Here is a 144,179-nt window from a genome sequence, read left to right as displayed (position 1 = left end):
AAGGAAGGAATCAAAGTATCCTTGTTTGCAGATGATATAATCTTATATTTGAAAAAAAAACTAAAGACTCCACCACATAAATGATAAATAAATTCAGTAAAATTGCAGGATACAAAATCAACATACAAAAATCAGTAGCATTTCTATACATCAAAAGTGAACAGTCTGAAAAAGAAATCAGAAAAGTAATCCCATTTACAATAGCCACAAATAAAATTAAATTCCTAGGAATTAACCAAAGAAGTAAAAGTTCTCTGCAATGAAAACTATGAAACATTGATGCAAGAAATTGACGAGGGCACAAAAAAAATTGAAAAGATATTCCATGTTCATGGATTGGAAGAATCAATACTGTTAAAATGTCTATACTACCCAAAGCAATCTACAGATTCAATGCGATCCCTATAAAAATACCAATGACTTTTTTTATAGAAATAGAAAAAAAAATCCTGAAATGTATATGGAACCACAAAAGACCCAGAGGAGCCAAAGCTATACTAAGTAAAAAGAACAAAACTGGAGGAATCATATTATCTGACTTCAAATTATACTACGGAATAATAGTAACCAAAACAGAATGGTACTAGCATAAAAACAGACACATACACCAAGCGGACAGAATAGAGAACCCAGAAATAAATTCATTCACCTACAGTAAACTCATTTTTTACAAAGGTGCCAAGAACATGCACTGAGGAAAGGACAGTCTCTTCAATAAATGGTGCTGGGAAAACTAAATTTCCATATGCAGAAGAATAAAACTAGATTATATCTCTCTCCATATACAAAAAATCCAATCAAAATGGATTAAAGACTTAAGTCTAAGACCTCAAACTACAAAACTACTATAAGAAAACATTGGGGAAACTCTCTAGGACACAGAGCTGGGCAAAGATTTCTTGCGTAATATCCCACAAGCATAGACAACCAAAGCCAAAATGGACGATGGGATCACATCAAATTAAAAAGCTTCTGCACAACAAGGGAATCAACAAAGTAAAGAGAATGGGAGAAAATATTTTCAAAATACCCATGTGACAAGAGATTAATAACCAGAATATATAAGGAGCTCAAACAACTCTATAGGAAATAATTTAATAATCCAATGGAAAGATGGGCAAAATATCTGGATAGACATTTCTCAAAAGAGGACAGACAAATGGCAAACAGGTATATTTAAAGGTGCTCAACATCATGGATCATCAAAGAAATGTAAATCAAAACTACAGTGAGATATCTCATCTCAGTTGAAATGACTTATGTTCAAAGGCAGGCAATAACACATGCTAGTGAGGATGTGGAGAAAAGGGGACTCTGGTACACTGTTGGTGGGAATGTAAATTAGTACAACCACTATGGGAAACATTTAGAAGTTCCTCAAAAAAATTAAAAATAGAGCTACTGTATGATCCAGCAATCCTACTCTTAGATATATACCCAAAAGAAAAGAAATCAGTATATTGAAGAGTTATCTGCACTCCCATGTTTATTGCAGCACAATTCACAATAGCCAAGATTTGTAACCAACCTAAGTGCCCATCAACAGACAATGGATAAATAAAATGTGGTACGTATACAAAATGGAGTACTATTCACCACAAAAAAAGAATGAGATCCTGTCATTTGCAACAACATAGATGGAACTAGAGGTCATTGTGTTAAGTGAAAAAAGCCAGGCAGACAAAGACAAACTTCACATGTTCTCACTTATTTGTGGGAGCTAAAAATTAAAACAATTGAACTCATGGAGATAGATGGTAGAAGGATGGTTACCAGAGACTGGGAAGGGTGGTGGGGGTTTAGTGGGGGAAGTGGGGATGGTTAGTTGGTAAAATAAATAAATAAATAATAGTCACAAAGAATGATTAAGACCCAGTATTTGCTAGTACAACAGGATGACTAAAGTCAAGAATAATTTAATCATACATTTTAAAATAACTAAAAGAATAGAATTAGATTGTTTGTAACACAAAGCATAAATGCTTGATGTGATGGATACCCCATTTACTATAATGTGATTATTACACATTGCATGCCTGTATCAAAATATGTAACCCATAAATACATACACCTACTATGTATCCCCAAAAAAACTAAAATTTATAATTGTTTAAAAAGAAATGCTAGTGAGCCATGTAGCAAGAATGAGAAGGTGGGTGGAGGAGTAAGAGACAGAGAGAAGGAGAGAAGAAAAAAGGAAGGGTTGGGGGAAGAAGGGAAGAAGGAAATATTGCTTTGAATGTGTTTAATAAAAAGGCTGCATATCAAAAATAATCCTTGAAAAAAGCAACATGACATAAAATATGAAGTAATAGTAATCTGGAACTAAAGTGCTACATTATGTTTTAGTATCCTAAAATGTAATTAATAAGGTGAGAGATAGAAAGTAAAAGCATACCAGGTTTCTCAGCTTTTACCTTTTGCCATAAGTGAAATGTTTTAAATTTCCAAAAATTAAGGACTTTCACACAACTAAATGTTATATAGTGATTAAAAATATGTACTTCTGGTTAAACATACAGCATAGTAAACTCATTTTCCCTCAGTTCACATTGATTGGACTTAGTTCCCATGCCCACCCTAGTCCTAACATTTGCAAAGACCACTTTTAAGTCATCCTGGGTTAGGAGTGAGGCCGATCTTTCTTAAGACCAAGATGGCTTTACTAGCCACAAATCATGTTTCTGTTTTCAGGATGATAGGCTGGGAAGATTAGCTCTTGGGAAACCAGTAAACTTCCTTCCACCAAAGACCTCCCACCAAAGACAATGAGAAACACACCTACAGTTGGACCAATTGAGTTTGGTGCTCATGGCAGTGAGGGAGAATGCACATCATGGGGAATCATCTCAGCAAGAAAGTATAAGAAAAGATTAATTATAGGATTTGGGCATGGGTTAGGTGACTTTGGGGGCGTTAAAGAGAGTTGGACTTTGCTATGAATTGGATACTGTCAGGAAACAGAGACAATTCTAGACTGGGTATCTCTATTAGTTCATTTTCACCCTGTCAGTAAAGACATACCTGAGGCTGGGCAATTTACAAAAGAACAAGGTTTATTGGACTTACAGCTCCATGTGGCTGGGAAGGCCTCACAATCACGGCAGAAGGTGAAAGGCACATCTCACATGGCAGCAGACAAGAGAAGAGAACTTGTGCAGGCAAACTCCCATTTTGAAAACCTTCAGATCTCATGAGACTTATTTACTATCACGAGAACAACCCAGGAAAGACCCGCCCTCATGACTCAATTATCTCCCACTGGGTCCCTCCTATAACACGTGGGAATTCTGGGAGCTACAAGATGAGATTTGGGTGAGGATACAGAGCCAAACCATATCAGTATCCTAATGAATATTTTCTATAAGTCAAGAGGAACACATAGAGGCTAAAGCTTTGATGGTCACTCATGTTAGCCAAGAGAGGAGGATGTCTGGTATTTGGGTCATTTGGTTTTGCCTGTGCTTAGACAAAATTCTGAAGTTGTCTTGTCTCACTTGTTTTTTCTCTCACTCCATTACAGTCAGAGTGCCCTGGTCTGTTGCTGATGTTCTATGAGATCATTTGTGTCCAACAGGCAAACACTATGAACTAGATGTAAATATCAGGCCAGTTTCCTTACATCAGGAGCTGTTTTTCTCTTTTTCAGTGGTTTTATTCAGATGATGGAGTTGAGGTGAGAACAAATCCTAATGCTGTTAGTTGTACTTAATATTTTTGATACTTCATACACCTAATAAGAGGCACAAACTTGGAAATATTTTCCTCATAACTAATTTTAAAGAAAAAATGTGTTTCTATCTAAACTAATGAAACAGTTAATTTTCTGTATGCAAGAAATGGTGACCTTTCTCTCACTCTCTCTTCCCCTGGAGAACCTCTAGGGTGTTTCTGTTTACAATAAATACGTAGGGCTTTATTTATTTACTTGGTTTTCTCTAACACTCACAAACATTGATTTATAGCAGTGACCTTATTTAAACAGCAAAACCAAAATAATAATAATAATAATAAGCTTCTCCAAATGAGCATTTCTAAGCCAAGTTTCTTGCCAGAGGGAATTTGTTTCCCTTTCAGTTATAATTCTCTCCAAACAAGGTACTATTGGGGGGAAGTCTAAGAAACAGTGTGACCCAGCTCACTGTGGCTTTATTCCAAGCTTCAGTTCCAACCGGGGCTGAGCCACACGATGCACAGATCAAGAAAAACAAAGGTTCCGGTTCCACTGGAGATAGTAGCTTCTGGGTCTCAGTGATCAACAAAGAGAACAGAGTGCTTTGTGGAAACAGAAATTGAGGCTTTTGCCATCCCCAGCTTACTTTCCAAGTGCTGCTGTTCTGCACTTGCTCGCCATTTTAACCACCTTTTTTTTTAATGTTACAACAGTAAGATATAAAGTGTATTTACGAAGCAATCTGTTTATTTAAAAATACATGATATACACCAAATTGCTGAGGGGACATTATTGGTCAATTGAAATGGATACTTTTTATCTTTTTCTATATCTCTATAATCAGCATATGTTACTTCCACAATAAGAGAAAAACAGACACTAAATAGGTCATAATAGAGTTAAGAAAGCAGACTGCATCATACCACTAAAATCAAAACCTAATCTGTCCTTATCTTCTTAAATAAACTCCCTTTTTCACTCTCTCAGCTCAAGGAATCCAAAACAAGAAGAATAAACCGGCAATAATTAAGTCAATTGGGCAAATAAGCCAAAAAAGTCACTTATTTGGAAATTATCTCATATAATTTCATGAATGAGTTGGATACAGAAAACAGCAAAAGACTCAAGTCAGACTACTGTGCCTCCAGGAAAGGGGGTAAAGCTGTGCCATCCCTTCCAAAAGTGGGGAGACAGACAAAGGCAAAGCCTGCAGGTCTGTGAACATGCCCATGTAGTATGAGTGCTGAATGGGCTGGAGAATCCATTCTGCAGTTTTCCATTCCTCTCCCATAACCCACTGCCTAGATCATTGCAGGCCTCTTCTCCGATTCATGGTCAGTTAGTCAGAGCAGCCCTTCCTTCTGGTATCTAAAACATGATTCCATGACAGAGTTTCCAGGAAAAATTTCACAAGTGGCCAGCTCCTGCTGTGTTTCTCTGATTTTGCTTTCCACAGGCCCTTCCAGGTGGACTATCTGATGACATTTACAGCCCCAGGCCCAAGGTAGCAGGGGCAGGAAGTACAGCAGCAGCCTCAGATTTCAAGAAGGTGGTACCTGGACCTGATCCTATTGCTTATGGACTTGGGATCTGCTCTGGGCCCACTGGTAGACCCCTTGGCACAGCTCCCCTTTCTGCCCTTGCTCCACCCCCTGCCCTGAAGGATTGATCCAGACTCTAGGACATGACTTCTGCCTTGGTTTTCCTGTATTACACTCCCGTATCCCCTAGTAATTCCCTAAGCCCAAGGATGCCTAATTAGGGCACAAAGATTATGCTAGTCTCCTCTTGTGGGAGACCAACTCCTCTTTCCTCTCCCTGCCCCTAGCTGGAGACTCAGTTTAAATTGAACTGTCTTTACCCTTTCCAAAGTCAAGCCTTTCACACTGATTTTGACCTGAACTAGAGGTCTCCAACCCTCTATTCTTCTGAATATTCTGCACGGATTGGGAAACTAAAAATCAGACCCACAGCCTCCACACTACAAACCAATGATATGATGCAATTATGTTGCCATTAAAGGAGGGTACAGAGTACATGAAATAAAAAGGAAAGTGGTTTGCTGTGACTGATTTCTACTCAATGTTGGTCCTGTTGATGGTCCTGCATAAATAGGGGGCACATACACAGGAAATAAGATGCCTGCCTGGAAAAATACTCACATGTCAATTGCACGAAAAATCAGCTGCCCATAACAGTCACATTATAAATATCATTATATATGTTAAAGTTCAAAATATGTGGACCCTTCTATTTCGGAGATGCTCACATCCTCTGCTGCATGGTAAATCACTGTTCCATGGAGCTTGCGATTCCTCTCCCTTTTCCTCTTTCCAGGATCATTTTGAGGGTTATGCATTTGCCCTTCAGCAGTGATGAATGAAGTGTTGTGCTAATGCTGGGCTCTACCATTATTCATGTCCCCATCCTCTGTCCAGGCCGTTAATTGCAGCATCCTGGAAGTGGAAGCAAAAACTGTATTACAGAGGAAACTTTCATCTTCCTGATTATAATACCTGACAAAAGGCAGGCTTTTCTATTAATCTCAGATACCTTCCACCGGAGAGGCATCCATTCACTCACTGTACATACACAGGGCCCACATCCAGGCATCATCACACAGAAACAGGATATGTGGCTCATGGGATCTATAACTTCGGTCTGAAGAAGCTGAGCTGATCATCATATCACTCCACTGCCACATCCTTAATCAGCCTATTATGGGCATAAATTAAGAGTTTTAGTGAAGAAAATCTGTGTCCCAGAATTCCTGATTGCCAGGACCCAGATGAGCTCTGCTGAATATAAAGTATTCCACCATATTCTAGCTCTCTCATCGCAGCCTATTATAATCCAATTCATGCTTATTCAAAAATGCCCTGAATTTGTCAGAGCCATCTCTTCCCTCCCGCTTTAGCTCTTAAAGCAACACTCAAAAGAGGGTATTCGGTTACACAAATTATATCTAGAGGATATTGACCAAAGATTTATTGTTCAATATGTGTAATTAGAATGATTTTTGTCACAATTAATCAAGAGGCAGAACAAGTGACAAGTCCATCGGAGCGCAATAAAAGCATCAATTTGGGTTACAAGACAATCCATAGTTGATCATGGCTTCTATTAAGTCTTAGAGCTACAAAGGTTCTAACTTTGCCATCTGCTACTTCATCAAATGGTTTATAGGAAAGCTTCTAACCTAGAGAAAAACCAATGCAGCTGTGGGCTGCTTGCTTCTGTCTTTTTAAATTAAGACTTTTCAAAAAAGTCTATGGCCCAATTCAAGCTGCAAGAAAAAGGTAAATGATTTTATGTAGTATAGTGCCCACAAGCCCTGGAATTTATAATTGTAAAAGCTCAACCACAATGTATTTAGAATTGACTGCATAGTAGGCACTGTCCTAGTCACTGGGGATATCTAGATAAAGGAAATATCATAGAACTTGGCCCACTAGCCGATCAGGACATCTTCCCAACTGCTCTCTTTCCGGATAGAGTCAGCAAATCTCCCTCCCAGTTATCAACACTGAAAGGCACTATCCAATATCTGTATAGCTATGGAGTCACTATTAGAGGAGGATAAAATCAGGGTCGTCTCTCCCTTACCTGCCCTGACTCTCCCGGGACCCCCACCTCCTCTTCTGAGTTCACAACGGAGTTCTCTCTAGCCCAAAACCAACTCTTATAACACAGAGAGAAGAGAGTCACAGGTTTGTCCCTAGATGATAACACAGACTAATGCCCCTAAACAGACAACTTCAAGGTTTCTTTAAGTGGCTTAGCTTTTATTTACTAAGTCAGTAAAAAGTCTTTGTAGGTCTAAGACTGAAAAGAAAGCATAATCAACTACAGCTTCAACTGATTCATTTTTAAAAGAGAGTCAGGGTCATAAAGCAAACAGAATTACTCATCGATAGTGCCAGGAACTGACCTGTTTCTGACAACTGGCCCCCTTTTTTGAGAGGTGACTGTATCTGTTTCTTAATACCTGGGGCAAAGTCAGTTACACGCCTTGTGATGACAGATAAAAAGAGGCAGCCAGGACAGAAAGACAGACTTCACATGCTTTCAGTCATTTGTGGGAGCTAAAAATTAAAACAGTTGAATTCATGGAGGTAGAGAGCAGAATGATGGTTACCAGAGGCTGGGAGGGTAGCTGGTGGAGGGTAGGGGCCAGTGAGGATGGTTAATGGGTACAAAAATGTAGTTAGATAGAATGAATAAGATCTAGTATTTCACAGCACAACAGGATGACTACAATCAACAATAATTTATTGTACATTTTAAAATAACTAAGCATACAACTGGATTGTTTGTAACACAAAGAAATAAATTCTTGAGATAATGAATACTTCATTTACCCTGATGTGATTATTACACATTTTGTGCCTGTATCAAACTAGCTCATGTGCCCCATAAGTATATACATCTACTTACTATGTACCCATAAAAATTAAAAATAAAAAAGTTTAAAGTTTAAAAAATAACAAAAAAGTTAAAATTAAATAAAAGCTTACTGAATAAGGATATAAAGGGAAAAAAGGCAGCCAGAATGAGATCCCAATTGGTGGAAAGGGCAATGAACTTTAAACAGTGGTTCCCTATTCTATTCTGCGGTCTTCTTTATGGAAGCCGTATGCATGTGTGCATGAAGACAGAGACAGACCAACAGGAAAGAGAAAGTTAAAACAAGCTTTTAGAGAGTATTTCCCACGAGCATCTCATAGTCTAGTCAGGGAGATGGACAAGTGAGTTTGCAAGAATTGCAAAACAGTGTTTTACACTTCACAGTGGAAGTGTCCTGGAGATACCAAGCAGGGAATGGTAAACACTGTTAGATGAAGGCAGAGAAGGCTTCATGAAAGAGGTGATGACTTTTGAAGGATGAGTAGGAAATTCTAGGTGCATTAGGGGGTTAAGGGCATTTCAAACTGCATACACTGCACCTGCTTCACTTTGGTGAGTGGCTCTCAAATTTAGCATGCATCAAAGTCACTTGGAGAGTTTATTAAAGTACAGATTACTGGGCCTCATCCTCAGAGTTTCATATTGAATAGGTCTGAAGTGGGCCCACAAATCTGCATTTCTAAAAAGTTGGCAGGTGATGTTGAAGCTGAGAACTGCTGGCTTGGTGCACTGTGAGGAAAATTAGTGGAGAAAGATACTCCGAGAAATAGGCAGGGCTGATTATAAGGGAAATATAGAGACTGTTATCTGGACAGTGGGACCCATTGACAGGTTCTAAGCAGTAGAGTGCAATAATCACATGTGAGTTATAAGAGGGCAACTCTGATGGAAGTGTGGAGGCAAAGGGTGGTTATAACACAGTACCAGTCAGCCAGTCAGGAAATGATGAAGTCATAACAAAGGCCCAGGGGGAGCAGTAGAAATATAGAGGATGAATCTAAGGTTACTTATGCAAAAACAAAAACAAAACCCAGTCTCTTGAGCTATGTTCTAAAAGGAGGACAATAAATCAGCTGTTTCCCTTGCCTCTAGAAACTGTTATTTGTTCTCTTGCCTTATTAAAATATGCATGATATACTTCTGAGAAAGGGCACAGATTTTAGTAATGTTTACTTAACAACCATCATTTGTTCATTCTTTTTTCCAAGGAAAAGGGAAATATCCTTATTTGGTGAAGCAAGCGTGTCCCCATGGGTTTTCCATATGCATCTCTGTTGCCCACGAAGCGCTGGACTAAGCGTGCCTGGGAAAAGAAAGGGGTAGGTTGGGGGAAGCCTGCGTATTCATAGCTCTAGGAGAAGCAGACCAGGAAGGCTGGAGTAGCATAGGGAAGGGATGTAGAGAGGGCGAGAGGAAGGGCAGAAGCAACAAAAGCTGTGCACCTGCAAGGATGGAATGAGGATTTGTAAGAAGCCCTAGAAATAGCTGGTAGGTGATTGAATTTCCTGCAGCAATATTCTAGATGAGGGGCATTTACAAGATCAGCAATAATGTTCATAAAAACTAACATTTATTGATGCTTCCTATTTTAGCCTGGGTTCCTCAAAAGCAGAGCCTGAGACAAAGGCTCACATGGTGATGACTTATTTGAGAATGGAACCTAAGGGAGCAGGAATGCAGAACAGGAAAGTAGTTTAGCAAAGCAGGGAAAGGCAGGACCTTATAAGACACTTCTCAGAATCATCCATCCAGGAAAGAAAGGGGATAGGGTTCATCCATTGGTTGCCTTCACCACTGGTCACGGGCTGCCCAGAAAGATATTAAATCTCTTGCATTTCTGAGTTGCACACACAGGAGTGCCCACTGCAGGTGTCAGAACATCCCTGAGAAGAAAGTGAGAATGTTAGGGAGCTGTCAGGTTGCATCTGTATGAAGCAGGCCAGGCCTGTATGGAACAGGTGATACCATGTTGCACTGGAGTTGAGGCCGCCGCAAGAATGTGTGATGGTACATGAGGTGTCCAGTGCACTTGCTATGGGCCAGCTCCTAGGCTAAGGGTTTTACATACATTATTCCACATAATCCATACAACAGCCCTACGAAGCAGATGTTGCTATCCCCACCCTGCAGAAGAGGAAATGAGGGTTAGAGGACCAAAATGAGACAGCTTGGAAGTGGCAGGGTTAAAACTTAAATCCACTTCTTTCTGGACTCAAAGCCTGTGCTTAACATAATATTAAACTGTACTCAACAAAAGAATCTAGATAATAATTCAGAAAGTCTTTTTAGGAAGCCATATCAACAGACTTTAAGTGCCTATTAATTTTATTTCTATGCTGGAAATCTAACTTAAGGAAATAATCAGAAATGCACATAAATATTGATGTTTATTACAGTCTTCTTTTTAAGAGCCAGGATCTCACTAGGTTGCCCAGGCTCACCTCAAATTCCAGGCTCAAATAATCCTCTCAGCGATAGTCAGAATTATAGATGTGCATCTCTACACCCAGACTCCAGTCCTTTTAATAATGAATTAGATAGATAGATGACAGATGATAGATGATTGATAGATAGATTGCTAGATGATAGATAATAGATAGATAGATAGATAGATAGATAGATAGATAGATAGATAGATAGGATAGATGTGTGTGGGCACATATACATATATAATGGAATATTGTGCAATTATTTTAAATGGTTATAATTACAAATATAATAATATAGATAAGTACTTGTGACATGAGGTTAAGAAAAAATATAGCCTACAGAATACACAGTATGATCTCACATAGAAAAAAATGACTGAAAGAAAAAGTTAGAAATGTTTAGGTGGTGGCAAGATAATCATAATATTTTAAATTTTTTTCTTTATATTTCTCAATATTGTCTAAATTTTCTACAAAAATATGTATTACTTTTATAATTAGAGACATTTGTTATTTTATTTTAATGGGCAGTGGGGTGCAGTGACTGTTACTCACCAGGGCTCCTCACTGGTTCCCTAGGATACCTTTCAGCTGGGTTGAATGGTCTGTCCCCTGCACCCATCACTGCAGTCACTGCTGTCACTGATAAAGAGTCCTTTGCAGCTGAGAGAGGGCTTCATGATACTTCACAAAGAAAGTCTTTTTCAAAACACTCTGCTTGGAGCCTGGAACTGTTTCTCTACTTCTGGGCACCACAGACATCTCTGCTACCCCACATTGAGCATGACCCCAGTCTGGCCACTACTCTTTGTGTCCAAGGGAGGGCTAATAGTACTGGAATGCTTGTGCTTGAGAAGCTCTTAACTGGTGGCAGCCCCCTCAGCTCTGGCTTGTCAACATGAGCTTTCTGTCCTATCTGTCCTGGGCGAGACTGAAACTTTTTCTCCTGACTTCCCTGACTTCCCAGGAGTGTCTGGTACCTAGAGGAGAAGGTGAGAAATGAAGAAGAAAATACTGCCCAATTTTCTTCATTTCCAATTGAGAGACTCTTTCAAGATTTCCCATCTCTGAATTTGCGAAGTAAGTTTCTCCTTATTATAATAATTATTATTATCATCATTATTATTATTTTGAGATGGAGTATCGCTCTTGTTGCCCAGGCTGGAGTGCAATGGCACGATCTTGGCTCACTGCAACCTCCACCTCCCGGGTTCAAGCAATTCTCCTGCCTCAGCCTCCGAAGTAGCTGGGATTACAGGCATGTAACACCATGCCCAGCTAATTTTGTATTTTCAGTAGAGACGGGGTTTCTCCATGTTGGTCAGCCTGATCTCAAACTCCTGACCTCAGGTGATCCACTCACCTCGGCCTCCCAAAGTGCTGGGATTACAGGCATGAGCCACCATGCCTGCTTCTCATTATTATTTTTTTGTAGAGATGGAATGTCTCTCTTAGTATATCTCTCTCATACATGCTGTGTGACCATCTGCACCATCATTTTATCTTTGAAGACTACTCGCCTCCTGGGAATAATTCCTGGAGACCTAATACTAGAACACTGCCATACTTGGTCAGAATTGTCATGGCCCAGTGCTTGACAGTGACATTTCAAAAAGCCACATGGTCCCCTTTTGTCCTTAAATAAACAGTCTGCAGTATTTCCGGGAAAACAGAGTTGCTTGGAACAATGTCCAATAGAAGGGAAACAAGGCTGTAAATTCTGGCTATAACCTAAAGTACATTTGCAGTTCTATCTCACTCTGCATTATCAGGCATCAAAAGATACTTTGACAAGGGAGTGAAGTGGAGGAAACCTTGCAATCAATGGCTGTTGGTAGCTGCATAGCATATTTTAAGCAGAATTCCTATGTTTAGAAAATTTCATACACTATTAGACCTCCTCCTTCCCAAAGGAGATATGAGACTGAACTATCATTTGCAGTGATATACTGCTAAATATTTCACAATCACCTTTCCCGGGGAAGAAAAAAGCCCTAGTTTGGAAATTGCATTTGCCAGTTTCCGTGGCGTAAATATAGCTATACCTCAGGCATATTGCAGGTTTGGTTCCAGACCACCACAGTAAAACAAATATTGTAACAAAGCAAGTCACATGAATTTTTTGGTTTTCCAGTGTATATAAAAGTTATGTTTATACTATATAGTAGTCTATTAAGTGTGCAATAGCATTATGTCTTTAAAAAACAATGTGTATACCTTAATTTAAAATTACTTTATTGCTAAAAAATGGTAATGATCATCTGAGCCTTCAGCAAGTCATAACCTTTTGCTGGTGGAGGGTCTTGCCTCATTGTTGATGACTGCTAACTGATCAGGCTGGTGGTTGCTGAAGGTTGGGAAGGCTATGGCAATTTCTTGCAATAAGACAACTATGAAGTTTGTGGCATCAATTGACTCATCCTTTCATGAAAGATTTATCTGTGGTATGCAATGCTGTTTGATTGCATTTTATTTACAGCACAACTTCTTTTACTTCTTTTGAAACTGGAGTCAATCCTCTCAAATCCTGCCACTGCTTTATCAACTAAGTTTGTGTAATATTTGAAATACTTTGCCATTATTTCAACATTGTTCACAGAATCTTCACCAGGAATAGATTCCATCTCAAGAAACCACTTTCTTTGCTCATATGTAAGAAGCAACTCCTCACTCATTACAGTTTGACCATGAGATTGCAGCAATTCAGTCACATCTTTAGGCTACCCTTCTAGTTTTCTTGCTGTTTCCACTACATCTGTGGTTACTTCTCCCAAAGAAGTCTTGAATCCCTCAAACTCATCCATAAAGATTGGAATTAACTTCTTCCAAATTCATGTTAACATTGATATTTTGACCTCCTAGCCTCGATTATGAATGTTCTCAATGGCATCTGGAATGGTGAATCCTTTCCAGAAGCTTTTCCATTTAGTTGGCCCAGATTCATCAGAGGAATCACTATGGCAGCTGTAGCCTTACAAAATGTATTTATTAAATAATAATATTTGAAAGTCAAAATTTCTCCTTGATCCATAGACTACATAATGAATGTTGTCTTTGCAGGCATAAAAACATTAATCTCCTGTGCATCTCCATCAGAGCTCTTCAGTGAACAGGTATATTGTCAATGAGCAGCAACATTTTGTAAAGAATCCTTTTTTCTGAGCAGTAGATATCAATAGCGGGATTAAAATATGCAACAAACCATACTATAAACAGATATGCTATCATCCAGGTTTTGTTGTTCCATTTATACAGCATAGGCAGAGTAGATTTAGCATAATTATTAAGGGTCCTAGGATATTCAGAATGATAAATGAGCATTTAAGCATCAACTTAAGGTCACCAGCTGCATTATACCTTAACAAGAGAATCAGCCTATTTTTTGAAGCTTTGAAGTCAGACATTGACTTCTCCTCTCTAGCTGTAAAATTTCTAGAGAGCATCTTCTTCCAATAGAGGGCTGTTTGGTTTGTATTGAAAATCTATTTTTTAGTGAAGCCACCTTCACCAATGATCTTAGCCAGATCTTCTGGATAACTTGCTGCAGCTTCTACATTAGCATTTGCTGCTTCATCTTGCACTTTCATGTTACGGAAACAACTCATTAACTAATCTCTGTTAGCCTCAGACTTTTCTTGTGCAGCTTCCTCACCCCTCTCAGCCTCATTAAATTGAAGAGAGTTAGAGTCTTTCTCCAGATTAGGCTTTGGCTTAAGGAACATTATGGCTGGTTTAATCTTCTATCCCAGCCACTCATACTTTCTCCATAACAGCAATAAGGCTGTTTTGCTTTCTGATCAGTCGTGCGTTCATTGGAGTAGCACTTTTAAATTCTTTCAATAATGTTTCATTTGCATTCACAACTTGGCTGTGTGGTGCAAGAGGCATAGCTTTCAGCCTGCCTTGGCTTTTGACATGCCTTTCTCACTAAGCTTAATCACTTCTAGCTTTTGATTTAAAGTGAGAGACATGAGCCTCTTCCTTTCACTTGAACGGTTAGAGGCCATCGTAAAGTTACTCATTAGCCTAATTTTAATACTGTTCTGTCTCAGGGAATACAAAGGCACAGTTCGTGGTGCCCTAAAATAATTACAATGGTAGCATTAAAGATCACTGAACACAGATCACTACAGCAGATATAATAATGAAAAAGTTTGAAATATTGTGAGAATTATCAAAATGTGACACAGAGACATGAAGTAAGCACACGCTGTTGGAAAAATGGCACCAACAGTCTTGCTGGATATAGGGTTGCCACAAATCTTCAATCTGTAGAAAATACAATATCTGCAAAACACAATAAAGTAAAAGACAATAAAATAAGGTACACCTACACTCCTACCATGGCCTATGTCAAGTTTCCAACAGTTTAAAACTGGCTTTTAAAATTCCTGAAACTGGCGTCTTCCAATTCCAAAATGGCATCATAGATGCAACTCCAACACACACACACACACACAGAAAACCCAAAATAAATATACAGCACTGAATTATCATCAACAATATCCCAGAACTAAAATGTGAGGATGAATTGGTTCCCAGGGCCACAAAGAAGCAAAAAAACGCCAAGAAGACAGTAAGAAAATCAGATTTCCATATCCTGAAATCACTCACCCCAATCTGCCTGGCATCAAGTACGTAGAAAATTTCCCTTTACACAGTTTATACACTGGAAAAAGTGAGATTAAAGTGGAGAACCAGCTTCGCCACCATCTTGGGTTCCCTGGCAAGAGACCCATTCCTGACTCAACCCATGGGAAACATCATGAGTGACTAAAGGGAAAAAATATCCCTGAGGAAAGCCAGAGAGAAAGAGTAGAGATAGAACTACCATTTCCAGCCCTGGAAACTCTCCTCTGTAACTCATCCAAAGAAGATGCCAAATCAGACTGGCTGTTCAGCAGCACTGTGCTATAGGAGGCACGTTCTGCAGGCCCCCTGGGCATGAATCTCCAGACAGCCTTTCCACAGGGCTGAGCTACCCCCTTTGGGACCTCCCCGATTTGGGACAGGCAGGCACTGATCAGTTGTTTGAGCCGAGGCAAAATTGACACAAAAACCGTTAGCATTTGTACACACCAACAGCAAATGATCTGAAAAAGAAATCCAGAAAGCAATGTTATTTCCAATAGCTACAAATAATATAAAACACCTAGGAATCAAGTCAACCAAAGAAGTGAAAGATCTATACAAGAAAAATTATAAACCAATGATGAAAGAAATTGAAGAGGACACCAAAAACATGGAAAAATATTCCATGCTCATGGACTGAAATAATTTAAATTGTTAAAATGACAATACTACTCAAAGCAATTTACAGATTCAATGCAATCTCTATCAACATACCAATAACATTCTTCACAGAAATAGAAAAACAATCCTAATATTTATATGGAACCATAAAAGACCCTGAATAACTAAAAATAAAAAATTCTGAGCAAAAAGAATAAAGGCACAGGCATCACACTATCTGACTTCAAAATATCCTACAAAGCTATAGTAACCAAATCAGCATGGTACTGGCACAAGAACAACACATAGACCAATGGAATAGAATAAAGTACTCAGATATAAATCCACAAATTTATAGCCAACTCATTTCAACAAAGGCACCAAAATCATACAATAGGGAAGGGGGAGTCTCTTCAATAAATGATGCTGGGAAAACCAACATCATATGCCAAAGAATAAAATTAGACTCTATCTCTCACCACATGCAAATATCAAATCAAAATGATTAAATATTTATATCTAAGAACTCAAATGTGAAACTACTATAAGAAAATGTTTGGGAAATGCTCCAGAGCATTGGTCTTGATAAAGACTTTTTGAGTAAGACCTCAAAAGCCCAGGCAACCAAAGCAAAAACAGAAAAACAGGATTACGTCAAGCAAAAGAACTTCTGCACAGCAAAGAAAATAATCAACAAAGTGAAGAGACAATCCACAAAATGAATAAAAACATCTTCAAACTATCCATCTGACAAAAGATTAAAAACTAGAATATATAAGGAACTCAAACAATTCAATAGCAAAAAATAATAACCTGATTTGAAAATAGGCAAAAGATCTGAATAGACATTTCTCAAAAGACACATAAATGGCCAACAGATATATGAAAAAATGTTCAACATCACTAATCATCAGAAAAATTCAAAACAAAACTACAGATAGATATCACCTCACCACAATTAGAATAGCTTTGGACAAAAAGACAGGAAATAATAGGTGCTGGCAAGGATGTAGAGAAAAGGGAACTCTCATACAATGTTGGTGGGAATGTAAATTAGTACAGCCACTATAGAAAACAGTATGGAAATTCCTCAAAAATCTAAATATAGAGTTATGACATAAGCCAACAATTCTACTCCTAGGTATACACCCAAAAGAAAGTAAATCAATATAATAAAAAGATATCTGCACTCCCATATTTATTGCAGCACTATTCACTACAGCCAAAATATGAATTCAACCAAGGTGCCCATCAATGGATAAATGGTTAGAGAAATGTGGTATATATACACAATGGAATATTATTCAGACATAAAAAAGAATGAAATTCTGTAATCTGCAGCAACATGGATGAAACCCAAGGTCATTATGTTACGCGAACTAAGCCAAGCCCAGAAAGACAAATATCACATGTTCTCACTCGTATGTGGGAGCTAAAAAACAGTGGATCTCATGAAGATACAGAGTAGATTGGTGTTTTCCAGAGGCCGAGATAGTATGGGGAAGGAGGGGATGAAGAGAAGTTGGTGTGTGGGTACAGATATACAGCAGCTAGAAGAAATAAGATCTGGTGTTCAATGGATCATCGGTGTGACTATAGTTAACATTAATCTACTGTACATTTCAATAGCTAAAAGAGAATAATTCCAATCTTCCTAAAGAAAAGATAAATATTTAAGGTAATAGATGTCCCAATTACCCTGATTTGATTATATGAATGTACCAAATGAATGTACAAATTACCACATGTACCCCTAACATATGTACATCTTTTATGTATCAATAAAAGCATAAACAAAAATTAAAATAAAAAAATAAAGTATATGAAACTTAACAATGAACTCTCATGACCTGGTTTGAGCCAGCTTCAATATACAGCTGGACAGACATGTGACTTAGATTCTACAATCAGATAAACCTATAATGGAACTTCCCACAGCAACGCAGGAGGGTTGTCCCTGAAACAAGCCTGAGATGCATTTGGGCATTGTTCCTAATCTCAGAGTCTCCTGGCCTACCTGGAGGTTTTGTAAACTTTTTTTTACTTTTTTTAACAAATGCCTCTTATGCTTTGACTTAGTAGAGTGGATGATCTTACTTGCAAAGAAGAACTCTGGTCAATTATAATGAGGATCTTTCTGTTTCGGACAGAGATAGGTACTTGTAAGCAGAATTAAATATTGCCTCCACTGAGCCTGTCTTTAAAGTTTAGGATTTCCCCACGAGCGTGAATTCAGGTTTCATCCAATCCCGTGTGTTCCCCACTGATAACAGTGTTAGGCAAAAACAACCTCATACTCAGATTTCTCTGCAACTCAAGATAAATGAAGGGTGTGGCTTTACTGTGTAATGAAGTGTCTAACAAGAGTCTCAAAAAGACTTGGAAAGAGTGGGGAGTAATTCCCTCCACTTCAGTGGTGCCAGCTCTCACAGTCATTAAAGAGGCTGAAAAACTCTGAAGACAACAGAGGGACCAGGAAGGACATCCATCATGGACACTTTGATAACCTCTCCCGAAAAGTTGGTTCCACAAACTTTACCTTAGATATTGTTCCAGGACTTTCTGGACCACCTGCCTCTAAGATACCTGAAATGCTTGTTTAAAATTATTTCTGCCTTGCCCATCCTCCTGAGTCATAATATCCAGAGTCAAGGAATATACATTTCAACTTGTGCTTACATTTTTTAAGAATCAAGCGTCTTTATAACATCACAGAAAAGGGCTCTCTGCCCCCCAGCACACCCAAATACATACACACACAAACACACACACACACACGTATATGTTTTATATATATGCACACACAAATTATATATATTTAAGTATATGTAAGTATATATTTATATATAAATGCACACATACAGAAAATCTGGTGTATATACAGGTATATAGGTATATACAGAAATTTTTATTCTACAAAGTCTAGATATATAGAATTTTATATAATCTACATATACAGAAATTTCTATATATAGAAAATTATGTGTGTGTGTGTATATGTATGTTTATATGTACCCACACAGAAAATCATAGCTATATAACACAAATTACATGTTTAGGCATTCCAGACATGATATTATTATGACAGGTTTAATAAAAAGTTTTAACCTATGGTTTTGGATTAAAAATAAAACTCTCCACAGTGCCTTGGAGATGTGAGAAGGAGTTGAGAGGAGCCCAGCCTATTTGGCTGGGAGTCACCATCTTCTCCCATTTTTCTCTCCATATTCAAAAGCTTCCTGGCTCCAAGGGGGTTTGTCCCCAGGTAGTTCTTTAAAGAGTGCTCTACCGAAGCAGCTTCTAAATGCTGCTGCTTCTTATCATTCATGGAAGATATAGTGCAATTAAAAATAATAATAGCCAACCTTTAAGGAGGTCTGTTTGCAAGGCACCATGCTAAGCACTTTGAATGGATTCCTTCAGTTAATCCTTACAACTATTTGATGGAGGAATCATCATTATTCTCATTCTATAAGTAAGGAAAGCAGGCGTAAGCTAATTATCCAAGTTCTCCGAAAGTTAGTGGCAGAAGCAGAATATGATTGGTGAGAGTCTGACTCCAGAGCCTACACTCTGAAGTTCTGCACCACACTGATAGTGCCTGGCAGTAGTCAGGTCAAAGATAGAGGAGGGAAATGAAAGGTGCCGCAGCAAGCTGTCTGACATATGCATAAGGACCTGGAAGAAACCCCCTGACTCAGAAAATCTTGCAATGTTTCACAAGAGGCTGGGTTTCCTCATTAGCTGATGGGGACTAGTCTGTGACATATGGATGGTGGCAGTGTCTATGACTCCACCCACAGTTTGTGGCCTGAAGAGTTATAAGCCATATATGTATAATTAAGTGGCTACAGTTCTTATTATAGTGGATGGATTCTGTCGGTGCTATCTGATTCTTTTGTTGTCTTCATTAAAACCAAGTGAAAGAACACTTCCTAGGGTTTCTACTGAACAGAGTGGACAATGGGTGCTTGCTGACTGAATTCTACCTCCTCAACTGCCTTGCTTCTGTTTTTTATTTTACTTATTTTTATTTCTCCAAATTTGTTATTTATCAGGAGTGACTGAAATACAAAATATAATTGAGTCCCATCATCATCATCATGGAAATGGTTTTAAGAGAAAACTGGTTAGATGAATATTATTGCTTCCCATTTTCAACCAGTAAATAGTTCCCACTGATAAATTGACAGCCAGGAGTCTGTTAAGAATGCTCAAGATATGTTATATGATACAACATGCCTGCTCACAGGGGGAAAAAATCCTAGGAAATAACTTATGTGTACTTTTTGATTTCATCACACAAGACAAGCACAAAAGCACCACTCATGCCTCTGAGGACATTGGACCATGCACCCTTGAAAAAAGCTTTGTCCCCTTCATCACGAGCAATCTTCCTCCAGCAGTCAAGTGTGCCTGTGTACATGATGTCAGCTGCTTTGAGTTCTGACTGCATCATCATGCAGCAGCAAACAGTGTCAAATGGATAGGAGGTCAACCCAGAAAATGGAAGTGATGGACTGTGCCATCATCCAGCTGATGATGATGCGAGTGTTCTTGGGATCTGGAAGCATTCCCTTTACAGTGCCATAGATACTGAAGTAGACAGCTTGGTAGATGACAATACCCTGCACAGGCACGTTAAAGCCTTGGTACAGGCCCTTAATCCCATCCGATTTGTAGATCTTAACCAGGCAGTCATCGAGATCTCTGAATCCCCTTTTGCCTCCAGGTCTACCCACATCGGCTGCTAGAAAGGTATGGGCAAAACCAAGAGGGTACACAACACATAAGGATGTGGCCCCAGCGGCACTGCCCGATGCCAGATTCCCTGCAAAGTCATGCCAAAACTGGGTCTTCTTGTCCACACCACCCAGGAAGATCTGCTTGTTTTTATCTTTGAAGGTGAGGTTGAGAGCCTGGGTGGGGAATTATCTGATGACATTGGCCAGGTTACCGTGCCAGAAGGACAGGACTCCCTGCTCCTTGGGAATACGGACCACACAGTCTATAATGCCTTTGTATTGCTTATCTGTGGTGATTTGCTTGCTGGCATGCTGCACCTGCAGCAGCAGCTTGACCCCCTCGATGGGCACTACTGCCATCTTGGGGATGGCCACAGTGACACCACCTGCCAGGAAGTCCTCAGCGAAGGACAGAGTGGTATGTGTCATGTTGAAAGGAAAGAGGAGGCAGGTGGCTAAGGGATGGGACTGGGCTGGGAACTGGCTTTGACTCCGGGGCTGTGGGGCCTGTCTTGCTTTTTGCAGATTTCAAAGGAACTAAAGCCCTTCCCTTAAAGTAATGCATCATTGGTCTAGGTTCATATCCTAACTCTACCACACAAGCTCCGCAACCTCAGGCAAGCTAGCTGACATCTCTGAACCTCAGTTGTTGTTGTCGTTTCTGCATTTTTTTATCTATAAAAAGATGAACATTCTTAACTCACAGGAATGAAGAGGAAATGAAAACATTTAGCAAAAGTCCTGGCAGAGTAAATACTCAATGAATAGCAACTGCTTGAATTTTTACAAAAACCCTCATCTCTTCCTAAATCATTTATTCATTAATTATTTTTACATAAGTCCCTTTGACAAACTTTTCCAAGTCCTGTGCTTTTGCTTTGTGTACACATATCCTGACAGGGACACTGACAGACAGAGGACATGTGTATATGTTGTTAGACCTGGGCTCACTTTCCCTGCAAAAGCAATGTCCGGAAGATGCCACCCCACCTAGTGCAGTTTGCACAGTGATGCCTACTGTAAGTGAGCCCCAAAGTCTGGAGAGTCAAGCTATCTCTTCCTCCATGCTCTTTATCTTTTCTCTCCAACAAGCAAGATCATGGTTTCTTTTCACATGGCAATAAATAGAAGCAGAAAGTTTCTCCTTCACGTTTTGCCTCCCATCCCTTTGTCATCTGTGCACAGGCTGCCTGGTTCTCTGCATCTCTCTACATCGTGTTATCTTGAGACTCTGTGCATAACAGAGAATGGCAAATCAAATCCACATCCCAAAGCCACACTGAGGAGTAAAACAAACTCAGATAAAAGGCCATGCCTATTCTGACAAATGAGGAGTGCCAGCCCCATCAGCTAAGGTAAGGCTGAGTGACGCCTTTCTGAAGAAATGTCAGGATTTCATTTTCCAGCTTGCCCCCAGTGCATCTCAGGTTGACATCTTTCATGTATTTTTGACATTTAGTCATATGAATAAATGGATGTTTGATCTTTCTGGATTTCCTTCTCAGTGACCAGGAAAAGAAAAATGTAAATGCATCATTTTAAGCCCTCAAATCACTGGTTGTAACTGCAAGACCAATAAGCAAACAGACTTTTTACTCTCTTCTTTAACAGATTGAAATGTTTACCATTTATTATGTCTTATATGTGTAGCTGCAAGCTCCCTGCCCTCAAATCTCATGGACAAAGCAGTTTCTGAATCTCAGCAATCCTGACATTCGGAGAGGGAGAATTCTTTGTTGTGGAGAGCCATCTGTGCATTGCAGGATGTTTGGCAACTCCATAGCCTCTACCCACTAGCTGCCAGCACCACCCTCTACTCGCATGTGCCAAACAAAAATATTTCCAAACATTGCCAAACATCCAAAGTGGGGCAAAATTGCCCCTGGCTGAAAACCACTAAACTAGATAAACATGTGGGTAAATACCTATGATACAATGAGAAGGTGGTAAAAGATGAGACGTATCAAGTGCTACAAAAGGAAAAACTTGCTCCGCCAGGGAAAATGAGGAAGACTTCACAGAGGAAATGGCAACTGAGCTAGATTTAGAGCTGTTGTTTTTTGAAAATAATTCCTTATTTTGAACTCAAATTAGCCTTCTTACATAACTATTGTCTCTTGGTCTAGGCTTTGGTTAATAGTTGTGTATTAGTTAGTTTTAGGTAAGAGTTGTGTAAAAAGGCAAATATGAGTTCAAAATGAGGAGTTATTCCCAGTCTTGGTTTAGACTTTCTCATTTGATTCTTTGAAGTTAATAAATGCAAAAACCAACACTCTACACAAGTATTTCCCAGCTCACACGATACTGTCTGAATTCACTGCTATGGACTCTGGTCTTAAAGGAAAGAAGAATAAGGGAAGCGATAAATGGGTGAGCTTCAGCCACTATCAATGAATAGGAGGTCAAAGAAGGGAAAGCAAGCACTGGAAACATATGAACAATATCCTCTATCTCTAAGCAGAAGCATCCATTTTTACATTAAAAACAAAAGTCTGGACAAGAACTTTCACAGTCTGGTATCTTTTTCTACTGTGAAATGAGACAAAAGTGAGCTGTAACAGTTGAGTTTTTGATATTTCATTAGTTTAGCCTACTGCATTCAACACTTACCCAGAAGCCCTATACGTGCAACCACTGCTGTTGACCAGTGTTGTTTCCTTTGTTCTCCAGGTCTAAACTGTTTGCTCCTCTCCAGGTTAAGAAAAGTTCCAGCTGAAACAACAGGTTCTCAGATACTCACTGCTGCAGACCAGTCATGCTAGACAACCACACACTGTTATTGCCTCATCTCTGCAGAGGTATGTAGGCACCCAGGAGCCCATTTATTTCTCATTGACTTTTAATGCTGATAAACATACAAGTAAGAATGAAGGGACTGGAGAGAAGTAATTCTAGTATGGTAGAGTAAGAACCTCTAAAAATTCATTGCTCCATAAAAGCAATAAGAACGCTAGTCCAAAAAAAATAGTTAAAATTAAAATTAACTTTCTTAGAGCTCTACAAATTAACTAAAGGCTTACAAGGATCCAAGAAGCATTTATTCAAGCAAAGTGGCTGAATCTCACTTAGAAAGAGCGAGCTTTGTGGTGTCTGAATTTATCTAGTCTACTCTCCCCAGCTCTGTAATAGCCTTGAAAATAGACAGCCTTAGAAACTATAAACACCAGCAGCTTAGCAGCCACCAGAGAGGAAAGAACAGGTTTAGAGCTTCCTAAAATGCCACAGAGAATTGCCACTATTTGACCTATCTGAAAGCTCTCTGGAAAAGCCTCATTTGCATCTAATTAAACTTAAGAACTGCACAGCAAAAGAAACTATTAGCAGAGTAAATGGACAACATACAGAATGGGAGAAAATATTTACAAACTATGCATCTGACAAAGGTCTAATATCCAGTATCTATAAGAAAATTAAACAAATTAACAAGGAAAAAACAAACAACCCCATTAAAAAGTGGGCAAAGAACATGAACAGACACTTTTCAAAAGAAGATTCCATGCAGCCAACAAGCATATAAACAAACGCTCAATATCACTGATCATTACAGGAATGCAAATCAATACCACAATGAGATATCACCTCACACCAATCAGAATTGCTATTACTGAAAAGTCAAAAAATAACAGATGCTGACAAGGTTGCAGAGAAAGGGGAATGCTAATACACTATTGGTGAGAGTGTAAATTAGCTCAATCATTGGGGAAAGCAGTGGCAATTTCTCAAAGAGCTAAAAACAGAACTACCATTCGACCCAGCAATCCCATTACTGAGTATATACCCAAAGGAATATACATTGTTCTGTCATAAAGACACATGCACGCATATGTTCACTGCAGAACTATTTACAATAGCAAAGACATGGAATCAACCTAAGTGCCCATCAGTAACAGATTGGATAAAGAAAATGTGGTACATATACACCAAGGAATACTATGAAGCCACAAAAAAGAATGAGATCATGTCTTTTGCAGACACATGAATTGAGCTGGAGGCCACTATTCTTAGCAAACTAATGGAGGAACAAAACACCAAATACCGCATGTTCTAACTTATAAGTGGGAACTAATTGATGAGAACTCATGGACACAAAGAAGGTAACAATAGACACTGAGGCCTACTTGAGGGTGGAGGGTGGGAGGAGGGAAAAGGTCAGAAAAAATAATTATTGGGTACTAGGCTTAGTACCTGGGTGACAAAATAATCTGTACAACAAACCCCTGTGACATGAGTTTACCTATATAACAAACCTGCACATGTACTCCTGAGCCTAAAATAACAGTTAAGGAAAAGAAATGAAAAGCCCCATTCATAGGGTTTCTCTTTATTTGACCTGACTCAGAGTCACTCAATAAGAAAAAGTCTATTCTCAGGGCATTTGTCAAAAACAGCCACAATTGCTTAACATCAAGCTGCCAGAGGCTGTGAAACTAATTCAGTCAAAAAAAAAAAAAAAAAAAAAAGATGGCCAAAAACCTTGAAACAAAAATCTGGTAATAAAATGTCCATAAGGAGCTTTTAAAAGCTACAAGATATTCCTGGGGATCTAGAAGGCTACACACATAGGCAGGGCCAGGCACATTCCCAGGAAATACCTGAGAAGACCCTAACCTTCCACCTCTGGCTGAGTGGGAGGCTCTGAGCAAGCAGGCAGTGAAAGCTAAGATAGGGTTGCAAACTGCTAAGCACTGAAAGTGTGCCCCAAAGCATATACAGAAGGGTGGAAGATTGATTGGTCACAGAATTTAAGAAAATCTTCATTCAGTCCTACAGCTGGCCACTAAGCTAATCAAGCAGAGACTTCAGCACCACATAAAAGTAAACAGAGTATACATAATTAGTTCATGAAATATATTTTTAAAAGAATATTATTTTCAACAAATGGTACAGGGACAACTGGATAGCCAGTCACAGGCAAAAGAAGAAAGTGGACCCTACCTCACTCCATCTACAAAATTTTATTCTAATTATTAGAGCTAAGCCTATAAAACGCTTGGAAGGTCGTGATGGTTATTTTATTAACAGGCGTCAACTTGGCTGAATTAAAGGATGCCTAGATAGCCAATGAAACATTATTTCCAGGCATGCCCATAGGGTGTTCCTGAGGGATACTGGCTGAGTGGAGATTGGCCCTCAGTGTGAGCAGCACCATCCAATCAGCTGGGGCCCCAGATAGAACAAACAGGAAGAGAAAAGGTGAATTTGCCTGCTCTCTCTCTTTCTCCCTCTCTGTCTATCTCTCTCTGTCTCCCCATTTCTCCCTCTCTCTCTCTTTCTTTCTCTCTCTCTCTCTCTCTCTGTCTCTCTTTCTCCCTCTCCCTCCCTTTCTCCCTCTCTCTGTACCCTGTCCTTGAACATCAGAACTCCAGGGTCTCTGGCTGTTGGCCTCTGGGATTCGTACCAGAGGACCCCTGCGTTCTCAGGCCTTTGGCCTCGGACTGAGAGTTACACCACCAGCTTCCCTGGTTCTCCAGCTTGCAGATAGCTTATTGTGGGACTTCTCAGCCTCCAAAATTACATAAGCAAGTTCCCTTAACAAATCCCGTCATGTGTCTGTCTATCTATATCTCTATCTATGTATATCCATATTCTGTGTCTCTAGAGAGCCCTAACACAAAGATCATCATTAACAGCCTGCTGCTGACAGAAATAGTGGCAGCACCTGGCAGATGGAGTCCTGATGTTTAAAGCAGAAGAATTCACCTTTTCCATAGATGATTCAGCTGCACACAGAACAGGAAATATGTGTCCGTACAAAAACCTGCACACAAGTGTTCATAGTAGTTTCACTTGTAGTAGCCAAAAACAGGAAGCATGCCAAAGGTCCATCAGCAGGTAAATGGATAAACTGTGGTGTATCAATACATTAGAATACTACTCAGCAATAAAATAACTAACTACTAATATATGCAACAACATGGATGAATCTCAAAGTAATTCTGCTGAGTAAAAAGAGCCAAACAGAAAAAGCACATACTGGATGATCACATTTATATAAAACTCTAGAAAATGCAAACTAGTCCATAGAAAACCGTTTGGAAATTTCTTAAAAAGTTAAACATATACCTACCATATAACCCAGCCATTCCTCTCCTAAAATTAAAATATACGTTTACACAAAGATTTGTGTACAACTATTTATAGCAGCTCTATTTATAATAGTCAAAACCTGACAATAGCCCAAATGTCTATCCACAAGGGAATAAACAATCTGTGGTCTATCCATACAATAGGATACCACTCAGCAATAAACAGGAATGAACACTTGATACACACAGCAATATGGATAAATATCAAAATATTTACACTGAGTAAAAGAAACCAGACAAAAAGGAGTACTTACTGTATAATACCATTTATTTCAGATTCTAGAAAATACAAACTAATCTATAGTGACAGTTGATCAGCATTCGCATGAGTTACAATAGCACCTGTGTCTTGCTCCACCTGTAGATCCATGAGTTAAATAAATGTCATTGTTCTAAGCCAGTGCATTTTAGGACGTTTTTTAGTCAGCTATAGCAGCTGGAACAGCTCCTTTCCTTCTCCCGCACCACAATGGGGCCCACAAATGAAGTGCTGTAGCCAGGTCAGTCCTCCACAAAACCATGAAAGCTAACACTTTAATACCCTTAGATCCCATCAAAGGGTATTTGAGGCTCCCAGGCTGCCCTAAGCTGCCTCAGTCACGCCTACCCACCCAGGATGCCTGGCCCTCACATCAAAATCCTTTCCCAACGCTCTCTTCCCCACCACTACTTAACTGTGTCACTGCACCTTCCCTCCACATTCACCTTTCTGTGTTCCTTTTGACCTGTGGCCACTCCTCCAGAGGTGGAAGCCCAGGAGTTCTGTGGTTCATAGTTTAAAGTGTAAATTTACTTCAGCTCAAGAATTTGGGTACATTTTAAATGGAAACTTTGGAAACAAACACCTTATCCCAGAAATGAATTAGAGCTGGGAAATTCTGGAAAAGAAGGAGACTTCTAAGCCCTTTCCTCCTGCCTTTGATTGAACCACCTGGTCTCAATAGCAATAACCAGACAGCAAAATAGCTGCTTCTATACTTTACATTTTATGATTCCAGCTGTTTTGAATTAGAAAGTTTGCACCATTATTGTTGACCAAATACGTGCAGATTGCTCTGGTTGATTAAGCATCAATGGGTTTATAAAATAACTGAAAACAGTACAACAGCCAAGTAGCAATTTCACCATCCACTAACTCAGCTTTAAGCAGCTAAGTTTTTTGACAGTAATAGAATTGGTGCAGTAATTTTTCTCATGGCCTCATGGAGTTCATGTAGATCTTAAGAGATGACTTTCATAAGGAAAGAATGTGGCTAAAGGCACACGGTACACATTGAGTTCTTCGTAGTTTCTTGATACACTATCATTACCACGGCCTTCTCTATAAAACATTCCATGGGCTTTTTGACTGAGCCTCTGCCACTGAGCTTAGAACTTTAAAATAAGTGTTGCAGTGGAAGCAACAAATAACCTACTACCAGAGTGAAAAAGGAAAAGTTAAATTGCCTAGAACTGTTAGTAAGTGTTTCAGGACTTTCTGCACCTTTTTTTAAAATTCATTTTTGCCAAGAATATAAGTCCCTTTCACATATCTCTGACTACACTGGTTGCCATGGTTTTCTAGCTTTTGCTACTTCTGGAAATAAACAACCCATTAGATTTATGTCATGGTTAATTTGTCGCTTTGCACAACACAGAGGTGATTTGTAGCCTGAAAATCAGCACAAGTTATCCTAAGTCTCCCATGGTGAAAAGCTGGCACCAGGATGTTTTAACTATATATATATATGTGTGTGTGTGTGTATACATATATATATAATATGTTATATATTATAACATGAATACTAGTTAAGAAGCTGACTTCATGAAAAGATAGGTATTATTTCTAATTAGTATGTCAATTGTACATGCTTCTGGAATTGCTAAATACAGTTTATTAATCCTTCATATATTTCCAGTATTATCGTGTATGAGTCCCTTTTGTCACAGAGAATGTAAAAATAAAGATTCCCCTAAATTGTTCCCAAATACCACAAATTCCAAAGTGATAGAAACCAAATGACTGAGGATTTTGAAAACCCACTTGAAAGTGGCAAAATTATCCAGGTGTTCTCTTTGGAGGCACATCAATTCTTTCAAGTCACTGAGAACCAGTCTAAAACCTGGAAGGTGTGAGTCTCCCCAAATACCTCAGGCCTACCCCAGTTTAACTTCTAACATCAGCCTCACCCAGCCCAGGGCCCAAAGAGAACCCAATCTGAAAGAATATAAATAGCTTCATAACTACTTGCAAAAAAGGAAGTTGGGAAACAGTTTATAATCTCCCAAAGGGCTGGGTCCTATTTTCTATCTAAATTATCTAAGAAACTTCTGAATAAAGGCTCTATTCCCTTTTGGTGTCATGGAGAACTGCTGCACAAAAATCTTCATACTGGGACCTTCTCATCCACACATCCCACTCCCAGCCCACCCCACCACCACCACCACCACCATCACCATCTTTAACTCACGTGTACCCCTGCAGAGGGCAGAGGTTCTGCTTATTCATCTTTGTATCATCAGCACCTACCACAGAGCCTGGGCATACAAAGCTTTCAAATGTGTTGAAATAAATGGAATTTTTTAATGTGTTGAATGAATCGTAACTATATACCATCCTTAGTTTGCCTGTGACTAGTAATCGTAAAGAGAAGTTTAAAAGGTCTAATTAGGTTAGGAGCAAAGGAGTTATTTTAAACTTTTTGAGTTCTATTCCATTTTGTATGAGGAGGGATAATTATGGAGGAAATCACATTCCCAACATAAATTGTGTTTAAAAACAATTCTTTCTCCCAGCACTTTGGGAGGCCAAGATGGGCGGATCACGAGGTCAGGAGATCGAGACCATCCTGGCCAACATGGTGAAACCCCATCTCTACCAAAAATACAAAAATTACCTGAGCATGGTGGTGCGTGCCTGTAATCCCAACTACTCAGGAGGCTGAGGCAGGAGAATCGCTTGAACCCGGAAGGCGGAAGTTGCAGTGAGCCGAGATCGCCCCACTGTGCTCCAGCCTGCTGACAGAGCAAGACTCTGTCTAAAAAAAAAAAAAAAAAAAAAGGCCGGGCGCAGTGGCTCACGCCTGTAATCCCAGCACTTTGGGAGGCCGAGGTGGGCGGATCACGAGGTCAGGAGATCGAGACCATCCTGGCCAACATGGTGAAACCCCATCTCTACCAAAAATACAAAAATTACCTGAGCATGGTGGTGCGTGCCTGTAATCCCAACTACTCAGGAGGCTGAGGCAGGAGAATGGCGTGAACCCGGGAGGCGGAGCTTGCAGTGAGCCGAGATCGCGCCACTGCACTCCAGCCTGGGCGACAGAGCGAGACTCCGTCTCAAAAAAAAAAAAAAAAAAAAAAAAAAAAAATCTTTCAGGATTTGTAACTGGAAAGCAAGTTGAACCTGGAAATAAGGACTTGAAAGAAAGAGACAGTGAAAAGAGAGAAGAAAGAAAGTCATAAATGACAGCAATATCAATTCCTGGTGACTATCAAGAGCTGATTCAGCCATCGTTCTTCTGGCCAACTGAGCATAAACCAGTAAGTTGAGCTAGCAAAAAACAGAGGAAAAAGAGGAGTATGAAAATTCACTTTTACTAAAGGATATGCATGGGCCTGCAATCAGAACAACTTGAATGTAGCTAAGGAAAGATATTTGAGGGAATAGGTCAATGTGCTCAGCCCAGGCTAGGCCTAGTCAGTCTGATGGAAAAAGGGAGAGAATTTGCAAGGAGTGTCGTCAAGAAGCAGAACCTTCAGAAAGGTCACCTGCACCTAGGCCATGGGCCAATCCAGGTAGCCCTGAAGGGTTAAGACCACACATTAAGATTAGCTGCCTTCCCTGTTGACTTCAGGACATAGACTTTATTTCCAATGTGCCCTGAATTAGTTTATTCTTTGAGTCAACATTCAACAGGCCCATGTGCAAAACCACTACCTGAGAGATGCAAGGAAAACTAAGGACTTCCAGAGCCTGCAGAGATCCTCTGGAGATGCACACAAGTAGCAACAACACAAAGTCCAATGGGGAGGCGTCGTAAGAGGGAGAAAAATGAAGTTCTACTTGATAAGAGACCTATTAATAACTATCTTCTAACTTGATTTTTATAATTCATAAGTGAATTGTCACTTATGACTTTCTAAATAGATATGCACAGTAGAAGGGGATTATGGGGTGTTGCTCAGGCTGGTCCCCCTACTTGGAACACGAGTCTCTCCTTTCTCCTTGTTACCTTCACGTTATCTTCAGGTCTTGATTCACAAGTCAGTTTCTCCAGAATATCTTCCTTGATCCTATCAAGGACCCTGCTACGTGCTCTACGTGGGACTTTCCTTAGCAGAGCACTTACTACATTGTATCCTAATTGTTTGCTTAATTTTCTGTCCCTATAATTAGATTAAATTCCATGAAAGCAGAACTGCGGCCGGGCACAGTGGCTCACGCCTGTAATCCCAGCACTTTGGGAGGCCGAGACGGGCGGAACACGAGGTCAGGAGATCGAGACCATCCTGGCTAACATGGTGAAACCCCGTCTCTACTAAAAAAATACAAAAAAATTAGCTGGGCGTGGTGGCGGGCGCCTATAGTCCCAGCCATGCGGGAGGCTGAGGCAGGAGAATGGCGTGAACCTGGGAGGTGGAGCTTGCAGTGAGCCAAGATCGCGCCACTGCACTCCAGCCTGGGCGACAGAGCGAGACTCCATCTCTCAAAAAAAAAAAAAAAGAAAGAAAGCAGAACTGCACTTGGCTGGGTCACCTGAATCTCTGCTCCAGGTTCGGTGCATAGCAGGCACACAGAATGTTTTATGTGGATTTATCAATCAATTAACTCATGACACATTTAAAGGGCCTCAGCAACAGTCAAGATGGAATAACATTGAGCGGCCATACTGCTCATCAATCTAATTGAACATGAAAACAGATTAATTCAAATTTCCCACACCAAATATATAACTCAATGCAAAAGGCCCTGTCCCTCACATATCTGAAGGGGTTCACTGGTAAGGGCAATAAGTCATAGAAGAAATGTAAGTAGAAAGATCATTTGAAACCCCAAATTATTAAACATTTTTTTATTCCTACTTTTAGTTTCTTCACCACAATACCTTTTAACAGAGTCACTAACAAAAAAGGAGGGGAAATCACGCACCGACTTTCCTCTCCTCCCTCATCTGCCTTCTGCCTTCTGGAAGCCTTCAGATGAGCTGGCAATAGCCAGAAGAATGAAAAATAAAGGGTGTGAATAACCCCTGCGCTTTAGCTTTCAGTTTCACTTTCTGACAAAGGATCAGAGTCTTGCCCAAGGCTGGAACAACCTGGGGAGCCTGCGTTCAAGCTCTGTATTCAGGAAATAATCAGCATTCTGCATCCCAGTCCTGGAGGCCCCCTGCTCAGGAAGCTTCCTCCCACAGGCTGCCTCTCCACCTAAGAACCGGGATACCTGGGACATTAGGTCCAACATCCATCGGCATCACAGGTATTGTCCACACTTGGACAGCCACTGAACATGCCTCTGAGTAGCAATGTTACCACTGAGGGCGGTGGGGTGGAGGGGAAGAAAACCAGTGCTGCGCTTTTCAATGGAAATGCTCTCGTTTGATCTCTCGTATCAGTGAAGGTTGCTTTTTCTGCAAACCTGTCACTGCATGTGATGCCTCTATTACATACACAGCCTCTGGCAACATGGACAAGGCTAAATCCCTGCCCAAAATCTAAATGTGCCAAAGCAGATCAAAATACGAGGTAGTGCTTAAGTTGATATGGACAGCAATTCACAGGCACTGACATCTAAGTTCTTTCTTTGTTTCTGTCAATTTCCAACCGGACTGCGGCAACCTAACTGGATACCCCATCACTACCCTCCTCCTTTTCAAACCCCATCTTCATTCCTGCTCCTTAAAACCATTATCACCACCAGAAACTACCCAGATCCCAGTACATCCTACAATGCTGATCATTGGATTCTAGCAGAGAGGCAATGGAAACACAACATGACATTTCCTGTTTCCAAACAGAGCCCAGGGAAAGCACCGCTCCACTGATAAATGCTTGCTTTCAGGCACTCCCAGCTACCCGCAGGTGGTTCATATGCATACCCAGTTGGAGAGGGACTCTTTCCAGTCTAGACCAGCTGCTCCACTAAGCCAGCCTCTGGTTACCTCAGCTAAAAAATGCATCATCATTTTTACGACGATGCCCACAGATTAATAAACCATATGCAAAAAGATGGCCCTCCAAATAATTAAGCTTCGTATTGCAGATCTTGTAAAGTCATGACAGATCCAGGTGTGCCTGAAATTCTGGCTCCTTTATTCAGCACACTTACGAGCAGATAAAGTCTTTTGTTATAAATGTCAGGTGCCTTCTTAAAGCATAGTGACAAACCAGGATAAAATAACTTCCTTTGGCCTTTCACCCAGAATGCAAGCACTCCTCTCTGGGCAGGAAGGCACCAGTAGGATGACTATCAAAGCCCCCACCTAGAATAAATCTACATTTACAGAGGGGTGAGAACAATAACTGATGTTGAATCTTGTTGCATCTACATTTTGGGAGGTTTGGGAAAGAGGACAGAAGATAGACCTTGCTGGGACTGACTCTTTCAGCTTTTTAAAGAATAATGTGTTTCTTACTACAAAATTGGCTTATGCTCACTGTCGAAATACAGACAAGCATAGGGAAAAAAATAAAGTAGTGCTGATTCACTTTCCCAAAGTAATCACTGTTAAGATTTTAGTGCAATTCCTCCTTTCCCAATGCGTGCGTGTTGTGTGTTTTAGATTATGAGAATGAATTTGTAACTGGTATTTTTACTTAATAAAAACTACTATATTAATAATATTTTGTACATTTTTTTTTTTTTTTTGAGACGGAGTCTTGCTCTGTCGCCCAGGCTGGAGTGTAATGGCGTGATCTCGGCTCACTGCAGCCTCCACCTCCCAGGTTCAAGCAATTCTCCTGCTTCAGCCTCCCAGGTAGCTGGGACTACAGGTGCCTGCCACCACGCCTGGCTAATTTTTTGTGTGTATTTTTAGGAGAGACGAGGTTTCACCATGTTGGCCAGGATGGTCTTGATCTCCTGACCTCGTGATCCGCCCGCCTCGGCCTCCCAAAGTGCTGGGATTACAGGCATGAGCCACCGTGCCTGGCCATTTTGTACATTTTTTAAAGATAACACGTGTGGGTGCAAAAAAATAAAGCTAACATTTATTGAGCCAGCAACCTCGCTGTATTATCTCTCTTACTCTTCACAATAACTCTCTGAGTTACTATTAGATTTCACCATATTATAAGTGAGGAAACAAAGACATAAAATCAGCTAAATGATGCCTCTCTTCTGCTTCTTCTCTTTTCCTTCTCCCCTACACCATCCTCCTACCAAGCAGAAAAAACACAGCTCTAGAGTTACCTTCTCAGATCTCCACAAACCAGGCTCACTGTGGTCCTGTGAAAACAGTCCCCAGGCAGCGCTCAGGACCAGCTCTTCAGAGCAGAGCAAATGTGCCCATACTGCAGCCTTCGGGTTCCCAGCAACAGCTCCACTTTGCTACCCTGCTACACCCAGTGCTGGCCCTGGACTAGTTTTGTATTAATGTGGAAGACACAGTACCGTTTTCTATGCAGTGCTTACTATGCATCATTTTTAAGTAATGGTGCATGGCTGCTATCTTTGTCTTGCTAAGACAAAAAAATCACATTCACCGTATCATCTCTTTATTTGGAGGTGTTTAATTTTGTTCTTTCCTGCCCTCTGTCTCTTGTCTGAAATTATTTTTCTCCCATTTCTCATCTTTCTCATTCTATCTTCATTTCTGCTTGTCTTTGTGAGACACTGTTTGTTCTCCCTTCTTCTTTGGTTCTCTTCGTTCACTGCACCTCTTTCCCATCTCACCCTGTTCCTCCCCACCCTCCCGCAAACCAATGAATGCTTTCTCAGCTTCATTTTCTGTAGACATCACCCTGCTATAATAGGTCCTCTGCTTTTTCCCTTGGTCTAACATACTCATTTAAAGTCACTCCTGGTATATGGAGGAGCCAATGACACCATTAACTGACAAATCTCTACTCCATATAATGAAGGATGATAGAAAATTATCCCATCTGGAAGAAACTGCCAGCTATTGCCATACCCAATCACGCATTCCCTTGGCCATGTGAAAGTCATCTCCCTGACTTTCAATCTGCATCCTTCCTTGATGACTTCCAGCTCTCATCTGTTCCCAATGCTGCCAAAACCAATGTGATATTGTTGGGTTAAAACACCTTTCCTAGAGCCCCTCTGTTAGCTTGTTGCTTCACAACTTGGATTATACCCCACAAATGCAAATACAAGTAATATGTGCAAAAACATTACAGTTATTCTACAGGTACCATCTGGAGTCAGCTCTGCTTAGCTTTCTGACAAAGATCAAGGTACTCCTAAGACATTTCACTGCAGGCCAATCTGCTATGCCTAGAAACCAGGCTGCCTTATTTCACTTGTCACCAATAACTGAGGTTTTGCCAGGAAGCAGAGGTTGCAGTGAGCCGAGATCATGCCATTGCACTCCAGCCTGGGCACAAACAGCAAAACTCCATCTCAAAATAAACAAATAAATAAATAACTGAGGTTTAGAACTGAGGGCATTGCCAGCATTTTAGAGAGTGAGATGGGGTGGTCTGAAATGCAATTCCTTTTGCTTTCTGGGCTGACTCTCCAGCAAGACTTTAGGGAGCACTTGCTTTTCAGTGTGATTATATTGTCAGTGTCTCCAACTTCAGCTGTCTCTCCCCTGACCCCCAATTTTCACACACAAATGCTCACACACACAAACACACATTCATGCATATGCACACACATAAAACATGTAGGCCCAGGATTCCAAAGATTTTCCAAATGTATTCACAGATAGAAACAAAGCACTGTTTATAATGGGTCTTTAAAAAAAAATTGCCACAATAGAAAATAAAGAAGAGAAGAGAAGGGAGGACTGAAAAGCCCCCATGAGACCAGTCTTCACATGCTTGCTGCTTTAGGGTTCTGAGTTGTTGGCAGCATCGCCGGAAAATGATGAATGATCCAAGATTACGTGTTGTGGCTACCCATGGAATTTGCTCTCTAGAAGTATATCCAATCCTGGCCTGTTTTCTGATGGTAACTTTGGGCAGGACAGTGTTGCAATGGGCCATGCAGGTCCCATTTGAATAATATAAGATCAAAATCGTGTTGTTGCTTTGTCTCAACATACAGTCTCTAAGTTGAGGCTAAATGATAGTGGCACAACTCTGCTTTGCACTGAGCTAGGAAAGAATTTTGCATGATTTTCTCAAGGATGATAGAAAAGTGCAAAATATGTCAGGATACAAATACCTCACCTAAGACTGGGTGCACAGGGTTAAGACAGAGTCTATGGAGAAATCAGAAAAATAATTGATTTGGGAAAATCTCAAGCAGGTAGGAGTAAAAATCGCAAGCAAAGTTTTTAAATAGTTATTGCCAGCTATAGAAATAGGTGAACTATAAATTCTTCTGAATGTAGGTTTCCTAAAACAGCAGAGATAAAAATATTTCTAAAATCCTTATACAGAGAAAGTCACTCAAATGAATACTTCTTAAGGGAGTCGATGCATTCAGAGGAAGCATTTGCTGACTAAAAGCCACATAATACACAGAGGTTGCATCCTGACAGGATACTTGTTAAGAGAATCCATTTGCGGCTCCAATATTCGGGGTCAGTAATTTCTCAGAAAAAGGTTAATGGAAACAAAACAGAATTCAGCGCACATTTTCTCAACCAGTGTGCAGAAATATAGGCAAAAATACACCCTTAGCATATCCTCAGGCTATAAAATGCAAAATTACTGCAACATTCTTTTTGATAGAGTTTGCAATCAATGCAATGGAGAACAAAGGGAGGTTAGATGGTGTGGGTGTGGGGAAGGTGCACATTTGTGTGTGTGGTTGGGCAGATGAACTCAATGACCTCTGCCACTTCCAGCCTGAATTTGCAATGATTCCATGTTTGAAGGCAAAGAATATGGATGTGAATAAACCAAGTGGTGGCTGGATAGAGCTGGAGAAATGTTCTCAGATAAACCTCCAGCCCCAGAAGCGGCTATGAGAAATTTACACGTGTGTCACTGACTCGCCAGAATTAGAGAAAATTGATCAAGAATGAAGCCATAAAATGTGATGGCTGTGGTCAGACCTTCCTTCTTGTAAAAAGAGGAAAACTCGATCTGGGCAGCAGTATTCTAGAAAGGTTGAGACAGTGGGAGCCTGGGTTTGGGTTTCAGGGTCTAGGGCAGCCATGTTCTCTGGAACATCAGAGACAGTGAGGATCCCAACAAAGCATGCAAAGGACTAAGCAAGAAAAGATGACAAGAGAGAGCCTAAATTCACCAACAAGACAAAGGAGCCATGGAGGTCTGGAACAGGAAGAAGGAGTGAACATGAGGCTGAAGAGAATCCTACTAGAGGGGGATGGCAAGGTGAGCCCAGTTTAAATGACTCGAAAAATACCCCATGTATGTAAGAGACCACACAGATATCCAAGAGTAGCCAGAGGAGGTATCATGTGTCCTTCATCCAAGGGTAGTAGGTGGTTCAGGCTGGTCATGGACGGCTTTCGTCAAGGCTTCACAACCTGCAAAGCTCAGGCTAAGTGTTCTGCATGCAACATGTTATTTAATCTTCACAGCAACCTTCCATCTTTATCAAATCCTCAGTTAGAAAAATAGTATTTATGGAGAATTGATGGATTCTAAATTGTATCCTTCAATTAAATTAGACAATCAGAAAGCTACACTCCAAGAAAGTGTTTTGGGATGCATAATGCTCACTCTGCCCGCTCCATCTTAAACTCTTCTGACAGAATAGCATTGCGGTGTTACCTATCAGCTGACACTGCAGGAAGCAGTCATGTGAAAAGTATCATTGTGTGTAATGTAAGGAAATTACTTATCACCTTACACAATATCTCCTTCATAAGTTCCTAAAGGATATAATTCCTAGTCTTCATACTATATGGTACCTTTCCTAACACCTGGCTTGTTTTTCTGTTATGGACATTGGGTTATGCAACTGGTCCTGTTTCTCTATTTGCATTGACTGCTGGGAAGCTCCAGGCCAGATTTGTACTCCAACTTCATCCCATTCTTTTTTCTCTACTGTTTTAAATTTAAGCATGTTTTACCTTTTTTATCTTATAAAGTTTTGTACATTATTTAAAACACTTTTTGTACAGGCCATGTATAAATACAGAGATAAATACAAATGTACATTATCTAAAAGTGCTATGGCCAAATTTCAAAAACAGTACAGGCAGTAAGAGTTTCATGTACACTTAATTGAAATTAGTGAAATTCTTGTCCCTTGTTAACATTATGTCTTGTTAAAATTTATAAGTAACCCAGTTTTCCTGTTTCACATTTTTATTAAGGAAATTCATTTTCAGCTTGCCAGAAACCTGAATTTCTTTATTCCTCATAAGAGAAGGCAAGCCTTCTGATTTATGTGGAACAACTTCTCCATCTATTGGCACAATTTAATATTGCAAATAATAAATATCTTGAAATCAAATGTTTTCTTGTTACTCTATGGAGAAGTTTTTCCCCCATTAAGCCTCTCAAAAAGTTTCCACTGTAATAATTAAATATATCTCCCTTGCATTAATCCCTTTGCCTTCAGGATTTAATAAACTTATAGATATTAAATTCGTGCATATCACCAGGAAGTTTCCAGAAGCTTCCCGGATCACCATCTCCACCTCCCAAGGGAAGCCAGGCCAAATTTTCCAAAATAAGATATAAAGTATGAAGCCATACTGCGCAAAGATTTAATCTAAAACAGCTTAGAATATGATAATCATTTTAAATCATGTTTAAGGGCTGAGTGAAGTATTAGAAACACCAACATTTCAATCCTCACTTTGGAATAGCTTACAAGTAACAAAACATATGAGTATACAAAGGGCCAGTCAATTTTATAAGTATGTATTCAACTAATACTGAAAATTGAGACTGAACCAGTCTTGCCATTCCTCACCCAACAACAAATCTCTACCTTCGAGGAACTAATTCTCTTCCTCTGACAACGTAATCCTACCTTCTCTTAAACAAAACACATCATCCTTGAAATCTCTGAAACCATAAAATGTTTTCAAAATCCCCATGATGTTCCAATTTCTATATGACTTTACACATCCATAGTAAATTCACTAATATGTACACCTCTTGTGTTATTACCCTGACCTGCACTTAAAACCCAACTCAAGTTACCTTTACCTTCATGACCTCATGTGTAAATGAAAATAACAGTAATTCTTTTGTAGGATTGTGGTGAGGATTAAATAAGGTAATATTTTTTAAAATACCTAGCACTTTGTAGACAATAAATGGCAGATTTTTAATAGTAATTGTAGTTGTAAAAAGAAGAAAAGGCTTTGTCATACTTCCCCATAAGTACCTTGAACTCTCAGTCCTTTTCATATGGAACGTCTGGCCTGAAGAAAACAATTGAAGACGACCTGAAAGCAGGGAGGTTCACAAATAGCAAGAAATAATAAGGATCTTGATGAAGACTATGAAGCTTCCAACAGGAAGAGGAAGCAAATTTTAAGAAGCAGATCCCCTGTTCCTCCTCCAGTCTCCCAGGCAAAGGAAATTTCGGGCCCCCAATCACTATGCAAAAAGGAAAAAATTAAGATGGAAGCTGAGCCATGCAAGAAACAGCCTTTTCCTTCTATTGCTAAGAAAATAGCTAACAAATGAAAGGCCAGATATCTCCACAGAGAGCTACACTAGGTACACCTTTTATGTAAAGTACCAATTTACTGAGATGAATACATCACTGACTGTTTTCCTACCTGCTCCTTTTCTCCTGCAATGCATGGATTATGCCATGTGACCATACCCTCCCTCTTTCGCCTCCACTTTTCCCCTTTAAATACTGAAACCTTCAAAATATCTTTGCAGAAAGACACAGACCACAGGCTGTCTCTGTGATTGTGTGTTCCATTCTTCCAGGCATGTTCTTAACCTTGGTAAAATAAACTTCTAAGTTGATTGAAACCTGTCTCAGAGACTGGTTTACAAGTGCGCATAGCACATCTGCAGGCAGGCATACATTTCTCAGGCATACTCGCTGAGATAGCTCCTTCCTTTCTCCCCCCGTTACTGACTGAATCTCATTTATGGCACTAACAGCAAAGCTGAAAGCCCCAGAAAAGATCTGGTTCACCCATTCCAGATAGGCTGCTGGAAAGTCGTTTGAGGAAGAAAAATGGGTGCCTTCCATGTTTCATGGGAACCCAATACTTTTTCTATCAAGGCAGCTGCAAAAGGATTAACATAGGAGGTCCTATTCCCTTTCCTAATTCATCCATTGAAAGCCACTGCTGGCCTGGATTTTCATTTTCAATCCATCATGAATCTGCAGATGAATCTGCAGCTATCCCAGGGCAATCTGACAGTCCAGCCAGCAGCTGAGGCTGGATGGCAAGTTCCTATCCTCTGAGCACACATTGCTAACGTGTGATCCGAGAAGACCCAGGAGAAGTCAACAGGGCCAACTGCCAGCAGGGCTGGTCCTTGGTGTAGAGGGACAAGCTGAACTGGCCTTAAGTAATGAGGCAGACAGCTTCCCAGTTTGGGGGGATGTCACGCACCTTGGCCTGTTGCTCCTATACCCTCGGAATAGCTCTCACACCTTCTCCTTCATGTTGGACATTCCTTTTACAAAAACAGAAATCTCAAAGACAGATAAAGTTAAGAAGATTAATCTCAGGTTAATCTCAAGGAGAGAAAAGGTATGCAAATACACCTCTGGGTGAGAAACACAGTAACTTAAATTTACCCTCGAATGGAAATGGCTGGTAACTATATATTAACCAACATTTTTTGAGCCCTTTCTGTGTACCTGCTGCTGTTCTAAGATTTTTATGCGTATAATCTCATTTAAACTCTATAGCAAACCAAAAGTAACTAAATATTCTTTTTCTTTGCATTTTTAGAGGAAAAAACTAAGCACAGAGAGATAAATAACTTGCCCACAGTCACACAGCTGAGGACCAGTAGAATCAGGATCTAAATGCAGTGTCTGACCTAGAACATGGGCATGTATCCACCACCTTATATTGCTTCTCTATGCAACCTGATGCCAGTTACTTGCTTAAAAGTAGGCTTCCGTAGCAGGAAGAGTTTCAAATGCAAAAAATGAGAGGGAGAACGACAGTGACAGAGAGGTTGGAGGAGTTAAGGCTTCTCCAAGCTTCATCTCACTTTATAATTCTACCTTGGGGCAGCCCAGGACATAATGACCAATGTTCTGGGCAAACTTCAGAGTGCGCCTACTTCCTTTTTAAGTCTCTGTTGAAACATCAAAGAATTCCTGCTGTGCTGCTTTATTGAAAGTAGATCTCAACTTAGTTATCTAGTGGACCCCCCAGCTTGAGTCTTCAGTCAAGTGAGCTTCTTGTAAGGTCTCAATCACCAGTGTTGTTTTTATTTTCGTCTCAGATCTATCAAGAATTCTCGACATGTTGGACGGCATTTAGACATGTAGGAAGGCAATATGGCTTCCCAGAAATGAAGCATGATTCTGAGGCTATGTTTAAACATATCAAGTGGAGAATTGGGACATTTGTCCTAATACGTTTAGCTAAGTCATGATTTTCCTTCCGATATGCAGACTGAAACAGCAGCTGATTTGCTACTTGAATGCTTTGCATTCTCTGCTTCATTTTGCATGGACAGGGGTATTGGGCTGTTCTTCAGTATTGATTGACAGCCAGTTTGGCAAATGTGGTATGGTGGTTAACAGCATTGGTTCTAGAGCCAAACTGTGTGCTTTTCAGTTGTAGGTCCACCACTTCTTAGTTTGACTTTTGGTAAAATAACTCTTTCTGCCTCAATTTACACTATGTGAAAGGAAATAATAATGGTACATGCTCCATGGGTTGTTATAAAATTCTTATAAAGCCTACAAAATCATATCTGGCATGCAATTATTGCTGAATAAAGTTAGCCTTCATTATTTTGCATCTTACTGTGTGTGCATAAAAACTATAGTAGATATGTATCATACACACATATATAAATCATGCATCACGACTTAGCCAAATTTATTAGGGCAAATGTTTCAATTCTCCTCCTGATATATTTAAACACAGCCTCAGAATCACACTTCATTTCTGAGAAGTCATACTTTCTTCCTATGTGTCTAAATAATATCCAACACTCAGAATTCTTGATAGATCTTGACAGAACTCAGATTTAGATGCCAGTTCTATTCAGAATCAAACTACATATGCCTTTCACATTGTCACATTTAATTCATGGTTAAGAGCTTTTGAGAGTAACGTCAAAGGTACGTGACATCCTAAATCATAACTTTATCAAGGTTTGAGTTTAAATCGTGCTCATTATGAAGCCAGAATGGGTGAGTAATTCACATAACAAGTGTGTGAGCCTGGTTAACTTCCCCATGTCTGCATTTCAAATCAGTTTTGGTAATCTTACATATTATATAATTTTATTTAATCTTCAAACTAATTTCATTATTTCTTTTCTTTACAAATGAGCCAATTATGCACTATAACAGTGGTGTTAATTAAGGCTTTCTCAGTTACAGGTAACAGAACCACAATCAAATTAGTTTAAGCAAAAGTGGGCACTTACCATGTAACTGGGAAAGATAGTAGATTGGTACACCTTCAGGTACAGCTAGATTCAGGTGCCCAAACAGTGTTCTCAGAGTTCTGTCTCTTCCTTTTGTGTTGTTGCCTCTCTTTGTGTATTCATTTCATTCCAAGGTAGATCTTCAAGGAGAGGAATTTATGAGGTCCACAGACTGATAGATTGAGATTTAAAAAGAAGACTAACCCTTTTCTTCTCCAAATGTTCATGTATATGTGGCAGTACAGGGTATCATGATTGGCTTAGTCTGAGCCATGTGCTGGCCCCATAGAAATAATTATATCCATTAGGATCATGTTTTCTGTGAATGCCAGACATTCAAAATGATAGCGACTTAAAGTAGAAGTTTATTTCTCTAACACAGATAAGCAGCCCAAGACTGGTGTGGCAGCCTGGCTTGGTGCAGTCCTCAGAAATCCAGATACTTTCTTTTTTTTTAATCTGCTTTTCCCAAGGTCACCACGTGGCCCCATTTGGCAGCTCTCACTCTGGCCATTATGTCCCCTTATCAGTCATTAGGATAGAAGAAGGGACTACAGGTGTGCACCAAGACTCCTTTAGGAAAGGTTCCCAGAAGCTCACATGCAACATTCCTTCTTCCATTCCACTGGCCTGAATTTGATCACACTACCTCACTGTATCAGTCTGCTTTCACGCTGCTATAAAGAACTACCTAAGACTGGGTAATTTATAAAGGAAAGAGGTTTAATTGACTAGCAATTCTGCAAGGCTGGGGAAGGCTCAGGAAACTTACAATCATAGTGGAAAGCAAAGGGGAAGCAAGGCACATCTTACATGGTAGCAAGACTTGAAAAGTGAGAGAACAAGGAGGTGTGCCACACTTTAAAACCATCAGCTCTTATGAGAACTCACTTACTATCACAAGAACAGCATGGGGGAAGCCACCCCCATGATCCAATAACCTCTCACCAGTTCCCTCCCTCCACACATGGAGATTACAATTCAAGATGAGATTTGGGTGGGGACACAGAGACAAACCATATCACCCATCTACCTGCAAAGGAAGCAGGAGAAGGTAAACTAGACTCTGAGTGGCCATTTGACCAGTTGGAGTTTGGGGATTCTATTACTGAGAAAAGAAGAATGGATGTTGGTGACTATTTTTGTTGGGGGCTGATATCTGAACATCTCCTCTGCCTCCTGCTCTCTTCTCATACCTTTCTTATGACCCCATTTTTCTATTCTCCTTTTATTCTCTTGACCAGATAGGATCTTTAAATGTTTTTAATGATTTTCATTGAGCTGGTGAGCCACACATGGGTCAATTTGTCCTAAATTTGTCTAGGCCCTAAGGGATGCTGTGACCCAGATGAGGCCCACGTCTCAATCCATTCTGGGATTCCAGGACAAGTCCTTGGTAAAATTGTGGAAGGCAAAGAGAGATGGGTCTTGTCTTTACTCTGATATCACTGTTAGCTGCAACTCTTACACACACACACACACACACACACACACACACACACACACACACACACACACATCCTGTTAGGCTGCCTTACCCATATCAAATCTTTCCTATCATATTTTTTCACATCAGTACTCATTAGAGGTCACTGGCACCTGACTCCATTATCTCCCATCCCCCATTCATTAGGGTTTTCAAGTCTGCTAAATGACACTCACAGCTACAGGATAACTATAAATCTTTTCAAACTTTTCTTTGCTTAGAGACTTTTGAAAAACATATTTATATTAAAATTGGCACAAGAAAGATGTTTTAGCCATATTTATAAACATATAGAAATTTGAGTAGGTGACAAATCATCCATAAACCTGATATCCCTAATAAGGGAAACCAAGTAAAAAAGACCTTTACATAGTGTTCAATATAGATTTGCCTATATTTTATAGCACCTTCCAAACCTCTAATCTTATTAAGGTTTTCTGTAGTCAAACAAGAATAAAAGATTCTGCTATTAAGTGGTTCTGTGACCTGCCTAAGGCACTTAGCCTCTCCAGAATTGCCTCAGTTTACCCAAATACAAGAGGTGGACTTCAGAATCTCTAAAAATTTCATCAAGCCATAAAACAGATGATATAATGCATGAGAAAGGAAGAGCTCAAGAAGGGAAGGTGTGAGATCATCTGTAATTTGCTTGTAAATGCCTCCATATAGGTATTACACTATATACAGCCTGCAGGGGGACTATAATCCACACCCTGGGGGAGGTTAAATAGTATGCAAAGTATTCTGAAAAGGAATACACACTCCAATAGCAGTTAGTTAGTATTTGAAAGATCCTAATCAAAAGTCTCTACTGGAGAAATATCTGTTGCAAAACTTTAAATATTTCTATAGCAAGCTATACCAGAGGGTTTGTTATTAGTATAAATTTCCTTTGCACATTCTTAGATCTCACCCTAGATCTACTGACCCAGTTTCTACAGAGGACAGGAAGATGTCAAGGTGGGAAGCCCTCCACATGCCATCACATGCGTGGTCTGGGAACATCTGCATGAGGGAATCTCCCTGGTCCTCTTGGGTTGTGGTGACTTACGGAAGCTCTTGGGAGGGACCTGGAGGCTCTACTGAAAGTGGAGGTTTGTAAAGTGTGGGGCCCTGTAATCTGTTTTAATCAGTCCTCCCTGGGATACAGATGCACCTCAAGTTTGAGAGGTATTGCCCTCAGGGGTGCTGTTTTCACTTGCTACAAATTGTTCTCATACCTTTGCATTAAAGAAACTCTTGTTAATCTCTCATTTTGTTTCCAGTGCATTTTAACTCTACAAAATTGTCATAAAGTCTCTACTTAGGAAACCTTATAACTTAAAGGATCACTCAGAATCCCTAAAATATTTTTGTTTATTAAATTTCCTGAGCTGACTCATTGCTGATTGGGTATAGAAACTTTAGCTTTTTTTTTTTTTTTTTTTTTTTCACTTGATCTATCTTGGAACTTCCTTGCCCCAGCTAGATTTTATCTCCTTAGGAACTATGGAAAGAAAGCATATCTAAAAATACTTCTTTAAAGTTCTCTGATACCTTCTGTTTGTTAATATGATAATGTTTTACATAAATAGCTATAAAATATACTATTAAACTTAAAAGATCTGGGAAAGAGCTTTTGAACACCCCCAACCTTCAACACACACATGCACACCCACACGTACATACAATACCAGATACAAAGAAGGTGCTAATTCAATATTTATTAAATTTATTAAAGGCCTTCTCTTAGAATCTCAGAGGAAAGCAAATGCTGTGAAGCCTGGCTGCCTAGAAGTACCTTTATTTGAAATCTTTAACAGGATCTTAAAAGAGTAATGACACTACTGTGTCTAATGAAAAATGAGTATTTGATTCTAACATATTCAACATAAGAATTTCATCATATATATTTGATCTGCAATATAAATGAGTTTCTATATCTTATTCATTCATTTATTGTTTTATTCATTCAACCATTGTTGAGTGCCCACAACGTGCCAGCCGTGCATCTAGGCACGTGGCCAGCATGGTCAATAACAACATGTGCCTGCCATCATGGGGCTTACAGTCTATAGGAAAGACAGTCAATCAAACAAGTGGTTTACAATGAAGTATGATGAGTGTTGTCACAGGACACACTAGATACATTAGGAGCACATAGCAGAGTAACAGAATTATGTGGGGCAGAAAGATGACAAGGGTCACACATGGGGCTGGAGGCCTTAGACCTTGGAGGTCCTATCCAAAGCAAGGCTGATAAAAAAGCTGCCCCAAACTGCACTGACCATTGGAAGGTAAGGCCTGCATGGAGGAGGTGCTGCTGTGGTCTGGCCAATGCCAGCAGGCAGGTCACTTCCTTGGCCTTTGGGAAAGGATGGCGATGATGGAGAAGGTCAAGAAGATCACACCAGCCGTGCCTCTGATCACCATGCCCAGGACGCTGCCGTGCACCTGCATGGCCTGACAGCGCTCCCCTGTTTAGAAGAAAGCATGTCCAGAGATGCATCTGAGGGAAAAGGACATGAAGGGAGTGTGGGAACTTGCAGGCCTCAGGTGCCTCCTAGCAACACTCATCTCCACAGCAATAAAAATGGCAAACGCTCACTGAGCAGGTCCACGTGGTGCCTGGTCCCATTTCAAGTGCTGTATATGAACCAACTAATTTAACCCTGCAACAACTTTTGAGGTGGAGGCTATTACTTGGCCATTCTCATCATCTTCATCTTACAGGAAGGTTAAATAATTTGCTCAAGGTCACATTGTTAGTAAGCATTTCACACTTGAAATCTAATCCCAAGAGGTATGCCTCCAGATTCAGGCTTCTCAGCCACCTAGGATTCAGGAGGAAGGTCTGAGACACTTAAAGGAATACATTGCCTGACACTGGCTAAGAATATAAGCTACAAAGGAAATTCCCCAGATACAGTCCGACTTAGAGCATCAGTGGTAGCTTGCAAACATCTAAATAATATTAAATAAAATGTTACTGTAAGGTTAGTGTGTACTGTCACTATCTCACAAGGTTGCCCTGAAGTTCACCTGAGATAATGAGGACACTGTACCTATCAAGGTATTTGACACAGAGTAAGCACATAATGGCCAGCCCTTAGTTTTGTTTCTTAATGTTATCTGGTATAAAGACCAATTAATCTCATGACCAAGACATATAACTTGTAGTGTCTCATCCATACCTTTGTAACAATTCCAGCCTTCGTTTCAAACATTCCCACTAGAAGGTCTACTCAGCAGAATTCTACAAGGCAGAGTGAAACAATCAGAAGTCAGCATTTTCTGGCTGGGCACGGTGGCACACGCCTGTAATCCCAGCACTTTGGGAGGCCAGGTGGATCACCTGAGGTCAGGAGTTTGAGACCAGCCTGGCCAATGTAGCCTCAGCTGCTGCAGAAAACTGCAAAACTGCAAGTTGCACACGGGCAGAGATGACGGAGCAACCCCCGACCCTCCGCACCACTCACCCTACCTGCACACCTGCCACGCGGACCCTGGGGCGGGTGCCTGGGCGCCCAAGTCAGGCAGTCCGCACAGCAGTGGCACCAGGGTGAAAACCTGCTGCTCAGTACCATCCCGGTTACCAGAAGAGCCACCCCCGGCGGCCCTTGCATTCTTGGAGGAGGCCAAGTCAGAGCAACCCCTCAAGTCGGCGGGCGATGCACTTGACCCTGAGGACATCAGGTACCAGGCCCGCCAGCTCACGCCGGCATCGGAGCCGCACCTGCAGTCTAGACGTGGTGCACTGGCAGCAAGTGACTGGACACTCCAGACCAGGCCCGCCCCGCAGTAGCGTGGATCCTGAGGCCAGACCCCCAGGCGGCAAAATCAGGCAACCGGCCCCGCCAGCAGCCGCTGTTTCATCTGTGTGGATACAGAGTGCCCAGCGCCAGGGCCCAGGATCCAGACAGCGGTCCAAGAGGGGCGGACCTTGAGGCCAGGTGGGCTGTGCGCTCTGCGGCCCTGAGGCCATCCAAGGGAAGCTCCGCCATCCTGCGCCAGTGCCAGATCTGCAGCTGCAAACCGCGCGTGTGGCACTGGCAGCAGTGAGGGCGGGTGGGGGAAGGAGCAGCCCCTGACTTTGCCTCCATGCCTCTCCAGCTACCTGACACTAGCCACACAGACTCCAGGGCCAGAGCCTCAGCGTTCAGCCAGACAATCCGCGAAGCCACTCAGGTGGCCGCGGAGTGCCCTTGCCAGCACCCTATCTCCCTTCCGAGGAGGAGCCGGGCGGGCTGCAAGGCCAGACAGGCCCTCCTTCTCAGGCCGGGCTGGCTGCGCGCCTGCGATCCTGGGGCCGCCCGGGCGATCCCAGGAGAACCGGCGAGCCCATCGGCGCCCGCTCAGAGCTGCAGCCCCACCTGCTGGCGCGCGCCGCCAGGGAGCGTCTTCCGGGAGCCCGGCAGCAACCGCGGTGCAGGCGCGCGCCCAACGGCTTTGCGAGGCTCACTCGGTCTGAGAGGTCGGAGGCTGCTAGTGTCGCTGCTGAAGGCTGTGGTGGACCGGGCTGGATCGCGGATTGTGGAGATCATAGATTTGAAATAGGGGATTTGGGGTTGGATCGGGGCTTTGGGGTTGGATAGGGGATTTGGGGCTGGGTCGGCCGGGGTCGGGGAGGGGGGTGGTGAAAAGGTGACAGGGAGCTGCCCCCGCTCAGGAGCCGGTGGTTGGGGGTCTGAGAAGAAGTCACCACTATGAAGTTATTAGGCTTCGGGAGCCGCAGGGGCCAGAGGGCCCAGGGCTCCATAGACCACGTCTACACGGGTTCCGGATACCGAATCCGGGACTCCGAACTGCAGAAGATCCACAGGGCAGCTGTCAAAGGCGACGCCGCGGAGGTGGAGCGCTGCCTGGCGCGCAGGAGCGGAGACCTGGACGCCCTGGACAAGCAGCACAGGTAGCGGGGGCTCAGCCCGGGGTGGGAGGGGGCCCCCAGGCCCGGCTTCCCCGCAGACCCTGGGACCGGGCCTTGCAGGGCGCCGGGCACCCTCGGAGCGGCGGAGCCAAACGGACTGTCAGCTGTTTTCCATCCCTCATAATTCCCTGGCTGGAGCAGTTGGAGAATTTGAGGGATTTAACTCACAAAGTTAAGCATATACAGCGTTGTTATTTTTAACGTACACATTTAAAACATGATTTATATACATTATAGGAGGTGCCTAATGAGAGAACTTGTTCCCCTATCAAAAATACCGTGAGTTATTTCAGTGGGCGAAAAGTTCTCAGATAAGAGAGCTTACTTGAAAAATATTTACTATATTATATATATATTTTTTTCAGATGAAAAGTATGTTTTCATTTTATAGGGAATTCATTATATTCTTTTTTTTTTTTTTTTTTTTGAGTCGGAGTCTCGCTTCTTTGCCCAGGCTGGTGTCCAATGGCACAATCTTGGCTCACTGCAACCTCTGCCTGCCGGGTTCAAGCAATTTTCCTACCTCAGCCCCCCAAGTAGCTGGGATTGCAGGCAGGTGCCAGCATGCCTGGCTAATTTTTGTATATTTAGTTTCACCACATTGGCCAGGCTGGTCTCGAACTCCTGACCTCAAGTCATCTGCCCGCCTCCACCTCCCAAAGCGCTGGGATTACAGGTGTGAGCCACCGCGCCTGGCCTATGTTGTTTATTATATATCATAAGATATATATATATTACTGATATGTATACATATATAACAGATATAATATGTTATATATATCAGTTATATATACACATTAGATGAAAAGTACATCTTCATTTTACAGGGAATTCTTTCAAATCAAATCATCAAACACTCTAAAAGTGGGCAAAGTACCTTTTTCCAGATCTACAAGTTACTTATATACATAGGAAAAAATCCTTCGCATTTCTGGTATAAGAATTTAAAAGAGGAATGAAACAGTTTTCTATCCACAATATTTGTGAGGATGTTTTATACTGCTGCTTAAAGTTTAAGTTGCTGATTACTTTTCAAAGTACTCATTTGAAAATGGTAAGTACTACATTTAAAGAATGTGTATGCCCTTTACCCACCAATTCCATTATACTAAAATACCCTTAGGAAATAAAGATACATGCACTTTATTTTTCACAGTACTTACTTTAAAAAGAACCCATAGAGTGGATCCTATAAATAAATTTCAGTTGCATCCATAGGATGGAATAATATGTGACCACTGGAGGTGGCAATAGATACAGAAGTACGTTGATGTGCAAAGATGTATTTTGTTATAGCTAGCAAGGAAAAAAATTAGTTAAATTATACATACACAAACATACTATGGTCTTGTTTTAGCAAAAATATGTACAAAATATAAAATTTGTAATTTCTGAGCATTTGTATTTTAAGTAAAGTTTTTTTCCTTTTTCTTATCTGTGATTGCTGCAGTGAGAACAAAACTTCTAGTAAAAGTTTATTATTAGTGGAATAATCCTTGGGAAGAGAGGAATATGAATCTTGCGCTGATGAAAATAATTTCTCACTTTCTATTTTTTATCATTATTGTGTGTGTTGTTATCTTCTTTGAGCTTTTAGCCTCTTCAGAAGTAAAAAGGGAATGTTTTTATCTGTTTCCAGATTTTATTATCTATATATTTTATTATGTGCATATGTTTTTCTTATATACTCAATCCATTTATGCAGATAGATTAATCATTTCATTTTAATTGTATTCTTTAAAAATAAAATAACACATATAAATAATTACTATTGCAAAAATATTGCTTTATAGGAGTTTATTTAAAAATATTGAACTCCCCAACTGTATTTATCCATTCTTTCATTCCATTTATGGATCAAGCATAACCTGAGTACCTGCTATGTAGCAGACATATTCTACCATCTCTCAGGACCCGTCCATCCTTAAACACTTCATGTTTACCTGCCCCGCCTGCACAAGCTGAGAGATTTAAAATAGGAATATTGGGACTTAATCTCCTTGAAACTTTATCTCCCACCTTTCAAACAAAAGTATTTCTGAAGTTAGAAAATAGTAGAAGATAACCTTTAACTGCTCTTTCGAAAGTTTATCAGTCTTAAATACTAATATTAATCATTGGAAAGTCTTATTTGCATATATTCTCTAAGTATAAATATAGAATACAATGAGCCATATGTATTCATTTGAATCATGAGTTTCCTTTGGCTTCAAGTTGTTTGAAAATCAAAGAATTAATTTGTTTAAAAAATGCATTATTATTATTTCAGTGCTCTTTCCCCATAGTACCTTTAAGAACTAAAATGTATTTAAGTTTCAGTTACATGCCTAGAACTGCCCTAGACCTGCTGAGTATACCATATTCTACTTAATGTAAGGTCTCATGGATTGCGTGATGCCCCGCTATTTTATATATCAATAAGATAATTTTTAAAATGCTACCAATTATAGTTATAACAAATCATGAATTATAAGTGGCATTCCAATGTCAGAGGTGTTAAAATGTGACCTACTCGTTAAGTCATCCTGCAAAGTAGGTATAATTGTATCATTCTACCTAATTAAAATGGTTTTGTTAAGTAGTAGTAATAGTAATAATTATAATATCTGGCTGGGTGCAGTGGCTCACACCTGTAATCCCAGAACTTTGGGAGGCTGAGGTGAGAGGATTGCTTGATGCCAGGAGTTTGAGACCAGCCTGGGCAACAAAGTGAGATTCTTACTCTACAAAAATTTTTAAATAAATAGCTGGGCATGCTGGTGCTCATCTGTAGTCCCAGCTACTCAGGAGGCTGGGGATGGAGGATCATTTGACCTAGGAGTTCCAGGTATAGTTACACCATTGCACTCCAGCCTGGGCAAAAGAGTGAGACTTTGTCTCAAAAAACAAAAATCTTACAATTATTGAGTTGTCGTAGGAACTGTTCTACATACTTTACATAGCTTCTCATTTAAGCATCACGATGGTGTTCTATGAGATAGCTACTATTGTCATCTTTATTAATGAGGAAGTTGAGGCACAGAAAGGCTAAGCAATAGTTGGTAAGTGTAAAGGCTTAAAGTAGGACTGAAGCCCTAGTTGAACCGAATCCAAAGACTGAGCTCTTTCTACTCAAATAGGCTGCTGTTTTCATTAAGGCAGTGAGCAATAAGAGCTAGTAAGTATTGTACTTTCTTCAAAAAAATTATTTGTTTTGAAGGCAGAGGAAAAACATGCTATTCAATTTTTACAATTACATGAATGATTGTATGTTTTGAGATATTGTACTACAGTTTCTTAAAAAATCCCCTTACTCTCATAGAACTGCTCTACACTTGGCCTGTGCCAGTGGCCGTGTGCAAGTGGTCACTCTCCTGGTTAGCAGAAAATGCCAGATTGATATCTGTGACAAAGAAAACAGAACGCCTTTGATACAGGTATATTAGAGCCAACTCTTTCAGCATGACATGGATTTGATTTACATATATAGAATTAAAATAAATTGATCTCATTTACATGTAACTAGTTGGTGAAACCTGTGGAATGTGTATTTTGAATTCTTGGAATTTACAATCTGTTTCTTGGTCTAACACGGACAGGCTGTCCATTGCCAGGAAGAGGCTTGTGCCGTTATTCTGCTGGAACATGGCGCCCATCCAAACCTTAAGGATATCTACGGCAACACTGCTCTCCATTATGCTGTGTATAGTGAGAGCACCTCACTGGCAGAAAAACTGCTTTCCCATGGTGCACATATTGAAGCACTGGACAAGGTATAGGTCAATCAACTTTCTTTCCAAAATATTTGTTTTAACATTGACATAGGTAAGGGTCAATTTTTTATATTTGGAAGCTCAACCATTCCCTGAATGCAAATACAAATTAAGTTATTTTGAAATAACTTAATTGTCTAAGATTTTATTTTAAATATTGATACTTTTAAAGAAGCATTAAAGGGCACAGCTTTATAAAATGCACTTTGGAAAATATTTGTGAATTTGTTAAAGGTAAAACCTTTTCATCTTTTTTTCTACACAGGGTTATTCTTTTTTTTTTTTTTCTTAATTAGTGTAAAACAACACAGGAAAGAAAATATTCCCTGGAAATAGGCTTTATCTTAAAACTCAAACAAAACTAAAGCAACTTACAATAAAGGGACATGTTGCTGCTGCTGCTAATTTTCTGGAAAACTGATGTATCATCTCTTAGTGGCAAGGCTTAAGAGGGAAAAATGGGAGGGGAGAAAGAGAGCAATCAGAAATATGCAGGTCACTTGGATATCAGATAATGAGGGAAAATGCCAGGAAGAGGTTTTTTCTTGTTTTTAAGTTTGTTTTATGTGTTGAGACAAGGTGCTGTATAGCTTTGGGTCTAATAATTTTTGGTTTGAAAAAGAATGAGTTGCAACTTGCCTAGAGATGAATTTTAGGAGGACTCTGAGGAAACCAGATTGGCGGTGAATATGTGGTGACGAAGTGAGAAACACTTCAGCAGCAGGTGGAACAAATTATTAACTGACTTATTGCTCCTGGCAGAAACAGCCACTTAGATAAGAACCTAAAGCCTCCTCTCAAATCTAGAATGTCTTAGTGGGAAGGTGGGAGATGATAAGGAGCTTGTAAATAGCAAAATCAAGTGGGATTTTGAGTTTACTTGTCCCTGTTCTACCCATAGCCAGGAAACTTAACTGGAGTTTTAATAAATGACACTATCTCTTACTCTTTTCTCTTTTTGGCCACATCTCCAGCTGATAAAGGAATTAGCCATGTGGGTGAGAGGTGAGACTGAAGTGATTGTCTGCTGCACTAATTTTCAGAATTGTGCATTACAGTGACCTGAGGACATTTTGTTAAAAATCTACAATTGTAGGCCTTCCCCTGAAGATTTTGATGTAATAGACCTAATAAGGCCTGAACGTGTTTAAAAATGTTTTCTTGAAGCTGGGCACAGTGGTGTATTCCTGTAGTCCCAGCTTGAGCCTAAGAGTTTGAATCCAGCTTGAGCAACATAGTGAGACTCTTGTCTCTAACAACAATAATAGCCAAAAAAAACCCCACAAAAAAACAAAAAACCTTCAAGGTTGGGATACACTCTTGATTAAAAACCCCAGAATAGATAAGTGCAATATATAAATTTCTGTATCTCAAAAATGTAAGAAATTTCTAGAAGAGTTGGCATTTGATAGTTGCCACTTCCTTCAAAGTTCTCCTTTTCAATAATATTAGCCTGACTTATCTGTCTTTCTCTACATCTGTGACTGGGAAGTGAAAGGAAATATCATTGGCAATATGTCTCAGCTTACAGAATAACATGTTTTGCTTCCCACCATGAATCATTCACTACCGTTCAGAGAGTCTTCAGAAATTTGCTTATGAGTAATCTTTCAATAGGTAGAGGCTGACCCTTTCATGATTTCATGTCCCTTTGTCACCACGCAGGTGATTATGTGTCAACAAATGTTCATTACAAGTTGGGCTTTCTCAATTAGAATAGTAGCAAATCCTAAACTATTTTTTTTAGTTGAAGTTTTATTATGAACTACCTCAGTATGTTTGTTAAGTTTATAGAACTTTAGCATACCCAAAATGTCAGTTTTAAACACTGAAATCCATGAAGTTAATAAGAATATAGATAGGAATTCTTTTAATAATTTAGTTTTAGCAGTCTTGTGAACCAATTATCTATTTGGTTAACAATCTGGGAAAATTATATACAAACATTTTAAATGAATACATGTTGGAAACATTCTTGAAGCAGGTATTGTGAGTATTTTTAGCAATTTTTATTATATATGAGAGCCTGATTTTTTGGTAGAACATATGATACCAGAGAAAGAAAATATTTTACATGCAAATACTTGGATTATACACAACCATTTAGTAACACATTAATAGCGAATATAAAAAAACAAGGGCTATATTCTAATGTGGTACACAGATTTGTTTGTTTGCCTCTGTAAGTTGAATCAACATGTAAAATTTAGAAGACTCGTGAAGAAATGTGGACTTCAGGCGTATCCTAAAAAATCAAATCTGGTGTCCCCTGAGTTTCTATCATTCTTTGGTCTGCTGTGCAGAAGTTGCCCCTTTATAGAAGGCATGTATTCTCCAGTTTGCTACTGTGCCCACCTTAGTACTTCCCTTACTCAGGCAACCTTCCTTTGTCTTTGTAAGTATCTGAGTTTACAACTCCTATGTTATAGTATATTTTGATAAAAATTTCAAGGTTTTTAAGTCAGCATGTATTTGTTTATAATATATAGTCTGTAGAGTATATAAATCCCTCAGTTATGGAGTTGAATTTGAGAGTTTAGAAGTTTTTAACTCTTTTCTTTATATATACCACAAATAATTCTCTGCCCATAAGAATGCCTAGAAGCCTTTTTAGGTTATTCCTGGTTATAGTTGGATAATTTATGAATATTGCAGACAGTACATCTTTCTCCTCAGTGCTCTTCCTTAAAGATGCAAGTGACTTAATTGGCTTGTATTATGCCAGAAATAATCCATATGGATCAGTATGAGAACTTTTATTGATAAGCCATTATGTTTTTATTTCTGATTTATATTTTGTCTAAAATAAAAAATAATTTTAAGTAGCCATTTAAGTGGAAGCCAGTAAAAATGGATTTAAAAAGTAGAGCTGCACTACGGTCCCGGGATTACCATTGTAATTGAGAATAGTATTTCTTACTGAGTTTTGGTTTTTAAAATATTTGTTCTTAGGTTTTTTAAATCTATCTCTCTTACACAGAATATACTGAGCTTTCTAACAGTAAAGATAAAAATCTCTTCTCTTGTATTAGGGGAAAAACCCATGGACTATTTAATAATAAGGAAAACAAATGCATTTGAAGCCAATCTCTCTTAATTCAAAGCTCATTTCCATGGTGACCCATTTGGAGCAGGAGTGCCTGACATTGGCATCTGGGATCCTGACACCATTGATAGAAGTGAATCAAGCAAGTTTGTACCACCCAGAGGAAACTGCCACCTGTATTGGGAAGCTCTGGCAACTGTATCTCTGAAACTCTTAATTCCTCAAATGTTAATGTTTGCCACAAATAGTATTGTGAAAGGGGGATTAGGTAAAATTAAAGAGATTTCTTGATTATTGGACATAAAATACAGTTTTGTAATACTTCTCAAATACAGATGGTCATGGAGTCTTTCTCTTGGGGTATAATACTTCTGATAAAGCAAATATTCTTTGGAATATAGTTTAAGAAACACTGCTTTAGAGATAGTAATTTAGATCATTAATTAATGTAAAAAACTTAAAATATTTGCTACTGTGTCTTAGGGTTTTAGGCCCTTGCCTCAAGAAGCTCTTGGTTTCAGTGGGAAACAGTGAAATGACTACAATGTACCATGCTAAGTGCTGTGATCAAAGCAAGGATTCTTGGGACTAGTAAATGTTTAAAGTGAGTTTTGGCAATGACCACAGTTAATCCGGGAAGACAGAGGAGGGTTGTTTGCAAGGCAAAGCGCAGCACATCCGAAAGCACAGAGGAGTGAGAATGAAGGGACTGCTTTTCATTTACTTCCTTTGTATATTGTATGTTGAAGTTCAAAGCATCCTAGAGAAGATTTTCAGTTCAGTTGAGAAATATGTAATTTTGTGAATTATTAATTTTTTTCTGCTGTTTTATAGGACAATAATACCCCACTTTTATTCGCTATAATTTGCAAGAAAGAGAAAATGGTGGAATTTTTATTGAAAAAGAAAGCAAGTACACATGCCGTTGATAGGCTGAGACGGTACAGTAGTTCTTTTTTTAAAAATAAAACCTGAGTATTCTAGAGTGGTCACTCAAGTCAGAAATATTAATAAGAAGATTAACATAATTATTGGCATATAATGAAAAATATCACCATGAATAATCAGGTAGACCAGCAAATATTTGGACTGAGTAACATAAAGAATAGTATATAGTAGGATTCATCTTCTCTTATAATATGCAGTGTTTGGTATTTATAATCAGATGTTTTTGGTAGTGTAATCTTTTATTAGCTAAAGGGTTTTGTATTAGTTTTATTAATTTTTTTTTTGAGATGGAGTCTTGCTCTGTTGCCAGGCTGGAGTGCAGTGGTGTGATCTCAGCTCACTGCATTCTCCACCTCCCAGATTCAAGCGATTCTCCTGCCTCGGCCTCCCAAGTAGCTGGGACTACAGGTGCACGCCACCATGCCCAGCTAATTTTTGTATTTTTAGTAGAGATAGGATTTCACCATGTTGGCCAGGATGGTCTCGATCTCTTGACCTCGTGATCTGCTCTCCTTGGCTTCCCAAAGTGCTGGGATTACAGGCATGAGACACTGCACCTGACAAGTTTTATTCATTTTTAAAGTGTGGACTTTTAGTTTATGACTACTAGCATTGTCATTATTATTATTGTTGTTGTTGTTGTTTTCAGCCTGCAGATAACTCTTATCTGACCCCTAGCTGATTTGACTAGGAAAGCAACGGGGAAATCTTCATCTAAATCTTTGCCTACTTTAGATAAGTGACCTCAGCACAGTTTCTTGGCCATCAAAGGACTATAAGTTAGCAACTTGTATTATGTCTTACCCCAGTGGGACAAGAGGCTTCCCTGTTGTCCCTTTCTTTTAGCCTTGGTGACAATTTACAAAGATGAACACTTGAGCACCCTAGATGCTTATAGACCCAAGCTAGTACATGCAAATGGTTATTACATCTATACTGACAGGCGGATATTAAATTGGTAAAGTGTATCAAACTAGCTTTTTAAAAAAGCCTTTATTAAAGTTCTTGAGTGGAGTTATTTCTCTGTAATTTTAGGTCAGCTCTCATGCTTGCTGTATACTATGACTCACCAGGTATTGTCAGTATCCTTCTTAAGCAAAATATTGATGTCTTCGCTCAAGACATGTGTGGACGAGATGCAGAAGATTACGCTATTTCTCGTCATTTGACAAAGTAAGTGTTTATGTTAAAAGGCCAGTTAATGCTAAATTGAAGTTTAAAATAATTGCAACTACTCCATCTTATACATTAGGTGAGAGTTCATAGTTTGGTTCAGATAGTTTGAAATAGCGAAGAGTTAGTCTACCTTTTAGCTAGAAATCAAGCAGAAGTCTAGATTAGTTAGAAGTAGAGTGCAAGATTTTTTCTGTATTTTTGAGACCTTTATCCCTAGGGATCTCAATGTTACTCATTTTATTCTAAGTATAATCCCCATGCATGGGATAAAAAGAGCCATGTCTTTGATTTCTTTTCCTTTCCTTTCCTTTCCTTTTTTTTTTTTTTTTTTTTTTTTTTTTTTTGTAGAGACAAGGTCTCACTCTGTTGCCCTGGCTGGTCTTGAACTTTTGAGGTCAAGTAATCCCCCTGCCTCGGCCTCTGAAAGTGCTAGCCACCATGCCTGGCCTGACTTTTCTAATTAGTTATTGACTCTTGTAATGTCCAGTTTAACAGAAAATCTTGTATTGTCCCCTGGGGCTCTCTCCTGTGTCTTCCTTCTTTGAATTTTCCAAGAAGCTAAGGGGTTTCCTAAGTCCAAGGAAGGCAATCTTTCTTTACAAGTCAGAAGAAGGGGAAAAAAGGCCATTCTAATCATTCTGTTGTTTCCATGGACTCACTTGCTGTATTATTGCCATTATAACTGGTCCTGCAATCTGATAATCATTGACCTTTGCCACCAGGATGCCTTCACTGATTCAGACCCCTCAGTTTTCATGGTGATTCATATATAGAGGTCAAAGCTACGGTGTTTATTAGTTTATGTACTTGTGCTCAGTCATTGTTCCCAGCACCCTGCTCTGGCAGCTAGGCCTCCTAGCTTTATCCACACAAATATTGAGCAAGTTGATGCTCACCCTACACTAAAAACCTTATTTGGAGCCCACGTCTTAGCTAGACTTTGCCTATGCCTTCATGGTATGTTATCCTTTGAGAGCCATGTTTGTCTTTCCTTTAACCAATATTAGTTGGGATTGTTCTCAATAGTCAGGGATGTTCAAATAATGTTGCAGGAAGAGATCAGAGTTCCCTGTCTCTCTTGCTGTCAGATCTGTACCTTGAGGCTTTTTTATATCCTGTGCAGCAGCTTTGGTTAGATAGTGGAATGTTCCATGTTATCTTTCCACTGAGTAGTGGGAACCAGCTTGCAGTTGGCCCCTCAAGTAACGTGTCTCTATAATCATGAAAATCTCCTGGGCTACTTGCAGCTCTTCCTCAAGTTTTCAATATATTTTAAAATTCTACCTCACAGGAAGCCATTCAATAAAATTCTCTGAATCTGAAGTAAGTGAGTAGGATTTAATAGAGCTAAGCCTCATCCATGACTCATGAGTATCCATGTATCAAACAGGGCTTTGTACTTATTTCAACAGCACATATTTTAAAATTGGATTAATACAGAGCAGATAAGCATGGCTACTGCCTAGGGATGGCACACAAATTCAGAAAACATTCCATATTTTGCATAGTCCCAGGAAGGCCATTTGACTATTTGTTGAGTAGCTCCAAGGAAGCAGTGTGAGCAAAAGCAAAACAGGTGACACACAATATTGAAATTGTGATTATCGCTATGAAACTATTGATGTATGGTGATCTCTGAAATGGGAACAGAGCTGAGTAATAAGGGGATGTTACATGTTGTTAGTACATGTCTTGGAAATGAGAAAATGTCAACTTGCATTTCCTTCATGGAACTGAAAAACAATCAAAGCAGGGTTTTGTCTTCTGTGTTAGTTGGAGAGGACCATGGAGATCCAGCAGCCAAGCACAGATCTGCTGGCTCAGAGTTTGAGGAGGTAGAGAAGGAGTGGTAGTTGTCCAAGCCAGGTTTTGACACTTTTAGTTTTCTGCCCTTGGTGTGATTGATGAGCTCAGTGATGAGCTCACTAAATTTATATATATAGAAATTTAGTAATAAGTTATGAATTAGGTAAAATGCCCTGAATTACAAGCCACAATGAATACAAGTAATAACCAAAATTAGCACTTAATAACATTTTCTGAAAACTGCAACATTTGAATATTAGAACTTATAGAAAAACACACACCGAGCATTATTTGGGATTCCAAAATGGTTTCAGCAATAAAGTTCAAGAATAAATTATTCCATTGCTTTACTATTTCTCTGAACATTTAAACATGTAATCTCATTACATCTTCCAAACAACCTAGTGAAGTAAGGTAGCAGAATCCTTATTTTTTAGAAGAAACCATGGAGCCTAAGAGAAGCAACTTGTCTGAAGACAAAATACCCACAGAGCGAGGTATTTTGGTTACAGAGCGAGGACTTACTCTGAGTGCAGGACACTTTGCATGATATCCAGCTAACTAGAGTTCATTTACTGAGCTGTGCTTCCTCCATTTATGAGTACTTCACTTTCTTGTCTTCTTTAATTATAAGCTTAATAAGCTTGTAAGGTTTACAAATTTGAAGTGTATGGGACATTAAAATTCTGATATTAGGTCTGATATTGCCTGAAAGTGTTTTGGAATTTAATATGTTTGGTAAATTTTTTTATTTCAGTATAAAAATAGCAATTTTATTTATTACTTTTGTATATGTAGAATTCAACAACAAATTTTGGAACATAAAAAGAAGATACTTAAAAAGGAGAAATCAGGTAAGACTTCTGATTGTGAATTTCTTACTTCTCTTGGTGGTCCTACTCTTGATAAGAAAATACAAAGTAAGATGTAAGATTAAGGTAGTTTCAGTCAAAAAAGACCAGTTTAAAAATATGTGTAAATTGAATGTGTATATATGTATATACATATGTAAATTAATCTTTAAAATTTAACTTCTTTAGTTTGAAATTCAGATTTATTTAAGAAGGTAGTTGTAGCTAATTTATAATCTCAAACATTATTGTCTGAAAACATTCATTTATTTAATTATGATCCCTAAAATCCTATATAATATTTTTGCATAAATAAGAAACAAGATTTTTAAGTTAGTATGTTGTATGTTTCCTCTATAGTCACATTATAACAAATTGGACTTGTTATACAAATGGATCTTCGATTTCATTTTTATAATAAATTGTTTATATTTAGTAAACAAATAACTACAGTTGACCCATGAATAATGTGGGGGTGATGGACTCTGATCCCTGTGCAGTTGAAAATCTGAGTATAACTTTTGATTCCTTCACCTTAGCTACTAATAGCCCACAATTGACTGGAAGCCTTCCTGATAACATAAACAGTTGATGAACACCTATTTTGTTTTTGCTGCATTATTATATACTGTGTTCGTACAATAAAATAAGCTAGAGAAATGAAGCTGTTAGAAAGGAAACCATCAGGAAAAACATATTGACTTTTCATAAAGCATAAGTAGTCCTGACAAAGGTCTTCATGATCTTCAGGTTGATTAGGCTGAGGAGGAAGAGGAGAGGTGGATCTTGCTGTCTCTCTGTTGCAGAGGCAGAAGAAAATCTGCATATAAGTGAATCCCTGCAGTTGAAACCCTTGCTGTTCAAGGGTGAACTGTATTACATATTGATTTGTGTCACTAAGAAAGTAAGTATCTTTAGAACCAGGAACTCAGCAATCCCTTTCTGGTACCATAAATAAATGGCAATAAGAACTGTAGAACTGAACCAGTGTGCACCCATACAAATAGGAGATTATTTTTTGAAGACAGCTACTGAGCACAGAAGACGGAAAAGCAATTCCTTTGTGAGAAGCACAAGTTATATTACATATTCGTACACAAGCAAAATGATTTTATCTGTCATAGTTTACATACATACACATACACACGTGCACATGTGCACACACGTGTGCACACAGACACAAAGTTAAAAGTCCTGCTGATTCTTAATGACCAAATCCAACTGTTCACAGAGAGCGGTGGATAATGCATCCTACTGTTTGGATGCAATTCTTTTGACTTTTTGACTTGTTTTGTGATGAACTGCCTTTAATGGGTTTAAATCATGTTTTTAGTTTTATAAGAAATGAAGAAAAAGATTAGAAGCAAGTAAACAGGAACTCTATGCTCAGTAGTAGACTATAATAGTGTATTCAGTAGTCATATGTTTTTCTCCAGTTATACAATTTACTTGAATGATGCACAATTAATTATTATTATCATAGGAGATGGGGTCTCTCTATGTTGCCTAGGCTAGAATACAGTGTCTATTCATTGGTGCAATCATAGCTCACGGTAGCCTTGAACTCCTGGGCTCAAGCAGTCCTCCTACCTCATCCTCCTGAGTAGCTGGGACTACAGTTTTGTGTGGTTACATCTGGCCTGATACACAATTATTTATTTGTTTATTTATTTTTAATACAGGGTCTCCCTCTGTTGTCAGTACTGGTGTGCAGTGGTGCCATCTTGGCTCACTGCAACTTCTGCTTGCTGGCCTTAAATGATCCTTTCACCTTAGCCTCCCAAGTAGCTGGGACTATAGGCATGCACTACCACACTTGGCTAATTTTCTTTTTAAGGGTTTTTGTTTGTTTGTTTGTTTAATAGATGAGGTCTCACTATATTGCCGAGGCCGGTCTGGAACTTCTGGGCTCAAGTGATCCTCCTGCCTCAACCTCCCAAAATGCTTGGATTTACAAGTGTGAGCCACTGCACCTGGCCTTCAAAATTATTATAAAAAGGAACGAAGCCCAGTTGAGTTGCAGAAAATTGACCACTTTTTCATTTTTGTTTCTAGAAACATTCATATTGTAGAACATATTGTCAATCACCCAGATTCTCTATTTTTTTTTTCGGATAAAAGAGGATTGCTGCTTATTTCACATTATTTTCTGACATTATTTTTTCATTCATTCCTTCTATGGCTTTATTCAATTGGACAGATATAGAAATACAAGAATCTCCAAGTCAAATATCAAGGCAAAAAAAGAAAAGAAAAACAGATTAGGTAAAGTTATTCTGTGAAATAACCATCTGATTACAGTTACACGTATCATATCAACTTAATACAAATCTTACACAATGAATTTGTGTCAAGGTTTCCCAAGACCACCCCAGGTTTGGTGGTTCATTAGAAGGACTCACAGGACTCAGCAAATAGTCATACTCAGATCTTTAATTGATAACAAGGAAGGGGACAAGCAAAATTAGTAGAGGAAAAAGGTGCATGTGGTCAATTCTGGAGGAAACAAGGCACAAGCCTCCAGGAGTTCTGTCCTGTGGAGTTCCTGGGATCTGCTTAATTCTCCCAGGCTCACATTTTGACAACATATGTGCAGTGATGTCTACCAGTACCAGAGTCTCATTAGAGACTAAGTGCCCAAGTTTTTCTATGGAGGTTACTCTCCCTCACATGTACCCAAATTCCAGACTCTTGCAAGGAAAGCAGCTGTTTAGAGTAAATACACTGTTTCTATAAGCACTTTAGACACAGTGAGCCACTCTTCTCAGGGAATGGTGGAAACCCTCCCATTTCCAATTTCCTAAACACCAGCCAAGGGCCAGCCTTGCATGCAGGCCTTTCTAAGGATGGCAGCCTCTTGCCTGCTATATGAAATCTTTTCTGCACAACACTTGTAACCCCAACTTAATTTTTGGTGTTGTTTTAAAATTTCATTTTAATAACATAATATTATAAGATAAGGTAACTTGGTACTAATTTCTGTTGTATGATCCATCTTAAGTTTCAGTGCTTGTTACTTTTTTGACTTTTGGTGATGAACAGCTATTTGTATATAAGTTACCATAGCAATGTTAGGTAATTATAATCTGTCCTATTTATCTCATTAACCTTTCAGTAAAATTGTTAAATTAAATATGCAAAATAATTTCTGAGTTAAAATTAGAATAAAAATTGTCTTTTATTTTGATTACATGAATAGTCTAGTTTTCATATTGTGCTAAATCCCTGTTTAGAATTATGAAATAAGATAAAATATTCAGTTATTTTTATCAATATTTTCTTACCTAAGCATGCAATTAAATTTATTTATTTTATATATTTTATATAGTTCAATTTGAGAAGTAATGACCACATGTTGTTACTTTGGTCTTCAATGATCTCTAATCTTTAGGGTCACCGTGTCTTGCTTAAATATTATCATAGTAACAGGTTCAGTGAATATCTTTATTTTTTATTTTATTTACTTATTTTTTTGAGACGGAGTTTTGCTCTTGTTGCCCAGGCTGCAGTGCAATGACACAATCTTGGCTCATTGCAACCTCCACCTCCCAGTTTCAAATGATTCTCCTGCCTCAGCCTCCTAGGTACCTGGAACTACAGGCATGCACAATCATGCCTGGCTAATTTTTTGTATTTAGTAGAGATGGGGTTTCACCATGTTAGTCAGGCTGGTCTCGAACTCCTGACCTCAGGTTATCCACCTACCTCGGCCTCTCAAAGTGCTGGGATTACAGGCAAGAGCCACTGCCCCCAGCCATTTATTTATTTATTTATTTATTTATTTATTTATTTATTTATTTATTTAATTGTTGTTCTGGAGATCCTGGGATGCATAGACAATGAATATCTTTTTGTTTTTTGAGATGGAGTCTCACTCTGTCTCCCAGGCTGCAGTGCAGTGGTGCGATCTCAGTTAACTGCAACCTCCACCTTCTAGGCTCAAGCGATTCTCCTACCTCAGCCTCCTGAGTAGCTGAAATTACAGGTGCCAGCCACCATGCCCAGCTAATTTTTGTATTTTTATTAGAGACGAGGTTTTGCCATGTTGACCAGGCCGGTCTTGAACTCCTGACCTCAGGTGATCCACCCACCTTTGCCTCCCAAAGTGCTGAGATTACAGGCATGAGCCACTGAGCCCAGCTGAATATCTTTTTTAAATCAATAATCTTATTTCTTAGAGCAGTTTTAGGTTCACAGCAAAATTGAGAGGAAGGTACAGAGATTTCTCATATATCCCATGCCTCCCACACATGCATAGCCTCCCCGATTATTACTATTTTCCACCAGAGGGTGGTACATTTGTTACAACTGATGAACTTACATTGACACATTATAATCATTCAAAGTTCATAGTTTACATCAGGCTTCACTCTTGATGCTGTACATTCTGTGAATTTGGACAAGTGTATAATGACATGACATGTATCTATTACTGTAATATTATCGACAGAACAGTTTCACAGCCCTAAAAATTCTCTATGCTATGCCTGTTCATCTCTCCCTTTCTCCCTAGCAACTCGTGGCAACCATTGATGTTTACTCTGTCTTCATAGTTTCACTTTTTTCAGAAGAGTCACATAGTTGGAATAATACAGTGGATATCTTTTTGAATAGTTAAAAAATTAAAGCTCCATGGCAGTTGAATGTAGTCATTTAAGATGTTCTTTGTCCTTTTGTTTTTCTTTTGCTTCTTTATCATTGTAAAGAATGATATATTCTGATGACATATGCTTTACATACTTAGAAAACATGATTTGTATAGATATGTGGCACATAATAGAAAGGGTTGAGGAAAAGGACACCATGCTGTACCACACAGCACAAACTGGAGCATCTTGCTTTGTGAGGTGGGTCCAGATAGACTCTCTAGCAATGGAAGGGGACAAGTGCAAGGGGTTGTACTTTATAAAACTGGAATCACAAAGTCTTTCATACTTACCTTCGGTTGGAAATAAGACCAGGCAGTGAATGCTATAGGTAAATACATAGATTCCTCACTGATCCTCTTCCTTTGAGGGATGAGGTTGACAACAGCCTGTATTATGATGATGTGACTCACCTACAACTAGATTCTGTCATGAGGGATAGCAAGAGAGTTTTGCTTTCTGTGAGGTGAAAAAGAATTTTTTTCCCCTACTAGGGCGAAGGGCAAGCACTGGAACATTCTGGTAGTAAAAGGGCATTGATGGTTTTCTTTCTATATATTTTTCACATCATATAGTAGTGCCCAGCAGCCTGCCACACCTCCCTGGTGTCTCTTCAGCTTCTCTCTGAATGTGAGGTGTGGTTCCTAGCAGATAAGCTCTTAAAGGAGTGATCTTTCCAGCGGTTTTTCTGTGGGAGGTAAAATGGCAGGTGAATTTGGGCCTTGCTATATGTAGGGCAGAGCAAATAGCTACAACTAAGTAAACCACCCAGCACCTTCCCCAAAGAGTAGTAGCCAGAGTAATACATCGATCTCTTTTGAGCTCTTTTCCACTAGCGGCTGGAAAGTCTTTGCAAGGATTCCTGTTTCTGGTCTGATTCCTATGTTTTGCTGACTTCTGGTGATAGGGTGTTTTATTCTAAACTGAGCAGTTTGAACTGAAGAGCTAGAGAGGCTGTGTTGTGTTATAACAAAATAAGTGCAGTAGCTCCCCCTTAACTGTGGAAGATACATTCCAGGACCCCCAGTGGATGCATGAAACCATGAATAGTACTGAATCACAAACTGTTTTTCCCTATACATACATATCTATGCTAAAGTTTAATTTATAAATTAAATTGAATCTGATGTTACCAGCAGATAGGGTGTGAGAATTGAATTGTGTCATCAGCAGGAATGATTGCTTGCTTGTTGGTGGGGAAAAACCCTCCACACATTTGGTCACAGAAGACTTCTTTGTTGATGATTGTTGCTGTGGTGTGACAGCAGAGAAAAATGTGTCAAGCATGTCTTTCTGCACATATAGTGGATAAGGGGTACTACTGTGTACTCTGTTTTAATGGCGCCTCATATTTTGGTCCAGAAATCATGCTCTTTGACACTGTTGACTCATCACACCTGTTCTGCTAACAATACCATTTTTACTCAACCTCATAGGGTTTGGCTAGGATGACTTGCATACTGCAGTTCACTTGTAGATACCAAATTTTAATAAATTTATTCTTCTTTGCATCTAATAAATACAAAGGGAAGAGTTCTTACTGCATTAATTACCTACCAATATGTATAACGAATGTTAATTCTAATAAGGTCCCAGGCATGCTCCCAAAGGAATGCTTTGTAACAAAGCATCAGTCTTGTGCTTTAAAAAACCAAACCAAACCAAAACAAAAACAACAACAACAAAAAACAGGATCTAAAGCATACATACAAGTGTGCACAATTTTTTTATGAAGGTAGAGTCTTACTATGTTTCCCAAGCTGGTCTCAAACTTCTGGGCTCCTCAAGTGATCCTCCTGCCTCAGCCTCCCAAGTAGTTTGGATTAGAGGGATGCATCACTGTGCATACTTATGCTTTTAATATTCTGTACATTTGTTATTGATTTAAAATGCATTTTACCTTTTTCTTTAATAGATGTTGGAAGTTCTGATGAATCTGCAGTCAGGTAGGATTTTATAGATTTAAAAAATTATGTTAACTAAGAAAATATAGATGGAAGAAACGAATATCTGTTGAGTGTTGTATTCTGGGTTAGACATCCTAATATGTTCTATGCATTTATCATCTCATAAAGCCATCACAACATCTTGTGTTCCTATAACCTACTGTTTATTAAATAAACAACTATGTATTAGAGCTGATTAATTGCCTCATGATCCCATAGTTAACAAAGTAGCTGGCCTACAGTTTGACCATCAGCCTGCCTGCCTTCCAAATCCTGTCTCTTGCTCCTCAGCATAGATTGACAGATATCTGTGCAGCCCTTGGATCAAGGTATAGGTCTGAATCAGATTAGTCAGATTGATTAAATTGATTAATGTCTAAATTAATGAGAGTTTAAATACCTTGAACTCTCATTTAAGTTTATCATTAGAATGTGGTTAGTCCAAGAGTTTGTCCTAATAAATTTGACAATTTCAGTGGTAACCAGTATCTTATTTTTACCATCAAAGGCTCTAGGGCAGATCTTACTTAGCTTTGGCCATAGGGGTGTAAGTTTTACAAAAGCAAGTTTAGGCAAGTCTTAGAGACAAATTATTTGACTTCCCAGTTTGGTTTTCCATTTAGGCAAGTATTTCTGCTTACTTCCATAATACATTTTTTAGTCTTGTTGCTTTTTCCGTGGCTTTTCTATAATCTTGCCTTCATTTTTTAAAACTTTCTTCTCTGCTTTTCTTGGTATTTCTTTTGTTCTATTATTTTTTCAAACTCTGCTGGCTATGTATTCTAAGTTTTTCTATAGATAGAATCAAGAGGACATAGAATTACAGAATTTTAAGGAATCTTGGAATGAATTAAAATACCTTCTAGTATTTTTACCTGTGTTGAACATTCTGGTCAAATGATTCTCTAGATAGAGAATGTGAGGCTCAAAGAGATTAGGATGCTTTTTTTTAGACATAGGAATTGGCAGAAATGAGATTTGAACTCATGTTAAAGCCCAGTACTCTTGCTTCTTTTTATATCCTATTGGCGTGTGTTTTAATAATACAAACGGGAGTGAGTCTGTGGGTAGAATGAGAATGGAATTAGCTGGTGAACCCAATGGAAGTAGATAAGAATGGAATGAGCAGGGGAAGTCCAAGTTTGAAGATCAACAACACTGGATTGGATAGGAGTACAGACTCTTCTATAAGAGATCAAAATATTGGGGTTTATGACAAGTTTGATAAAGATAAATTATAAAAATGAAGGACACAAGATGTTGGGAATTATCTACGAAGGCACGTTAAAATAGAAGGTTCAAGGGAGCTCTAAAAAGTTTGCTGCTTTTTTTTAAATCAAGGACTGACAAACTTGAAGATTTTTACTGAAAGATGCTAAAACATTTTGAGACACTGGGAGGAGCGTCTGCAGCAGATAGAAATGTGGTGTCATCTACTTCCATCCTGACTTACAAAGTGGTGGCTTAGAGCCCCTGGAGTACTAAGGGGCTGGAGATTGCTGAACTACATAGATCTGTGGCCCAGTACAGGTGTCTCCTCACCTCTGCCTCTTTTCCCGATTCACTGATGTCCTTCCCATGTCCATGTGGGCTGGTTCAGGGGCATGATTGGCTGGCAAATCAGTCATGGAGTTCAGTTGGGTAGTTGGTAGTGTGTCTAGCTGGGGGCAGGTGATGGAGACTCCAGTTAGCTTGTTTTTCAGGAGCAGGGATATAGAGAGCTCCTACTCCTGGTCATTTGAGACCATCCTTTCAGGAATCTGTGCTTTCATAGACTGAAGATTTAAAGATTGGAGACTTCTGTGGAGCCCTGCAGAAGTGGAATCTGGAAGTGGGAGCCCATAGGAAGACAGATACTTAGAGAGTACTTAGGGAAATAGAGGTACAACTACCAGGACTCTGTTTTTTTTCTGGCAGTCTCTCTCCTTGGGTGTCTGAGTGCCTATGAAAAGTTTTAAGGGCTTGCTAGTTTATGTGGACCTGAATAAGGTAGGACCTATAGGGTGAAAATAATGGGATTTTATAATTGTTAATATTTCAATCTTTCTGGGAAAAGTATTCTCAATAAGAACATACACCTTTGTTATTTGACTTCTGTACATTTAGCTTTCATACATTTCAAATATTGTAGGGGCTTTCCTGTACTGATTTAGGGCAAAGGAAAGCAATAGGACCTTCCTAAGTGGGTTCCATGCTGAGGAATCAAGACTGCCATTTTGAAGGGATGCAGATTAGTCTTTTATCCAGAGACAGATCATGGAAAAGAGACAGTGGATCTTTCTACCTTGTTTTAGGTTATCAGTTTTCTTCCAGTTTAGGTAACAAAATTTATGTCATCCATTAATTGAATTTTAAGTTCAGCTTCAGGACAGATCATTTGTGAGGGCAAATCATTGTCAGGCTCTGGCAATTTATTGACTGTCACTATTTGTTATAAAGCTCAAGGTTAGTTTTCATTGAATATTTTATAGATTTAGACAGGTGGAGGCAGAAATAGGTAACTAAAATCTATTTTTAGAACAGAGGACATATTTTAATTATATCAAGAATCACTATTTAATATATAGATTGCTGACCTTTCCCCAGATTATGGTTTCCTTTTTTGAGGGGGAAGCTGGATATAAACTGGCAGTTTAAAAAATTGTAAAGAAATCAACTTGCTCTTTTTCGTTGTGTATTTTTGCTCTCAAGCATTTTCCATGAACTGCGTGTGGATTCATTGCCTGTATCGGATGACAAAGACTTGAGTGTTGCTACTAAGGTAAAGTGGTCTCTTGTAAAATTAATTTTCTCACTCTGAATGTACTTTTGCATAGTATTTACTTTTCAAATTTAGCAGTGGTTTACCTATCATTGTTTTATGGTGGTAATGGAAAGTTGGTCAGAGAAAAACATACATATGGGTAGTTGATTCAAAAAATGTGTTTAACTTTGGTAACTAACAAAGATTGATAGGTACTGTGACAGGGTGGGAGCTGAAAAAAAATGAACTGGAAAATTAGTAGTGACAGGAAAATCACATTAGGAAATGCTTTCTCCAATAGAGGAAATATGAAATTTGCTTAAGGTTTATTTGGATAAATACTAATACTTTGACTTTTAAATCATACGAGTGTGACTTTCTTAATATTTATGCCTGTGTAAATCTTCAGTGGATCAAATTATTTGCAGTAATCATGGGATCCTCCTGGTGATTTTTAGTGGCAAAAATATTCAGCACATAGCATATAGCTTTTGTTCTTGGAAACTTATTATTTTGGTATCATATTGTTTTTATGAGAGATCGTTTTTCTATTCATATTATTGGTTCTGTAGTGAGACAAAAAAAATTAAAAATTGTAGAAAAATAACTGAGTGTGGTGGTGTACACCTGTAGTCCCTGCTACTTGGGAATTTGAGGCAGGAAGATTGCTTGAACCCAGGAGTTTGAGAACAGCCTGGGCAACATCGTATCTGATTTAAAAATATAAATTGTGGAAATATAGAAATTTAAATTTATGTTCGCAAAATGTGTATTGCAAAGGAATTTTTGTGTGGTTTATGAGTTGTCCATGAAGAGTTTATATAAGGCTCTTCATCTAATTGAATAGCATGTATTTTGCTGCAAATAACCAGTTCTAGAAGCAGAGACTCTTAATACCAATGGATGGTAAGACTTTATCATCATAATTTTGTCATTGTAGTTTATTTAAAATATTTACTTCACCAGGCGTGGAGACTCACCTGTAATCCCAGCAGTTTTGGAGGCCGAGGTCGGTAGATCACCTGAGGTCAGGAGTTCAAGATCAGCCTGGCCAATGTGGTGAAACCCTGTCTCTAAAAAAAACCAAAACCAAAACAAAACAAAACAAAAGCAGAAAAATTAACCAGGCGTGACGGTGCATGCCTGTAATCCCAGCTGCTCAGGAGGCCAAGGTGGGAGAATCGCTTGAACCCGGGAGGCAGAGGTTGCAGTGAGCCAAGATCACACCATTGCACTCCAGCCTGGGTGACAGAGCAAGACTACATCTTAAAAAATAAAATAACCACTCAAAGTCCTCATATCATATTCTGAAATTTTGAATTTCAGAAGGTTTTCTATTTAGTTGTTTAAATAATCATTGGAAGCTCCTGCATACCATAAGCTACTGGAGGTCAGTAAACATATTTGTGTGTATCCTGGAGTACCTAGAACACAGTCTTCCATGTAAGAAGCATTTTACTTATTGTTTTTTGAGATGGGGTTTCACTCTGTCCCCCAGGCTGGAGGGCACTGGTGAGACCTTGGCTCACTCCCATCTCCATTTCCTGGGCTCAGGTGATCCTCACACCTCAGCCATCCCAGTAGTTGAAACAGTAGAGCTATGTCACCATAGACCTGTGTCACCATGCTCAGCTGAGTTTTGTAGAGACAGGGTTTTGCCTTGTTGCCCAGGCTGGTCTTTAACTGTTGGGCTCAAGTGTTCTGCCTGCCTCAGCCTCTCAAAGTGCTGGGTTACAGGCATAAGACATTCAGCCTTAATAGTTGTTTAATCTGAATAAATAGACAAATGAATTTTTATATAATGGAATGTTATAAGTAATATAATAAACCTAATGTATCTAATAATTAAATATTGTATTTAAAATATTGCTTACATTGTATTTTTTAATATTTAAGGGTGTATAAGTTTTGATATGTTGAGAAATTATGCCATAATTAAAAAGGAAATAAAATAGAAATAGGTCATCAGTAGCAAAGAGGGTTACAATATATTTTCTAGTATCATTCAACTGGAATCTTAACATTGAGATTTTAGATTAACGTTTCTTAAGCTTTTTATTAGCTCCAACTCATGTTCTATTAAATATACCTTTTCAAGCCATACATTACTCTTTATTATTATTATACTGTAAGTTCTAGGGTACATGTGCACAATGTGTGGGTTTGTTACATGTGTATACACGTGCCATGTTGGTGTGCTGCACCCATTAACTCATCATTTACATTAGGTATATCTCCTAATGCTATCCCTCCCCCCTTCCTCCACCCCACGACAGGCCCCAGTGTGTGATGGTCCCCATCCTATGTCCAAGTGTTCTCATTATTCAATTTCCACCTATGAGTGAGAATATGTGGTGTTTGGTTTTCTGTCCTTGTGACAGTTTGCTCAGAATGATGGTTTCCAACTTCATCCATGTCCCTACAAAGGACGTGAACTCATCCTTTTTTATGGCTGCATAGTATTCCATGGTGTATATGTGCCACATTGTCTTAATCCATTCTATCATTGATGGACATTTGGGTTGGTTCCACGTCTTTGCTATTGTAAATAGTGTCGCAATAAACATACGTGTGCATGTGTCTTTAAGCAGCATGATTTATAATCCTTTGGGTATATACCCAGTAATGGGATGGCTGGGTCAAATGGTATTTCTAGTTCTAGATCCTTGAGGAATCACCATACTGTCTTCCTCAAAGGATGAACTAGTTTACAGTCCCACCAACAGTGTAAAAGTACTCGTATTTCTCCACATCCTCTCCAGCACCTGTGGGTTCCTGACTTTTTAATGATCATCATTGTAACTGGTGTGAGATGGTATCTCATTGTGGTTTTGATTTGTATTTCTCTGATGGCCAGTGATGATGATCATTTTTTCATGTGTCTGCCATACATTACTCTTTAGAATTCTGGTGACCAATTTTTTTCTGGATGGAAAGTTGATTGAAAGTTCTAGTTTTCTCTCTCTGTTATAATAATGTTCTTTCAGGTAGTGGTCGATGACCATATTTAGCTAATTGAATGTCTTATAGTAATAAACTCTATCACAGAAGTACTTACAAAAAACTAATTGTAGCATAAATATTAATTAGTATTATCAGGGATATGAAAAAGCAAAAGGCTCTGTTATAGATCTATTTCCCCATGTACTTTATTGTACTTCATGTTGTTTCTTTTCTTTCTTGGCTTAAGCTCATATTTCATTGACCAATTAGGCTTGTTTTTTGTTTGTATCTCTCTTCGTTCTCACATTTTAAATTGAAATTTTTGGGGAGTCAGGGTCTTGCTCTGTTGCCCATGCTGCAGTGTAGTGGCATGATCTTGGCTCACTGCAGTATCCACCTCTCAGGCTCAAGTGATCCTCCCACATCAGCTTCCCAAGCAGCTGGGACTACAGGCACACACCATCATGCCTGACTCCTTTTGGTATTTTTTGAGTAGAGATGTGTTCTCATGTTGCCCAGGCTGGTCTCAAATTCCTGAACTCAAGCAATCCACCCACCTTGGCCTTGCAAAGGGCTGAGATTACAGGTGTGAGCCACCATGCCTGGGCAACATTGAGATTGATTTAAAGAAATTGATTAGGGCTGGATGTGGTGGTGCACACTGCTTATCTCAACACTTTGGGAGGCAGAAGTGGAAGATTTACTTGAGCCCAGGAGTTTGAGACCAGCCTGGGCAGTATAATGAGGCCTTGTCTCTACAAAGATAACAATAAAAACATTAGCATGGCATGATGGTACGCACCTGTAGTTCCAGCTATTCAGGAAGTTGAGGTGGGAAGATTGCTTGAGGTCAGGAGTTTGAGACCACAGTGAGCCATAATCAGGCCCCTGCATTCTAGCCCTGGGTTGACAGAGTGAGACCCAGTTTCATAAAAAGAGATTGATAAGAAACTCTTGATGCAACTTATTATAATTTTAAAATGGAAACTAATTCTTGATATTACCTTAGCAGTGTGTCCCCGAGAAAGTGCCAGAGCCTTTACCTGGACCTTCGCATGAAAAAGGAAACAGAATAGTCAATGGACAAGGAGAAGGTGAGAACCGTATTTTATTTAAAAAGTCATTTGATGGAGGCCGGGTGCGGTGGCTCATGCCTGTAATCCCAGCACTTTGGGAGGCCGAGGCGGGTGGATCACGAGGTCAGGAGATCCAGACCATCCTGGATAACATGGTGAAACCCCAATCTCTACTAAAAATACAAAAAACTAGCCAGGTGTTGTTGTGGGCGCCTGTAGTCGCAGCTACTCAGGAGGCTGAGGCAGGAGAATGGCTTGAACCCGGGAGGCGGAGCTTGCAGTGAGCAGAGATACCACCACTGCATTCCACCCTGGGCGACAGAGCGAGACTCCGTCTCAGAAAAAACAAAACAAAAAAAGTCATTTGATGGAATGTTTCTTTGAAAATATGAGCACCAATAGAGTGTAATAGCTAAAGAAAGTGTCCTATTAACTGTATAATAAGTAAAGGAGAAGTGAAATGGTGATAAGTTGTGTCTCTGACCAAGGGTCAGCAGTTGATTCTATTGGGAGTACCGCTAAAGGAGCTGAGTTGTGAGTTCCGTTTTAAGATACTCTAAGACCTGAGGCAAGTTAGGAGAGAGGGAAGAGGAAATGAATAAAGAGAAAGAAAGAATGAGGAGAGTGGAGTGTACATGGAATAAATAAAAAAGCATATGCAGAGGTAAGTAATAGAGGATAGTAAAGGCAAATTGATCTGTAGAAGAAGGAAGAACATGGTGTTAGAAACAGGAAAGAAGATAAAGTGAGCTTCCAGTACCAAAATGTGTCAGAGAATTAGAGTAACATTTTCCTTCTCTTGCTGTCATCCTCACTACTGGGGAGGCATTAAGGATTGAGGCACCTCACCACACAGACCTGTGTTTTATCTACCATAGATGAACATCACCAAAAATGGTCAGCCATGTGTGGCTATAATTTGTTTTTATAGAAAATGTTGTAACCTCATAGGATAGTATCATATAGGCCAAATTAACATAATTGAATAGTGTTGGGTGATGTATGGAGAAGAAATTAATTCGAGAAGTTATTGCCTGATTAAAAGTTCATTAGAAACATTATGGCTTATAATGTAGTATTAAATTGAGGGACATAATAGGGAAGAAATTGAGGCTAGGCCAAAAGGGCAATTAGGGTAAACCAATATGGAAGCACATCAGTGTAGAACAGGGCATTCAAATTGTCATGAATGAGTTGAGGAGCTTCTGGAAGGTGCATATTCTGATTCAGCAGCTATAGGAGTCTGCATTTCTCATGAGTACTCAGGTGATTTTGGTGCTGGTCCTTGGACATAGCTCTGAATAGCAAAGGAATAGCCTTCCTTTAGAGAACTCTGGAAAAAGAACCATTGGAGAGCAATTTAAAAAATAACAGAATCCAGGGAAAGCATTAATTTCCTTTTATTTCTGAGCATGATTCTAGCCACAGGGGAAGGAGAATGAGATGAAAACAGAGCGATTACAGGTGTATACTACTGCTGAATACAGATGAAAAAAGTGGTCACAATTATCCATAAAAAGCAGTTAGGAAGGGAAGCATCAGGATGACAGTTCTAAAAATCACTTTTTCAAAGGAAGAGGGATTGTGAAAGGACATGGAGGGAGGAAAGAAAGACATTTGCTGGGGTCTTGGGAGTTGAAGCCAAGTAAACTTGAGACAACTCACTTCCAGTTGCTTCAGCATATACCCAGTCTCACAAAAGAGGTTATTGCTGTGGAGAGTACTGGAGGCAGGAGGGAGTGCTAGAGTTGGGGTAAACCACAGCAGCTCATTTCACTTGATAACTGTCAGGCCTCAGAGAGAGAAGTTTCACTGACATGAGTGAATAAGATGTGATTAAGTTGCATATAGATGCTTTGGCTAATTTTTTTTGAGACAGCCAGTTCTTTGATATGATAGCTGTTTTATAAAAGTCCTTTACAGTGTAAGATAATACACCAAACTTAGTTAATTTTAGAAGCAATCGTATTATAAAATTCATTCTGTGAATACCAAAATTCTCTTTTTCAATAAATACTGCACTGATTCTGAAATATAAATATGTATTCGTATCCAGCAAGTCTGTGGTAATTCAGTGTTTTCTTTTTTGATAAATATTTTGATATCGGAAGCTTATTCGACATGGTTTATTTTATGTGTTTTATGGACCACCTTGCATGAGTGGATCAAGGAGCTCTAATTCAAGGCCAAGTGAGGGGACAGGAGAAATGTAGGTGCTGCAGTAGCCCATGTGATCATGGGAAAAATGAGTAGTTTGATTAGCTGTCATTTCATAAGTGTGTATACTAGCTGATCAATGTAGAACACTTTCTTTGATGAGAGGTGAATCACACATTCACCTGAACTGTCATCCCAACTGTGTATTTCCTCAGTGACAAGACAAGGGGAATTTGTGGCATGCTGGCAGCAATGCCTCTGATGTGTTGAGTTAAAATACTCTGTACATTCACCATCAGCTTTGACGTTGATTCCCTCAGGTTTGATTTGCTCCTCTGTTTAATGGTCCCTTTTCTCCTCATCAGTCCACGTGTTCACAGTGATGTCCATGCTTTTCAATTTTAGGTATAGGCATTTGAAACATAATCTCACTACTGAAATGTAAACTGTGCATTTTAGGAATCCTATATTCCTATTTTCCTCATTATGTTTCTGTCATGTTGCCATCCTAGGCAATGAAAAGAAGCCAAGAAGAACCCTCAAAACTTTAAGTAATTATTTTTATAGCCAGGCATGAGAATTCAGCTCGATAGTACCACTGCATGAATGTTTGGTTGGCCCTGTCATACTTACATATAATTGATGACATATCCCCTTTGCTTTGTAGGGCCTCCTGCAAAACATCCTTCCTTGAAGGTAATTAATTATGTATATTTTTGAATCACTAACTCCATGTTGTATAAAATATATATGATTTATGAATCATTTTCTTTTAAAACCCATTCAGCCTAGCACTGAAGTGGAAGATCCTGCTGTGAAAGGAGCAGTACAAAGAAAGAATGTACAGACATTCAGAGCAGGTACATTTAATGGAATACTGGAAATAAGTACATTCAATGATCGGAAGTACTCACATTATTCTTATTCCTAATTCTATTTGTTCAAAATTGAATGGAAGGCATTGACATAAATGTTATTGTTGGTATCCATATTTGAATAAAAATAAATTTAGAAGCATAAAAAAGATTTTAAAAATTGTAAGCTTTAACTCAGGTGTTTCTCTTTTAATGTTTTGAATAGCATGAAGTTTTCAGTATAAAATTTTTATACCTGTCAGGGATTCAAAGCAGTGAATTTTGAGACTCTAAGATATTTCCATTGATTTATGTGCTAGTTGGAGTTCTGATCTTTACCTAGAGGAAAGCTTTACTTATTAACGTGTCAGATTCTGTTTTAACTTTAGAGGCTTGCTGCTAGTGTTATTACACTGATGATCTGAAGCCAATCCGATGTTCTAACGAGCAAGACTGTGTGTGTAGGTGTATATATAGCTGTGTGTATGTGTGTGTTTGTGGCATCTTTGACTATTAAAAATGAGGAAAGTAATGATTCATTTATAACTGGTAGACACAGTCTTTTAAAATGGTGATTTTGAGACTTTTTGGTGTTAAGGTTTTTAAAACGTGATTGCATAGAGGCTACCGACAGCATAAGTTGGTTGTTTTTCATTTCAATGCCCTTTTGAAATCTTTAACTATATTGTGATGCTCAGAAATAATATGCAGAATTTTTTGTGTCCCAAAATGGTATGTGAATGGTTATACACTTTACATACCTTTCTGCCAGTTTCTTTGGTGTATTTTGTGTTATATTTTCCAGATGTATCCACATTGATATGATTATCTCTGGTTTAATTCATTTTACACTTTTCATTGTATTCCCTTATACCACTTTACCACATTTAGTTAGACTCTCCTGTTGCTGATAAATGAAGAAAGAAAGAAAAATAAAAATAATGTCAGATTAAGTGGGCTTTTCTTTAATCAGTTTGTATCTATTAATATTTACTATATGAGAGTTTAAAGTTGAAAAGTTCAGAATACAAGCATGCACCACCATATTTTATAAATGCCCTTAGAACTGTGACTCATGAGCCTTTAGCCTATGAAGTTAGGACAATTCATTTCTCTGAAGAAGTTTGTTGTGCTGTTCTCAGAAAAGAAAACTGAAAATAACAAGTGATATTGTCTTATTTGGCCTCTTGGCCATCTTTGAATGAAACTGCAGCTCCAGGGATACTCAGATCAAAATTCAGAACTAATGTTTTGAACAATATAGTTTGTGAATGTCCAGTGGATCATGAGCCCTTGATGGGAAAATGACCTTTCAAGTTTCACTTTTGCATTTTTTGCTCTTTTCCTTGACTTGTCTTAAAAGCTTAAATTCAACCGTTTTATTTTTACAGAAACCAGGAATATAACTTTTAAAATTTATGTCTGTCGTGTCTCACGGTGTTGTGTACTCTTCAGATCTTGTGTGAACATAGACTTATGTGGGAACAATTAGGTTTTTTGTTTGTTTGTTTGTGTTTTTGAGACAGAGTCTTGCTCTGTCACCAAGGCTGCAGTGCAGTGGCTCGGTCTTGACTCATTACCACCTCTGCCTCTCGGGTTCAAGCAATTCTCCTGCCTCAGCCCCTCGAGTAGCTGATACTACCTGCATGTGCTAAATTCTCGATTTTTAGTAGAGATGGGGTTTCACCATATTGGCCAGGCTGCTCTCAAACTCCTGATCTCAGGTGATCTGCCTGCCTCAGATTGCCAGTATGCTGGGATTACAGGCAGGAGCCACTGTGCCAGGTACAAATAAGATTTTTAAGGCTATTATATTTTATACAATTCTTTGGTCTATGTGAATTCTGAAGGTATTCATGCATTGAGGGAAGATCATCTCAGTTTAATGAAAACAGTTTTTAATGTATATTCATTAAAAATTTTTTTGAAGTTTTTGTCTCTAGTACACAGAAACACACAATATTGTCATGGGTATTTGACCTTAATGTGTTTATGCAGAAACTTAGTTATTCAAATATTTTCTTATCCCTGAAGAATCCTAATTATTAATAAAAAAAATTCTCATGGAAAACAACATATATAATAGAGATTGTTGAGTGATAAAGTAAATTGCAGTAAATAACAGAAGCTTAGAACAAGTTAAGTAAACTTGTCTGAGTTAACAGCAATTACAGGACTTTTAAAATACATTAGACCATGAGGGAGTAGTGTGTTTGTGGGGTAGAGGACATCATGGTCCTGCTTCAGTGAAGAAAGAACTTTTACACCTTATTACAATTTGTATTACTATTTACATTCTAATAAAACTTTGTTTTCAGATATTTTAGATTATGTTTCTACTAGTTGAACCATCAATAGTAAGACTTTTCAAAGATTTGGGAAGTTGTGAGTTGATGATAAATATCTGTATCACCATCCGTGATCAAAAATCAGACAGCAACTACAAGACTTTGGACACGCGAACTTCATAGTTAAAGAAAGGATTAATCTTGGAGCTGTGTTTTTATCAGGGAATTATACTCTTCATTACCTCTGTGAATCGCAGTTATTACAGTAGAAAGAGAGCAAAGAAGGGAAACAAACATAGAAAATTTTATTCTAGATTACCTCAGTTGGCTTCATGCTACCATAGTTCTGGCTTTTAAAGAGTCATTTTGTGGTCAAATGTACTTTGTGTTTACTCCCTTTATGCAGCCTACAACCAAACAGAATGCTTCTTAGCAAGGCATTTGTATTCTTCCCTTAAGGAAAGCAACATATAAATAACAAAGAGAATGAGGAGAAAGAGTAATTTCATTGAAGTTGGTATTTAACATAAATTTGTGTGCGGGTACCATGATTATATTTAGAATTTTGGGCCTGGAATAGAAAACCAGCTAGACGTCTACAGATTTCCTACTCAAACACAATGTGCCTTTGTTTTATTTTTACATCTCTAATTTTGCAATTATTAGGTACAACTGTAGGCAGTGTCACTAAAAATACTTTCCAAAACCAAATATTAAATAATGCCTATGGCTTTCTGTATTATAATGTTGATTTCCCCAATATTAATGGGAACCATTGAGCGTTTGCCTTGTGGTGTCTCCTCGGCTGTATTCACACATTCCATCACCTTGTCTTAATGGATAATCATGCACTATGAGTATGGGTTTTCAGAAGAGCTGTATCATTTAAAGATAACACAGGAGCATCAAATTTAATTCTGCTAGAATACCTGGTCTATTGATTAACTGCAGCTAATATGGGGTCTACTTCACATACAAGTTAAATTCAGTGCCCTTAATCAGTCATATGGTCAGGTCAACAGTAATAAATTATGCAATATTTTTTCACCCCTATAGTTTTAATTTCTCTTTCCCCTTATGTCTAGAATTAACATTTTATTTTAGAAAACATGATGATAATCTTCTAGAGTAGTGATGACAAAGTATAAATCCAAAGTTTCTTACCTATGCAAATGACTTGTTTGCTTCTATTTTCTCATGAGCTTGGTAGATCCAGGAAACAGAACTTTTAAAACAAAATCCCCATATGTGGCTGGGCGTGGTGGCTCGTGCCTGTAATCCCAGCACTTTGGGAGGCTGAGGCGGGCAGATAACCTGAGGTTGGGAGTTTGAGACCAGCCTGACCAACATGGAGAAACACATCTCTACTAAAAACACAGAATTAGCTGGCTATGGTGGCACATACCTGTAATTCCAGCTACTCGGGAGGCTGAGGCAGGAGAATCACTTGAACCTGGGAGGCAGCAGTTGTGGTGAGCTGAGATTGCACCACTGCACTTCAGCCTGGGCAGCAAGAGTGAAACTCAAACAACAACAACAACAACAGCAACAGCAACAACCACCACAAAACCCAAATGCATTTCCTTGGCACAGTAAAACTGAAACAGAAAAAGTGTAAAGTAAATACAAGTAACTGAAACAGTTTATGTATATTATTTTACTTCTCATTTGATAAAATTTGTAAAGTAATGAGCAGAGTGTATTTCTCCAGGGACCCAGATATATACATTTATTCATTCAATAAAAATTCATTCTTATAATGGCCACTGATACTTATATCCTAAATATTTCTGAAAACATCTCCTCAGGCCTGCATCATCTTTGCAACACTGCCTTATATTTTATCTTTGTTCATTGATTTATATGCCTCAGAATTTTATGCTCCTCACAATAATTAGAGTTAATTATCTCTAATGCAAATAGATCTGTGAACCACTCCTGAATACATATGTCCAAGCATCTTAAAGTTTTATATAAGGATTTCAGAAACTGATTTCTGGATTGGGCATGGTGGCTCATGTCTATAATCCCAGCACTTTGGGACGCTGAGGCAGGTGGATCATTTGAGGTCAGGAGTTCAAGACCAGCCTGGCCAACAAGGCGAAACCCCATCTCTAATAGAATACAAAAATTAGCAGGTGGTAATGACACATGCCTGTAATCTCAGCTACTTGGGAGGCTGAGGCAGGAGAATTGCTTGAACCTGGGAGGCCGGGTTGCAGTGAGCCAAGATCATGCCACTGCACTCCAGTCTGGGAGACAGAGTAAGACCTTGTCCCAAAAAAAGAAAAGAAAAGGAAACTGATTTCTGCCCAAATCTCCATCTGTAGCCTTTTCCCCATCTGCGCTTTTCTCTGGAATTACTGAGCTGCTGGTAATGGCCCCCTGACCATTCCTGTTTTGCAGAGAAATACATACTCTCTTGGAGGCTTCTCTCCCTCTCTTGTTGCTGCCTGGCATGTGCTCACCCTTTCCTGCCCTCTGCCTCACTTAATCTGGCTAACCTTACTCTCTTAAGTCTCAGCTCATGCATGATCTTTAGGAAAGCCATCCCTGACAGCTTTTATTTTCCTTCCTTATACCCCAGTGCCTAACACTTAGCAGGAACTCAATAAGTAATTATTTAGCAAAATTAAGACTGTTTATACAAAGATGATTCAAAAGATTGTCCTCTACAGTCTAGCAGCAAAGGGGATCGACATGTAAAGACATGATGTGCAGTTCAGGTGGTAAAGTGACACCGGAAAAATTGACAAAGTACTAAGGGACTCCAATGAAGCAGACACCTGTGTGTGTGGAGAAAGATAGCTAGAATCAAGGAAGACTTCACACAGCATTCTGAGCCTTTTTTTTTTCTTTTTCTGTTGTTGGAGACAAGTTCTTACTCTATCACCCAGGGTGGAGTGCGATGGTGTGATCGAGACTCACTGCAACCTCAAACTCCTGGGCTCGAGGGATCTTCTCACCTAAGCTTCTTGAGTAGCTGGGACTACAGGCACATATCACCATACCTGTCCAATTTTTTGTAGAGTCAAGGTTATCTATGGTTCCCGGGCTCGTCTTAAACTCCTGGCCTTGAGCAATTCTCCCACTTTGGCCTTCCAAAGTGCTGGGATTACAGATGTGAGCTATTATGCCCAGCCTACTTTCTGAGTCTTAAAAGATGAAAATAAATTTTTCACAATAGTAGGGGAAAACATTTGCGATGTAAAAAATGGGGTGCACACTAATTAAGGTATAAACAACAATAATTTTGCAAATTATTAGTAACTGCCAACTCAATTAGTGTCTTGTTAAAGAGATACTATTATGAAGTATAGTAAAGTGTTACATTGTATATTTTGACTGTATTTCAAAATTTTGTTTTGTTTCTAACAGTTTTCTTGATTTATGTTGGGTGGAACAATTTGTGAGTGACCCTGAGATTTCATATGGCTTGAACCTGGTGATATCTAGTGTCTCCCCAAGTGGTTTGTTGAAGTTTTGGATGATTAGAAGTATTTCTTAAAGAACTAAATATTTCAGTAAACATTAAGCTTCATTGAAACTCTCAAAATATAAAATACAAAGAAATGTTATTCTCTATTTATTTTTATATAGATTATAGTCTTTATCTAACTGTTCTTAGTTCATTTGAACTAAACCAATGAATTTGTCAACAGAACAAGCCTTACCAGTGGCTTCAGAGGAAGAGCAAGAAAGGCATGAAAGAAGTGAAAAGAAGCAACCACAGGTGTATGAAAATTTAAGTTTCTTGTTTAATATTGGGTTTTTTTTTTGCTTTAGTAACAAAGCATAGTCCAAATGACATGACCTATTAGACTATACCTTTAGAATCCGATAGATCATAATTTTATATTTAATTTTTAAAACATTTTAACCAGTTATGAAACTTAAGATATTCTTACTATCTCTAGTAACTATTAGTTATTCTGGTAATTCTTACTATCTCTAGTAACTCATAGCTGTTTTTACCCTTGGAATTGAGGCAAGACATTTTCAGAATTATCTTGCTCTTTTATTTTTGTAACCTTACTCATAATACAGAAGGTAACATGAAATATTGGGCCATATTATTAAGGAATAGAAATTATGAACAGTTTAACAACAATGGCCACTGAGTTAAAGTGTAGTGTTAAAGGAGTCATCATTGCCAGTGGTTCAAATGTTACAGTTTTATATTGCTGGTCACCAGTGCCGAGGTTAAAGATTTATTCTGTTTTGTGGTCACCATTTGACTTCCGTGTCTGTGTTCAGGGAGTGAATGGGGTCATAAAAGTCAACCCAGTTGCCTATTAAGAGAATCCTACCTTGTGGAATGGGACTTTTGGTGTCAGGGTACAAACAATAACTTTATTTTGACGTAAATACATAGTAAATGTTAATAAAATTTAAAAAATCCATCCACTATCACTAGTGGAACTTAAAATATATTAGAAATGGATATAAGCAGATAATCCATCTAGATACATAACACTATCATAGTATATTATTTGAATTAGAATTTAAAATTTTGCTTCCCTTTCTTATTGGTGTTCAGTTTGGCTCTTAATAATTCAGTGTTTGCCTAGTCTCTAGTTAATCTTCAGAAATATACACGTACTGTAGGGGCTCACTTTTTATGGTATGCTGAGGTAAAATCTTTGTAAGAGAGGAAGATTTTATAATACTACCTATCAGCTTTGAATTCATTTCTGGTAGATTTTACACATAATGCATTAAGTTTAATCCAAACAAATGCTAAGAGTTCAGCTTGCCAGTTCATATTTCTGTCCTACGTTAAGCCAAGGCAAATTATTTTTCACTTTTTAGTTACAATCCCATAATTTAAGAGTGGCAACACATAGATTAAGTTTCACAGTTAAATTTTAATTATTTTCTAGTATTTTTGTTTATACTTGATTAAAGCTAATTTTAAAACATGCACTCTGACAGAAAAGACATCTGAGAAACAAAACAAGCAAATTTGTTTTCCATTTTGCACCTGCCAAAAAAAAAAAGAAAAGTCTCAAGAACCAGAACTGGGTAAGAATTATGATAAAGGGAATAATCTGTCTGTATACTCACTACTTTCTTTAAAATTCATTACAAACAAGTTCAAGCTGAATATTGGTGAAAGTTTTGAAAACTCCAGAATTACTGCTTGCCCTGAGGAAGAGCTCCTACATAGTAACTCTAAAGAGGGATGAACAAAAAAGGAGTGCCCTCTGATCTGATGAATCAGATCCCTGATTGTGAGGAGGAAGATGCATCTGGAGGGTCTAACTCTGTGGCATTCCAGGCAGCGCCTGAACAGAGGAAGCCCATGTCAAATGTCTTTTTATTCCATTCATACTCCAGGTCTCTGAAATACACTTAACAGTCATCTTCTAAGCTTCATTTAAATGAAAATAAATCAGACTATAAAAATGATAACAAACCAGACACATAGCTTGTTTCTAACACAGATGATGAAAATTTTTGTAATGATACAGAAACCAAAAAATTAAGGAACCCAGTAATTATGATTGAAATGAAAGATGATTAAGAGTTTGACATGCAAATGGCAAAAAATGTAAACCCAGATACCACTAATTGGAAATTGGACATTAGGCATTGGCCTCAGTCTAGAGATCCAGAAAGTCTTTTTGATTTGTTGTTTACCCGCCCCAAAGAAATGAAGCATATGATTCAGATAGAAAGCCACAGTATTTCTGCTGCTACAGATACTTATAAAAACAGAAAACCAATACAGCGTTTATTCCAGCAGCCACTATATGGCAATCCCAGTGCTAACAACTACAGAAGCATGAATCTTGAATTATAAAATGTGAGTTATTCTTTGCCACATAGTGAGAGAACATCAAAAATATAGCTAGAAGACTTATGGGAAGATATTCCAAGGTCACCAACATGGCACATGAATACATATGTAACAAACCTGCATGTTGTGCACATGTACCAGAACTTAAAGTATAATAATAATTTAAAAAAAGAATGAGGTAGGCATGTTACAAGTTGAGTTCCTGGCTTTGGAGAAAAGCAAGTCCAACTTCAAAAAGACAGAGGTTCACTTGCTGCTTCTTTTTCCTCTTTATCAATTATTTGATTTAGTCAAATTTTCTATTCAAGAAAATCTCATGTGTACAGTTACAGTGGTGTTATCTAAATGTGTAATTATGTGTCAAAGTAGATTAGTTCTGCTATCTAAATAATGGTTCTGGAGAATGTTCTCATAATGTTTGTTCATTAATCAACCTATGTCTCACTATCAGTCTTCCAAGTGGCGTATGAGCTTGGAAACTAATTCAGCCATATACCATGTGACCTTCTGAACCAGATCAACATGAAGAAATTGCTAAAGAAACAAGCTCTAGATTCTAGATTCTTTTTTCTGTATTCATTTAGAGATGATTTACATTTATTTAATGATAGAATGGGAATACAATGGGAGGGAAGCAATGACTGAGACAAGCCACAAAAACACGTCTAGCCTTGAGAGTTGCAACGAATATTCCCAGCCAAATGAGTCTGTTTAATGTGTTTTCATGCATGCAAGTTTATCTGCTTAGCTCAAACAGTTTGAACTTACAGTCCCATCATGGTTATTTCCAATATTTTTGAAAACAAACACATACTTACACATATTTTAAAAAATCACCACTCTGCAATATTTCCGTTGAATCAGACCTTACATTATGTTGTTTAATAAAGTATGGTAAGTTTTGGCATGTATGATTTTTATCATATAAGAAGCATAATTTCTTAGCCAAAAATTTAGCCTTTGACTCTTTAGTAGAAAGTTGAGTTCTGTACATCATGTTCTAAAGATAGACAAAAATCTAGAGATTTTCTTCTTTCAAAGTAAAAGCAGATGAGGCCTTTTTCCACCCTCTGAGGCATTAAATTGCTTTGCTTAAGTTAGACTTTTAATATATCTGACTAATTTGATAAATTTATCTGGTAATTTATGTAATTCAGCAATATGGAATTGTATCATGTTATATGGTGCCATGAAATGCTAGTGAATGCTACCTCAAGAGCTCTGGATGAAACATTTAATATGTCTTGGTTGATGTGACTCCCATTATCAGTAGATAATGGGGTTAAAGTAGGTAACTGTACCATATGTTTTCCACCTATAAACTTTGGTGGTAATTGAATGTGAAATCTGGGAAGCATCTCATTTTCCAGAATTCTGCACTAGAAACTCAGCAGTTTCACTCTGCTTCTTTTGGTGTGGCAAATGTTGGTTCCCATAATTCAAAGAGAACCTTTACTTTTTTGATATCACAGGATTCAAAAAAAAAAAGAGAGATAAAAGGCAGTGGGGAAAAGAGTAGCTCAGTACAGAAAAGGGAAAACTTCTTTACTGTTCCTGAAGGCCTACAAGGTCACATCCTCTTAATCTGGCTATTTCATGTAAAATCCAGGTAGTAAAGACAGAAAACATATGTTATGCCTGTGTCTTTTTATTTCTCTGTTTCTGCCAGCCAGATAGCATAAAAATTTATACCAGATAGCAAAGAGTGGATGGGAATAAAAGCACAAAATGGGGAAGAGCCCTTTTTGAAATTTTAGAAAATTCTTCTATTCCCTCAAACAGAAATGAGCAGATTTGACAAAAATTTCGATGATAAAATAAGAGTATCTTATAATTATAATAATTATGTATAATGATAAAATTAAAGTAAGGACAAAATACTTTTATCATTAAAGTGGTGATAGTTAACCTGAATCAAGTAAAAAAAATCAGGGAAAAAGTTCTTTTTATTGAATAAAATAATAACAATTATTATTCATCTTACTTTTATTAAAGGTCAAAGAAGGAAATAATACAAACAAAAGTGAAAAAATACAACTTCCAGAAAATATATGTGATAGTACATCTTCTGCTGCTGCTGGCAGATTAACCCAACAAAGAAAGATTGGGAAAATGTATCCTCAGCAATTTCCCAAGAAGCTGAAGGAAGAGCATGATAGGTAAGCCTATAGCAGTGTTTTTTTTTTTAATTTGGTTTTGGGTTTTTTTTTGTTTGTTTTTGTTTTTTTCAGATGGAGTTTCTCTCTTGTTGCCCAAGCTGGAGTGCAATGGTGTGATCTCAGCTCACTGCAACCTCTGCCTCCTGGGTTCAAGCGATTCTCCTGACTCAGTCTCCCTAGTAGCTGGGATTACAGGCATGTGCCACCATGCCCGGCTAATTTTTTGTATTTTTAGTAAAAATAGGATTTCACCATGTTAGCCAAGCTGGTCTCGAACTCCTGACTTCAGGTGTTCTGCCCACCTCGGCCTCCCAAAGTGCTGGGTTTACAGGAGTGAGCCACCGTGCCTGGCCGCCTATAGCAGTATTTCACAGGAGATAATTGTCATTGTGCTATAAACTAATTCAAAATTGGAGTAATGTTCCTTATGATTAACAAGTTTTATATTTTTACCAGGGGTATTTAGCCCTGCCTGGTAATCAGAAAAATGCAAATTAACATAAAATAAGATATATTTTGTAAAGTCATGCTGATATTTAAAAAGTAATTATTAGTGTTGGCAAATGTGAGGAAAGAGGCATTCTCATACACTGTTGGTATAGGAAATTAGTAAATTATTTCTGAAGGGTAACTTAGTGCTGTGTATCAAAATTTCAAATAGCCTGACATCCCTTTAACTCAACAACTCCACTTCTGGGACTAGATTTCACAGGAAAACATAACTGGTGTAAACATACACACACTTATTAAGGGCATTAATTATATATTACACATAATGAACAATAGGTTAATGAATATATAAAATATATGTAATAAGAAGGTGAATTGAAAGTATTAAGAAAGAATTATAAAAAGTGTGGGGAAACAGATGTTAGACTCTTTAGCCTAGTTTTGGATGACAGTCATCTGCAGATATAGTTTGTGTGAGAGACATCTGAAGGTGTCATCTCACTCTGTAAATCATTTGGAGAAACACCTGCAATATTTCATAAAGATGAAAATTTATTTCTAGTGAACTTATACGCTTGTCAATAAATAGTAACTTTAAAAATTTAGTTGATTGTAAATGATCTTTTCTAATTAAGGAGTAATTATGACTGTGATTTAAAAAGGTAATTTTGAACCTGTAACTTTACTGAATTATCTCCGGTATCCTTTTTTATAATATATATTAGAGTGACTAGTAACAAAAACTTTAGCAGAATATTCTTTCCTTACTACTTTTCAAGTATATGCATTCTTTTCAAGATGTTGAAGTGAGAAATTAAATATCTGAGAACTGCAAAGGAGAAATAATCCAGAACATAGAAATTTTATTAGGATAATAACATCTGCAGAGGTATATCACAGGATGAACTCTTTATTTTTTAACAAAATGAATTTTAAGATAAATGTCTTTATCTGCAGATGCACCTTAAAACAAGAAAATGAAGAAAAAACAAATGTTAATATGCTGTACAAAAAAAATAGAGAAGAATTAGAAAGGAAAGAGAAACAATATAAGAAAGAAGTTGAAGCAAAACAACTTGAACCAACTGTTCAGTCACTAGAGATGAAATCAAAGACTGCAAGAAGTACTCCAAATCAGGTAAATCAATCTTTGGTAAAAATTCTATATTTTAAACTTTATCTTATCACTGTTACTTATAATATCCACTTGATTTAATATATATTGTTTAGGTCTAAAACCAGAAATGTTATCTCATTTTTAAAAATGAATGATGACACTTACAGGTACAATTATTAATATTTATTATAAATCTTGGCATCCACATAGGATATTATTTTATTACAAAGAGCTTTTGAAAACAATAATATGCCATAATATATACTTAGTGATAACCTATTGATAAAAATTTTGTTCCAGGTAAAATTTTTCCTTGTACTTTCCCCTATTTCATATTGATTACTGCACCTAATATTATAAAGAGGAAACAAATTATTGCAATCACAAATAATCTCATGATATTCTAAGAAGAGCTCTATAAATTTTATCTTACTTACTATTGGTGTTTTGAAATAAAAGTTTTCTTTCGTATTGACGTATTTACACCACAGAAGTAACTGTGATCTGTTGGAGAACTAGAAGTAGAGTCAGAAGTCCTGGGGAAAATCCTGTGGCTTGCTTATATTTTTAACATTTCTTTTTCAAAATTGTGGTAACTAGATGAGTTCATCAATGAATGTATATAGGAGTGACTAGTATAATGTCTAGTTTATGATTTAGTGAATGTAATTCTTATAACTGACTATAAAAGTGTTAAAAGAGTCAAACTGAAATAGAATGTTATCAGTGAAACAGAACTGTAATAACTCTGGGAAATTTTATCTGTCCAAATACGTGTGAACAAAAGTTCTTACTATAGGGTGGTGTATGGGTTAGATATCAAAGTGTAAATGCAATTTTTTGATATATCTTAATTTAGTCAAATTTGTTAATGCTTTAATTTATGCTTTTGAGTTTGTTGTAATTCAGGGAAAGGCTTTTCCAATTCTGATATTCTTAAAAATTCTCTGGTGTGCGTGTGTGTGTTTACTTTTATAAATTCATTGACTCTAAATACATTTCTGAACTTTCTGGAATTTATGCTCTATAAGGTTCAAAGTTTTGCTTCAACTTTTTCTCCAGGTGGATATCCACTTATGGTAAACTTTTTAGTGTACGGATGTGCAGGTTATTCTTTAACTTCAGAGGTAATCATGATATGCTATTTTATTGAGTACTAGCTAAAACTTTCTTTTGTTTTATTTAGGATTTTCATAATCATGAAGAAATGAAAGGTCTGATGGATGAAAATTGCATTTTGAAGGCAGATATTGCTATACTCAGACAGGAAATATGTACAATGAAAAATGACAACTTGGAAAAAGAAAATAAATATCTTAAGGACATTAAAATTGTTGAAGAAACAAATGCTGCCCTTGAAAACTATATAAAACTCAATGAGGAAATGATAACAGAAACAGCATTCCAGTATCAACAAGAGCTTAATGATCTCAAGGCTGAGAATACAAGGCTCAATGCCAAACTGTTGAAGGAAAAAGAAAGCAAGAAAAGACTGGAAGCTGACATTGAATCTTATCAGTCTAGACTGGCTGCTGCTATAAGTAAACACAGTGAAAGTGTGAAAACAGAAAGAAACCTAAAACTTGCTTTAGAGAGAACACAAGATGTTTCTGTACAAGTAGAAATGAGTTCTGCTATTTCCAAAGTAAAAGATGAGAATGAGTTTCTTACTGAACAACTTTCTGAAACACAAATTAAATTCAATGCCTTAAAAGATAAGTTCCGTAAGACAAGAGATAGTCTCAGAAAAAAGTCATTGGCTTTAGAAACTGTACAAAACGACCTAAGCCAAACACAGCAGCAAATACAGGAAATGAAAGAGATGTATCAAAATGCAGAAGCTAAAGTGAATAATTCCACTGGAAAGTGGAACTGTGTAGAAGAGAGGATATGTCACCTCCAACGTGAAAATGCGTGGCTTGTACAGCAACTAGATGACCTTCATCAGAAAGAGGATCATAAAGAGATAGTAACTAATATCCAAAGAGGCTTTATTGAGAGTGGAAAGAAAGACCTTGTGCTAGAAGAGAAAAGTAAGAAGCTAATGAATGAATGTGATCATTTAAAAGAAAGTCTCTTTCAGTATGAGAGAGAGAAAGCAGAAGAAGTAGTAAGTATCAAGGAAGATAAATATTTTCAAACTTCTAGAAAGAAAATTTAAACATTTGGTTCTGGATACATGTTGAACTTAGTTGAATATAAAAATCTAGATAAAAAGTGTGTTTACCATACTGTATAATTCCATTTACATGAAGCATCCAGAAAAGATAAATGTATAGGGACAAAAAGTAGATTAATGTTTGCAAGGGGCTGGGACTGGAAGCTGGTAGTGACTGCTAATGGGCATGAGGAATCTTACAGTGATGGAAATGCTCTAAAGTGGGATTGTAGAGATGGCTGCACAACTCAGTAAATGTACTAAAAATCTTTTAACTTTAAGTTAAAACAGATACATTCTATAGTATGTAAATTATATTTCAACAAAGCTGTTTTAATAAAAAAAGGAAAAATGTGTTTACTATATCGGCTTAGAAACATGCCTCATTTCTAGGAAATAAAAGATAGAGGTGAGAGATGATTTACTTTGAGAAAAGACATTGCGTCACCTATGAAATTTTATTAGGCACAGAGTCATATTTTAAGGTAGATAGTTCTGTACTGCTGAAATAGTAATTTTAATGTCTTTATGTTGCCACATGTTAAGACCATAATGTAGTTATAAATGGAAATGTTTACACCTGAAGTATTTTCAAATTAAAATTTAATTAAGTGATTTTCTTCAACACTTAATTCTAGATTCCCCAGATGAATTGAAGTGTATTGCTGTGTCTTGTAATACCTTGCTTTAACTAGCTTTTTATGTATTTTAGTTGGATAGCTTTGTTATTATTCATATTAATTTAACAAATCTGAAAGTATGTCAAATTACGTATTTTTATGACCACGTAATGTTTTAAAGGCACCTACTTGTTATAAAATCATAATTTAGGATAAATGTGGTAAAACTTAGCAAAACTATATTTGGTTTAGTCTTCCCACTGGTATTTATAGTTTACTTTGAATATTTATATTAATAATTAGCTCATAATTTTTATTTCAAGGCTGAATGACTATCATTGGAATATAATTTTGTTCAGTACAAAGATACTTGTAGCTGTCTGTGATTTACGAGTTAGGCATTACATCTCCATTTTCAGACTGAGGGGTGGCAGGCTTCACATACAGTGGGAATGGAGTAATTACAGGAGGGAGTTGTAGGAGCTTTGAAGTCAGAGAGGGAGGTAGAGGCCTTTTTACCTAGGGCCTCAAAGGCCATTGGAATTTTACTTTTATTCTGAGATAGGAATCTGTTGGAAGGATTTTAACAGGTGATTGAATATGTTAGGAACTTTGAGGCTGAGTTGAGCTTCTGAGATGGTTGAATGTTGGAATGAATCTGGTGTGTAAGTAAGAGAATACCAATTTGGCAGGAAGAGAACATATTCTGCATCCCTCACTGAATTCAGTAATAGATAAAAATGTGTACATGTGATTGAAAGAAGGTGAATTGATATGTGTGGTGATAATTTTCAAAGTAGATATGTTAGAATTAAACATTATTAACATAATTTAATAATAAGGCAATTTATAAAATCAGTAACAAAAATATTTTATCAGGTGGTTGTGAGACAACTTCAACAAGAAGTGGCTGACAGCGTAAAAAAATTAACGACGTTAGAGTCTCCACTGGAAGGTATATCACGTTGTCACATTAATTTGGATGAGACACAGGCCTCAAAGAAGAAATTATTTCAAGTGGAAAGTCAAGTATGTATGGAATTTAACATGTCAACAGTTATTCTGTAGCTAGTTGAATTATATAACATGTTTTAGGATACTAATTTTGGCAGAAGCTTGATTTTTTATTTTCATTATAATGAATGATTTCCATTTTACTATCTTTATAATGTACTTATTTTTTTATATTGTGACTTTCATTCTACCATTTTGAAAAACCATTGCATACCTTTTCTCTTACAATATGTACCCTTCGAAAAGTTGAGAATTATACATCATTCCTCATAGAAAATGGACTTTTTTCCTGTTAAACAGTATTTTTAAGTAATTTTTGTATTGCTCTGATGAGGCAGGCCAGATTAAATCAGAGGAGAATGTTTCATGGAATGTTCCAGAAAATTGTCTTATTTCTTCACTTTTGCGAAATGGACACAGAATCTGTGTCTATTTGTTTCACAGATTCTAGCTTAACTTGTACAGAAAGGCCATTATACTATTCTTTGAAATGTGCATGTTTTAGGTTAATTTACAAACTATTTGAAAAGTTAGGCATTTTCTTTATCTATCTTTTATTTAAAATATACTGTAAAGCTGTAGAAATATTTAGATTTGATATAGCATGTATATCAAAAATTAAGAGTTGAGAAAATTATCTTGATCCTGCCTTTGGATTTTAAAAAGATTCACTGAGATGTCATTCACATATCAGACAGTTCAACCATTTAAAATGTACAACTCAGCGTCTATTAGTATGTTCACAGCATTTTCATCACCCTGAAAAGTGACCCCACATCTCCTAGGCATGACTGCAGCCTTCCTCCATGTCCCTCCACCTACCCCTGTTGTAGGCAACCACCGTCTACTTTTGTCTCCATATGTTTGCCTGTTCTGCATATTTCATATACATAGAGTTATACAATATGTAGTCCTTTGTGACTGGCTTTTTCACTTAGCATAATGTTTTCAGAATTCATGCATGTTTTAGCACACATTCGTAGTTTATTTCTTCTTATAGTTAAATGATATTCTATTCCATGGCTATACTGGTTTTCCATTCATTCATTAGTTGATGGACCTTTAGGTTAGTTTCCACTTTTTAGCTATTATGAAAAATGCTGCCGTGAACATTCACTTACAGGTTATTATGTGGACACGGGTTTTTATTTCCCTGCCATTGGACTTTATCCTCAGAGTTAATTGGGCAGATTTCAGCACTTGTCTTGCTCATGCTATCCTTTCTGCCTTCTCAGTTTCTGTTCATCTAGCCTCATTCATTCAGACCTGGCAGACAATTTTTTTGTTTTCATGAAGCTTTCTCTGACTGTTCTGTCATTGACCTTAAGTGTTAGCAATCGTTGTCTAGTCTGTGCTGAAAAACTTAGTTCTTAATTTTACATGGCTTTTTTTTTATGGAAGATAATTTTCTCTCATTATAAATTTGCTTAATGGGGGAATAATATATAATATGTATGCCACCTATCCTTGCATACATTGAAAATATTTTAGCTTAGAAGTTTGTAGCATACAATTCAATCCTTTATACCATACCATTTATTTCTTCTTTGAGACCTTGACACAGTAAGGTTATATTCTAAATATATTTTTAGCAATTAAATATCAAATCTAACCCAATTAGTCTAATACAGGAGATGCGTTCAATCACGTGTTTATGTTTTTCTCTCTATGAAAAAGAATCTAAATTGGCCTTTTTTCACTATGCAGCCATTACTGTGTTTCTGGACTGCTCCCAGTCTGTCAGCTGAACAGTTCTGGGTGCAGCTTGTCTCATGAAGGATAGCAGAGCCCCTCAATCTGAGTGCTCAGCAGAGTGCTTGTGAAGGCAGCACCACAGCAACAGTTGCTCAGAGGGAACGGATTCAGGAGCCTTGACTTAGCAATAGAGTCCAGGGTTTTCAGCTCAGTGTCTTTAGCCTGTTTCTGCTGGTCATGTCAGTTACGTACTATTCCATCCAGGAGGTGCTATTTACATTGTAGTACATACATAGTCATTGCCTAATGAGTCACACAGAGAGAAAAGTAAGTTATAAATTATGTCCCCCATTTGCTGCAACTCTCAGTGTTAAGAATGATTCAGTGCAGCTATAGGAGACTACTTCCATTGGCATGCCACCTGCGTAAAATACACAATTTTGTTAAGATATACAATAAAATTATTATGCTAATAGCAAATATTTTATGTAGCTCACTATGTTCCATGTAGTCTTCTAAGTGCTTCATGTTAGTCCCCAGTTAAACACCTGGTTTTGGAAGGCTGAGGCAGGAGGATTGCTTGAGCCCAGGAGTTTGAGACCAGCCAGAGCAATATAGTGAGACCCTGTCTCTAAAAAAAAAAAAAAAATTTTGTTAAACACTTAGCTGAGGCATGGTGGTGCATGCCTGTAGTCCCAGCTACATTGGGAGGCTGTGGTAGGAGGGTCGTTTGAGCTTGGAATATTGAGGCTGCAGTGAGCAGTGATCAAGCCACTGCACTCCAGCCTAGGTAGCAGAGGGAGACTCTGTCTCATAAATAAAACATGTTGTATAGATTCCCATAGAAGTGAGTTAGATATCAGACATAGAATTATTAGCCACTTTGATGTCTACCTTGGGAGTAAAACATATAATAAGGGGCAGCTTTAAACCATCTCAATCAATAGCCTCTAACTTCTCCAGAAGGTTCTTATTTCATGAATTTCTAAGCAAGGGACCACCTGGATTAAGACATTTGGTAGACACCATTTTGAGATGAAGAATCTTGAATGGGAAGAAGGGAGATCTCTACTTACTGAAGCTTCCCAGTGACATAGTTAAGTGTCCCCCAAAAGGAACTTTAGAACAAGACGTTCATCATGCCATATCTCTATGGAAAAGGAAATTCTTTAAAAGAAAACAAAGGCAAACAATTGATAATCTGATTCTCATGGGAAAGTTTTCATTATCAAAGAAAAAGAGGGCTGGGTTCCATGGCTCACATCTGTAATCCCAACACTTTGGGAGGCTGAGAGGGGTGGATTACCTGAGGTCAGGAGTTCAAAAACAGCCTGGCCAACATGGTGAAACCCTGTCTCTACTGAAAATACAAAAATTAGCCAGGCGGGGTGGTGTGCACCTGTAGTCCCAGCTACTTGTGAGGCAGAGGCAGGAGAATCACTTGAACCCAGGAGGTAGAAGTTGCAGTAAGCTGAGATGGCACCACTGCACTCCAGCCTGGATGACACAGTGTGACTCCATCTCAAAAAAAGAAAAAAAAGGGACAAAGTATATTGGTCCAAAAAAGAAGAAAGAATGAAAAAAAGGACAAAGTATACTGGTTAGTATCGTAACAGTGAGATAGTCCCCCTTTGAGATTAGAAAATAACAGTATACTCAAGTAACATCAATAAGAACCAACATAAAATAGACAAGATTCACTATCTACAAAAGTAATCTGCACCAAGTAGCAATGTATGAGCATGTGGTGGAGAATATTGTCTATAATATGTGTACTAGAAGGAAGAGACCTCAAGAAAAAGGTCAGAGCTGGAAATGTAGATTAGGGAATCTAGGTCAAAGTTTTGAGATTTTAGGAGTCCTGAGAGAATTTAAAAAGTGAAATAGCTGCCGGGCATGGTGGCCACACCCGTAATCCCAGCACTTTGGGAGGCCAAGGCAGGCAGATCATGAGGTCAGGAGTTCAAGACCAGTCTGACCAACATAGTGAAACCCCGTCTCTACTAAGAATACAAAAAATTAGCTGGGTGTGGTAGCACATGCCTGTAATCCTATCTACTTGGGAGGCTGAGGCAGGAGAATCGCTTGAATCCAGGAGGTGGAGGTTGCGGTGAGCCGAGATCATGCCACTGCACTCCAACCTGGGTGACAGTGGGAGACTCCATCTCAAAACAAAAAACAAAAACAAAACAAAAAACCAGAAAAGGATAGGGCTGAAGAACAGAGGTTGCTAAATTTAGAAATGAAATGGGGTCAGAGGAATAGAAAGGGATAGGGCTGAAGAACAGAGGTCGCTGCATTTAGAAAGGAGGCGGGGTCAGAGGAATGGAAAGGGATAGGGCTGAAGAACAGAGGTCACTGCATTTAGAAAGGTAGCGGGGTCAGAGGAGCAGAGGGAGCATTTGGTCACTGCTCTGCTGAGTAAAGCAGGATAAAGTCCTTCATGACCGTTGGACTTTTTTATTGGAATTATTAAAAATAAGATTTCAGTATAAAAAACACAATAATTGATGAAAAAAGATTTCTGAATGAGACCATGTGTCATAGAGTCCAATGGAAGGGGAGAAACAGGATAATAGAAAAGCCACAAAAAGTAGACAAAAGTTGTTTTTGTTTATTATAGAAAAAATAAACTTTATTTAAAGAGAAATGGTTAAGAGAAAGGGAAAAACTGAAACCTCTGGGTGAATACTTAGAATGACAGTATTTAGCTCAGCCTGAAGACAGATGAGGATGAAAAATGAAATGGGAACTAGATAAGAGTTTTCTAAAATTTGTCTTAGTAAGATATAATTTAAGAAAACTTGGAATATCTTAAACTATTAAAAACAATATTTCTAGAGCATCTTTAAAAACTAAAGTGTAAATATAACTACTCTTTTTTTTTTAACTAACCCTTAGTATTTTGTGTGTAAAAACCCTCATTTGTAACAAACATTGTTGGCAGTTTAAATTTCAGAAAAGATAATGATGAAAATTTGAATCATTTTTAGCAGTTTTAAGAAAAGTGACTATTATTGAAATCTGACCTTATTGGCATCAGGTTTATAAAATGCACTTTATACACCTGCCTAAATACATATTACTCATCCACTTATGAGAAATAATATTTTTGAGATAAAAGAGGGTCTCCAGATTTTACAAAAATAATTTTTAACACTTTTTTTCAGCCTAAAAGAGAAAATGAAGAATTAAGAAAACTTTTTGAGTTAATATCATCACTGAAGTATAATGTGAATCGAATAAGAAAGAAAAATGATGAATTAGAAGAAGAGGCAACTGGGTATGGTTTTCATATTGTAGAACATGTTAGCCATTTATTAATTGATTTAACTCTAATTTTACTTGACTAAAACCTAGATACAAATTCATTTTATGTTTGCATTTTCATAATTAAATGAATTCTATTTTAAAATGTATTTCAGAAACTCACAGCACAACTTTTTAGACATGTGTGTCATGGGGGCGGGAGTCAGCTGAGCTGCTGGGGCAAGGTGAAATTTTTTTTGAATGCCAAAATATTCTTTTTTTTTTTTTTTTTTTGAGAAAAAGTCTGGCTTTGTTTCCCAGGCTGGAGTACAATGGCGCGGTCTTGGCTCACTGCAACCTATGCCTCCAAGCAATTTTCCTGCCTCAGCCTCCTGAGTAGCTGGCATTACAGGCATGTGCCCCCACACCCGGCTAATTTTTGTATTTTTAGTAGAGACGGGGTTTTGCCAAGTTGGTCAGGCTGGTCTCGAATTCCTGACCTCGTGATCTGCCCGCCTCGGCCTCCCAAAGTGACATGAGCCACCATGCCCGGCCACTTATTCTTTAATGATTTTGAAAACAATGACCACGCCTTGGACATATAATGTCCAGTGCACTCTTCATTATGTAGTTTGAATTTTTATTTCTGAAGATATTTTTTGCTGTCTGTGGTCATTTTTTCTTCCTTTTGTAGTATCCTCTGCTGCATTCAAATTGTTTAAAGAAGACCTCTTTGTGTCATTCTTTAACATCAAATTTATCTTGATATGTAGCTTATATTTTGTTTCTGCTTCTTTTTCTTTTAGATATAAAACGTGGAAATTTACTCATTGTACATGAGTACCTCTGTTGTATACATGAAGTATACATGTTATTAAACTTGTTTTACATAAATAAATTTCATATATATAAAAATATATGTATAACTTAAAGAAAAAGTAAAATGAACATTCATGTTTTGATCACAGATTTTTTTTAAAACAATGGAATCTGTCTTTGAAGCCCTGAACACAGCTACTTTTCTATTTATTTACTGAGCACTTAATTTGGTTTTCTGATTAGAATCAACATTTTTCTGTCATTGCCTTTCTCTACATGGTTTTGTATCTCTTTCATTTTGTTGACATTATGTCAGCAAAGATGTCTAGATCTCTTCTTCAAAGTCTTTAAATCGTCACACATCTCTCTGCCCCTTTCCTTTTTTCTAAAAGTGCCTGTATCCTTTTTCTCCTCAACTCAGATATTAAAGATGTTTTCTTCTCTTTTTCTACATTGAATGATCTCCTTGATGCTTTTTGTGTGTACTTTTTGTTCTTCTGATAGACTGTGGTCAGTGGGTATCAAAATGTACTTTTGTGTCTTTTTAAACGTATGTGTTTTACTTTTTTATCTTGGTTACTCATCTCTGGGTTATGGCTTATATTTAGTAATAGGTTATTTTACTTAGCATACCAACATGGATATGAGTAGTTTATTTACAAAAAGTGTATGGTTAGGCCAGGTGTGGTGGCTCACACCTGTAATCCCAGCACTTTGGGAGGCCAATGTGGGTGGATCATTTGAGGTCAAGAGTTCAAGACCAGTCTGACCAGTGAAACCCCGTCTCTACTAAAAATACAAAATGAGCCAGGCGTGGTGGTACACACCTGTAATCCCAGCCACTTGGGAGGCTGAGACAGGTGAATCACTTGAGTCCAGGAGGCAGAGGTTGCAGTGAGCTGAGATCACACCATTGCACTTTGGCCTGGGCAACAAGAGTGAAATTCCATCTCAAAACAAAACAAAAAACAAAACAAAAACACTGTATGGCTATAATATCACTTTACCTGCCATATATGCCATAAAATTGTTCTTCATATTATTTATCTAAGATTATAATTTCATATAGAATGCTTTCAAACTATGTTCAGTTGAAACTGAAAGGAACATAGTTTATAGATTTGTTTCTTTGATATGCCATAACAGATGTTTAAACAATTATTAAATATTTACTCTTAAAAATACTTGACTTACTAATTCTGTACATTTCTTCAGATACAAGAAACTCCTGGAAATGACAATAAATATGTTAAATGTATTTGGAAATGAAGACTTTGATTGCCATGGAGACTTAAAAACAGATCAACTGAAAATGGATATTCTGATTAAGAAGCTAAAACAGAAGGTAATTTAAAAAAATTATTTTATCTTAAGGTCTAGATTACATGTGTGAGACGTGCAGGTTTGTTATATAGGTAAACGTGTGTCATGTTGGTTTGCTGCACCTATCAATCCATCACCTAGATATTAAGCCCTGCAGGCATTAGCTATTGATCTTGATGCTCTCCCTCCTGACCCTAACAGGCCCCAGTGTTTGTTGTTCCCCTCCCCGAGTCCATGTGTTCTCATCATTCAGCTCCCACTTATAAGTGAGAAGATGCAGTGTTTGTTTTTTTCTTCCTGCATTAGTTTGCTGAAGATATCAGCTTTGAGCTCATCCATATCCCTGCAAAAAGCATGATCTCATTCATTTTTACGGCTCCATAGTATTCCACGGTGTATATGTACCACATTTTCTTTATCCCGCCTATCACTGATGGACATCTGGGTTGATTCCATGGCTTTACTGTTGTGAATAGTGCTGCAACGAACATACAAATGCATGTATCTTTATAATAGAATAATTTATATTCCAACGTATGGTAATTTTAAATCAGTTTTGGTATTAAAAATCATGTAATTTTGGAAAATATTGATAATGGAAAAACCCAAATTCTGCCAAAATATGTTGAGAAAATAGAGGGTAAATATATCTTTTCAGACTTTAAATGCCTCAGGCTCTTAGTTAATCTTCCCCAGATCTGGGAAGACCTAGAAGGGGAGAGATTGGGCTACGTTAATGAGGGCCATTTCAATCTCTTGGCCCTGCAGCAGCCATTTCAAAATATGACAAAAAAAATATTTGGGGGTAAAATATTTTGATTTCCTTCAGCTTCTTCTCTCTGTGATGCTGCACCAGAATCAGGTTAGAAAGGAAGCCACATTATAAGAGTTAACAAAACCCATCTGATGAGATTTGATAGTTTGAAGGGTGTGATTCCCAGACCCTTTAGATAGAAATTGGGGCCAAGGAAAACAAGGTCTTATTCCTCAATATAAATCTGTCAGTGCTTTAAGCAGTGAAAGATTTTTCATTTAATTTTACAGACTTGAAACTAATGAAAAGGATAGCTTTTAAAATATAAATCTCTTTTTCTATGAAAAGGACATGCTGTTGATTCTCTTAGGCCTTGAACCCTGGCCAGTGATCTGAAACCAAGCAGTACCTGTCTCCAGATCACTAGTACCAAAATCACTAGTACCAAATTAATTTGGGGTGGGGGATAACAGGTTTATTGAGAAATAATGAACACACCATGCAATTCACTCATTTAAAATATACAATTTATTAACTTTAGTATTTTCAGAGAGTTATGCAGTCATCATTACAATCAATTGTAGAACATTTTCATCACCCTAAAAACAAACCCCACATCATTTAGCTATCTTCACTAGTTTTCCCTTCCTCCCTCAGCCCTAGGTAACCATCCACCTTCTTTGTATAGATTTGCCTATAAGCCTCTGAAATGAAAAGCAAGTGGTCTACCATGACTGGCTTATTTTACTTAGCATAATTTTCCATGCTGCATCTGTGCTGCAGCAGGTATTGATGCAGGGTTTTTGCTCCTTAGTTCAGCTCAATCTGGGTTCTTCTCTCATGACCAGGAAAAATTAAGCACACAGACACATTGAAGGGTGAGGAGGACAGAATTTATTAAGTGAAAGGAAAGCTCTCAGCAAAGAGGGGCGTCCTGCAACCAGGTTTCCACCTCACAATTGAATACCAGGAGCACAGGAGCTGAAGCGGCCAGGCTCCTGCTCTGCATAAGGCATGAATTCCTGGTGACTCCACCCCATCCCCCCAGTGCTTGTGGGCCTCGGGTCTGCTGCCGGCATGTGCAGGCAAGACAAGTCCAGGTTCCCTTATCTGCACATAACGTCTGGTGTAAACACTTGTGAGGCTTGTTGGGGATTCTCCGGGGACCCTTCCTTATCTGCCTAGGCATTTTGCTGTCTCCTCCTAATACAGTATCAGTACTTAGTTTCTTCTTATTGCTGAGTGATATTCCATTATATGGATACATTAAACAGTTTATTTATCCATTCACCAGGTGATGGACCTTTGGGTTCTTTCCCACCCAAAGGTGATGGACGTTTTGGTTCTTTCCACTTTTTCACTCTTATTAATAATGCTGCTGTAAACATTTATGTATGAGTTTTTGTGCTTGCATATGTTTTTGATTTTCTGGAGTATATACTCATGACTGGAATTTCTGGGTCGTATGGTAACTTCATGCTTAACCTTTTGAGGAGCTGCCAGTTTGTTTTCCAAAGTGGCTGCACCACTTTACATCCCCAGCAGCATTGGATAAGGGCTTTAATTTCTTTACATTTTTCCTAACACTTATTTTCTCTTTTTTATTGAATAAAGGTTTCATCCTGTGGTGTGAAGTGATACCACATGTGGTTTTGATTTACTTTTTCCTAATGACTAATTACATTAAGCATCTATTAATGTGCTTATTATCCATCTTTATATCTTCTTTGCAAATATATCTATTCAAAATCTTTGCCCATTTTTTAAATTGGGTTATCTTGTTATTTATGAATTGCAAAGGTTCTTTATATATCCTACATATGTAAGTCCCTTATCAGATACATGCTTTTCAAATACTTTCTTCTACTCAGTATCTTACCTTTTCACTTCTTGATACTGTCTTCTCAAGCACAGCAGTTTTCAATTTTGAAGTTCATTGAATCCATTTTTCCTTTGGAGTCATAGCTAAGAAAACACTGCCAAATGCAGTCACAAAGATTTATGCCAGGGTTTTCTTCTTACTTTATTTATTTTTTGCATGTGGATATCCAGTTGTCGCAGCACCATTTGTTGAAAAGACTATTCTTTTCCCATTCTGTTCTTTTGTTAACCTTGTATAAAATCAATTGACTGTAAATGTGCAGGTTTATTTGTAGATTATCAATTCTTAGTTTGTTTATATCTATTATTATGCCAAGGCCAAATTGTATTTAATGAGAAGTTTTTTTCAAGCATGTTGCATATTACCAGTTGTCTTATATCATAATAAAAATTAAATTTAGTGGAATATCTTTAACTTCACCTTTTGTGCCTCAAAGGAATCTCTGGCCAGCTTATACCTTACTTACTCTAAGACATGATGGCAAGTCAGGCTTACAAGACACTCTTTCTTTTTTTCTCTATTCAAACCTTTAGTCTCTTTTCCATTGCCTCCCTCTATAGTTATATTTTCAGTAAGTTTTCATCACAGGATCTGCTGATGTAGTCTAATATTTAGTGCCTTATGTTTTGCTAACTCATTATAATTCATAGAATCTTCCATAGATGTTTACCATCCAGGAAGGAGAAGTCTGAGCTGCCAGCTTTCCTCAGTGGAAATCATGTGAAGTCATCATGTTGTAGTTCGCAGATCCTCTTTCCACCTGGTAGCTGGTTCTCTTGGGTAGCACTGCATCTAATCCTTTACTTGGTGCAGATCTTGCATTCTCAGAAACCACAGTTCCCTGTATTGACCTCCTTTTACTGAAACAGAGATGCACAGCTCTGCTTTCTAGCTCAGTAGAGGATTCTTGGGATATAAAGTTTAACTCATTCCAAGAAAAAGTCTTAGGAGTACAGCACTTCAAAATCAGGTAATGTTCAGGCAATTTATCAGAGACAAATAGTAGATTAGTATTTTGACTTTTGAAATTTCAGAGCCAAGTTGTGTGCTGTAGAGAAGCATTGTAGTATAATACAGAGATGGGATGGTCTTAACTTCTCCATACAAACAAGCTTGAAGTAAGATAAAGGAGAAATTGCATTTGATGTCTTAACACTCAAAGCATACTGTGCTTATTTTACTCCTGTGAAGACTAAAAATCATTCCATAATGTTCTCCTTATTTCCTCATTGAGAAAAGGAAAATGAAAATTGAATACTAGATTGATTAATAAATACTCAAAGCTTATTCTTTTAGAATTTTCATTAACTGAAATCAGGCAAATGTCTAATTTTGGTTATCTAACCAAGTATTTCTAGTTGTTTTTCAAATCATACTTCTTCTTGCTTTGCAGTCTTATTTCCTAACTTGTGGGGAAATTGTAAGGAGACACCCTTGCCTTGTTATGAGAGTTCATAATTGAAGGGGTTTTTAGGAAATGTTCCTCCTCAGCAGCTTATGTCTCTCTCCTGGTTATCTACTGCTTCTCAATAATGTTTGCCATCAAGAAATTAATCTCAACATTTATTAGATCCTACTTTAAAGGAGACTCTTTTCTCTGCATAAGTTATGTTTCCTGTTGTCTCTTTTTAAAACTTATTTTTCTAACAATTATCCAGGGTTTTGTGGCTTAAAAGAAAAACATTTATTTTGTTCATGAACCTGTGGTTTGAAAAAAGCTTAGCCAGGACAGGTCATCTCTGCTCCCCTCAGCTTCCCTAGGAATAGCTGATCAGTTGGGGAAATGGAATCCTCTGAAGCTTTGCTTACCCATGTGTTTGATGGTTGATGCTGGCCGTTGGCTGGAACCTTGGTTGGAGCAGGCAGCATGAATATTGACACTGACACTCCCAGGCTGTCTCTCTGGCCTGATCTCACTCACAATCTGGGGGCTGAGTTCAAAGGGAAAGCAGTCTGAGATAGGGAAGCCACATGATATCCCTTTTACTGCATTCTATTCATTAGAAGGAAGTCAGTAAGGATTGCCCATATTCTGTTTTTTTAATGGGATAAATATAGCTTCTCTTTTATTTTAATTGACATGTATATACATAATTTTGGCCAATAGAGTGATATTTTGATACATGTATGTAGTGTGTAATGATCAAGCTAACTAGCACATTTACTACTTCAACCATTTTTCATTTTTTGAATTGTGAACATTCAAAATCTTCTGCCTTTTTAAAAATATACAATAAATCATAATTAACCATATTCACCCTACAATGCCACAGAACACCAGAACTCATTCCTCTTATCTAACTGTAATTCTGTATCCATTAACCATCCTCCCCTCCCCTACCTCTGTGAGCTTTTTTGTTGTTGTTAAGAGACAGGGCCTTGCTAGTCTAGTCTGGGCTCTGGGCAACTGTAGTCACCCAGACTAGAGACAGTGGCTTGATCATACCTCACTGCAGCCTCAAACTCTTGGGCTCATGTGATCCTCCCACCTCAGCCTCCTGAGCAGCTAGGATTATGGGCATGCACCATTGCACCTGTCTGATTTTTGACTTTGTAGAGCTATCTACCTATGTTGTCCAGGGTGCTCTGGAACTTTGGCCTCAAGTGATTCTCCTGCCTTGGTCTTTCAAAGTGCTAGGAAATTACAGGCAATAGCCATGTTGCCCAGCCCTCAGTTTTTCTTTAGCTCCCACATATGAGTGAGAATGTGCAGTGTTTATCTTTCTGTGTCTGCACTTAACATACCATCCCTCAGACTGATCCACATGGCCACGAATAACAGGATTGAATTCCTTTATATGGTGAATAGTATTCTACTGTGTTGGTGTGCCACAGTTTTTTGTCCATTCATTTGGTTATGGACATGCAGGTTGATTCCATACATCAGGTATTGTGAATAGTGCTACAATAAACATACGAGTACAGGTATCTTTTTGATCTATTGTTTTCTTTTCTATTGCCTGAATACCCAATAGTGGGTTTGCCGGATCCCTTGGCAGTCCCATTATTAGCTTTTTGAGAAAACCTCATGTTGTTTTCTATAGTGGCTGCACTAATTTACCTTCCCACCAACAGCATGTTAGAGTTTACTGTTCTCTGGAACCTCACCAGCATATGTTATTTTTTTGTCTTTTCAGTGATAGCAATTTATTCAAATTGAAGCAAGATTGTATCACATTGAAGATTTGATTTTTATTTCCCTGAGGATTAGTGATACTGAGCATTTTAAAATTTATTTATTGGCTATTTGTATTTCTTTTTTTCTAAAGAAAAGTATAGTTAGATATTTTGCCCAATTTTGAACTCAGATTTTTTTTTACTGTCAAGTTTTTTGAGTTTCTTGTATATTTTGGATACTAGTCCCTTATTAGATGAATAGTTGACAATATTTTCTCCCATTCCACTGGTTTTCTCTTCACTCAGTTTGCTGGGCAGAAGCTCTTTATCTTAATGTAATACCATTTGTCTATCATTTGGTTTTTGCCTATGCTTCTGATGTCTTACCCATAAAAATCTTTGTGCAGGCTAATGTCCTCAAGCATTTTTCCTACATTTACTTACAGTGGTTTCATAATTTTAGGGTTAAATATCAGTCTTCAATCAATTCTGAGTTTATTTCATTATGTGCTGTTACATAGGAAGCTAGTATCATTCTTCTCCATATGGATATTTAGTTTTCCCAGTGCCATTCATTTGAAGACATTGTCCTTTCCCCAGTGTATGTTCTTGGCACCTTTGTCCAAAATCAGTTGGCTGTAAATATGTGGATTTATTTCTGGGTGTGTATTCTATGGCCTTTACCCCAAGAATCATTACTTCTTAAAATGCAATTCAAATTAGCATGAAACATTTGCAGTTTAAGGAAAGGCTTATGGCATCAGAATCCTTATTTACAGGATTTGTTATTTTGTGTTTTTTTGAGATATGGTCTTTGTCTGTCATCCAGGCAGAAGTGCGGTGATGTGGTCATAATTCACTGCAGCCCTGAACTCTGGGTACAAGCCATCCTTTTGCCTCAGTCTCCCAACTAGCTGGGTCTACAGGCATGAGCCACCATGCCCAGCTAATTTAAAAAAAAAATTTTGTAGACATGGGGGTCTCACTATGTTGCTCTGGCTGATCTCAAATTCCTGGCCTCAAGTGATCATTCTGGCACAGGCTTTTAAATTGCTACAATTACAGGAATGAGCCACCATGCCTAGTATAGAGTGTTATATTATTTTCAAAGTCTTATTCTGAGAGCCATTTATTGACTTTGGCCTAAATAACTCAATATGATATCTCTGAAACTTTTTTTTTGACATATTATGGGGAATGATAATGAGGGAAGGTGGTTAGACACTTTTTACTAAGAGATAACTTGGTGCCATCTAAGGAGGAACAAAAATGAATTATCAGAAAAATAAAAGTAAGATGAAGTGCGAAAGTTCTGTGGCAAAGATGATGATAGCAAATAATATATTTTTGTGACTCATGGTAGCTTTAACTTTGTTCTTAAAATTCTGAGTAATTTAAGGGTTCACATTTGAAGAATCCACTGCATTACAGATAACATTTTATTGCAAGTAAATGCATTTCAAAATTTGCTATTGGTTTTGTATTAGATTATTCTCAGCCTACTTCATTATCAAGCTATATTATTTTATTCATGCAGTTTGATGATCTTACGGCAGAGAAGGAAGCTTTATCTTCAAAATGTGTCAATTTGGCTAAAGACAATCAAGTTCTTCAACAGGAGTTTTTATCTATGAAAAAAGTACAACAGGAATGTGAAAAACTTGAGGAGGATAAAAAGATGTTGAAAGAAGAAATATTAAATCTTAAGACACATATGGAAAACAATAGGGTAGAACTTAGTAAACTACAAGAATATAAATTGGAGCTAGATGAAAAGGCAATGCAGGCAGTAGAAAAATTAGAAGAAATCCATTTACAGGTTAGTTTTTTAAATCAGGTAAGTTTATCTGTAATGTGCTTTCATTTATTTCACCGCAAATTATATTTTGGATATGTATATATTATGTTTCCTCTGCCTCTCTTGTAGCAATTTGCTTTGTAGAGTTCTAGAAAAAAAAATGGCATCTGTTTTTTCTTTTAAATATTTACATTTCCATTATTATTATAACAAAATCAATCTTTCAGAGTAATGATTCTCACTGTGGAGTCATTTGATGATTAAGATCAGTTGGCATAAGAAACAATTGTGATTTCAAAATTATGTGATACTTTTGAATTGGTCTTAAGCTACATTGTTCATTAATCACTTTTTAAAATTATGAATGGATTCTATTACTTTTTTATATGACCAGATTACATTAATACTAACATAATTATGATTTCAAATTTTTATAAATCAGACAATTCTGAATTCAGTTATTAGTTTTGATCTTGCTGATAAATATTTTAAGCTTCAGCCTCTTTTACTAACATATTCACAATTGCTCTTTTAATCACTGACTCAAAATGAAAGGCAACAAACATATAATAATTAGGTTATAATTGTTTTAAAAGTGTATTATTTTCCTTTGTTTTAGGAACAAGCACAATATGAAAAACAATTAGAACAGTTAAACAAGGATAATATGGCTTCACTAAATAAGAAGGAACTCACACTTAAAAATGTGGAATGTAAATTCTCAGAAATGAAAACTGCTTATGAAGAGGTTACAACCGAATTAGAAGAATATAAGGAAGCCTTTGCAGCAGCATTGAAAGCTAACAATTCCATGTCAAAAAAATTAACAAAGTAAGTCAAAACATACACTCATAGAAAATGAATTAAGCTCATTAATTTGTTTTGAAAGCATAATTTTTAGTGAGATGGCTTTAGGAGATTAGTAGGAAGTGAATGCTAATCTAATAATGTAATTTCAGAAAATAATGTTAGTAAATAATCTTACCTTTAAAATGTTAGTCAAGGATAGTTTCTGTCCCATTTCTTTCTCTCTCTCTTTTTTTTTTTTTTTTGCTTTTGTATGGCTTTTTTCCCCTGAAAAGTCTCATGTAGTTAACCTGATCTGTTAGTTTTTGTCACTAAGTATTTTCGAAGCTTTATAATTAATAATGTGATCTTGTTATAAAATTGCTTGTCAGAATTTTCCTAAACAGAAATATTAATGAGTTTATTTTTTGGTAGATCACAACCTAAACCCAGACTTTCAAGTGGTACTGCTACTCTGGGCACAATCATTTTTGATTGTTATCTTTAGTATTATCACTAGAGGGTGCCTCAAGAAAGACTATTTGTGTAACATTTTCAAGATGTTACAGAAAGGCATCCTTGTGAAATAGGGAATAATTATCAAGGAATTTAAAGAAGTGTAATTCACAAAGTGGTTAAAACATAACTAGAAATACCATTTGACCCAGCAATCCCATTACTGGGTATATACCCAAAGGATTATAAACCATGCTGCTATAAAGACACATGCACACGTATGTTTATTGCAGCACTATTCACAATAGCAAAGACTTGGAACCAACACAAATATCCAACAATGATAGACTGGATTAAGGAAAGGTGGCACATATACACCATGGAATACTATGCAGCCATAACAGATAATGAGTTCATGTCCTTTGTAGGGACATGGATGGAGCTGGAAACCATCGTTCTCAGCAAACTATCGCAAGGACAAAAAACCAAACACTGTATGTTCTCACTCATAGGTGGGAATTGAACAATGAGAACACATGGACACAGGAAGGGGGGAACATCACACACCGGGGCCTGTCGTGGGGTGGGGGGATGGGGGACGGATAACATTTGGAGATATACCTAATGTTAAATGATGAGTTACTGGGTGCAGCACACCAACATGGCACAGGTATACATATGTAACTAACCTGCACGTGGTGCACATGTACCCTAAAACTTAAAGTATAAAAAAAAAAAAAACCTTGTTCAGCCTGAAGGGGTGTGTGGAAGGCAGAAGGAAAAAGCCCCACCTCCAGTGCCTTGGTCACAGTGTTGGGGGCTAATTGCCTTCAGACATGCTTTAGTTCTTTTTGATTACCAACCAGCCAATCTAGTTCTCCCCCAGGAGTTGTTGTTCTGAATTATTCCTCAGTGCCAAATGCTTAATTGTTCCTAGATAATGGGTGAAATGCACAAGGGTGAAACCTAAAATTTGTTTGCTAAACACAAGTATTCCTAGATTTTTTTGTTGTTGTTCATTTTAGTTTTCTTAACCTACATTAAGGAGTACAACATGATGTTTTGATACAATTATTTCTAGTGAAGTGGTTCTTATAATCAAGCAAATCAACATATTCTTTTCTCACATTGTTACCCTTTAAATATGAGTATTTCTAATGGAATCTTCAGAATCTCACAAGTAGAGCCCTTTTAGAAGGCTGCAAGTGTTACCTGTTGAGCCATATATCACTGATAGCCATTTCTCTTCCCTGTCTACTTTGTTTGTACTGCTTGTTCAGTATAAATCACCTTAGAAACACAGGTGCTTCTTTAGAATGATTTTAAAATTATACTTGCTTACAACAGGTATGCTCTCACACATCTTCAGTGTGAAAACACTGTTTAGTGGATAATTTGGTTTGCTCTCAGGGCAAGTTTTTAAAAACTGCAAGTCATTAAGAATCATTAGAGGAAAAATGAAATACTAAGCGTGTGTCTTTGCTATCTTTACAGATCAAATAAGAAAATAGCAGTGATCAGCATGAAGCTCCTTATGGAGAAAGAGCAGATGAAATATTTTCTCCGCACTCTTCCTACAAGGCGAGACCCAGAGTCACCTTGTGTTGAAAATCTTACTAGTATAGGACTCAACAGAAAATATATTCCCCAAACACCCATAAGAATTCCTATTTCAAGCCCACAGACTTCAAATAACTGCAAGAACTCCTTGACTATGGTTAGTTACATGACCATTTCTCTTTTGGGTTTCATTTCTCTAATATAATTCTTGTTTTTAATTTGGTGAAATACTGAGTTCTGTTGACTTATGCATGTTTAGTAAAGATCATAATTAGCTGTGTTAACACAGAAAGGAAATGGGAACTTTACATTTTTTAATTCCCTGGAGCTCTCATTTTCAAGAGATACCCGTTTACTAACTTTATTCAATAAATGTGACTAAACTGACACATTTAAAATGTCTTTAAAAGCTGCATTTAGGTTAGGTTTTAGAAATTGCATATTATTGCCTGATAACTGATGATATAGTTTGAGATGCTTTGGCTTACTCTCTAATTGATTATAGTTTAGATGTGGTTCATACTGCCCCCCCCCCCTTTTTTTTAATTGAGACAGTGTTTCACTCTATTGCCCAGGCTGGAGTGTTGTGGCACCATCTTGGCTCACTGCAACCTCCACCTCCCAGGTTCAAGCGATTTTCCCGCCTCAGCCTCCCAAGTAGCTGAGACTACAGGCACCTGCCATTACACCCAGCTAATGTTTGTATTTTTAGTAGAGACAGGGTTTCACCATATTGGCCAGGCTGTTCTCAAACTCCTGACCTTGTGATCTGCATGCCTCAGCCTCCCAAAGTGCTGGGATAACAAGCATGAGCTACCACATCCAGCCCATGCCACTTTTAAAGTTTCTTTGCACCAGCCAGGTGTGGTGTCTCATGTCTGTAATCCCAGCACTTTGGGAGGCTGAGGCAGGTGTGTCACAATGTCAGGAGTTCAAGACCAGCCTGGCCAAGATGGTGAAAGTACAAAAAGTAGAAAAAAAAATTAGCCAGGTGTGGTGGAGAGCACCTGTAATCCTAGCTACTAGGGAGGCTGAGGCAGAGAATTGCTTGAACCCAGGAGGCGGAGGTTGCAGTACGCTGAGATCGTGCCACTGAACTCCAGCCTGAGTGACAGGGTGAGACTTCATCTTGAATATAAAAAATTTTTTAAAAAGTTTATTTGCACCATCTCAACTCTTCCCACCCATAATCACAACTGAATGATTGGCATCCAAACAGTTTACCACATATAGATGTTTATTATTTAGTAGAATCCAAAATAATTTCATTTTATGAATTAAACAAAACACTAAAATGTTCATTTCCATTTTTATGTTCAAAGCTTTGTGCTTGGCCAGGTGCCGTGGCTCACACTTACAATCCCAACATTTTGGGAGGCCGAGGCAGGTGGATCACCTGAGGTCAGGAGTTTGAGACCAGCCTGGCCAACATGGTGAAACCCATCTCTACTAAAAATACAAAAATTAGCAAGGCATGTTGGCAGGCATGTGTAATCTCAGATACTCGGGAGGCTGAGGTGGGAGAGTCACTTGAACCCGGGAGACAGAGGTTGCAGTGAACCAAGATCATACCACTGCACTATAGCCTATGTGATGGAGACTCTGTCTCAAAAAAAAAAAAAAAAAAAAAAGGTTTGTGCTTTTCTTACATAAGAGTACATCCTCTGACTATAAAAATCCTGGAAGAAAACCTAGGAAATACTCTTCTGGACTTCATACTTCTCAATTAATTTATGGCTAAGTCCTCAAAAGCAATTGCAAGAATAACAAAAATTGACAAGTATGATCTAATTAAGCTAAAGAGCTTCTGCACAGCATGAGAAGCTATCACAGGATTAAACAGACAGCGTAGAGAATGGAAGAAAATATTCACAAACTATGGATACAGCAAATGCCTATTATCCAGAATCCATAAGAGATCTAAACAAATCAACAAGCAAAAAATAAATAACACCATTAAAAATGGGCAAAGGACGTGAACAGACACTTATCAAAATAACACATGTAAGTGGCCAACAAACATATTAACAAATGCTTACCATTGTTAATCATCAGAAAAGTGCCAAACAAAACATCAGTGAGATACCATTTCACACCAGTCAGAATAACTTTTGTTGAAAAGTAAAAAGAAAAAAAAAAGATGTTGGGGAAGCAGTGGAGAAAAGGGAACACACACCGTTTGTGGCAATGTAAATTAGTTCAGCTACTATGGAGAGCAGTTTGGAAATTAAGAACTAAGGATGACCGTTGGATGCAGCAATCCCATTACTATACTAGGGGTATACCTAAAGGACAATAAATCATTGTAATAAAAAGATGTTTGCACATGTGTGTTCATTGCAGCACTATTCAAAGCAGCAAAGACATGGAGTCAATCCAGGTGCATCCAAGGCAGATTGAAAATCCAAGGTAGATTGGAATGTTCCATACATACCATGGAATACTGTGCAGCCAAGAAAAGAACAAAATCATGTCCTTTGCAGCAACATGGATACAGCTGGAATCCACTATCCTAAGCAAACTAACACAGAAACAGAAACCAAATATCTCATGTTTTCACTTATGTGGGAGCTACACATTGGGTGCACACTGTCATAAACCTGGGAACAATAGACACTGGGAAATAAGAACAGGGAGGGACAGAGTGGGCCAGGGTTGGAAAACTACTTATTGGGTCCTATGCTTACTACCTGTGTGATGGGTTCCACTGTACTCCAAACCTCGGCATCCCTCAATATACTCTTGGAAGAAGCCTACACAGGTACCACCTTAATTTAGAATACAAACTAGAAAAAATCAAACAAACAAACAAAAAAAAAGAAGAAAAATTTACTATTAAAAGAGTTTACTATAAGTAGAGAATAGAAATTTCTTTTTAAGATAAAATTTATTGATGTAAAAAATTTGGATTAAACTTGTATAAAGGGCAGAGTTTTGCTAAGAATTTCAAAGCAATGCATTCATTGCAAAAGATGACTTTAATTATTTAATTTTTTTTTTTTTTGAGACAAGGTCTCACTGTATCACCAGGCTGGAGTGCAGTGGTGCAATCTTGGCTCACTGCAACCTCCACCTCCTGGCTTCAAGCAATTCTCCTGCCTTAGCCTCCTGAGTAGCTGGGACTACAAGTGTGCACCACCATGCCCAGCTAATTTTTGTATTTTTAATAGAGACAGGGTTTCCCCATGTTGGCCAGGATGGTCTCGATCTCCTGACCTCATGATCTGCCTGCCTTGGCCCCCCCAAGTGCTGGGATTACAGACATGAGTCACCACACCTGGCCATTGTTTAATCTTTGTACTAATAAAACACTACCTTTCTAAAATCATGTATATGCAGTAGACCAATATTAACTGTATTTTTGTCTGATTACTCTAAACAGCATTACACAGGTGCATCCTCTGTTATCTAAACTTAAAATAAGTAGAAATTTTACTTTATTTATGTGATTATTTTTCTATTTAAGCAAACTTCAAGTTATGTCTAGTCACTAAAAATACTAAAGGCCACATTTTGTAAGTGATACATTATTTGCATGATAATGTTTCTTGTTTAACTTAAAACATTATTATTATTTTTACTTATTTTAGATGGAGCTGGACTGTGTAGAACAAATAACTAGAGAAACAAAGAGAAGTATGTTGCCAAAATTTATTAATTACATTTAGGTTTATTTTAGAAATTAAGTGTAAATAACAAATGGCATTCCTTTTCATTGTTTGGTTAGTAGATACTATGTCAAGTATTTTTTTTCTTACACACATCTAATGCAAGATGTGAAAACAAAAACTTTCACAGAGAAGACTGTACTTATGCACCATAAATTCATCATGTTCCATAGCTTAAAAAATTCCCAAGAAGTCTATGCATCTGTTTTTTACTGGCTCTACACTTTCTTAAGTTTTGCCATCATCATGGAACTGTCAGCCAGCACACTGAAACGATTCTCAGAAAACAAAGGCATCACCAAGTTCTCAGGGTTTTGGTACAGATTGAAGGCCAACAGACCTCAGACTCATTTTGAAATCCTTAGCTGGGCAATAACCCTTCATAAGCAGTCACTTGACAGGTGACATTTTAAATCTCCTATCATTTACTGTGTCATTGGCTTACATCTGTTCTCAGGAAAAGTTCCAAATTTTTCACCATGAAATAAAAACACCCACGTCAATGTGATTCTTGTCAAGTTACTCAGCCTTGTTTTTTGCCACTTACCGCACTCTACCCTTTGCTCTAGCACCAAAGTGGAGGAGAGTAGAACTCCGCAGGGCTCTTCCTCACCTCAGGCTCTTTGCCTTCGCCTCTTCCCTCTATCTGGCAAGCTTTTCCTTGTCCTTCAGGTATCAACCTATGTTATCTCCTCCACCAGAAAGCCCATGATATTGACATAAAAGTGGGATAGATGTCCCTTTTGTGTGTTCCAGTAGTGCCCTGCTGTATACCTGTCATGGTATCTATGACACTATGTGGACCTTGCCTACCTGTCTGTTTTTTTAGGTTATAGCATATGACTATTGGGAGGTGGACCATGCCATCTTCATCTTGGAATTCCAGTGCTGGTTCTAGTACCTTAGCACGTGGCTGTTGATTACATGAATGAAGAATGAAAAACCTCTGATATTTAAACACAATAGAATTAATGCCATGTGTAAATTATTTAATAGTAATTTTGTATTGTAAATGTACATAGATATTTCTCATTCTTACTAACTCTGATAAAGTTCTCAACTCTTTAGTATTTAAACTCACATTTAGTTAACTGAAGTGTTTTAGGTAAAGAACACAATTCTTTCTTTTTCTTTCCAGTTGTTGCTGTGTTGAACACTTGCTCCCATCTACTTACTTCTCTATAATCCACTGGTAAGCCACATCTAATGAAGAGAATGTTTAACCATAAAGTCTTAAGGAAAAATTTTATTATTTAAAAGATTGTAAAACATTATTACTGGGCTGTTTACACAACATTTTAATTGTTTCTCATAAAATATATAACATTACAATCTTTACTGAAGTAGGATGTTTTTGTATCACATGTGTGATGATAATTTATAGGGTAATTTAAATGATGTTTTTTAGCCTCCTTAAGTTTTAAGTGGATCTTGCAAATGAACACCAGTATTATTGAGTTTGATGTACTCAAATTGCCCAAATGTCAGCTGTTTAACCAGCCAAACAACCAAGTCATCATTGATACTTTAGTAAAGGTCATCGAAGGCTTCTTTGCATTTTACAGCTTTTACTACTTAGGGGAGTTAAGGAGTACCTGCCAGGCTTGTCCATGCTAATGTGACAATTTTCTTTTTGTAGTTGAACCGTATTTTGTGGGGAGATACTTTGAGGCTCTGTAAATATCCAGTTACTTCTCAGAACCCACTAGATTTAGCATTTCATGGATGACTTGTGTTTGAACAATTATTACTATGATGGTTGCCAGATGATTATTTTCTTCTCTTCTTTGCTGTACATGGAGAAGTAGAACCAATAAATAACTGAGAAGGGAAAGCTCATGATTCTGGTGCTCCAATTCCCCAAGATTAGGCCAGTGGTAGACATTTCAAGCTGACTTCATGTCTTTTTTATTTGTCTTCGTTACTCTGTCAGCACTTTTTTAGTTTCTGGAACAAGATATTCTAAGCTAATGTTGTATTTTCTCTGCTCCAGCCATGGAATGAGTGATTTTTCTTAGAAGCAGAGGTGGAGCCACTGAGGAAGCACAGGCGAGCCCTCCCCAGCACGTGCTCACTGGTCCCCAACAGAAGAACCGCTGCCGCATCCATGAGGTACCAAGAAACTAGCAAAGGGCCTTCTGGCTGTCTGGGCACAGTCCTCATGTGGTCCCTGGCTCAGCCTCAAGGGTTCTGCATTAGTCTTCCTGTAGCCTCTGTGCTGTGTCTGTAGATCGGGACTCTGTGGGTAGGGCCCTGGGATGCCCAACAGCACAAGATGTCTCATCTGCCAAATGTCCCTGTCTTCCTCCCACTCTGACACTCAGGAATAGGCTACATGGCATGTCCAGGCAGTGCCAGGCCACCTCACTGTCTCCTTTGAGATTGGCCCAGAGGGCTTTTGGGGTGAGTGTGGAGCTGGGAACCTGGAGCCTGAGGCCAGCTGTCTCTCCCTCTGTCTTGGAGGAAAAGCCATGTCCCAAAAAAAAACCCCAGGGCCTGACCTCTGGACACAAATACAGGGAGGGAGGGTCTGTGGGCTGAGGGGGGCATTGTAATGAGACTTTGAGCATGCTGCTCAGGGGCCTGGTCAGTGGACCATGCTCAGAGATGACCTGGTCATCAGGACCTAGTCAGTTGGGACCTGGTTAGTGGTGGCCTCCTCAGTAAAGGCCTCATCAGTGGGGACCTGGTGACCTAGTCATTGGAAGCCCAGTTCATGGGGACCTGGTCAGTGATGGTCTTCTTAGTGAGGCCTGATGGGTTGGAACATAAACAATGAAAAACTGGTTGGTGGGGCCTATACAGTATACTAGGGGCCTGGTCAGTGTGGGGCCTTAGTGGCTTGGAGCCTCGTCAGTGAGGGCCTGGTCAGAGGGGGCTCGGTCAGCTGGGGACTGATCCATGGAAAATTGTTCAGTGGGGGTCAGGTGAGCAGCGACCTGGTCAACTGTGGTCTTGTCAGTGGGAACCTGGTCAGTGGGGACCAGGTCAGTGGGAAATTGGTCAGTGAGGTCTGGCCTATGAGGCCTATTAAGTGTGAGCCTGGTTAGGAAGACATGGTCAGTGGGGACTTGGTCAGTGGGAACTGGTAAATGGAGAAGTGGTCATTAGAGGCCTCATCAGTGGGAAACTGGTCCTGGGTGGCTGGTCAGTAGGAACCTGGCCAGCTGGCCACTGTGTGACCTCAGGCAGGGGGTTTGTCTGTGGAGTCTCCTTGCCTCCATCTGCAGGGAAGGTGAGTCAGGGCACCTTGGAGGGTGGCTGGAAAGAGAAGGTGAGAAGATGTGTTGAATCCAGCACCACTTGGCAGACCTACAACTTTACACATGACTTGTGTTCCACCTAGAGGGGGTGCCAGCCCTCTCTGCTGTGCCTGGTGCCCCTCCTCTCTGCATCCCCAGGACCACCATGGGTGGGGAAGGCAGAGATTGGGGAGCACCTGTAGAAGCTCTAATGCTGGCCATGAGCCCTCAGTGATGACCTGGGTGCACCTGTGAGTGGAGAAGCTAGGCCTGGCCAGAGAAGCAAGAGAAACACACACACACATATGTGCACACACACACACAGGCACACACGCATGCACAAACACACTGCATCCACACATGTCAGTTCAGGGGATAGAGGACACTGACTCTGGGCCCTGTTGACCCATGCAGGCTCCCATTGTGGTGGGTTGTGTCACCCCACAATGTCACTGTTGTTGAGCCCCCATTGCCTCTGTGTTGTGGAGCAGTTAGAGACACACTGTGGTGTCTGAGTGGTTCTGCGTGAAGGACCGTTTTCTAGGTGAGAGGCACATCTCAACACAGCTGACTGATCAGACTCAAGTGAGTGGGACCTGCTCTCTTCTCTTCCTCCTAGCTTGGGGACAGTCGCTATCAGGTGGGTGGTTTTGGCCTCTGGGCAGCTACTGAGGGTAATCCCTGAACACTCACCGGATGCCTATTCTGTGCTGACAGTCATCTCGTTCATCCTCGCAGCAATTCCATTCTGCATCTTTTCTGATCACCCCCGTGATTACCCAGGACAACCCCATCAGGCCCTCTCACCCAGGCCCAGTCCAGCTCCATGATAACCAAGACGCAGGTCCAGAGACAACTGCCCTGCATGGTGCCTGCATCTGACCCCCCTTGGTGGGTAGTGACCAGCACAACATGGAAGAAGCCAGGGCAGCATGAAGCCAGCTGCCCTGCAGCCCCAGATGGCTCCTAGGCCTTGAGAAGTCATTCTCAAAGGGGAAGCTGGTCATTTTGAGGTCCCTGGAGGGAAGGGTGAATGTGTCATCCCAACAGCCCTGGAAGCCAGCAGCATGCCATACATCTTACCCAACCTGTGTGACAGAGGCCCCCTCCTGGGGCACAAGTCCCATACCTAAAGGGTCCTGTCCCAGTTGAACCTCATCCTGAGCCCTGGGAGGGGAGGAGCACCATGGGCCTCCCTGCAGCAGCCAGGATTACCACCCAGGGGACTCAGCCTTCTGTGGCCCTGGCCAGACTTAGAATTTGGCCCAAGACAAGACAAGCTCACTCGGAGCAGCTTGTCAGTACCCGGGGCCTGTGCATGCCAAGTAAGTCCAAGCTGGCTCAAAGAGCAACCAGCCACCTCTGCAAGGGTGTGCCAGGAGCAGGTGGACCAGCCACCAACCTCACCCACTCAAGGAAACAGGGATGGCCAGGTTCCCACACCCCGAGTGACCACCACCTGACAGCTGATGGAGTGGAGGCCTGAGGAAAAGCAGATGGCACTGGGACCCTACCTCCAGGGCAGAATAACTGATTTACCCTGACTGGCAGCAAGTGAGGTTGGTGGCTGGTCCACCTGCTCCTGGCACACCCTTGCAGAGGTGGCTGGTTGCTCTTTGAGCCAACTTGGCCTTGCCTGGCATGCACAAGCCTCAGTTCAACAACTGTGCTGCAAATGGAGCCACATAGAGGAAATGAGCAGCAGGCTCAGGAGCAGGGTTTGCGCTGCCTCTGGGGCTCCAATCCATGCATCAGGGCTCCTACAGCACTGTGGGCTTCTTGGGTGCCAAGAGGCAGACCACAGGCCCTCTTGAGGAGGATTCTATGTTCAAGTGCAGAAAGGGCCCAATCTGGTGGATGAACCACACGGCCAGCTTCTGGGTACAGGCACAGTGCCACATCTTCCATCACTTCCTGATGTGCCACACCAGCACTGAAGAGACAGCCTAGAGACAGGGCAAGAGGAAGGCTGAGAAGGATGAGATGGTGAGTGCCAGATTCTCCCTGGCTGTGAGCCCACCTCCAGGGTGACACTCAAACTTTAGGAGTGGGAGAGCAAGATTGACAGCTTCAAATGATTCACCAAGAAGATGAACAACAGGACACTCGAATCAGCTTCACAGCCAATGAGTTGACATGCAAGCAGTTGATGGTGACAGGCTTTAAGAAAGAGCATCAGAAGGCTGCCAGTCCTTCAGCCTCAGCCAGGCCTTGGAGCTGGACCAGCCCATCCACTTCACCACAGATGCCTTCAACACTGTCAGTGAGCTCTTTGCCAATCATCCCAGGCAGAACCTGGACCCAGTCATGGACCTGTTAGTGCTGTCTCAGGGACACCAGACCAACATCCTGAACATCATCCACATACACAAGCAAGTTCTTACCAAAGTCGCGGAGGGCAGGCAACATGTGGCAGAAGGGAAGATAGAGATGCAGAGGCTGATGACATCAGAATCACAGGAACAGGAATTCTTTCACCACTTCAGTGGAAATTCACCACTTCCATCCAATTTGAATGAGAGACATGAAATCACAGATGCAGCATTTCTTGCAACAAGAGGTACTATTTTTTCAAAAATCATCCAGGAATTGATAGTGTTGAATGACTAGATATTTGATTGTGGACTGTTTCCAGTTCAAGGATACTTTCTACACAGAATAATAACACCAGCAAGGAGCTAGTGCCAGCTATCCGTGGTAGCACAAGGATGGTTTTGTGCTCAACTGAAATCCAGCTGAATACAGAATTGTGTAGGAAACAGTTAATATGTTGACAGAATAGAAACAGTAGCAAACATGAACTAAATCATGCCATGAATGCCTAAACTACCATTGTAACTTTTGGAAGAATGATAATACCACTTTACTGCTTTTTGAAGTATGAATATTTTAGTGTATATGCTGTAGACCACAAACCCTATAAAGAGTCCCAAATAAGTTGGCTGGATAAAGCCTGCTGTGCATGTCTTTATACTCAAAGACTGATGATGCAATTCGAATATGTGTCCCCACCAAATCTCATATTTAATTATATTTCCTAATGTGGAAGGTGGATCCTGGTATAAGGCAATTGATTTATGAAGGCAAATTTCTCATGAATGGTTCAGCACCATCCCCTTGTACCATCCTCACAATCATGAGTGACTTCTCGTGAGATCTGGCCACTGAAAACTCTATGTCACCTCCCTACTCTGCGTGTTTTCCTCTTGCCATGTGAGACAACTCACTCTTTCTTTGCCTTGTACAAAGATTGAAAGATTTCTGAGGCCTCCCAGAATCAGAAGCCCTGTGCTTCCTGTCCACCCTGCAGAACCATGAGCCAATTAAACCTCTTTTTCAAAATGAATCAAACAGAAAATGGCAAATGACAATTGCAGCATTGCTATAAAGATACCTGAAAATGTGGAAGCAGCTTTGGAACTAGGTAATGGGCAGAGGTTGGAAGAGTTTGGAGAGCTCAAAAGAAGACAGATGAGAAAATTTTTGGACTATCTTAGAGACTGGTTAAATGGTTGTGATAAAAATCCTGGCACAAACATGGATAGTGAAGGCCAGGCTGAGGAGGTCTCAGATAGAAATAAGAAGCTTTCTGGAAAATGTCTTCCTTTTGAATATGGAAAGCTTACACAATGCCTGTACCATCATTATACATTAGAAGCTGTGAACTTGATTTTTATTTCAGAGGCTCATAGGAAAAAGAGACTGTAGCCTTGACTCAGATGAGATTTTGGACTTTGTAAGTTTGAGTTAATGCTGAAATGAGTTAAGACTCATTCTGGCAAGGCATGATTGTATTTTGCAATGTGAGAAGGACATGATATTCATGGGATCAGGGACAGAATAATATGGTTTGTCTCTGTGTCTGTATCAAAACCCATGTGGAATTATACTCCCTAATGTTGGAGGTGGGGCATAGGTGGAAAAAGATTTAGTTATAAAAGGGTGTGGGTAGGTTCTCCAAGAATGATAAAGGACCATCACCTTGATGCTGTCCTCCTGATAGCGAGTGAGTTCTCATGAGATCTGGTTGTTTAAAAGGCTGTGGAACCTCTTTCCTCACTCTGTCTTCCTCCTACTCCTGCCTTAGGAGATATCTCATTGTCTTGGCTTTTGGTATAATTAGGAGGCTTCTTGATTCCTCCCAGAAATGGAAGACACTATGCTTCCTTCACAGCTTGCAAAACCATGATTCAATTAAACCTCTTTCATTTACAATAATAGAGAAAATTAGAACTGCAGAGAGAGCTGTGAAATGTCTTCAAGGCCTTTTTCCCTTTGTCTTGGCTATTAGCACAGGGTTTCTTTATATGCAAATTTCTGAAGTCTTCTTGAATTTTTCCCCTTAAATGGGGTTTTGTGTTATTGCTACATAGCCAACCTGCTATAGAGATACCTGAAAAAGTAGAAGCAGGCTCAGTAGTGGGTAGCAAACAAAGACTGGGAGGGTTTGGAGGGATTAGAACATGACAGAAAGATGAGGGAGAGGGAGGAAGTGATTTAATCATGGATGGGCAGGGGTGGGTGTGGATGGGAAAAGGGGTGGGTAGGGTGGGAATGAGTAGGCTGGCTGTAGGGTGGTGGGAGGGTCGTGGGTAGTAGGAAGGGGGAGTAGCATGCTGCAGAGGCAGAGCCTCATGTAAAACCATTACTAGGGCAGTGCACCTGTGGCTTTGCAGGTTTGAGCCCCCATGGCTGCTCTCATGGACTGGACTAGTGTTTAGTGCCTGTAGCTTTTCCACACTGAGGGTGCAAGCTGTTGGTGGGTCTCTGAATCTGGGGTCTGGAGGGTGGTAGCCCTGTGTGGGGGCTCCAAGTCCATATTTTCCTTCTGCACTGCCCTAGTAGAGGTTTCCCAAGAACTCTGCGTCTGCAGCAGGCTGCTGCCTGGAAACAGTGGGAGGTGGGGGTGGGAGGCAGATCCTTCACCAATGGTTAAGCACCATCTTCTTGATGCTGACCTAGTAACAGTGAGTTCTTATGAGATCTGGTTATATAACAAGGTGTGGCACCTCTTTCCTCTCTCAGTCTTGCTTCTACTCCAGCCATATGAAACATCTCCTTGCCCCTTGGCCTTCTGGTATGGTTGTGAGGCTCCCTGAGACGTCCCAGAAGCAGAAGCCGCTCTGCCTCCTTTACAGCCTGCTCAACCATGAGACAATTAAACCTCTTTTCTTTATGATCATACAGAAAATTAGTGCTATGAAGTGGAGCTATGAAGTGCCTTCAAGGCCCTTTCCCCTTTTCTTGGCAACCAGCACTCAGCTTCTTTGCATGCAACTATCTGGAGCCTTCATGAATTTTCCCCCTGAAAGTGGACTTTTCTTCTTTTACCACACTGCCAGGTTGTGATAAAGATAGCTGACAATGTAGAACCAGGTTCAGAAGTGGGTAAAAGACAGAGGTCAGGAGAGTTGGGAAAGCTTGGAAGACAGCAAGATGAGGAAAATTTGACCGCTGCGGAGAACTGTTAAATTCTTGCGATCAGAAGGCTGACAGAAGGATAAACACTGAAGTCCAGACTTAAAGGGTCTCAGATGAAAATTAGGAATTTCCTGTGAACAGGAGCCATGGTTACATTTGATTGGCCTTAGCAAAGAACGTGGCTGCATGGGGACCCTGCCCTGGACATCTATGAAACTATGAATTTGGGGGTGATGATTTAGGATGTACCTGGTGGAATGAACATCTAGGCAGCCTAGCGAGGTGTCCTGTCTGCATTGAATAGCCTGTGTTCTTATGCGTGACCTAAGAAATGACTTCAAGTTGGAACTTCTATTGAAATGAGAAGTGGAGAACTAAAGTTTGGAAAATCTGCAGCCTGGCCAAGTGGTTCAAAAGAAAAGCTGGTTTTCCAGGGGAAAATTGAAGAAGGCTTAGAGTATCTGCATAAAAAGAAGCCCAGTGCAAATAGCCAAGACAATGGGAAAGAGGCCTCGAAGGCATTTCATGGTCCTCTGCAGCAGCCCTTGCTGTCACAGGCCCTAGGGCCTGGCAGAGAAGAATGGTTTCCTGGGCAAGCTCCATGGCCCCATTGCTGTGTGAATCCTCAGGACACTGCTGGCTGCATCCCTGTAGTTCCAGCTCCAGCCATGGCTGAAAGATGCACAGGTACAGCTTGGGTTACTGCTTCAGAGGTGGCTCCAAGCCTTGATTGTTTCCATATAGTGTTAAGCCAGCAGGTGTACAGAGTAAGAGACTAGAGGCTTGGGAGCCTCTGTGTAGACTCCAGAAGATGCACAGAAAAGCCTGGATGTCTAGGAAAGAAGCTTCTCCAAGAGGCAGGGCCTCCTGGGAAACCTCTACTAGGGGAGCAAAGAAGGGACATATAGGGTTGAAGCCCCCACCACAGGGAGGCATCATTCTCCAAACCCCAGATTCATAGACCCACAAGCAGCTTGCACCCTCAGTGTGGAAAAGCTACGAGGCACACAACACCAGCCGTGTGCATGAGGGCAGCTGCAGGGGCTGAACACTGCAAAGCCACAGGTGCAGATTGGCCCAAGACCTTGGGAGCCCAGCCCTCACACCCCTGTACCATGGATGTGGGACAGGGATTCAAAAAGGATGATTCTGGAGCTGTAGGATTGAGTGACTGGCCTGCTGGGTTTTGGACATTTATGTATCCTATGAATCCCGTCTGTGTTTTGTGCTTCTTTCTAGCAGTTTTTTTTTTTTCTTTTGGCTGAGAAGGCTTACCCATTGCCTGTACAATCATTATACCTTGGAAGTAGAGAAGTTGCCTTATAATGCAGAGACTCATGGGCAGAAGGGACTGTAGACTTGTCTCAGATAAGACTTCGGGCTTTGGATACCTGAGTAAATGCTGGAATGAGTTAAGATTTGGGGGACTGCAGGGAAGGCATCATATTTTGCAATGTGAGAAAGACATGAGATTTGGGGGACCAGGGTCAGAATAATATGATTTGGCTCTGTGCCTCCCCCAAAACTCATGTGGAATTTTAATGGGGAATGTTAAAGGTGGGGGCTGGTGGAAGGTGATTTAATCATGGTGGAGAGTGGAGGTTGGATGGGGGGGATGGGGAGAGTTGGAGGGTATTGGAGGGTGGGGAGAGTTGGGGGGTTTTCGGGGGATGGGGACAGTTGGGGGGATTGTGGTGGGGTTACGGGTGAAAGGCAGGGGTGGAGGTGGATCCTTCACAAATGGTTAAACGCCATCTCCTTAATGCTGTCCTTCTGATGGTGAGTTCTCTTCATAATTTTGGAGCCGTGAGACTGAATGAGCACTGACCTGCTGGGTTTTGGATGTCCATTGTGCCTGTGGTCCCACTTGTGTTATTTTTCTTGGAAATTTCTTCCCTTTGGATTGAGAAAACTTACCCAATACCTGTACCATCATTGTTCCTTGAAAGAAAGGAGTGTGCTTTTAATTTCAGGGACTCATAGGCAGAAGGGCCTTGTCTCAGATGAGACTTTTAACTTTTCACATTTGAGTTAATGCGGGAACGAGTTAAGGCTTTTGGAAACTTTTGAACAGTTGTGATTGTATTTTACTGTGTGAGAAGGACATGGGATTTGGGGGGGTCAACGTCAGCATAATATGATTTGGCTGTGTGCCTCTAGAAAAACTCACTTGGAATTGTAATCCCAAATGTTGGAGGTGGGGCCTGGTGGGAGATTATTTAATCATGGATGAGAGGTGTGGGGGTGGAAGGAAAAAGGGGCGGGTGGGGTGGGGAACAGTAGGCCGGCTGTAGGGTTTTGGGAGGGTGGTGGGTAGTAGGAAGGGACAGTAGCCTGCTGCAGAGGCAGAGTCTCATGGAAAGCCTCTACCAGGGCAGTGCACCTGTGGCTTTGCAGGCTTTAGCCCCCATGGCTGCCTTTATGGGCTGGGCTGGTATTGAGCGCCTATGGCTTTTCCATACTGAGGGTGTGAACTGTTGGTAGGTCTACGAATCTGGGGTCTAGAGGATGGTGGCCTCCTGCAGAGCGACTCAAAGCCCTTGTTTTCCTTCTGCACTGCCACAGAACAGGATTTCCAAGAGGCTCTGCCTCTGCAGCAGGCTTCTGTCTGGAAACAGTAGGGGGTGGAGGTGTGTTGGGGGGTGGATCCTTCACCAGTGGGTAAGCACCATCTTCTTGATGCTGACTTAGTGATAGTGAGTTCTCATGAGATCTGGTTGTATAACAGGCGGTGGCACCTCTTTCCTCCGTGAGTCTTGCTCCTACTCCTGCCATATGAAACATTTCATTGCTGCTTTCCTTCTGGTATGATTGGGAGGCTTTCTGAGTCTTCCCAGAAGCAGAAGCCACCATGCTTTCTTTACAGCCTGAAGACCCATGAGCCAATGAATCCCCTTTTCGTTATGACCACACAGAAAATAAGTACTGCAAAGTGGAGCTATGAAATATCTTCAATGACTTTTCCCCACTGTTTTGGCTGTTAGCACTGGGCTTCTTTGTAACGCAAATATCTGAAGCCTTCTTGAAGTTTCCCCTGGTGGAGAGTGGAGGTTGGATGGGGGGGGATGGGGAGAGTTGGAGGGTATTGGGGGGGTGGGGAGAGTTGTGGGGGATTGTGTTTGGGGTTACGGGTGAAAGGCAGGAGCGCCAGGCTGCAACAAAGATAGCTGAAAATGTAAAGCAGGTTCAGAAGTGGGTAACAGCCAGAGGTTGGCGAGTTTGGAGAGCTTGAAAAAAGACAGGAAGATGAGGGAAAGTTGGGACCATTGTAGAGACTTGTTAAATAGTTTTGATTAAAATGCTGACAGAAGGAAGGCCAGGGAAGGCCAGGGAAGGCCAGGCTTACAAGGTCTCAGATGAAAATGAGGAACTTACTGGGAACAGGAGCCACGGTTACTTTTGTTTTGCTGTAGCAAAGAACGTGGCTGCAGGGCGACCTTGCCCTTGAGATCTGTGAAACTTTGAACTTGAGGGTGATGATTTAGTGCATATCTGGTGGAATGAACTTCTAGGCACCATAGCACAAGAGGGATCCTGTCTGCATCAAACAGCCTGTGCTCTCATGTGTGACCAAGGAAATGACCTCAAGTCGGAGCTTATATTTAAATGACAAGCAGAGCTCAAAAGTTTGGAACATTTGCAGCCTGGCCAAGTTGTCAAAGAGAAAAGCTGATTTTCAGGGGGAAAATTCATGAAGTCTCCAGAAATTTGCATAAAGTGGAGGCCAGTGCTAATAGCCAAGACAATTGTGGGGAAAAGCCTTGGAGGCATTTCAGAGATGTTTGCAGCAGCCCTTGCTGTCACAGGCCCTGGGACCTAGGAGAGAAGAATGGTTTCCTGGGCCAGCCCCATGGCCCTGCTGCTGTGTGCAGCCTCAGGACACTGCTGCCTGCATCCCAGCAGCCCCGGCTGGCTGACATGCCAGCCCCTTGGCCCCCTTTGGACTGTGGAGGCTGACAAGCATGGGAAGGAGGCTGAAGTGGGGCTGAGGACAGCTTGGCACTGGCCTGCAGGTACTCCTTGGCATGAATAACCTGGGTGCCATGAACAATGCCAGGAGGCAAACAGGCTTTTGGGTAGAAGGGAGCAGGTTCCCACTGAAGCCCCACCTGCAAGCTGGGGTGGGGCTGAAGCCTGGGGGGTGGGCTGCCAGTCTTCAGGGAGGAGCTACCCTGTCTGCTGAGAGCTGAAGAGACAATGGGATGACCTGCCTGCAGAGAGGAGCTGCCCTCTCTGCTGAGAGCTCAGCACTCAACAGGACACCCTGGCTATGGAGAGGAGCTACCCACTGCGGGTCTCCTCTGAGCTGTCTTATCTCTCAGTAAAGCTCCTCTTCATCTTGTTCACCTTCCACTTGTCTGCATATATCATTCTTCCTGGTCACAGGACAAGAACTGGAGGCCTGCTGAATGGCGGAGCTAAAATAGCTATAACACAAACAGCGCTGAAACATGCCCCTTGTTTGTCACATTGCAAGCAATGAGAGGAGAGAAGAGAAGAGCTGTGGCTCTTCAGGGAGCCCAGACCTAGGAACTCGGAGCCAGGGCTGTGACACCCTGTTTAGGGCTCTGTGGGTTCCTGGCATCTCCAAGGTTCTGGGCACCACCACATTCCCTGGTGTCAGCCGTGGAAGCTGCTTATGGTATGCCTGGTCTAGCTGCAGCCTTGCATGCAGCTGGCACCCATGCCAGTGCCTAAAGCTGCCTGCCCATCGCCTATACCCCCTCAGCCGGCATGCCTGGCTGTGTGCAGTGGCTGGACCCCATGCTTGCTCACACACCCCTTGCTCCTCCGTGCCTGGCTCACCCTTGGCAGACAATCGATCCAGGCTCATAGTGGGAACTGAGCACAACCTGCCAGGCTGAGTGGGTGGAACAAGACTAGAGATCCAGAGCAAAACTCGGGCAAAGGCGCCACTGGCCATAGAGGCTTTTGGCTGATGAAGTAATACCCCAAGGATCTCGTAACAATACCAGATGGAAATCTGGATCCACACAAAGAAATGGTCTACACCAGAAATAGTAACATCGTGTATCTATACCAGAAATAGTAACAACATGGATATATACTTTACTATTATTTAAACTTCTCTAAAAGATAATTGTTTAGAAAATAAAGTAATATGCAGTTTATAATATATGTAAAAGTAAAATGGATGACAATAAGAGCTTAAAGACTAAAAGGGGGGAAGTTTACTATTCTCAGATTCTTAAACTGTACATGATGTGATCTACTGTCACCTGAAGGTCGGCCGTGATCCGTTAAAGATGTACACTGTAAACCCTGGAGCCACCACTAAGATAACAAACCAAAAGATTACAGCTATTAACTAACAAAGGAGATCAAATGGAATCATAAAAATGTATTGGGTAAATCCAAAAGAAGACAGAAAAAGATGTAAAAGAGAATAAAGGACAGATGGGATGAGTAGAAAACAATAGCAAGATAAGAGACTCAACCATATTAGGAATTACATTACATTTAAATTGATTTAGAAGACAGGTTGTCAGATTGGATTTTTTTTTAAAGTTGGTTGTATTTTGCTTACAAGAAGTGTACTTTATTTATTTACTTATTTTTGGAGATGGAGTTTTGTTCCTGTTGCCCAGGTTGGAATGCAACCATACCCATGCTTTTTATAAGTAGTTGATTAGGACTATCCAAGGGTGATATTTTGCATATTTCTATTGCCAAATCTCGCCAGGTACTGTGAGTGCTTTCTTTACCACTGGAAACAGAACCACTAGCATCTTTAATTCTAATCAGATTAGAAAGCCAATTCTGGAAACTTCAGAACAAATTCAGGAAATTTATTCTTAAAATTTTGTTTCTCTAGAACCACTGTTAGTACTAAATCACGCTAATCTCAGTACTAATCTGTATTAGTCACGTACCTTCCAAAAGGAAAACACCCAGAACCCACTAGATGCTTAGATGGATATGTGGACACATAGGTACATTTATTGTAAGAAATTGGTTTATGTGATTACAGAGACTGAGGAGTCCAAAATTTGCAGTTGGCAAGCTAGAGACCCAGGGAAGTTGGTAACGTAGGTCCACCCCAATTCCAAAGGCCTGAATACCAGGAGAGCTGATGGTGTAAGTTCCAGTCCCAGTCTGAGTCCAAAGGCAGAAGGACACTGATATCCTGTTCAAAGACTATCATAGAGAAACAATTATTTATTACTCAAACTTTCATTCCATTCAGGCCTTCAAGGAACGATATGAGGTCCACCTACAATGTGGAGAGCAATCTGCTTTACTCAGTCGTACCTGGGAGGCTTCAAGACTTCCGAGGAGGGTGTTAAACTTCCTTCAGACATGGAATTAAATTTTGATTCAATTTTATCCACCCGTCTTGGGAAAAAGGGAATGCTTCACCTACTGGATGGTTTAAATTATTTTGTTGTAATCATTATAAAAATGTGTACATCTGTGGACAAATAGAAACAATGAATGAGCCAAATACATACTTGGAAATTCACAAAAATGTGAGTTTTATATAGACATAATCTGATAAGCTTGGAAATTTTTAAAAAATGCTTTTCGAATAAGCTCAGTGTTTACAATAGTCTTGTTTCTTTTACTTGTCAAAGGCTCTGCCATCTGAAAATATTCAAACCATGAGTTTCATGGGCCCTGCCTGTGAGAAAATGTGCATTTTCCACATAAAATCCATTTCCTTGTCAGATATTTTACAACTCACCCTGTTTAAACAGACTCTGTATTTAAAGCTAGAAGATTTATCACACAGCAAGTTCAACCTCAGGAATTCCATATAAGTCCACAAGCATATGTGTCTAAAAACTGTTGAGTAAGTAAATTCAATGATGAAAACTGTAATTTATATCAAGGATGAGAAATACTCTCTTTGTAGGTCTATGGTCAATGACTAATATATGAAGAATTCATGCAGTTGATCATCTAAATAATGCTACACATGTCTGTTTCCATTGGTGTGTGGACAAGAACATGTGTCAGTAAAAAAAAGTTTTGAAATAAATCTCAGATATTATGATTGTTTCATTTTCTCTAATAAAATGTGAACATTTATTCATTCTTGGAAAATAATTTTGAATAGAGGTATATTCAGGTATATGTGTTATATTCCTTTACTGTTAACTTCATAGGCATTAGTTTCATTAATTAAATATAATGTGGCTTTGGTGGAATGAAAAAACACTAGCCTGAAGCTGAACTGGTCACTTTTCAGTTTTGTGTTTGGTGGGTGTGGACAGACATGATGTAATTCTTTGGAGAATTGAGACAACTTGGGAGATTTACAGGGCACACGTGACTGTATTTCCATTAGTGAAATTGTCACACATTAAAGACAGAGTAGGCATATTAGAGCTAAAATGTATTCAAAGGACCTTTATCAAATAAATGTCAGTTGTGGAAATAAATGTTAAGTTGGAATATGTGAAAGACAAATGGAAAATAAATGGAGACCATTCATTCACGGACAGGTAGAGAAACATTCAGTGAAAGCTAAAAAGATTGAAATAGGGTCGGCTGGGTGCAGTGGCTCACGACTGTAATCCCAGCACTTTGGGAAGCCGAGGTGGGTGGATCACGAGGTCAGGAGATTGAGACCATCCTGACTAACATGGTGAAACCCCGTCTCTACTAAAAATACAAAAAAAATAAAATAAAATTAGCCGGGCGTGGTGGCAGGTGCCTGTAGTCCCAGCTACTCGGGAGGCTGAGGCAGGAGAATGGCCTGAACCCAGGAGGCGGAGCTTGCAGTAAGCCAAGATCACACCACTGCACTCCAGCCTGGGTGACTGAGCAAGACTCCGACCGTCTCAAAAAAAAAAAAAAAAAAAGTTTGAAATAGAGTCATGAAAGGCGATTTATTTGTTTTCAGATAAGTGACATTTAGATAACAACTTGAAACGTTGATAGGAAAGTTCCAGTAGGATGGGAATGATTGAAAGAACAAGAGAGTAGGGAAATAATTGACAGGAGATGCCAGGAGGTGGACGGAGAGCACAAGTAGACAGATTTTACTTTCCCGGAGGGATTCCTCAACTGGATTGGAAGGGAAGGCAACAAAAAGTGACTGGGATATAGCGTGATTTTAAAGGCGGAATACATCAAAGTCTGGGGGTAGTTGATGCAGAAGACTTTGAACAAATGTGAATATGTCTTTATGGAATGTTCCCATCCTGCACCAATATAAGTGTGCTGCTAAACCAGAGAGAGCTCTCTGGAAGGGACTTCCTTGCTAGTGTTACAGGAAAGGGGTCCCTATACAGACTCCAAGAGAGGGTTCTTGGATCTTGTGAAAGAAAGAATTCAGGGCCAGTCCACGGTGCAAAGCAAAAGCAAATTTATTAAGAAAGTAAAGTGGCGAAAGAACAGCTACTCCATAGACAGAGCCGGGAGTTCCCAAAAGGAAGAAGAGGAACGCGTCCACCCTAGGTACAACGCTTGTTTATATATAGGATAAATAAAGATCATGGGAAGATGTGCTATCCTACAAGGGTTTGTGATAAAGGATTAATTTTCTTATGTTTTGCAAGGATCGATATTATTATCTTTAAAGCAAAATTAGGAATGCTTCTGTTCTCAAGATATCAGGATATCAAGACAATCCCAAGTCTGGGCCTGTTTAGTAAACATTATCAATCTGTTCTCTTAGCAGTAAACATCTAGAGGCTAGGAATGCCTAACTTTCTGGGAATGCAGCCCAGCAAGTCCCAGCCTTATTTTCTTAGCCTTCACTCAAGATGGAATCATTCTGGCTGGAAAGCCTTCAACACTAGGAAAAGCACAAATTGTATAAGTGGAACAATTTGGAAACAAGTGTCAGGTAGTCTTTCTTTAGACACAACACGACTTTGACGTAACAATTGCAAATAATGCTTTGCAACCACGTCAATAGTGGTATCTTGAGGGGAACTACAGAATTTGAAAATAAATGTACTCTTTACCTAATTACTAATTTTTTTCATTTATTCTTATGTCTTACAAATATGATTATATTTGTTTAGGAATAAAAATTTGTTTCTTAAGGAATTCATCTATTTTTGTTGTAGTTCCCATTGGAAAACACATTTTTTTGTTAGAATTGTATAATCCCAATAAGTGACCTGTATTCATGAAGGCTAAGAATAGAAACAAGTAATGGTAGCTCAGAGGCTCAGGTTGGAACATAATGGCTCTGCCTCCTGAGAAGAGGGAAGGTCTAATATTACGTTAGACCACATGTGGCATCTTTATATTTGCTAAGGGATAGTTAGTGCTTGCATTTCTCAAAACAGTCTTACATTATCACAATCTGCGTTCAACTAGTTCAAAATTCAAGCTTAGTGGATTTTTTTCCACAGTAGTCATGCTAATGTAAATAGCACATTTGCAGTGAAAATGTTCCAGTTTTATTCTTAAGATGTTTTAGGGCAGTGCTTCTCAAATTTTAATGTGCAAGATCCTTATGATCATGTTAAATGCAGATTCGAAGTCAACGTAGGTGTAAGTAGGGAAGTCTGCATTTCAAACAAGCTCCCAAGTGAGGTTGGTGCCTTGCATAGTAAACTTGTCATTTGCAGTTAGATACCCGCTTACCAACAGAAAGTGACCAGTTAAGAAGGAACACATGCTCACCAAATGCTTATCTCAATAAATTTCTTTACACAGACTTATTAAAATCAACTTAACATACGATACACATGACATATATAACATACCTGTCTTTAGAAAAATAAATTGATGGTTTTTTTGTCTGCCATATATGCCAAATAAATGGAAAACTGAAGATAATTTTTTTGGTTAAAATTTGGTCTTCGCATTAAAATTAGTTTGAAGGGTATTTTTCTGAGAAAAGAATCTCTCTTTCTCCATATATATACTATTTAACATTTAACTTTAATTTGAAGTAACATTTTCAAGAACCATGCTGTAAGGTAGTTTCCAGGGACCAAATTGTTAAAACAGATGTTAAACAAATTGTTAAAACAAATATATCCCTTAGCAAATATAAATATGCCACATGTGGTCTAATGTAATATTAGACCTTCCCTCTTCTCAGGAGGCATAGCCATTATGTTCCAACCTGAGCCTCTGAGCTACCATTACTTGTTTCTATTCTTAGCCTTCATGAATACAGATCACTTATTGGGATTATACTATTCTAACAAAAAAAAATGTGTTTTCCAATGGGAACTACAACAAAAATAGATGAATTCCTTAAGAAACAAATTTTTATTCCTAAACAAATATAATCATATTTGTAAGACATAAGAATAAATGAAAACTGATGTGAACATTTTGTATTATGACATTAAAGAGGGAATTCTTATTTGGACTCTGCATTAGCTGAAAGTTCAGTGCATTCTGTAGTTTTCATATGAATTTATTCCACTACATTAGGTTCTAGATTTTAATATTTGTAGAGTTGGCTGCATGCAGTAGGGAAAATGTCTTTTGCTCTTAGAAGTCATGAGAACTAAGTAGTCACAAGGCGATTTAGTGCATTTAAGCCAGATTTCATCCTGTGAAATCCAGGAGCAGATTTTTTTTTTTTTTTTTTTTTAGCCAAAATTAGTTACTTTAAGAAACAAAGAATAGAAATTCCTTCAACAAAGAAAATTCTGTCTGGTAATCTAGTTGACATAAAGATAACAAAATATTGAATTTTTTAATGATTTCTTTGAGTCTAGGATGTGCCCAAGGAAACCTGTCCTTTGGCAGGAAAATAGTAGACATTTTCTTGAAACTATCGACTCATGCAACAACTTGGATAAAACTCAGTGGCGTTATGGTGAGTGAACAAAGTCATTCAAAAAGTTCATACTGTATTGATTCCATTATATGACATTCTCGAAAGATAAAACTATAGGGATAGAAAATAGATCAGTGATTGCCAGTGCTTGGTGGCATAAGGAAGGCTTTGATAAAGAGGCAGCATGTGGGAATTTTTTTAGGGTGATAGAAATGTATCTTATTGTGGTGATCGTTATATATATATGTCTTAGAATTTATAGAAATGTGCACCACAAAAAGGTCAATTTTACTGTATGATAATTATAAAAACAAAAGAAAATAGAAAAAAGTGTGAGACAAAAAATATTAATTTACCTCAGAAACTAAATTAGCTTTTCCCATTGTATGGACCTGAGGATTTATGAAAATTGCTTTCTTCCATATGCAGCCAGGCATGAAGCTGACTTGTGCCTCCATTCCCTGGAAGAATACATCGGGGAAATGGTGGTAATAGAAGATGCGACTCTGTTTGCTGGATTTAGATGCCATTACTGCAAGAGCACAGAGTGCTTCATGTAGTTGCAGACAGAAACTATAATGGAAATATTACTTAACAATGTATCACTTTATATTTCTTCTTTCTTTTTTTTTTTTTGTTTTTTTTGAGATGCAGTCTCGCTCTGTCGCCCAGGCTGGGGTGCAGTGGCACAGTCGAGGCTCACTGCAACCTCTGCCTCCCAGTTCAAGTGATTCTCCTGCCTCAGCCTCCTGAGTAGCTGGGATTACAGGCATGTGTCACCACGCCCGGATAATTTTTGTATTTTTAGTAGAGATGGAGTTTCACCACGTTGGTCAGGATGGTCTCGAACTCCTGACCTCATGATTGGCCCACCTCAGCCTCCCAGAGTGCTGGGATTACAGGCGTGAGCCACCGCGCTCGGCCACTTTATATTTCTTTGAATATAATATCCCAAGTAAGAATTTGGGATTGTGGACCGGACATGGTGGCTCACGCCTGTAATCCCAGCTACTTGGGAGGCTGAGGCAGGAGAATTGCTTGAACCTGGGAGATGGAGGTTGCTGTGAGCCAAGATAGCACCACTGCACTCCTCCAGCCTGGGCCACAGAATGAGACTCGGTCTCAAAACAAAACAAAACAAAACAAAACGGAATTTGAGATTGTGTTTAAATATAGTAAGTACATTTGATAATCAACTGCATGGCAGTCAAATCTTAAATTCTAAAACCACTACATCTCTGAGTCAAAAAGTTGTTTTTGTGGTAGTAGTCTAAAAGAAAAATTCTCACCAACACCACCTCAGGGCATTGTAAAAAGTGTTGCTGATTCTTTTCATTAGGGTGGTAATTGCTAAGTAAAGACTAATGTATCGTGGGTTATAAGGGCTTTTTTTTCCTCCATGTTGGAATAAAACACGGTGTAAGGGCAAAGCTGGTGTGTATTAAATTAGCCCTGATGCAGATTGGCTTTCCATATTCCGTATAAGGAATCTGAGGTTTATTTTTTATTTTATTTTATTTTTTTCTGAGATGGAGTCTCCCTCTGTCGCCCAGGCTGGAGTGTAGCGGCGCGATCTCTGCTCACCGCAAGCTCCGCCTCCCGGGTTCACGCCATTCTCCTGCCTCAGCCTCTCAGGTGTCTGAGACTACAGGCGCCCGCCACCAAACTCGGCGAATTTCTTTTTTTTTTTTTTTTTTTTTTGTATTTTTAGTAGAGACGGGGTTTCACCGTGTTAGCCAGGATGGTCTCGATCTCCTGACCTCGTGATCCGCCCTCCTCGGCCTCCCAAAGTGCTGGGATTACAAGCGTGAGCCACCGCGCCCGGCCAGGAGTCTGAGGTTTAGAGCGTTGAAGGAATTTGCCCAAAGTCCAGGCACTGGTCAAGAGAAGCCATGCTGAGAACCCAGTCTCATAACTCCAAGCGTGTCTTGACACAGTCAGGTACTCCCTGCTCTCTGCTAAAGGAAGTGAGTAGTTACCATCATTTAGTCATCGACTCATTCAACTAGTATATATCGAATAGAACCTAGGTGACAGGTGCTGCTCCTGGCAGAAGGCACTGTTCTATTAATAGATGTTGGGGTTGTTTCTCTCATCAGAAATATATTAAACCTTGTACAAAAACAAATGTCTTCCTTTGAGTTTCCTTTGCACTTCCAGAGTTTAGCTAAAAATGCCTATCAAGTGAAAGCAGTTTTCTGCTCAGAATCTGCAAATAAACGTGGATTCTGAGAATTATTATTTTAGAAATTAAATCTTCCCTTCAGTTATGTATAAATAACTTAAAATTACTAGAAATTAAAATCAAAGAAAATCTGGAATTACTGAAAATTTTATTTGGAGTTTATTAAAGAATGAAATTATACACACACAAATACACATATACACGTATACTAATAAAAACTAATTCTTTATATCATGCCAACAAAAAGTAATTCTGCTGTTTCTGTTCCTACAACACCTAGCTTTACTATTTAATTTTATGTTAAATTTTGATTATTCACATTTAAACACAATGAGAGTGCTTTTTGGTCATTGAGAGAACATGATAGTATCATAAATAAATATTGTAAAATATTAAATATTACTACTAATAAAGAAACTAAATAATTAAAATACTAGTAAATATGGTCTCAATCATTAAATGTAATGATAATTTTATTTTGATCCTTAGCCCAGACTGATCTTTTCATACAACGTCATTAGAAGGCACTTTGATTTATATTATTGTTTCAGCACCATGCTGGTAGTACCTGCTAGGAAATAAGCAACTTCCCACATCAGAACTGCCAATGGGAACAACCAGAAGCCTCATGGAGATCTGGCACGGGGGCCAGCGAGGGCAGAACGGGAGTCAGCATTGCGCTCATGGCTCTCCAAGAGAGTCTTGGCAGTGGAGCACCCTGAGGAAATGGGAGAGTTAGCCATGAGGCCTGGTACACCAGCATTTCCTCCACCTTTCCTATATGCCAGGGGATTTACGAAAGATTTTTTTTTATAGGAACAAATAGACTATTTATATCCCCAACAATCACCTTTTTTTTTTTTAAGACAGAATCTCAAAGTCAGTTTTCAGAAAGTATGTGAGGATTTATTGCGTTCCAGGTAAAAGCAGCTGCCCATTATATGAAATATTTTTTTTTTTTTTTTTGAGACAGAGTCTCACTCTGTTGCCCAGGCTGGAGTGCAGTGGTGCGATCTCGGCTCACTGCAACCTCCACCTCCTGGGTTCAAGCGATTCTCCTGCCTCAGCCTCCCGAGTAGCTGGGATTACAGGAGTGCACCACCACGCCCAGCTAATATTTTTGTATTTTTAGTAGAGATGGGGTTTCACCATGTTCGTCAGGCTGGTCTCGAACTCCAGATCTCAAATGATCCGCCCACCTCGGCCTCCTGAAGTGCTGGGATTACAGGTGTGAGCCACACCGTGCCTGGTGCAACAATCACCTTTGACACTTCATATTATAGCAGAGAATGTCTTTCCTCTTGATTATTCAAGAAAAAATATATAAATGTATACATTAATTTCTATACAATTATGAGCTAAACAATACTGAATATATCTTATTAGATTTAAATAAAATTTAAGTAACAATTTTATTTCATCATTTCTAATAGTACGAGTTAAATAGATACTATGAGTAGAATTTGTTGTATGGATAAATGGAAGTAAGCATGGATATGTTTGTATATAATAAAATACAGTCAGCATGAATTTTATCCAATTTTTAAATAAACATAGAGTTATAAATTAAAATTAACCAGCCATACCAACCCATTTGAATCTATAGTTTCCTACAAGGGAATGAAAGGCAAGGTAACAGCGAGCCTCCAAATGTTTTAGTCACACAGCGTAGAGCACCCACAAATCATCTCACCCCTCTGTCGGGGGATGCTGTGGGGCACCCCGGCTTCACTAGTAGTGCTTCTCTGAGCTCATTCCTGCACCTTTTCTTCTGGAAGCCTGAACAATGATGCAGAGATACTGTTTTCTTTGTTGTAGAAAACAGCAGAAGGTCTGTGCTCACGAGGGCAATATTAGGTCCTCATCAGCTGTGGCTTGCTATCTCCAGCACATCAATGAATGGAGAAAATAAGATTTAAACAAAGATCAGTGTCTCCATTCTCTAACATTTTACTCAAAATATTGGTTAGGTTAGACTCCACACCCACCAAAACCCAAAAGACATTCCGTCTCACAGATGCTCTACATTCTTTCAATACAGAAACCTTACAACAAAGCCTACAATATACACTTGTTTTAGTAAAATAATTGGTCCAGTTAGTAAAAAATGAGTTGAATTAGTGTTCTCCCTCTCACATATTATAACTTTTTTCAATTACAGAGATGTTTACAGAATTTATCTGAGGTGCTTTCTGTGTATCTCTGAAAACACCTTCATAATAGTAGGCACACCCTGGCTAGGGGTTCTCGGCCCTGGCTGCTCACTGGCATCACCAGGAGAGCTCTGGACATACTGAGGCCTGAGCCCTTCCCCCAGACACTAATTTAATGGGACTGTGGTGGGGCCTGGGCATGGATGTTTTTAGAAGCATCTGCTGATAGATAAGCAATAAATACGAGTTTATTAACTACACATGGTGATTTGATTTCCTTGGATTCTTCCCTGATTTTCTGATCCATTGGCCCGTATATGAACAGGCTAACTTCTAGTGTGTGAAAAGACTGACAGGATATTAACCTGGCTAAGTGTCTTTGAAAGTATAAACGGAGGGACCACGCCTGAAAAGAGTTATGAAAAAAAAAAAACAGAAAATATGCACCTGAGAGGGGCGCAAAGGAAGCAGGCGAATGTAGGGTCTTGGAGAAGTCACTCCTGATCTTGAGTTTCTATGAGTACACATTAAAGGAAGTCACTGCAGTTTTCTATGTACTGTGCATTTGGATATTTTCACAAACCGAAACAATAATTCGCTGTTTCGGGAAGGGGAACAGATAATGCGTTCTAACATAGCATCTTTACTTTCTCTATTATTAGAAACATTTTAAAAATCTATCTTTCTTTGGCTTGGCATGGTGGCTCACAGCTGTAATCCAGCACTTTGGGAGGCTGAGACTGGCAGATTGCTTGAGGTCGGGAATTTGAGACAAGCCTAGCCAATATAGTGAAACCCTGTCTCTAGTAAAAGTACGAAAAACATTAGCCAGGCGTGGTGGTGCATGCCTGTAGTCCCAGCTTCTTGGGATGCTGAGGCAGGAGAATCGCTTGAACCCCGGAGGCAGAAGTTGCAATGAGCCAAGATCATGCCACTGCACTCCAGACTGAGAGATAGAGCGAGACCCCATATAAAAAGAAAAAGAAAAAAATTATCTTTCTTTGGAGTTTGTCAAATATATTACCACTTTGATTACTATTAGTGAAATTTGGTGAGTTATATCAAATGATCAGTGATAGGAGATAATATCTACAAGATTTAATGATTGACTATAGGGAAGGAGGAGAGAAAGGAATAGATTTCTAAGTCAAATTCCATTGATAATGATGAGAATCATAGGGGGAGGAGTCAATGGGTAGGAGAAAAAATATTTGGTTTAGGACATGCTGAATGTGAGGAGCCTGTGATAAAGGATAGGATAATATGAAAAGCTTCCAAAAGGGGTACACCAGATTATGAGATCTACCTTTTCCCCAAACTAATAAAGGGAAAAAATATCAACTCCATTGTTAATTCTCCATTGATCCTGATGAAACGTCAGTACTGCTGATGAGATGTAAAAATAAAAAGCAGCAAGACTAAAGTTCTCCAAGATTCCTCCAGGATATGTTTGGTGTCTGCATTTGCATTTACTGCTATTTAATCTACATTATTCAAGATGCTTTCTATTTGGAACCCCAAAACAAATGGTTGAATGGGCTTGCTCTGACTATCTATTTCCACAGAACAACCACCCAAATTTAGTGGCTTAAAAAATGACAGCATTTATTTTGTTTATGAATATGCAATAGCTCCGCATGGTTTGGGGATGGCTCAAAGACCGGGGCGAGGATCATCTGCAGGCTCATCCACTCACACATCTAGTGGTTGATACTAGCTGTTGGATTTCCACGTGGCTCTTCAGCTTCCTCTCAGCATAGTAGATGGAGCCAATGATGAGTGTACCAGGAGAGCAGAAGGGAGCCAGGCATAGGTGTCTGGCCTTTCCTAACTGAGCTGAGGAAGTCACATGGTGTCATTTCTACCATATTACAGTCATTAGAAGTGAGCCAGTAAATCTGGCTCATATTCAAAGAGAGGGAAATTAGACTCTATTTTTAAATAAGTGTCAAAGAATTTAAGGGCATATTTTCAAACTGCCAGAGGAATCTCAGAAGGCTCTGCCACCTACAACCAACTATTTCTTTGCATTTTAATAGAATTTTTAAGAGAAATCATAGCTGAAGCTGAGGTTATATTTTGGAGTCGTCACAGTGAAAGAAATGAAGTACATGTAATTTGATATTTCAGAGCATTTTTTCCCTTTGTCCAAGACATTTTAAATTTGAGATATGGTTTTGGCAGTTTTGTAAGAGATATGTAAATTGAAAGGAGAAGATGAGTTTTGGGGTCAATCTTAAAAATTCATTTTGGAGAAGCACAGCATTTGCACAGCATCCCTCTGATTTCATGCCATTTGTATAAAAGAGCTGTGCTTTCCCAGGAGTGGAAACTACATTATTGGAAAAATATAGGCTCTTTAGGGTAAATGATAGCACAAAGATAGTAAATGTCTTTTCATTTGAAATAACCTTTGTGGAAATGCTATTATTCTCAATATATTGTAAAAGAGATGAATCAGAACGGTGTTAGAAACTATTTAATGGATCATCTATCTGTGACATATTACAAAGCTAAATGTTGAATTAGCACTTGGCTAAAGGAGGCCTCATGGCCAGAAAGGGTTCAGCTTTGGAATCCACAACTCTGGTTTTGAATCTGGGTTTGACTTTTCTTTGCCGAGAGATCTTGAAGTTTTGTTATGAGGATTAGAGCACAATTCCTGGTATCTGCTCTCTGGCTGACACTCAGAAACTGAGATTTGTCATTAAGATTGTGATGGTGAGATGATGATGAGAAATTGTTTCACTATCTCAGGAATAGTAGAAATGATTAAAATATTGAATTGTACCCATGAGACTATGTGGCCAGGCAAGAAGAATGAGATAGGCCCTTTCTTCAAAGTATATGATTTTTTTATTATTGAAGAAATTATTCATGAACACTTGAAAACAAAGCATATTCAAAGTTTTAAACTGTACCTAAAAGATAGTGCCATAGGAGATGTGAGATTTTGCTAAATATTTTGACCTTAAAATGGGAAACTCATGAAATATGAATTATTTTAAGGGTCTAATTTATTGCATTTTTTGATTCATATGAATTTCCCTTGACAATGTTAATTCAGTTATCAGGGCAAATGAAAAAATAAGCTCTGTAAATTAAAATACAGAAATATTTACATATTGTGGCTTGTCTCTGGAACTTTTATAATGGGATATTATATTTTAACATAATGTTGGCATAAAATATTATAATCAAGATATCAGCAATATAGTTATAAGTTGTTCTTTCAAAACACAGGGTCATAACTCACAGGTACCTAATTTCAAAATACTTGGCATAATTTACAATTTATAAATGTATAATCTCTTTAAGGCTAATTGTTCTAAGGTGTAATTAATGCACTAGTGCCATGACTAACTTTTAAGAATGCTGCATTTTCCACACCAGGTTATTGATAACCTAAAATATTGCAGTCATTCTTGTAAAAAGTTGTTAAAGATGTCTCTGTAAAATATAATGGCAAATGCTGGCTATTTTATGAATGGGAATTACAATAGTAAATAGTAAAACTGAAAATATTTTCCAAGAATAAATGTGCTTCATGTGGGTTGATCAGCACATCTGATTGAAGATTTGAGGTGAGATACATTGTCCCCATTAAGTTTAAGGGTTTCAGTGCAAAATTAGCTGATCTACTCTTTGAAGCGCAGAGCGTTTGTGAAAAAGCCAAACGCATCTCTATTAGAATGCTCATTTGCTCATCCATGAGCAAATGAGTAATGTAAGTCAGATACAATGGTTAATTCTGTGGTTTGCCAAATCTGTACACTTTCCTGTTACTTTGTAGATTGTAAAATAATGATGCAGCGTTCACCCTAATGATCAATTGTTTTCCTTACTAAAATGTAAGCATTTAAAAGATCTGCCTAATTTTTTCTAAGTGTATGTTAGGCAGATCTATACTTCCAACTCCTAAAGCATTCTTCTAAAGCAGTTTATTAGAGCGCACACTAATGGCTTATCAATTAAGCAAACATGATCAGTATTGAGCACTTGCTCTGCTCCAGCGTGCCGGTGCTAGGTTCACATGCATCAGGGAGACAGAGTCATTGTCCTCATGAAGCTTACAGGGGGGCAGATTGATTGAACAGACACCTCTGATTCCCTTTGAACCCTGTAAGCAGCTGCTCTGTAAAGCAGGTGTTTCAAACACAACCACCTTCAGAGACGAGGTGATTCTGTTGAGTGGGTGAAGCAGGCCAGGCATGAGGCCACAAGCAGTGGTTTAGACCAGTTCATTGGAGAATCCCTGCCTTATTAAAAGTATTTCCTTCCAAAAATGTGAAAGGAAGACTTGTCCTTTTCCCCAAATCATTTAGAAAGCTTGCTTTGTCACCTCTGCTTCTAAGGGGTCCTGGTTGGTCTCCAAAAGGAAGCTTTCTCTAAAGAACAGTGTAGTACAAAGTAAGATGGGACAAGACTCAGGGGGCCCACTCCTGAGCTGCTCAGCCACTTGCCCACCTCAGGTAAACACTGAGCCCGGTGGTCTTTCAGTCATTCCAGGTCTGATGTTCTACAGTTTTGTCAGGTTATCTGGGAGAAATTTTGATGCTGAAGAGTCTCGAAAGTAGGAGAAGCATTTCAAACTGAGGCCTAAGATGTTTTCAAGTTGTGGCAGACTTTCCTTGAAGAAGGTAACTCGGGCTTTGCCCTTTGCCCTTTGCCCTCACCTGCAGCCAGCACATCCATACCTCACCTCTAATACAGCAACCCCTGTTTGACATGTTGTATATATTAAGCTTTTACTTAAGATGTCATTTAATGAAAAAGATTTTGCTGCTTAAAAAGCAGTGGAGAATAATAGCTAGCCTCTTGAGTACACAGTCCTGTAAGATTTGAGCACATGATTTTTAGAAAAAGAATAGAAAATAAGAGAAAATTATAACCTCACTTTACCTGTCGGGATATTGACATCACTGTCAGATTTCACAAAGCCACATATGCATCTGGTGAAATCCCAGATCCACCCTTTCTAACTGTATGCTCTTAGGTAGCCAATTAATCTTTCTAGGACTCAGTTTTCCATTCATTAAATAGGAAACTTAACACATAGGGCTTTTGAGAGGGTTACATAGTCAATACAAGCAGAGAACTTAGTACTTCCTCTGTCATGTAGTAAGCACTCCTTGTTATCCTTGGATTTTGTGGTACTTTGGAGGAGAATGGCACTCGGATCTCTGTTGGTATAATTTTTACCAAAGTAAAATCTGGTTGAAATAGCATTCAGATTTAGGCTTAAGGAGAGGATATTTCTTAGAAAGGAAGGCTAAGCTTAATGGGGGAGAAGAGTTATCAGTGAGGCCTTGGGGCAGGGGACTGACTCCACTGGGCATTACTTGTGCAAAAGGGATAAAATGTAGAGAGTTTTTTTTTCTGGTATATTATTTTATTCCATTAAAGTCAGTGTTCTACTTTTATTTTGTAAAATCATATTTCTGGGTCCTGAACAAAAGACTTTCAAGATAGATTTTACTGACAGAGAAATGGAGTGCCACATTCCATAGCTTTGCATATAGAGCTTCATATGCAAAGCTCTTTGCATCTCAAGGGCTAAAACAGACTGACTTACAGCAAGTAGCTTTCCTGTAAACTGTAAAGTAGAAGAGAACGGAGACAGCTATGAAGGTGGGAAAAATGCCTCCTACAGAAGAAGAGCAGACATAGGGGAGCATAAATAGTATACCCTGCCTGGACCCTGAGAAGGACCCAGACCCGCATGCTGCATATTGAGAGAGACATGGCTGTGGATGCTCATTACTTGGGATTCTCAGTGATGCCTCAATCCACAATTTTGTATTAATAAAAAAGTCTTTAAAATATGTGCATCTAGGAATCAAAGTGTCATTCAATGACTTATTGGTCCTCAAATGACAGCTTGGGGTTATACCTTATTTTCTACATCATGGAGTAACTCCTACACTATATTCATTCCAGGAGAATTAACTATGTCAATTCTTATGTTCATCTCTTCCTTGGCTGATTATTCGTTAGGGAAAAAGCTTTTGCTTGTTTATTAACTTGTCTCCTTCCTACTCTTCTGATTATTATTTTGTAATTAAAACAGGATTTTAAAATTCATAGACACTAAAATATTCTAGACTTTTAGCACTGGTTTCTAATATTTTGGGAGGAGAAGCTTCATTTTTTCTTGAAAATGAAGGTGTAAAGATACTAAATTCCTTGAGTGGAACATCTGGGCTTCATAGAAACTTTGGAGCTATATGATAGTTAGAGAGAATGTAGACAGGGTTCCTCATTGTATAGATAATGAAACAGGACCAGAGAGGCTGAGTGACTTGTAGAAGGTCCCCCAGTGAGTAGCAGATCCTGGATGCATGCAGCATTGCTAACTCTGAGAGCTAAGTCCTCATCATGTCCCCACCTTCACCACACCACACAGTTCAGGAGAAGAGGCACATCTCTAGAATATGGCTGGAAAATACACTAGGGAAAACTTTAGATCCACTAGCAGAGTCCAGTGCTCCTCTTGGAGAAAGTGACCAGAAAGAATAAGGCACAGTTAGCTGTTGAAGAAAAGCTGATTTCTCAGCCAGATTATATACATTAGCATCCATGTTAGTTACCTTTGCTGAATAATTCTCTCCTCAACTCAGCTCTCTGAAGAAACCTCCAGGAATTAGCAGGGGTTTGAGTAGAGATGGCATATGTTTGGGCCCTGATGAAAATGATAAAATTGTGGCCTGGTTGCAGCTTGTGTGCTGAAGGAAGAGCATGATGCAGTTCATTGGTATGAAAAATGAATGCAACTAAAACCTAAACATCAAAACTTGGCCTTTATTACCAAAGTGAAAGTGCTTCTAATTGAGGCTCCCTGGGTTTTAATTGTTCTTCAGGAAAATTAAATGTTGTCAAAGTAGAAGGTTAATGTCTGTTCACAGTCTGGAGTTTTTGGAATAACTTCCTTCACAGCGTGTGTGTTTTAAACATAAAAAGGGCTTTTTGGTTTGTATATAGTTAGTGGGATTACGACTGCCTCACTAGATGCTTACAACAAATATTTGAGAAATCCATAAGGTCTACTATTTATAACAGAATAAACATTTAAATTTAAGATATTTTGACCATTTTGGTAAAACATTTAAAAAATAAACTATCATGAACTGACTAAAGCAACATCATTTAAAAAAATTCAACATCGCAAAAACTTTATGAGACTTACACC

The 144,179-nt window shown here is 39.0% G+C and overlaps 1 protein-coding gene, 1 non-coding gene and 2 pseudogenes across 3 annotated transcripts; 3 read left to right on the top strand and 1 right to left on the bottom strand.

Moving 5' to 3' along the window:
- Positions 1-19,833: 19,833 nt before the first annotated feature.
- Positions 19,834-20,930, bottom strand: LOC101131728 (ADP/ATP translocase 2-like; annotated as a pseudogene).
- A 27,053-nt stretch (positions 20,931-47,983) lies between these two features.
- Positions 47,984-90,662, top strand: LOC101152675 (putative ankyrin repeat domain-containing protein 20A2). Of its 2 annotated transcripts, none has more exons than XM_055351756.2 (15): positions 47,984-48,585; positions 51,905-52,019; positions 52,182-52,355; positions 56,236-56,342; positions 57,385-57,522; positions 60,130-60,185; positions 66,744-66,774; positions 69,466-69,535; positions 73,473-73,554; positions 76,361-76,389; positions 76,481-76,553; positions 82,498-82,568; positions 86,634-86,797; positions 88,205-88,385; positions 89,551-90,662. In XM_055351756.2, exons 1-15 carry the CDS (start codon positions 48,383-48,385, stop codon positions 90,523-90,525), a joined length of 2,469 nt encoding a protein of 822 aa, XP_055207731.1. In that variant the 5' UTR covers positions 47,984-48,382; the 3' UTR covers positions 90,526-90,662. The 2 variants fall into 2 exon arrangements, with proteins under 2 accessions (XP_055207731.1, XP_030864169.2); XM_031008309.3 differs by having other exon boundaries at positions 73,470-73,554.
- On the top strand, positions 58,922-59,028 carry LOC115933593 (U6 spliceosomal RNA). Its single transcript, XR_004069466.1, has one exon. It is a non-coding gene; the product is annotated as a U6 spliceosomal RNA (small nuclear RNA).
- Positions 90,663-96,947: 6,285 nt separating the features above from the next.
- Positions 96,948-130,831, top strand: LOC101140056 (ankyrin repeat domain-containing protein 18B-like; annotated as a pseudogene).
- Positions 130,832-144,179: the final 13,348 nt, after the last annotated feature.

Source organism: Gorilla gorilla, chromosome 13, assembly GCF_029281585.2.
Source record: "Gorilla gorilla gorilla isolate KB3781 chromosome 13, NHGRI_mGorGor1-v2.1_pri, whole genome shotgun sequence".
Classification (NCBI taxonomy): domain Eukaryota; kingdom Metazoa; phylum Chordata; class Mammalia; order Primates; family Hominidae; genus Gorilla; species Gorilla gorilla.
The sequence above is the reverse complement of the archived record's forward strand: the minus strand, read 5'-3'. Positions and strand labels throughout refer to the sequence as shown.

Bases quoted from the DNA above. Each gene is read 5' to 3' on its own strand.
- LOC101152675 (XM_031008309.3), top strand. From the start codon at position 48,383: ATGAAGTTATTAGGCTTCGGGAGCCGCAGGGGCCAGAGGGCCCAGGGC. The intron at 52,020-52,181 runs GTATATTAGAGC...TAACACGGACAG, and splicing joins ACAGAACGCCTTTGATACAG to GCTGTCCATTGCCAGGAAGA. The intron at 52,356-56,235 runs GTATAGGTCAAT...GCTGTTTTATAG, and splicing joins ATATTGAAGCACTGGACAAG to GACAATAATACCCCACTTTT.